Genomic DNA, 128,579 nt, shown 5'->3' with positions numbered 1-128,579 from the left:
GATGCTCCCAATATGCATGCCTTAAAACTCCCTTTATTGAAGCAAAGATTGTCAAATTAAATAACACCTAATTTACTACGTACCATTTTGTTATAATACTCTCACATTCACACAATTTTTTTTTTTTTTTTTTTTAATTTTTAAGGAAACGTCATTCTTACATTAAAAAAAATCAAGAGTTATATTTTGCTCAAAAAATACAATGTTTTGGATAAAAGTGGAACTATTCTCCATCCATATTTGGTCTATAAATTGATGGAAAGCTATTTTTGTCAAACAGTGAGTTGCTCGTCTGATATGCCCTACAAATCATAATCGGTCGACTAGAGATTATTTAACTTAGTTCGAGTATCCTTATCAATTGACTGTATCAATTTTAACAATATGCATAATATTCCGTGCATCTCTTTTAATAATTACTCGTTGGTGTCTCAAGTCCCTGCAAAATACTGTTGCCTCACACCTAATTAACTAAAAGATTGGGATCCACAGAATATTCATACCTTTTCTACCTGCAATCAACCTCACTAAAGAAAGAAAGAAATGGGAAGAAAAATCAATTTAAGGCCAATTTAGCAAGAAATTAAAATGAGACAAAATCGTATCAAACAAAATAAATAAAAGGCAATAATATTATTGATATCATGCGCAAAAACGTGCTTGGTGTTTGACCTCACCTAAACACGTGTATCGATCAATCCCATGGCATCGATCTGCTCGTGACCTTAATTGATGCAAATTAATTATTTAGGATAAGACTTTTGAACTTAATTATCACGTGTTATAAATTCCACCTCCATCGTGCTACATATATATATTTGAATAATTTATATTTAAGATCATGTGAAAATAAAAACATGTCACATTCAAAGTCATGGTCGACAGTGGACTGTCCCAGGTGCTGTAGTGGCACACCCAATACTAACAACGTGTTATTCTTCTCTCCATTTTGACCAGTTTACACGTTGAAGACCAAGGAATTTTTCAAATAAACATTAGGAATGAAAAAAATTAGTGTTTCTTTTGTTTATTAAATTATTAATTGTCTTCGTTGAAATTTGTGGAAAAATCTAAATTATGGGATTTACAAGAATAATAGAAGAAGTATAAGAGAAAAGAGACACAAAGAATGTACGGGTGTATGGTTCGGTGTTAATTAGACACTTACGTTCATACTACGAATTAGCCCTAAGAGCTACATTGTGATCGTTAACTTGTTTTTCTACAATACAAAGATAGTAAGTACAAATACGATAATTAAATCCTTATTGGAATTGTAATACAATATAACCCTTAAATATAGAATATTTTGATATTGACCTAATACAGAATATATGGAAAAATATATTAAGAAACGGGCAACGACTCAGTGGATTAATGAGCAGAGCTATTGGAGGCACATGAGAGCGTGTTGATAGTGGGATGGTTGTGTTCTGGGTAGATCTGAGAAGATTGGTAGTAGATCTGTAGAATGGCATGGCTATGAAAGTAGTTGGGTGCCCATGGCTGAATGGGCAGCACGTGGAGGCGCGTGAAATGGTTGTTGGTGACGAGTCTTTCACAAATTGATGGATCTGTACTTGATAGTCCTAATTCTAGTTTTAGATTTTCAAAATGATGTCCGAGAAAGGTTGAGAAAACACTAATAGTGCAAAAGGAGGCGCGTGGGGTGTAAACGATGCATGGAGGCGTGACTAGACAGTTTAGGCACAATGTAGCTCTTAGAGCTAATTCGTAATGGTGGACGTAAGAGTCTAACACCGAACCACTCGTAAATTCTTTGTGTTTCTTCTCTTTTATACTTCCGTTATTATTCCTATAATTCTCATAATTTAGGTTTTCTCACAAATTTTAATAGGCTAGGCCTCAAAAATTTTAATTGATATAAAATAGTAAATTTAATTATTTAATTATTTATATAAAAAATTTAAATTGAAAATATGGAAATATGTAAAAGATAGAAAAGAACCTCTGGAAATCAGTATTTAGACGTTAATCATGCGTGACGTTGACAAAATTGTAAATTCCGAGAGGGGAAGTGAGGTGGCACTTTGTGCATTTCTTACACGGTAGGTTACATGGTTAGCCAATAGCCGGCAAGTGTATGCGTAAAGCTTTAGGGGAACCTCGCCACGTGGCGGACGTGTGTTGGCTCTTCTAGCCCTCCAAATCTAACTCAGATTTGTGTTAATCCACTGAGCTGGAGACACTAGGGATGAGGGGCAAAAGTGTAACTTTCGCCTTGTATACTCCTTTGCTGATCAACTGTCTTGACTGTTATATCCAGATCCAATTTCGTTTTCCATAATAAACTAATAAATTATGCTGAGATTAAATTCTAACCCCAAAGAAAGAAAAATCTAAGATTGCATTGTTATATGAAAATAAATGTAAATTTATTACATTTCTATCTATCGATGTCATGTATTTTGATTGATTTTATGTAGTCAATATTAATGTGTTACGATTTCCAGTTTCCACATCAGTTAATTGAAATCTTAATTACGTGTATATAAACTTTTAGCATCTTCTCACTGCAAACTAGTTTTTATTGGTGAGTTATATTTAAGATTTGTATCGTTTGGTGTTAGAGCCACCACGGCTCTACCACGTTGAGTATATAATCAAATGGATTGCGGCTTGTAGCCAAGTCTTAGAGGAGGCGACTTATGAGCTGGATTAAAGTGTCTTGTGTTATACATGGGCATAATGTCAAATTATTGAATACTGATAAGTGAGTGGAATCGCCAAAAAAGAAAGAGCTACCATCAGGACAGTATTTTAGTGTTAATAGAGTGGACTGTCGTGGACGTCAATTGCGGGGCATGGTGGTCTTTTACTATCCTAAGTGTTTCACATCGGTCAAGTGTAATATTAACTATGTGTATATAAACTTTAGGACATCCTTTCTTTACGGGCAAATATTTTCAATTACCATTCCTATATACAGTTTATGTAATAGAATAATATGTCATGGTCTGGACAAGAATTTTGTTTATGTTCTAATCATGCTAAGATGAGTATTTATTTATAATAATAATTGAATGAAGAAATTATCTTATGATTGTATACTAATCACTACATGAATTTATGATTGTTACATATACACCAAGTAAAATTATAATTTATGTTAAATTTTTTAATTATTATGAGGGAGAGAATAGTAATGAAAGACAAAAATGAACTCTATTAATGTTGGCCCAATAGGGGGCCTTAAGAGATCCCAAGATATTCCAACGCCGCTTTCAAATTTTGGCCCAGTGGGCCTCTTAAAACTAAAAGAAAAAAAAAAAGAAGAAGTATATTTATATATATAAAAAGTATAAATAAAGAAAAAGAAAAAAGAAAAAAAAGAAAGAAAGTATAATAAGGTTTGTACTTCTCTATGCCAACAAGCAAAAAAAAATTCTCTCTCTCTCTCTCTCTCTCTCTCTCTCTCTCTCTCGCAGGTCTTCGTCGAAAAGAGGGAGAGAATTTCTGAGCTTGGGTTGCCGGGAGGAGGGAGTTCCCGGATTTTGTTCCTCCCTGGGTTAGCCTAGTGGAGGTTAGAGTCTCCCAACCACTAGGGTTGTGGAGTTTTGAGTCCCCCTGGACTTGTTCCAGTAGTGGTTTTAGACCTCCTAGTCTTTTTGGACTATGGAGTGGCTTGTTTTTCTTAGTTTCTTTAGGTTTCTCTGTTTCTAGGCAGGAAAACACCTCAGAGAGGAGACGGAGGGGGAGCATCCGTCGTTCGTGTCGCCGGCGGAATGATTTGGAGAGTCTCAGTTTTATCATTCTTTTAGTTCCAGATCTGCTCTGTTCCGTCACTTTCTAGTCGACACGCGCCCCCCAGCCTTGCCCGCCGTCGTCCTCCGGTTCTGCCGCTGCTTGCTACGGCCGAAAAACTCACTGTTGACCGGCGCGTGGTCGGCACGCGCCAGGGGGTTAGTCACTCCATGGGCCGCGCGTGTTGACCACGTTTCCACCTCTATTACCGTGCGTGGTGGTGTTCGGTGGATTTGTGTTCGGTTGCTGCAGAGGATTTGCCGGCGGCGGCGCGTGTACCACACGCGCCGTCTCCGGCGGTGCATTATTCCGACGACAGCTCTTTTTTTGGGTGTTTTCCTGTTCTTGATTGTAGATTGTATTTGATAGTTTTGTTCTGTGTTAGATTTAACCTGGTCTTTGATGGTTTGTGACCGACTCCATAGTGCAAGTAGAGGTTCATATGTCAACGCAGAGGCACATTCCTGTTGATTAGGTTTATTTGTAGCAACTATCAATATAATCTGAGATTCGGGGTAACTGTAATGGGACGTTTGATGAGTCCCTTATTGGTCTGAGTTTATGACTGTAACTTTGTTACCCTTTGGGTGAATTAATGAAATGTTTACATCTTCCCTTCAAAAAAAAAAAAAAGGTTTGTACTTAGCATATGGGTCGTCCATCAACCAAAGCTAATTACCATGCCCATACATAACCGACCAAAATAATATTATTTTATATTTTCATCATCTTAAAATGATGGTGTTAGTTTGTAATTAATATCGGTCTTGATATTATCGTTAATAATTTTAAAATAATAAGATTCCATTGCCGAGCTCTATTTTGTACTATACTTGTATCCATTAAAAAATGAGATGATTTTTAAAATTATCGTTTAATTAAAATTTAATATTAATCAATCACAAGTCCAATGATGATTTTAAAAATTATCTCATTTTTTAAGGGACACAAAAATGATACATAAGAGACTTTTAACATTACCAACTATCCTTACACGTGAAGGGATCGGAAGATTCTTTGAAAGAATAATACTAAAAATTTATCTTGTGTTACTTTTATGTCTCTCAAAAAATGATGTGTCTTTTAAAATTATCATTGGCTTGTGATTAATTACTATTAAATTTTGATCAAATTGTAATTTTAAAAGTCACCCTATTTTTTTTAGGACACAAAAGTAATAATAGAATTACTTGAAAATATGATATAGAAAAAGTTATCCTTAACTTTTAAGTGGTGGATAGTTTTTTTTTTTTTTTTAAAAAAAAAGTTTTTCAAATTATATGATGACCTTTTTTTTTAAAAAAAAATAAATCCTCGTCACTTTTAAAATTTCCATATTTTTTGTTTTCTTAGAAATTCTATGATTTTTTTTTTGTTTTTTGTTTTTTAATTTCTTGTTTGTTTTAGGATCAATAAACTTAGGATAATGATTTATAGCTACTCTAAAAGTGAGAGAAATTTTTTATAAACTTGTTTGTATGAAATTTATACAAACCAGCCTTTAAAAGCGACATGTGTTCTTTAAGCTATTAAAAAAATATGCGAGACGCACATGCAATTATAAAAATATGCACTGCTCACATGTAATGACACATGTCACTATTAGAAGTTGGTTTGTATGAAATTTCTTACAGACCAATTTATAGGAAATTTTTGTCCCTTTAAAGGCTTGCATTTAATTTAATTTAATTTATAGAGATAATTTAGTTTTTAAGGGAAATTATGATAAGATTCACTTGTGTTTTTTGTCATTTTGATTTTAAGACTTTGTTTTGCAATTTAATAATTTTGAGAATCGAACTTGAAATAATTGTAAATGGAGACCTTTGTCATATATTCTCCTAAATTTTAGACAAAAAATTACAAACGTGGGCTTAGGGCTGTAATTGAATCGAGTCGAGCCGAGCATGTGTGTTCAAACTCGACTTGTTGGAAGTTCATTCAAGTGGAGCCGGGTACTCAATAAGCTAGACCTAACTTGAGCTCGAGGTAGAATATTAAATTTTTTAATATGTGATCCAATCGAAATTCAAGCCCGAATTTATAAACAACCTCTATACATTTATCTGTAACATAAATATATAATATGTAACTATAAAAGGCATATTATACAATATAATTTATAACTATAATCTATAAATAACAAATTAACAATATGTTATTATATATAACTTGAGAGTAAAAACTATAATACATGTATAAGAAATATGATATGTTGTCACGTCATGACACAACTATTGACACAACTATTAGTTTTTTTTATTTATTTTATGAAACAAAAAAAAATCATAAAATCATGTGAATGTGTTAGGGTTTGGTTTTGTATTTTTTATTTAAAAAATAAATAAATAACAATTCAAAAAAATAATTAAAAAAAAGTAAAAAAAAAAATGTTAATAGTTGTGTCTTTAGATGGCAAAATATCATTACTCTATGTATAATGTGAGCAAATAATACGTCTAGTATATTATGTATAACTAATTAACTATAGGATAAATATAGTATATAACTATTTTCAACCATGTGTGATGTGTCATATATATGTTTAATTATATATATAGTTCTATATTAACAGTTAAATACATTTATATTGTTTTATATTAACTATTAATAACTTAATATGTTAGTTTATGAACGAACTCGTTATTATGTTAATTGTAATGTGCCGCCCTAAATTTAAGGGCGAAAATGAAATTTTTTCTAGATTGGCCACAAGATGCTACTTCTATATCCTAAATAAATCAACGCAGCAGAAAATTTGATATAATTTTTTTTACTTATAAATTGACCTTATAAACATATTAATAAAACTAGCTAGAACTTCTAGATTATAACTCAATGACAATACAACATAATTACAATCACTATGTACAAGTCACTACAATATGCCACACTAGGCATTATTACAACATAAAAAGAGACTGACTTTAATAATATATACACGCGCGCACACACATTGATACAAACATTCATAGTAAAACTATTATCAAAGTATTATAATTAATATGTAATACTATATGTACTTAAATTAGTAAGTAACTATACTATACTTATTTAGTATATACTTTTTTTCTTTTAATCAAAGTGACCTATAGACTATAGTTAACTACTTAACTATGCTTACATAGTTAGTTAGTTGCTTATTAATATTAAGTTAGTATATATTAACCAACTAGTTAATAACATAATATGTTAGTTAACACTAAGTTAGTATACGTTTATACACATGAGCTAGGCTCCCAATTAATTGAGTGAGTCGAGTATGTGTTACATAATAATCGAGCTGGTTTCTACAGTCATGAATCAAGTTTGGATCGAGTTTAAATGAGCGAGTATCAAGGGAGTTGTCAAACAGACTGGTTTATTTCCAGTCCTAGTAGTGGAGCAGACCATCTAACGTGTAATTTGTTGGAACAGTTTCTGATCTTAGGAAGCAACTGAATCAACAAAATGAATAGCTGCAAAATAATAAAAGACCCAAGAACTTGTTGGGGATGTTCCAACAGGGGATAACTCCCATGCCTAAATTAGTCACTTTTCTCAAAGAGGGAAAATCATGAGAGAGAGGTTCCCCGTAGCTGGATTTGGTCATCCTTTATAGGAGAACGTTGGAGTTCCTGATCAACCCCAATCCCATGATTCTCGGGATTGGAGTGTTGTTACTGATGTTTATCCTTATCCCTAGATATTCGGTCATTAATGAGTCCTTTAGTGTAAGACTTTCAATTCGGGTAAAAAGGTAATCCTTGCAGTCTCAGTAGGGCCGAAAAGAGACGTGAAGAGTTTGTACTTAATCAACAGTTGTTCTCTTTGGGTCGGTTGGACCCTTATTGCTATTGTCCCAATATAATTTATTCTTAATATCAAATTCATTTACTGTTTTACATTTTAATATATATATATATATATATATATTTTGAAGGTTAACCCTTGCGGTTGCCTCGTGGAGTCACTACCAAAAAAAACAGGGGAGGGGGGGTACTGACTTTTTTTAGTGTTGCTTACAGTCTTTTACGGTTCAAATGACACTAATTTAAATTTATTGTCTTTTGAAAAGTAAACAACACTAAAAGTTAGTGACGTTTACTGTTCAAACGATACTAAATTTAAAATTAGTGCCGTTTCTTCAAATGACACTAAATTTAATATTAGTGTCATTTGCTATTGCAAACGACGCTAAACTAAAACTAAATGTCACTAAAATTCTTCCTCTGTATGTATGAGTTTTGCCTTCTTAAACAAACATAAGAAGGCAAAACACTCATTGGCAACCAAATGAACCAAATTAAAACACCCATATTTCCCCTGGGCCAACTCTTCGTAATGAACAAGAGAGAGAGAGAGAGAGAGAGAGAGAGAGTGCAAAGAGAGAGAGAGAGAGAGAGAGAGAGAGGCACACAGATCAAGAAAAAGAAGAAGAAGATGGAGATGAGGCTTGGTGAACCCAAAATGGAGAAGTTTCGTCCATTGGGAGCAAATGAGGTAATAATCCAAGCTTCTATTTATAGTTTTGTATTACCTATTGAGAAACATAAGCTAATCGTGTGTCCATTTTCTAGGAAAGCTCTTTACAATTTTTTTTTTCTTCTGTAGATGAGATAATTAAAGAATTTGTATTTTAAATTGGGTGTAATTGATCTACCCAGCATAGGAGACTCTTGCGCTCCAGTGATTTTTTTTAACAAAATTTTATTCACATTGGAGTCGTTTTACCGTTTAAATGACTTCAAATGATTGGAGTCGTTTTACTATTCAAATGACTCCAATCATTTGGAGTCATTTTTCAGCTAAAACGACTCTAATCATTTGGAGTCATTCACTATTCAAGCGACTCTAACCTAGAGTTCAAACCCTATCTGTTAAGTCGTTTTCTAACCAACACTATTCAAATGACTTAAAATGAATAGTATCATTTTTTTTTGCCCAAAAACAACATTATTCAAACAACTCAAAACAATACTTTTTTGCTTTTTATTTATTTATTTATTTTATTTGTAGTGAGCAGTATATGGATGTCCTAATGGTGGTTGCCTTGCTTAGCGGTGGATGTAGGCCAAGCTAGAGAGGGTGCCTTGCATGGACCTTACTTGAGCCCCACAAGCAACTGCTAGGGTTAATCTTTAATATTAAAATATATAAAAATAAATTAAAATATTAGAAAAATAAATGATTTTAATATCAAAAATAAATGACATGTCAAATGGTTCACTTGATTGGGTTCATCTCACCAATTTTTTGTTTAAATTTGACGGATTAAATACCTAGTGAAGGTATTGCATTTATAGTGACTCTAAACTCTTATTAAATTAACTTACCAAAAAAAAAAGGATTAAATATTATGAAAAATATAAATAGACTCCAAACCAACCACAACCAAACAATTCACCAAATATGTAAACCAGTAAAGTAGTTGACACATATATTTGGTTACGAAGTGGAAACTCTTTGAACTCAAAGAAAAAAACCACTCTGCGACAGCCAAACCCAGTAATCAATTAATACGAGAAAAAAAAAACGAATTACAAGATGTTAATACTCACAAAACCTTTGCAGTTCTCACACTCTTGAATTATAACAAGTGACCCATTTATCTGCTTCTCTCCCAGAACCTCTGGAAAGTTCTTCTTCTTGATCTTCTTTAATTGAGACTCCAATTGGCTTCAATTGTTCAAGATTGATGGTTGAACTAAAAAATCCAAGAGAGATACAATATAAATAAATTTAGGTCTAATACCCTCTCTTAGCACACATAATTCTAGAGTGTAATCCTTAAAGAACTTTTGCTTAGAAGTCCCTTTAAATAGACTTATGAAGAAAACCCAGTTTGAGTTGGAATATGATTTTAGAAAAAATTGCCCAAATTTTCGATCTTATATTGCAGGACAATTTTGGCATAGTAAACATCCGAATTAGAGAAAATATATTTCAGAGATATTTGTTTCCTTTTGTGTTAGCTTTCTAAAACCACTAATTTATCGCAATCAGCTACTTGAGCAAAAGGTTATGATTAAAATACGAAGACATACTCAATCTGGAATTAACAAATCCGATTTTAACTTCACTTAAAGAAATTTCAATTTACCCCATTTCATTTCTTGATTAATATTCTGCAATAATCTCCTCACTTGGCTATTTCCTTTTTTGATTAAACCAAATAAGTTTTGATACCGAATTTGCCAATACTAAAAAAACTAACATATTATTTAACCCCCTGAACTAACAGTCGTTTGTGATGTAGCACCATGAATTGACAACTCACATGATATAGTCCTCTAAACTACTAACTTGAGATGATTTAGACACTCCTTTAGGAAATTCCGTCTTGTTAGACAGAAGACTGGTCAAGTGTGTGGCAAGTGACCAATTTGACCCATTTTACCCTTGTGGGGATATTTTTATTTATTTATTTTTTTTTTAAAAAAGAAAATACTGGGGCGGCAACCACCCCCTTTGGGCAAGGGGTGGCCTGTGAACCACACCCAGAGGTGGTGCTAGCCTCCTTTGGGGTGGCTTGCGGGCCACCCCAGATCAGGCTGGAGGTGGCCTGCAAGCTATTCCTAGCCGATTTGGTGGCCAGCGCCACCTTGGGGGTGGATCGCATGCTAACCCCACCTCTGGCGTGACCCGCAAACAGGGACGGAGCCATAAAGTATTTTGGGTAGGGGTCAAGCCGTCATGTCATGAAGTACAAATATATTAAAATAGGGGGTACTGGTAGGGGTCAAAGTAGTGAATAGAATATAATAGCTTTCATGTGTCAAATTCTTCAATTAATTGATTAAACTTATAAACTATAATAACCAATATTCTCAATATTTAATAATCATAATATTCAAATATAATATCACTTATATTAGGAATTGAGCTTAGAAAAGTAACCTCAAAAGTGCGATTTGCGTTGAGTGGTTTTGCACCGCTTATGTGTTACGAGTTAATTGTTGTTCTGTGTCGTAAAAATCATATTAAATCAACAATTTCCAAAATCAAAATTTTATATTACTATAAAGTAAAAACTAAAATAATAATAATAATAATAAATCGTTAACAATGCATTCAATAATCACTAAACAAACCATTTAAACTATTTAAAAATTCTAATCCTTACCCATTTTTTCTTTTTTAATTAATCTATTAACCATATTTAGACCACTTTTCCAACCCCCAACTTTCAAGCCATCATTTACAATATCATGATTCAAAAAGACAAAATTCACTTACAAATCACAATATGACAAATTGACAATGATTTTATTTTCACACCTTTTTTTAAGGATTAAAACTTTCTCAAGTTTTAAATACCACTTTAAACATTATTATATTTTATATTTTGTCTTCCTCTCAATCTTTTCTAGACTCTTTTTCCCAAACACTTTCTCTAGACTCTCTTGCGGATCATACAAATAAAGGAAAAGGCAAAAGAAAGTACTTCTTTATTGAATCCATTCTTTGACTCTCTTGAATCTCTTCTTCCAAGACACTTTTCCAAGACTCTTCTTACGGAAAACACAAAGCCATAAAGGAAACAACAAAATAAAATACCTTTGTATTGAAGCTCTTCTATGACAACTCTCTTAAATCTCTTCTTCCAAGACTCTTCTCTTTTAGTTCTCTAATTCTTCACTGTCTTAATTTTCTGTATCCATAGAAACAAAGTCTTTGTTTTTATGTTTGGCTTGGTGAGTTTGCTTTGCTTTGCTTTGGCTTGGTGGGTTTTCTTCTTGTAACTGTTGACGATGAGGAAGCGGAAGCACAGACGATTAGGTTAGGTTAGACGAAGAGGTTTTTTGAAATTTTCATGTCTAGGTCTTTAATTTTTTTTTTTGCTTATGGTCCTGTGGATTGCAGAGGGCTTTTTTAAGGTTTAATTGGGCCAAAATTTTTATTGGTTAGGCCAAGATATTTGCTGACAACTGAGAAGGGGCCAATGGCCATGCTCTCTCCCCCCCCCCCCCCCCCCCCCCCCCCCACCTCTCTCGGTCTCTGCCCGCAAACCACCCCAGATGGGGTCAAGGGTGGTGCACGACCACCCCCATGCGTCTGGGGTGGCTCACAGGCTACCCCCCTCCCTAGAGGGGCCACCCCCTTGTTTCAATTTTTTTTATTAAAATAATTTTTTAAGTTTTATATATTATATTTTTAGTATGTTAAATTTTTTTTATTAAGAGTGACACGTGTTATCATTCTATTGGTGATGACGTAGCACTAACAGAATCCGTCAAGTGTTTTGATAGAATTTGACTACAGAGACTAATTGTTATTTTGGCTTACCCTGAGGACATTAGAATTATTTTTTATACTTCAAGAAGTTATTTGAAATTTAGGCCAACCATAAATATTGATTTTACAGTTATCTCAAAAATTAATTTGTTAAGTTTTTAATTTTTATTTTTTTAAAAAAAGAGTGACATGTGTGTTAGTATTTTAATTGGCTACATTCTGTTGACAAAATTACTATTATGTAATGTTGTTACTTTCACAGGGATGCCGTATAATTCAGAGTTTTCAGATATTCAGAGTTTATTTCTCTGATGTAGAAAGAGTTGTATTATGACAAGTTGCAAGTGTCACAAGTTTTATGAAGGCTATTTCAGTGTTCAAGGAAAATTTTGTACAGATTCCAACTAAGAGAAGTCGGATTCCAAGCAATCGTCCGAACGATGTGATGTTCCCGTCCGGACGCTCATAAGTTAGCAACATCCGTCCGGACGACGAGAACTTTCCATCCGGACATCCCGCAGTGTCCTACAGATAAACGTTGACGACATCCGGACGTCAGAGCCACACCGTCTGGACGCTCGATCAATCAGTATTCTACAAGAAGTCTTTTCTCAGAAATTGACACTGTTTAGGAAGTTTCAGTATTTCGTCCGGACAACTCGGCATCACGTTTGGACGATGTTCATTATCTGCAAGCCGTCCGGACGACTCGGCAACATGTCCGGACGATATACAGTAATTCAGATAACTCTAGAATTCCGTTCGAACGTGGAAAGGATTTCAGTGAAGACCGTCCGGACGCTCAGTCAAGCCGTCCGGAGGCACACCTGATAAGGATAAGATATGCGCGGTTTCTGAAGGATATCGGAGAAACTCGTCCGGACGGGGCAAACTTTCGTCTGGACAGTCGACAGACAGAGTCCGTTTTTCAACATATTTCAATGTCTCTTGAAGCCTCTAAATAGGGAGCTCTAGGTCTGTGTTTTGTACAGAATTCGGTGGTGAATTTCATAGTACTTTGAGAGGGTGTTTAGGGAGAATAGAAGATTCGCTAGCTCTCAAGCCATTGCCGGTGTGTGCTCGTTGTTTGTGTGAAGTCTATCTTAGGGGTCGGCCCTAAGGTAAAGGAATCCATCAAAAATCCCTTCAGGTGGAAGATCTGGTTGGGAAGCGTTCATGTTGGGTTACACGTTAGAGTTAAAGGTATGACTACTGCATAGGGTTATGTGAATACGAGTGTCTTGTAACTAGCTTTGTTTTTGGATAGTGGATTTCCTAGGTTTGGCTGCCCCGGAGTGGTTTTTTCTCTTCATAGAGTTTCCACTTCGTAACAAATATCTGTCTCATTTAAATTCCACACTTATGATATTTGTTTACACACAAACACACACTTGGTTTGTTTTAGAAGTCATTAAATTATTTTCAATGTGTCATCATTCTATTAGTGATGACACGTGGTACACTAATGAAATCTGTCAAGTATTTTGACGAAATTTGATTGCAGAGACTAAATTGTTATTTTGACCTATCCTAAGAACTTTTGAATTATTTTTTATTCTATTACAAGTGATTTGTAATTTCGGCCAACCATAAAGAATGATTTTGCATTTATCCTTAGATTTTTTTTTTCAAAAAAAAAATATTTTTATACTAATTAATAAATACAAATGGTAATTTTGGTTTTTCAATGGTCAAAATAAGGATATTTTCAAAATATTATAGTCAAATCTAATTTTTCATTGAAGTTAACGATCAAGATTGACAGAATATGGCTAAATCATATCAAATTGGTAGTTTAGAGGACCATATTACGTGAGTTATTAGTTCATGGTGCTACATCACAAACGGCTGTTAGTTTAGAGGGCTAAATAATATTTAACAAAAAAAAATTACATTAGAACTGAGGGGGATGGAACTAAAAAATAAAGATCTTTAAGGATAAAAAAAATTAATTTTGGGGGGTCAAACTCATAAAAAAAAAAAAAAAAAACAAAAAAAAAACAAAAACAAAAAAAAAAAAGAAAGAAAGAAAATTTAGGATAATTTTTTTAAACAATCATTTCAACACTTGGGTTGGGTCCTCAGGTCAGACAACCCAACCTTGAGGGAAGGCACCGTAGCAACATCCTTATAATGTTACTAATCTAATGAGAAATAGCACTTGTCTAGTCAAATAGCCCGCACTAACCCTTTCCACGCAAGTAATAGAGGTTTTTAAAAAATTTTAGAGGACTTCTATCCCCCAAGCTCAAGGTTAGTTCCCCTCCTGAATATGAGTGCTCTACCACAATTCCCTAGTTTTTATCAAGTTATATCCAAACCTCATCTATATGACTTGTTTAACCGTTGCATTGGCTAAACCATGGGAAGCATAATTTTTGTTTCTTCGAACATGACCAATCCACTACATGTGCATCAAATTAAGAACCCCATGTGTGTCATCCACTATTTGTCCGTGTATACTCCAATTTTGACCTGTGGATTTCACAACGTTTACTACTTGAAGCGCATCATCTTCCAAGATAATCTTCCTTAAGCTCAAGTCTCTACAGAATTCTGTAGAGACTTGGGATTAAGGTCCCTAAGTTACATTGCCTTTGACTAAGGTATGAGTAATTCTGTACGTGCATCACAACATTCGCGATGGATTTTCTAGTTCCATTTATGACTACAAACAATCTTTTATAAATTATAAGGACCTATGACTATGATCTTCTGTGTGATAATCTCATTACTCACACCTTAGTCAAATACAATGTAACTTAGAGACCTTACGTATATGTCATAAGAAATATTCAAATATATATGTACATGTAAAGCAATAATATATATATATATATGTGTGTGTGTATGTGTGTGTGTGTGTAACATTAATGTAATTGGAGTTTTAGACACCAGTCCTAACATTAAATTCCTTTACTGTTCTATATATATTAATATTGAAGGTTAACCCTTGTGGCTCCCTCGTGGAGTCACAACCAGGAAAAAAAGGGTGGGTGGGTGGTGGGGGGATTTAGTTACTTTTTTACTGCTACTTGTACAAAATGACGCCATTTAGCATTGTTTACTGTTCAAACAATGCTAAATTTAAAATTAGTGTCTTTTTTTTTTTTTTTTTTTTTTTTTTTCTTTCAAATTACACTAAATTTAAGATTAGTGTCGTTTGTTATTGCATATGACTAGGGATGAGCAAAACCGCATAAACTCGCCTCGACACAAGTAACCCTCCCCAAAAGCCCAATAAATCGCATATGCAACGTGGGCCACGAGCCAGGTTTTGGGCCCCTCGCACGGTGCAGTAAGGGCTGTGGGGGGGTTGTTTGGAAATTACTAGGGACCCGCCCCGCCCCGCACCATTAAAAGAAAAAAAGAAAAAGAAAAAACCTAAAAAGTAAAAGCTAACCCTAGCAAGTGCCGCACCTTTTCATTTTTTCTTTCTTTTCCGCAGACCCACTGTTCTTCAGTTCTTCACAGTGTTCACCCTCTCCGAGTCTCCATTCCCGTTGTCACCTTCAGTCCTTCACCCAAATCGTCGCCTACTCGCCTCTGCATCTCCATCGCTTTTTGTCGTCGAAGACCCAAAGAAAGGTGCTGGGTTAGTTGCCATTGCCATCTCCATCTCCATTGCCATTGTCACCATTGCAAGCTTCTTGTCGTCGAAGACCCAAAGAAAGAAGGTACCGATTTTTAATTATATTACTATAATAATTTGCGAATTTGTGAACATTTGTTCTTCTTTTAGCCTTTAGGATGTTGGATTTTTTTGTTGATAGCCGAATCTAGATGCTAATTGTTGGGTTGTTGAATTGCATTTCAATTCTGGTTTTTTCAGGTCTTGATGTCTGTGCTTTTTGGTATTGTTGAAATGGTAGGCATTTTCCAATTTGTATAACTTCCTTTGGTATTTAGGGTTCCTTTGTGTTGATTTGCCTTTTGTTAGTCCTGTGGCTAGAAAACATGATCCTGTTGTGGCTATGTGGTATGAGCCAATAAATTTTATTCCTCTTTTATTCTTATGGCTCTAATGCCAGATTGGGTACTAAATTTTTTCACCATTTGTCACATTTTACTTAATTGATACACTAAACTATAGATTGCTTTAGTTGCTCCACCTGCAAATTCTGAACTGGCTTTCTATTGTATTTTGAACTTGTATTCTCAATTTTATTTTCATTTTGCTTGCTTTAATTTTATACATTTGCCATTCTGTTGTATTTGGAGCCATTTGGTTTTGCTGTTTTGTGTTTAGTTAGTTGCTTTGGTGTTGTTTAGCAAGTAATAGTTGTGTAACTCTTGTTTGCTATTTTGAGAGATTTGGTATGGATTTTTGCCTATGTTGATTATTTTTTTTCCCACTTAAATTGCAAACTCAAGTCATGGATGATTCAACTAATGGTACTATTGGTTCTAGTTCTGCTTCATCTAGGCCTAGTCTTTTGGATACTAATATTGGTTCTAGTTTTTCAACTATTAGCCCTCAAAATTTTAGTTCAGCTCTCCCACCAGAACCTAAGAAAGATGAGCCAACATGAACGGTTAAACATAAACGGTTTGGAAACATTTTACCAAGTTAGAGGCGAGTGACCCCAATGGTCATAAATCACAGTATAATTATTGTAAGAGGGAGTTTAATTGTTTACACTAGAAGCCATGATACTTTATCCATGCTACAACATATCAAGAAAAGCTATAAAAAAAATATCATGGTAGGTTTGATAAGACACAATCGAAGTTGACCTTTGAGGCTAAGAGGGAATGACAAGCGGCAGTGGGTGAAGGATCTTATGGTAACCTTGTGATTACTAAATATAATGCTTAAAAAATAAGGGCAGCAATTTTTAAGATGATCATAGTGGATGAGTTGCCATTTAGGTTTGTGGAAGGTAAAGGGTTTCAGGACTTTATGAAAACAGTTGAACCTAGGTTTTCAATTCCTTCCCGTTTTACTGTGATGAGGGATTGTGTTAGGCTCTTTATGTTTGAGAAAGAAAAGTTGAGGGGAATGTTCTGGACATCCGGTGCTTGGGTTGGTCTTACCACTGATTGTTGGACTTTGATACAGAACCTTAATTACACGTGTATCACCGCTCATTATATTGATAGTGAATGGAACTTACACAAAAGAATTTTAAACTTTTGTTTAATTCCTAATCACAAAGGTGAGACCATTGGGGGAAAGATTGAGTCGTGTATGCATGAGTGGGGCATTGGTAGCATTTTCACTATCACAGTTGATAATGTTTTTTCCAATAATACCGCTTTGGAGTACTTGAGGAAGAGAAGCGCTCATAAGCCTGGCGCCATATTAGAGAATTAGTTTATGCATGTAAGGTGTTGTGCACACATCTTAAATCTTATTGTGTCTGAGGGGTTGAAATAGGTTGATGAATCCATTATAAAGGTTACAAGTGTGGTTAAATATGTGAAGTCTTCTCCTGCAAGATTTGAGATCTTTAAGACTTGTATGGAAAGAGAAAAAAATAATTTCAAGGGGTTGTTGTGTTTGGATGTTCCAACTAGATGAAACTCTACATTTAAGATGTTGGAAGGTGCAGAAAAATGTCAAAGTACTTTTGAACTTATGGAAGATGAAAATTAAATGACTTCTAATTTATCATGTGTGTGTACAATGTGTAACAAAATATTGTAAATGCAGAATTTAAAGAACACAAATATTTTATTAACGAAGTGGAAACTTATTTAATAGAAAAACCACTCCGGGGCAGCCAAACCCAGGAAATCCACTATCAAAAGACAAAGCTAGTATATAGACAGTAACACTCAAATACCCAATGCAACGATTGTATCTAACACTCTGACACGTAACCTAACATAAACGTCTCCCAACCAAGTCTACTACTTGAAGGAGTTTTCTATAGATTCCTTTACCTTAGGACTCCTCCCTAAGATAAACTTTAATTATGAGCACAACAACAGCACCACTGCAACGGCTTGAGAGCTAACGGATCTTCACAATTTCTCTCTAAAATATACTCCTAAGCTTTAAAGAGTTCAATACTGAATTCTGTAAATAATACATGCCTAGAAGCCTTTATTTATAGGCTTAGCAGACCAATACAAGTCTGAAACGGATTTCTCTAGGTGGCGTCCGGACGGTAGCTAAGAGTGTCTGGATGGACAACTGTGCAACCGGCTTCTGTTCAAATCTTTTAGACATTAATGGGCGTTCGGACGCATAACTGGGTTGTCCGGATGGAATCTTGGGATCCGACTTTACTGAGTTGAAATTTGCACAAAATCTTCTTTTGAGCATCTTGAACCGCTTATCTGAAATGAAGATTATGAAATAAACGGCATCCTTGATTATGTAGCAGCATTACATAATAGTGATTTTGTCAAACAGAATGCAGCCAATCACAAACTAACAGAATAGTTGGATGGATACTATGTTTCTGCGTTGTGGGATAGTAAAAAAGATTTGGGACCTCCTAATTATGAAGATTGGGCTCGTATTAAGATTTTCCTCAAGTTTCTCAGACTTTTTTATGAAGCCACAATGTGACTTTAGGGGTCTTTGTATGTGACATGTAATATGTATATTCAAGAAGTTTCTGGCGTTCAATCGCATTTACAACAATACAGTGACAATGATGATTATGTATTGAATTCTATGGCGGGGAAAATAATGCTGAAGTATAATAAGTATTGTGGGGATATTGATAAGGTTAACGTGTTATTGTTTTTTACTGTTATACTTGATCCACAAACCAAGTTAGGGTCATTGGAATATTGGTTAAAAGATGTTCTTAGTGTTGAGCAATGTACTGATATGATGATAAAATTGAAAAACCACATTTAGAAATTATATGATCACTTCGATGCTAAAGAGAGTTCATCTCAATATGAACATAGTTGTGCATTTCCTCAATGCTCCTTAATGGCAGAAGAAACTGAGAATCGTTCATATCACTTGATGAATAGATTTCATAAGTACCTAACTTCTAAAAGTGATGTTCAAAGCAAATTGGAGATAGCTCAGTATTTGATGGAGGAGGTTGAAAAACCGATGTGAACTTCTATATTTTAAATTGGTGGAAAGTGAACTCAACTAAATTCCTAGTACTTGCCTAAATAACATGTATTGCGTTGGTCATTCCCATTACTACAGTTGCTTCAGAGTCGACATTTATTACTGGAGGGCGTGTGTTGGATCCTTTTCGAAGTTCTTTGGCCCCAACAACAGTTGAAGCATTGGTGTGTGCACAAAACTGGTTAAGATCAAAATCCCTAAGCAATGATAATGGTTATGACATAGAGATGATTGATGATCCTGAAAGTTATAGGCTCGAGTCAGGTAAGCTTTTTATTATTCACTTCTTAATTTATTTTGCTATTTAAATATTCTAATTATCGGTTTCAATTGAGAATGTAATTTTTTTTTTTTTTGCTGTTTCAGTCTTTGTAGAAATAACTTTGAAGAACATCAATATTTTGCTTGAGAAGGATTAGTGATGTGAAGACTGAAGATTGATGTTGCATTTTACTTGTTTTGTTTTGGATGGGTTGCTGTTTGTGAGTCTGTAAGGCTGTGACAACTGACAAGGTTGGATGGGTTGCTGGATTTTGCTTGTTTGTAATTGTGTTAGCTACTTAAGATTTTGCTTCTTTTGTTTGGATGGGTTACTGACTGATTTTGGATGGGTTGCTGAGTTATCAGAAATGTGCAGGCTGTAAAAACCAGTATTTTTTTGAATTTTTATTTTTTACAAAACAATACAAAAAATTACAAAATTGCCACTCAAACAAACCCAACCCGCCTCGCAAACCCACAAATCCTCACCCCACCCACAGCTGCCACGCACAGTGGCGGACTAGTATTAGGGCCAGCAGGGGCCACGACCCTTGCTGGGTCTTGAAAAAAAAAAAAAAATTACTATACTAACTTTTGGTCTTCAGACTTGGAATTTCCAAGTTGGCCCCACCATTACTAGCCAATAGCTTATTATTAGACAATAGCCTGCTTTTTTTAGTTTTTTTTTTTTTTTTTTGAGGGGCCCACAACATGCTTTATTCAGTTCATTGCTTCTTCCGTCCATTACTCATTAGCCTCTGCACTGCCTCTAGCCCTCTATTAGCAGTCTACCAGGAGTCCAAGACACTCCATCAGTCCATCTCACCTGCAGCACCTCAATGCACGCACGGCTCAAGAAATGAAGACAATAAAGAGAAATGACATGATGGAAGAAAAAAAAAAAAAAGAGGAAAAAAACATGTAAAAGCTTAAGACAAATAACTAAAGAAGCGAAAGAACGAACGAAAAAAAAAAAAAAAAAAAAAAAAAAAAAAAAAAAAGGTGAGGCCGTGACTTCATTGACTTGTGAGGCCGAGGGACGGGGGTGCTGCACTGCTGGTGACTGGTGACTGGTGTTTGTGGCTGTGGTGGAAAAAGAAGTTTGGGATAGGAAGTCTTGAAGTGAAACTCAGAAACTGTGGAGTGTGGAAGTTGGCATTTTCTTGAGGTATTTTTTTTAGAGTTCTATTAGTATGAAAAACTTTGAAAAAAAAAAAAGACGTTAGTTTTGAGGTTTGGCTGGTTTGCAGGTGTTGAAGTCTTGAAGAGCAGAAGAAGGAAGATGACAAGAGGTTTTTCACTATTTTTGGGCATTGCTTCTCCACTATATTTGTGCTGATCTTGTGACTCTTGTCTACAAGGTAATTTCTCTATTCAAATTTTCAGAATTTTTTTTAGTTTTGGGTTATATATGAAATTATGAATGATGTTAGTTTTGGGTTATAACTTATATATGAAATTATGAATGATGTTTTTTTTTTTTTTTTTTTTTTTTTTTTTTTTTTTTTTTTTTTTTTTTTTTTTTACTTTGATTGTGTCTTATGGGGTTGTAATTTAATTTGGAAAATTTAGCTTCATCAAGCGTGTCAAAGTTTAAAACTATCGAGTCATTTTTCAAAAGAAAAGAAGTTGATGTTCCAGAAAGTAATCCACCATTGAATTTTAATGCTGAAACTTCAAATCTTAAAGAACGTCCTCTTAAATCTCAAAGGGTTGAAGTTGAAGAACATCCTTATGAATCTCTAATTGTGGAAGCTCAAGAGATTCATTTTAAATCCTCCACGCTTAATGGTAACGAAGTTGATGCTTTTTCTATAGAATGGGATCCAGGAAAACGTCCTCCGATGTGGGACTATCCAGTCAATCGACGTGATGAAATAAGAATGGCTTCTTTGCAAGCGCGTCCATATCAAATTTTTCGTCCAGACTATCCACTTTCTGGACCAAAAAATCATCCCCGTCGTTTTCAAGCTTCATAGTTCACACAATTTTCATCTTGGCTTGAGTATTCTCCTACTACGGATGCCGCATATTGTCTACCACGTTATCTTTTTACAATGAAGCCAGTTGGATGTCCTGGATGGGATGTATTTATCACCAAGGGATTTAGAAATTGGAAGAAGGTTCACGATGGAAAGAAATGTGCATTTTTGACTCATATTGGAGAGGATCCTTGTTCACCCCATAATAATGCTGTGAAATCTTGTGAGGATTTAAAACAATAATCACAGCATATCGATAAATTATTGAATGCACAAATTATTGAACAAATTCAAAATAATCGACTATGTGTAAAAACTTCTATTGATGTTGTTCGGTGGCTTGCATTTCAAGGATGTGCTTTTAGAGGTCATGATGAGACTCCCGATTCAAAAAATCGAGGTAATTTTCTTGAGATGATTAAAATTTTGGCATCATATAATGAAAAAGTTGCAACAGTTGTTTTGGAAAATGCTCATAAATCTGCAAAGTATACTTCGTGAAGATATTGGAGACTCTAAATTTTGTATTATTGTTGATGAAGCATGAGATGAGTCTAAAAGAGAACAAATGGCTATTGTTTTGAGATTTGTTGACAAATATGGTTTTAAATAAGAACGCTTCTTTGATCTTGTTCATGTTAAAGATACATCGACATTGACTTTCAAGAATAAAATATCTAATGTTCTTTCTCATCATGGACTTGACATTCAAAATATTCGTGGACAAGGATATGATGGTGCTAACAATATGCATGGTGAATGGAAAGGATTGCAGGCATTATTTCTTAATGATTGTCCTTATGCATATTATGTTCATTGTTTTGCTCACCGATTGCAATTAGCATTAGTTGCTGCATCTAGAGAAGTGGTTTCTGTTCATGAGTTCTTCACAAATTTGAATTTCATTATCAATATGGTTGGTGCTTCATGTAAACGTCACGATCAACTACAAGCTGCTCAAGCAGAAAAAATTGCACATATGCGAGCTATTGGTGATCTTGAAACTGGAAAAGAAGCTAACCAAATTGGCACTTTGAAACGAGCTGGTGATACTTGTTGGAGTTCTCATTACAATTCTATTTGTAGCCTAATAAGTATGTTTGATGTTACCTGTTCAGTGCTTGAAATAATTAGAAGAGAATGAGCTAATTACTCTCAACGGGGAGATGCTAATGCTGCTTATAAAATGGTTACATCCTTCGAATTCATTTTTATTTTACATTTGATGAAGGAAATTATGGGTATTACTGATGTTCTTTGTCAAGCTTTGTGATGTGCAAATTTTAATACTCGCAAGCGCACGAATCGTTTGCAATATAGTGTATGTGCAAGTGCGAGATCGTATCCACAGGGAATTGCGTTGCAAAAATTAATTTCTATTTAAAATAACCTTATTTTAACCTAGTTCCAAATTTAGGGGTTTTTGATAAAAGAAAACATAAACAAAAATAATGAAAATAAAGGGGTCTAGGGTTTTGGAATCCACACTCACCAAATCACAACAACCTAATCTCATGCTCATCACACATATTTTGAGGTTCTCACATACAAATCTTAGGTATGCTCTACATTGCTTCAAAAATTATTTAAATCATTCAATGAATCCGTCCATTGAAATCACAAAAGATATTAGGATTAAACCAAATCATCAAATGTATTAGTCGAACGAAACACAATAAATATCCAATGTTTTGATAGATGAAAAACCAAACAATCGATTTAATGAAACTTATTCCACATCATCACTTGTATCCGGAAACCACAAGAGATATCAAAACATCATTTCAAAAATCGAAGTAGAACAATGAGAAATCAAGACCCATAAACTCAAATAGCATAAACAAGCATGAAACTCAGTTTCTCTTCAATGGTGAGGTTTCATCCTCAACCCTAAATGAAATTTAGCTACACATGATAAAATAACTACAACCTAAAACATTAAATTAAAAGCATAAAAATTAAACACTTACAAATAAAAAATGGAAGAACAAAATCCTCTAGAAGAGAGACTTGGTGCGTGAGGGCTGTGCCCCATTCCACACACCCCTTCCTCCTCTCCTTTTTTTCTCTTTTTTCTCCCCTTTTATTTCTCATTCTGCCGGTTGGGGAAGGGAAGCAAACATGCATGTTCCCACGTGATGTTGCTGTCCACTTGCTGCAGGTTGGGGTGAAAGTGCTGCTGTCCAGCAGGTTTGGTGCCAGGTGGCGTGGAGATGAGCTGCAGGTGCTGCTATCCAAGCTGTCAAGTGCTGCAGAATGCTGTCCAGAAGTTGCAGGTTGCTGCAGGAGCTGCAGGTGCTGCTGTCCAAGCTGTCAAGTGCTGCAGAGTGCTGTCCAAGTGCTGCAGAATGCTGTCCAGAAGTTGCAGGTCACATGTATGTGCTGCTTTGGAGGATGGTGCAGGTCACATGTATGTGCTGCTAGGCGTGGACTGCTGCATAGAGAGAAGGTGCCGTGTGGTTTGTTGTTTACAGGAGCTGTCTAAGTAGTTGGAGATGTGCTGCCAAGCTTGGAGATTCTGTCCAGCAATTGCAAGTGCTGTCCAGGTGAAAACAAATGTGCTGCCCAGCTTTGGGGAGACAAGGAATGAGGCAAAAAAATAAAATAAGAGAGATGGACCAACTTCTGGATTTTCGAGATGTTCCAACAACTAAAATTAAAACAGCCATATCTTTTTGTATGTATCTCCAAACGGGCTGAAAATTGTTGAGTTGGAAAGCTGACATCTTGAACTTCAATTTAGACCTAAGAAACTCTCAAAACGGATAGCATTTGGTCCTGACATGATAAGTCTAAATCTAGTAGTCTGCTGCATCCGAATTTCCTTGTATTTTGCTTGAATTATATCCTTTCTCTTATTGTCCTACAAAACATAAAAAACACTAAAACTAACCAAAGCATCAGAAAATAACAAAGTTAAAGGTTTAACTAATGTAAATTAAGGGGTCCAAATATGCACTTTTTGGCACTATCACTTTGCAGCAAAAATCTCAAGACATTTTGAATGCTATTAATTCAGTTTCTGCTGCAAAAAAACTTATCCAAAAGCTGAGAGATGATGATTGGGAGAAATTGCTTGAGAGTGTTGTCTCTTTCTCAAAGAAATTTGAAATTGACATCCCAAACTTGAGCGCTCGTTATATTGAAGGTCGATGTCGTAATCAACAGAATCACATTACAGTGGAGCATCATTATCATTTTGACATATTCAATGCTGCTATAGACTTTCAAGTGCAAGAGCTTAATTGTAGGTTTGGTGAAAGGGCCGTCAAACTTTTAACACTTAGCTCAGCTTTGGATTCAAATGATGGTTATAAATCATTTAAAATTGATGATATATGTAGTCTTGCAGATGTGTATTATCCACTTGATTTTTTTGACCAGGAGAAAATTAATTTGGGATTCCAGCTGAAGTATTTTGAACTTGATGTGCATAATGATTTGAAGTTGCAAAATTTGTCTTCCGTTGCAGAATTATGTCAATGATTGGCAGAGATAGGAAAATCAAAGACATATTATCTTATTGATAGATTGATTCGTCTTGTTTTGACTCTTCCAGTGTCTACAGCGACTACTGAACGAGCCTTTTCAGCTATGAAAATTGTTAAAACAAGACTTCGCAACAAAATGGAGGATGAATTTCTTGCAAATAGTTTAGTTGTATATATTTAAAAGGAAATTGCTGAGAGCTTCAATTTAGATTCGATACTTGATGATTTTGTTTCTCTAAAAGGACGTAAACTAGGTTTTTGAACACTTTATATTTCTATCTTTTTATACTAGTGCCAACATGTTTTTGTTGTTAATATATTAATTTTGGCACATATTTATAATGAATTTTTATAATGTACTTTTGTGATATACATTGTATGACAAATTATTCAATTTCTATTTTAAATTATATTTATCGGCCCCTCCAATGTTAATTACCTGGGTCTGCCACTGGCCCCGTATGAATTCAAGGAAATTTTAGCAGTTTACGGGTCCTCTTTAGGGAACCCGTAGGGGTGCGGGGTGGGGCCAAAAAAGGGGGAAACCCACCCCTCCCCACCCCATGCTCACCCCTACATATGACGCTAAACTAAAATTAAACGTCACTAAAATTCTTCCTCTATATATATGATTTTCGCCTTCTTAAACAAACATAAAAAGGCAAAACACTCGTTAACAACCAAATGAAACAAATTACAACACCCATATTTCCCCTGGGCCAACTCTTCGTAATGAACTCGAGAGAGAGAATGCATAGAGAGATGTAGATCACAAAGAAGATGGAGATAAGGTTCAGTGAATCCAAAGTGGAGAAGTTCCGGCCATTGGGAGCAAATGAGGTAATAATCTAAGCTTCTCCTTATACTTTTGTATTACCTAATAAGAAACATAAAGTTAATCGTGTGTCCATTTTTTGGGAAAGCTCTTTCTAGTTTTGTTTTTTTTTTAAGCATTCTTCTTTGTTATTGTTTGGATAAGACACATGAGGTGTTTGATAGAAGGTTTGAGAAGGGTACATGGGTTGTTGGGTGGGTTTTTTTTTTAGATGAGATAATTAAAGAATTTGTATTTTAAATTGGGTGTAATTGATGTACCCAATGTCTAGTGGCAGAGCCCCCTAAGCCCAAGGTTTTCTCAAGAAAAAAAAATTAAAATTTTACCCCTAATTTTATTTTATTTTTTTATTTTCAGATTTGCCCCTCCAATTTTTTGTTTTTGTTTTTTTTTTTCAATCCTGCCCCCCAAAGTTGGAAGGTTGGCTCCGCCCCTGCCAGTATAGGAGACTTGTGCTGGGTACTCTGCAGTCTAGTGATTTTTTTTTTTTTAAAAAAAAAAATTTATTCACATTGGAGTCGTTTGAATAGTAAAACGACTCTAACCTTGAGTCCAAACCCTATATGTTAAATTGCATTCCAACCAACACTATTCAAACGACTTAAAATAAATAGTGTCTTTTTTCTTTTTTTTTGCCTAAAAACAACATTATTCAAGCGACTCAAAACAATGATTTTTTTTTTTTGGTAGTGAGTAGTATATGAGTGTCCTGGTGGTGGTTGCCTTGCTCAGCAATGGATGTAGGCCAAGCTAGAGAGGGTGCCTTACGCGGACCTTGCTTGAGCCTCACCGGCAATTGCTGGGGTTATTCTTTAATATTAAGATATATAACAATAAATGAAAATATTAAAACAATAAATAATTTTAAAATTAAAAATAAATGACATGTCAAATGGTTCGGTCGAGTGGGTTCATGTCAACAATTTTTTTTGTCTAAATTTGACGGATCGAATACCTATTGGAGGCCTTGCATTTATAGTGACTCTAAACTTTTATTACATTATATATATATATATATTAGTAGGGGACTAAGTACACATACACATACATACACCACCCCCCCATATATATAAAAAATATTAGTAGGGGACTAGGTACACATGCACATACACCCCCCCCCCCCCCCCCCCCCCCCCCCCCCCCAAAACACACACACACACATATATATATATGATAGGGGTGGAACCAAGAACTGAGATAAGGGGGGACGAAACTAAAAATGAAGATCTTTAAGGGTAAAAAAAATTAATTTTGAAGGGTTGAACTCATAAAAAAAAAAAAAGAAAAAAAAAAGAAGGATATATATATATATATATATATATATATATATATATATATATTTTAAAAAAAGACAGATTTTTTTAAATTATTTTGGCTCAAGGACAGTTCCGCCCCTGGATGTGAGTGCTCCTACCACAATTTCTCTAATTTTTATGAAGTTGATTTTAAATAAGATAAGAGTTTCTTCTTCTTCTTCTTCTTCTTCTTCTTTTTTTTTTTTTTTTTTTTTTTTTTCTTCTTTTATTTTTTTGTTTCCTTATGTATTGGAGGATTCAAAAGAGAGATACGTTTTTCTCTTTTCTTTTAGTTAATGCTAATTCAGTATATGTAAGCTTCCCCAAGTATTATCTCTCCTATAAAAAAATAAATAAAATTAAAAAAGGGAGGTAACCCACTGATTTATGTTAGACCCTTTACTTGGTGAGGCATTCTAGTAACATTAATGATGATTAATCTTTACAACTTACCTTTTTTTTTTTTTTTTTTTCTTCCTCCATGCAAGGAAAAAAAAAAAATTCTAGAAACGGGAATTTTCTGAAACACAAGGATGGACGAGGGGGCCAATTCCAGATATATAGCACATAGGATGTCGGACCACAGATCGGCGCCGGCTGTGTAATACTATTCCAGCAACCTTTTTAGAGACAATTGCCCCCTTAAGTCAAGCAAACCACGAGGCAGCTTTTACTTTTATCAGTGACTTTGTGTCAAATGAGTAGCAATTTTGAGGAGGACAGAAATTTCTTTCAATTTTGGTCAAAGAAATTTTTTCTAACTCGGTCTTTAAAATTGTTATATATTTTTTTAAATGTGTGAGAATATATACAAGTAATTACTCTATTTATACTTCTGGACAACTGCCATATAACTATATGACATGAAAGTAAAAATCAGCCCTTAGATCAATAATTACTTTTTTTTTTTTTTTGAATGGTTGATTTTTATTGTCAGGTTACGCAGTTATATGACTGCTATACATGAGAATACTAAATAGCATTACTCAATTTTTATTAATACTATTAAAAAAATATGTAAAAATACACAACTTTTTCTTTTTCCAAAAAAAAGAAAGTGATTTCATTCGACATCAGAAAGATAGAACATGATGTTCTAACAAAACTATATCACAAATAGGAATTCATCTATATGACTTGTTTAAGTATTAATTGCTTTCGCTAACCCATTGTTAGCATAATATTTGCTTATTCTAACATGACCAATCTGTTACATGTAGGCTTGGCAATTTTGACACGTCCCCCAAATTCGACACGAACACGACACGAATATATAGGGTTTGGGTTTAGGCTGTAACCCGTTTATGACCCGTTAACCCGTGTATGACCCACCAACCTGTTTATGATCCATTTATAACCTATCAACACGTTTATGGCATATTTATGACGCGTTAATGACACATTTTTTTTTATCAAATTAGCTAAACGGGTTGACACGCTAACCCGACGGATTGACACGCCAACCAAATGAATTGACACGACAACCCGAATTGTCAAGCCTAGCTACATGTGTATCAAATTAAGAACGCCACGTGTGTCATCTACAATTAATCTGTGTATATTCTAATTCTGACCTATGAATTTCACAGCATTCACTATTTAAAGCGCATCATTTTCTAAGATAATCTTCTTTAATCCCAAGTCTCTACATAATTATGCAGCATGTAACGCAATCAAGGCCTCTGCCGCAACATGTTCTAAGTTTCTCATTTTGGTCAAACATTTAGATGACATTAAACATCCATCATGATCGATCCCGCGCAATGACTCCCAATCCACCGCGACATCTCAATTTATTTATTTATTTTTGGACAAATGACACTTTACTGAAATTAAATAAATAAAAAATCCTCGAATTTGAAAATCTTCTTGAAGAATGGCCTCTCTTTCCTTTAATAAATGGATGGGTAAAAGTTTAAAAGTACTTGTGAGCAGGTAAACCTGGATGAAGTATGAAGGATACCGGGTACGTAAGGTAAATTGTTTCAGATCGATCAAAGGGTGAATTTGGAGGGAAGTCAACCAAATTAAGTATATATGTTAGTTTTCTTCTTTGACTTTCTACAAATCTGGCGGCTACCGCTGCTTAATTCTAGAGTACGTGTGATTCCATCTTGCACGCAGTCAAATATTCCCACATGTAGGAACCTTCTTTGATCTTTTTAACTTACTCTTCAGCGTGTGTATATATATATATATATATCATGCATAAAAATTTTCAGTTTTTATGTAAATTGTAAATAACATATATAATTTATTCTCATTTTCCATCTCCTTGTGAATTAGGATAGAAAAAATTAAATCATTAAATGAGAAGATATGCCTTTGAGAGTTTGATTAGGCTAGCTATTAATTAGAGAATTTTCAATGACTCATCTAATTAAATTTTAGTCTCAAATGATTAACCAAAAGCTACCCCTTTTTCTTTTTAGCTAGTCATTTTTCAAAACATCATACGTCGGTTTATGATAAGCCGGCTTATCTAAATTATTTCTCAATTCAATTAAAATCTTTTTTTTTTTTTAATAATAATTCTATATTCATTTTACTAATAGGGTGAGAGAGAAAAAGGGAGAGAGAGGGAGAAAAAAATGAATAAAGAAAGATAGGAAGGGATAAAGAAAGTAATTAAAGAAAGTTGAAGAGTTCATGATTTTGAAAAAGGCATCATTTAATTCGAAGGAATAGTCAGTGAGTTTAATGGAGTACTTCATTGTAACAATTTTGAAAGTATCAAATGGATTGATAGAGGAAGCATCCAAATTTTGAAGGAATAGTCAGTGAGTTTAATGGATAGAGTTGAATGTAACAATTTTGAAATGATCAAATGGATCCATATATATATATATATATAGAAATAATAGATTTCAATGACAAAGAAAGCACATCAATGATTACACAAATGGATCGATCGATATAAAGTAAATAAAAGACAATTTCAATGACAAAGAAAGCTCATGAATGATTGCTTGCTTTTGTTGAATAATCATTAGCATAAAGTTTATCCTCTTTCTAAAAATCAAAACAAGCTTTTGCCTTAATTTCAGATTTTCCAAGTCTGCTATATATTTATGAACAAAAATATTATTATTTTCTTGTTTATCTGCTGTACACTTTCGTATAACGAATTTATGAATTAACCATTAAATTTGTGAGACTCAAAAAGGAACCAAAAAAATGAATGACGTGCGACTGCTCTCACCGCTCTCATATGTATAAGGACTCAAAGAAATCAAATATAAATATATAAAAGAAAACACAAAAAGTAGAATAATAAATTATTATTAAAATTTGATTGATACTGTTTATTAATATTAAACGTCCACATGCATCTTCTCATTTATGTAATAAGAAAAGTTGAAGTTCAACTCCTGAATTAATTAGTTGGAATAGTCTGAAGATAAATTAGAAAAAAAAAAAAAAAAAGTCTGTAGAAAAACAATAAGTGGAGAAATAATTCTTCTGGCGCGGGCGCGCGGATATATATGCACGTGTTTTTCCACTCCACGTGAGTCCGACCATTTCAAACTCAGGATTGTTTACTCCTTTCCTTTCTTTTGAAGGCGACACATTTTATTTTTATTTTTATTCTTTCTCAAAATGAAATTCAATTTTTTTATTACTTTTTTAGAAGAAATCGTTAAAATATTATATACTCTTTTTATTCCAATACTGATGAGAGTTTATAAATGATGAATATTTTTCATAAAACAAAATAAATATAAGTAATTTAATTTAATTTTTTGAAACTATATATCATAGGTCTTGCCTCTTGGGACAACCAAATTATCTATTTTGGAAAGAGGAAGTACAAGTTAATGCTTTTTGCTTTGATTGTATAAGAAGCCGAAGAAAAAAGTTTGAATCAAATGTTTTGATTCTTGAAAAATGTTTGGGATATTACAATTTTAACTATAAAATAATTTATAAATTGATGTTACAATACAATTTGTAAGTAGTGAAATAATTAAGAGAAATTGATAAACCAATTTTGTTGCATAATTGTTTCACAATTTATAAATGAGTTTGTAGTAAAAGTTTTAATATTCTTACCACCGCTCTGATGTAATCCTAATTTGTAAGGATTACATCTTTATCTAAATAGTTTATCTAGTCTAAATAGAAGTAGTAGTTTGAATAAGAATCTTATCTCTTCTAGTGAGAGTAGATGAGTAATAGTAGTTATTTTCATTTAAAGTTCTATTTGAATAGTAGTAAGTTATATAGCTAAATGTATGAGATAAAATACTCCTATGGGGAGTTTGCTAGCTAGCTTTATTGTGTATTTAAAGGAAGGATTATGGAATATATGTTATGTTAAATTTTGTTAAATAAAATACAGTCTCAGGGAGTTCCTGGCTCACTCGAAACAGCCAACCTATCCATTCTTATATTTTGTATTAATTGGTTCTTTTTATCTTGCTTTTGTTTTGAGCAAATTTTTCATAAATACTAATTAAGTTGTCGTTTATAATGTTTCAAAATTTGAAACACAATTTAAAGTAGTAAAATATTTAAGTATAAGTTGAATTGTTGATTATAGCTAGGTTTGACATGGATAAGATCAGTTTGTAACTTTTGACAACTTTTTTACGATCTCAATTTTTTTTTTTTTTTTTTTTGAACACAAGAGAATAGCACCTTCATTACAATGGAAATAAGTCCCAGAGGGAATACAAATAACCAAGGACATACATCAGTTCAGAAGGCTAACAACAAAGCTCGACCGCTAAAACACTGTCCGAAGACCATCACAGTGACTAAAGATGAAGAATCTCTACCCACTAAGTCAGGAAAGTCCCAACTTGAAGCAGCTACCAAGGGTAGACTGTGAACAAGATCAAGAATATACAAAAACTACAGCTATCCAAATAATAAACAAACATTACAAGGAGCAGACTTGTTAAGCCTCTCTTGATAGTGAAGCACAACCAAAACAAATAAAGAGAAGCAGATCTAGCATCAGCCATCAGACAGATCCTCATAATGTCTGAAAATTACAAAGGATAAACCGTAAAAAAAACACGAGCAGAAAAAACACATCTTCAGAGCACGCACAGAGAAGACAATATCCCGGCACCGGCGCGTGGCTTGCACGCGCCACCCCCCGGACTCCCCTTCTGCTGTCAAACGCCGACCAACCCGAAAGCACCAACAACCAGGTCAAAGAGAAAAGGAGCGTGGCCCTCACACGCAGATCCATCCCCGGCGCGTGCAAGCCACGCTCGGAGCGTGGAGTTCTGACACAGCCGAAAGTTGCAGCGACTGAAACCGGAAGTTGACGGCGAGCAACTTTGAAAGGGACGTGTCGCAAGTTTTCCGGAGTATCAACGTAGATCTAGCTCGAAAGGAGGCTGGAAAAAAAAAAAAACGAAATGGTCACTCCCATGAACGTCTTCCACCGAAGTGCTTCTGCCAAAAGAAAAAAAAAAAACACAAAAGCAAACAAATAAACAAAGCTCCATAGCTCCAACAGCTAAGAGGACAACAACCTCCACCGGATATAATCGGGAGGAACAAAAAACTCCACAGCTCTAGTGGCTGGGAGCACAACTATCCCCACTGGAACAAGCCAGGGGGAACCAAAAGAGCCCATGGCTCTAAAGGAGCCAGGGACCAACTGGGAGGAGTGAGGCGTGAGGCCTCCCCCCTCCCAGAGCTACAGACTTTCACCACGCTCTCACTCAAGGAAGAAGACGGAAGACCTAGAGACGATCTCAAAATTTTCAAAATGCAGAATTGCAACAATAGTGCTTGCATGATCAAAATCATAATATTAATTTCAAAATAGGAAGTACTTATTTTTAATGCACATTGTTTTTCCAACTAAATTATATAATAATTTTTATTGGGAATAATCCCACTCGGCTCGGCCCACGTTAGGAGCCACAAACCTTTTAGCCCAGAATAACTCATGCAGAAATATGGGCATGAGGCCCAATAGATATGAGCCAACAAGAATAGGTATCCATGAGTCCTGGGAAGATATTGTCTCGGGACTAACACTGCTGACCAGGAGTTTATTATACGCGATCTTGAATATTCTGAAATCGCGTCCGGCCCGTCCCTTAAAATTCAGAATTGGCATTAATTCTGTTTATTTTCGTCTATGAATCATGCCTTTAGACTATTAAGAGAAGAGTCCCAATTTAAAAGGTGGACGACTCTACGTCCACAACTTCCAAACTTCAGAACTCAAAAAAAAGAAAAGAAAAAAAAAAGGAAAACCCAATAAAAGCCACATAACTACGTACGGCTGATTTAGAAAAGTCCTCAAAGAGTACTCTTAAAGCTTCACTTATTTGACCTTATCATCTCAAATAAAATGCATTCAATGCACAACCTACCAAAACCTTCATCCTTAATTGTTTTTCATAAAACCCATGAATTATTTTGCCATATTCGAAATGCCATTACTTGTGAGCCCACGTGAGACAAGCCAACAAGCAAGACACTACTTTTTAAGCGTCTATTCCGCGTACCTTACGTCGTCTAGAAAGTTACCTCTTTAACTAACTTGTAGAAAATGTAGCAAGTAATTAAGAGCCTTTTTTTATTTTTTTTATTTTTATTTTTTTTAAAGATAAAGAGCTTTACTTTCTAGTTTTAAGAAAAATTAAGGCCTTATTTGGTTCGCGGAATGTCTATTCTATTAGAAAAATGAATAACTATTTCTGGAAATAGATAAATGTGGAATAGAATAACTATTCCTATTCTTTCGTTTGGTTGTAACGGTGGAATAGAGCATTGCATATGTATTCTTTTGTTTGGTACAGTGCAATACATTGGTGAATAGAATCATATTATAATCAAATTTCCTAAAACACCCTTATAATACAAATATAATTTATATTCTTAAGGACATTTTTTTCTTTATTTTTGAAAAATAGACAGTCATACTATGACTTTTTTTTAATTTCAGAGTTCATGGCTTTTTTTTCTTCTTTTTTTTTTTCATATACAATTACTCTACAAAATGATTTATAAGAAGAAAAAAAAAAACATACACACGCACACAATCATCATATCACCATCATAAAAAAATAAAAAGAAAAAAATAGATCATCTGCAAAGCTCTTTTTATTTTATTCTTTTTTATTTGTTTTCCTGCAACAAACATTCGTTCTTTTGCTTACAGAGTAAAATAATTTATAAGAAAAAAAAAATAATCATCATATCACCATCATAAAAAAATAGATCATCTGCAAAGCCCTTTTTATTTTATTCTTTTTTATTTGTTTTCCAGCAACAAACATCCGTTCTTTGCTTACAAAGTTTTTCCCAAGCCTCCACAAGGCAATTGGAGTCCCCCCCCGATATCAAGAGGTACTCGTTTTACTACGTCTTAATGCATTTTGTAGGCTACATCACAAGAAAAAAAAAATGTAACCCACAACAAATTAAGTTGGGTTGAGAAACAGAGAGAGGGGGATGAGAATATAATTGTAGAATAATTGCAAAGATGGAGAGAGATACTGATGGTGCATTTGAGTGTTGAATTTTTGAAATCAAAATTAAATTTTTATTCTGTTTGCAAATTTTGAGGTTTGATTTTTTAGAAAAAGTTGAATAAAATATGATTTGTTTATAAAAATTTGAATAAAATATGATTTGTTTTTGAAAAAAGTAGAATTAGAATTATATTTTATTTTCAAAATTTCGTATCCAAACACACCATGAGTTGAGAAATAAAGAGAGAGGGATAAGAGACTTGGGTGTTGAGAGGGTTGGGGCTTTTAGGCAAAAAACGAATTTTATTTATTCCCACAGGAAAGGAATAGGTATTCCACTCCTTTTTGAGTGGAATACCTATTCCTCTTCGTAAGGGAATAGTTATTCCATGGGAATAACTATTCCCTTAAATAATATACAACCAAACAAAAGAATAGCTATTCCGTAGGAATAACTATTCCTTTCCATGGGTTTAATCCGCGAACCAAACGAGGCCTAAATATATATATTTTCAGATTTTTTTTTTTTTTTTTTTTTTTTTTTTTTTTTTGTGGGGGAGGGGGAAGGGGTAGAGGGGACAAAAAATAATTGTTTTTAGATTTTCCTATGAGCCTTTGCATGTAAAATTATTCCATATTTGCACCGGGGAGACGATGCAAGTAAGGCTGATAATTTTTTAAACGATCTTTGAACTTGACACAAAATTAAAAGATTATGGTTGATGAGTCTAACTTGTTTAATGAAATAGGTCGGGTTAGAGTTGACGTATATAGTCTTATACCTGTGCTTTGACATAAACCGAACCTAATACGCAATATAATAACAAATAATTTTTGACATGACCTGCGAACTCAAAACAAAATTAGAGGGTTAAGGTTGAGAAGTTTGACCAGTTTAATTAAATATATCTACTTATAATTGTTCTCCTCGCACCTCGTAAATCTAGAATTTAGCAATACGTATTTATATGTCGAGACATTCGTAAATCAATCGTAATTTTATATTGATGTATAGTTTTATACGCACATGTTTTGACACGTAAACAAGTATTGCCAAACCCTAGATCTAGGAGGTGCGAGGATAACAATGCAATAACACAAAAGAAAAGAAAAAAATCATATACATGCTAGTGAAAAATAGGAATCTTTCGTACAAAATAATGTGGCAATACGTGTATTACGTGTGTTTAGTACGAAAATATTTTATACCACATAATTGTAAGAAAACTATTTTTCAAAAAAAAAAAAAAAAGTCGTTGGTGGGTTTTTATAAGCCTCTAAGTATTTCAACTCTTGAAATAGAGGAAAAAGAATATTTCCATGGCTGCTGATGGGATAGAAACGCGGATTCCTGTGTTTGGTAAACATTTGAGTTTTTGATTTTTTTTTAAAAAAAATATAATAAAAAGTGATTAATGTGATATAAATTAATCAAAAGTCTTGAATTTTTGTATGAAAGGGTAAAAGAAAGTTGTTAAAAAGTAATTTACGCGATATAAAAAGTAAAGAAATTGTTTAAAAATTATTAATGGGATATGAAAATTAAATATTTTGGAATTTGACTTTTTCAAGAAGAAAATAAAGTGATTTGCTAATAACAGGGTCTTGGCCCAAACACAATAGGTAATGATTCTCTCAAATTATTTGTAAAGAATTTATACAGGTGACTGTGAGAGACCACTTATGTGACTCACCTGACCAAATATATGCAGTTGAAAAACTTAATTTTTATTTGGTCAAATAAATTTTATAAGCAGTCTTTTTTCTGTCTAATTCCTTTCAAATTTGAGTAAATAATTTGAGTGAATAGCGGCAAACCTATGCTACACACACGTGAGGATGTTTTCTAAAGTCAATTGTTGGTCATCGTTGAGGAAATGACACAGAAGCTGAACCCCCCCACCCCCAACACTCTTCTGTTGACTAATATTCTATATATATATATATAGATCGATCGGTCTTGAATGCTCTACGTTGACGCCGACGCCAACGCCGACGCGCCCCAGTAAGGCATTCGCTCAGTGGCGACAGTGATATTATGCATCCGCGGTGACGCTCTGCGAAGACCCCCACCAGTACCCCCACCCACCTTTTTATATTATTATGCGTGCACACACGTCCTTTCATTGCCTTTTTCTATAAATAGCCCGCCAACCTTTTCCTTACCCCATCTCACTTGTTATCCATCAAAGCCAGAAGAACCTTTTTGCCTCCCTGTCTTCGCCTCAATTTCTCTATCTATCTATCTATATATATATATATATATCTATATATATGTATATCCAGATCAATTTTTGTGTCTAAATATATATTTGGAGCTCGGTCCCTGATTGGCATAACAAATCATACGCCTTTGGGTCTTGTTTGTTTCGGAACTAATTAGAAGATCCTTTCTCTTTTGGGTTTTTGTTTCGGATTCTCAGAAAATCTTTGGAAGATGGTTTGTTTGGTTTCTCGCACGGGAAGAGAGTTGCAAAGGTACAACAACTCGGGTTGCCGCCAAGTTGTCGGGTGAGTCGTCAATATTGATGATTATATTTATCAGAATTCAGAAGATGTTAATGTTAATTATTCATCAAAAAAAAAAAAAAGATGTTAATTAATGTTAATTGTATTTCTTTGTTAATTTCTTCTTAATTAATTCTCTCACACATCTGCCTCCGTCCCTTTTAAATTGAACTTATGGGTGCATGCATGCATGGATCCATGTTAAATTCTTCTTAAATTGTTTGGTTTTTGTGGTTTTCTGCTTTATTTTTCCTTTTCTTTACCTTTTTGCAAGGGATTTTTTTTTTTTTTTTTTTTTTCCTTTTCTGTTCCTCATGGAAATATTTGTTTTCTTTTGGCGCAGATGCATACCTTATAGATACAAAAGTGGCTGTGATGGGAACATGAGCAATGAATTGGAAGTCCTTGTGATCAGTTCACAGAAAGGCCAAGGATTGACGTTCCCCAAGGTACATACTATTCTAAATTATACCATTTTCAAGGAAAAGAAGAAAAAAAGAATCTTTTTTCTCAGCGGCCGACTATTCTTCTCATTCAATTAGATTATTCAGTAACACGTTGTTTTCTTATCAGGGTGGTTGGGAACTTGACGAATCAACAATGGAAGAAGCAGCTTCACGAGAGTCACTTGAAGAAGCCGGGGTTCTTGGCAACATCGAGGTAATTAGTGTCTCTTAACAATATTGTATTTATGACCCGCCGGGGTTAGCTCGAATGGTCGCTCGTTTGAGTTAATATTACAAAGATCGATTATTCGAGCCTTTCCAATTACCTAATACACGATTCTTGCGAACGGGATCGTATAATATTTGTGGTTTTAATTAGTACGTTCATATATATGATCATGTCATGATGTGATTTTTCTACGATGCATATGGCAGTGTGAATTGGGAAAATGGAGCTTCATGAGCAAACGCCATGGCACATGTTATGAAGGCTACATGTTCCCTTTATTAGTGAAGGAGCAACTTGATCCATGGCCGGAGAAGAATGTACGCCGGAGACTATGGGTATGCTTTTGCCGGCCGATCAATGATTTTTTGTTTTTCTTGCACATTAAGGTTAATTTCTCTGTGTCCTAATTATGATCTATGTTGGAAATCTGTGCTATATATAGATGGCAGCAGCCGAAGCCAGAGAAGTTTGTCAGCATTGGTGGATGAAGGAAGCCTTGGACATATTTGTTGAACGGCAGCAACAGAAGGCAGTTATTTCGCCTGTTTTCTGACTCTTGGACAACAACATTGAATTGTTTTGTACATAGATCGAACAGTCCTTGCAGCCACATATTAATTTGTCTTTTAATCTTCAAAAACCAGAACGTGGGACGGCTGATTAAGAACATATATAACTAGCTAGGCCGACAAGGGTTGTACGTACGTAGTTAAAACAAAGTGTTGATTACAATTACTTCTTCTTCTTCTTCTTCTTCTTCTTCTTTATTTCATTTTTTAACGAGCAAATCCTATACAAGATGTACATGTTCAAATTAACCTTTTGAACTACTATATGCTTTTGGCAAATTCTCTACTTTTTTTTTTTGTTAGAGTGCAGCTTTGGATGTGTCATCGATCACATCATACAAAGAGAGCAACTCAAGCTTATCCGATCCCAAGTCCCAACCTTGGACTTGAAAGCATTTTGCCCAAATATTTATGCTTTATTCATAGCGTCAAACCAGCGTTCTAATGGTCCTTAATTTCTTTGTTTTTCTTCACGTGCAACTTGGAAGCATTTTAAAATAATGGAGGGCGAGAATATGTTCCTGCGTAGCATAAAAGTAAAAAAGTGGTTGATATGTCCTTAACCAATATGCCTTCTTTCATTTAGCCATCTTATTCTGGCATAAATATTAGTGAGTAGTACTATTTTTGACACTCATCATTTATTACATTAATCTTAAAATATGAATATGTCAATCGATATGAAATAAGTATACGTAATAATTAATATATGTAAAGAGTAGCATTACTGATCAATATTCGTTGATTCTCCTGTCCAATTTCCCAAGCCAGGGGCTTAGGTTGGGATATTTGGTTTGCATGCCATCACATACTATAGCCCTAGCAAATTTGAACATAGTGGGTTGTTTTTTTTGTTTTGTTTTTTTTTTTTTTTTTATGTGAGTAATATGCTAAAACAATTTATGTAGTTTTCATTAAGATCGAGCATCGACCTGCTCAGCCAGTACTTAGCTTGCACTGATAGTTGAACAAAATGATGTCGGTGGCTTGTTTTTAACCGACTGACCAAAAGAGGTTGGTTATCGAACCAAATTGACCTCTTTTAGTCCGTTCATCCAATCAATATTGATTGGCTAGTCCAACAGAAGTGAATGGGATGGAGATCAATCTTCTATTTACATCGAGGGTAATCATCATTAGCTCTAGAATTTGAAGTGTGGAAATTATAAGGAGACTCTAGTAGCCTCCTAGGTGACGAAGAAGAGCTTTAATTTGTTAAATTGTGCATTGAACGTAGGCTATAAGACAACCGACGAATAATCCAACTTGTGGATTATCCGCTTGGAGTAAGATATATCGAATAACCCTCATTTCATATATATAATAAAGGGTTGGGAATAAGGTACATTGGATATACCGATACCCTAAGGTTTATGCTCAATTCGATATTGTTGGAATTATTGACAAATCCCATGTCGGGTCTTGTTTGAGTCATTGGGTTGGCCGGTTTAGGAGGCGGCGAATAGACTATGAGAAAAAGTGCGTGCAAGAAAAAGTTAGATATTATAGGTCGAGAATGAGAAGCTCAAACTCGGTATAATTTATGGAAATAAAAAAATGGAAACGATTTTTACATAACTTAAAGAAGGTTTTTCTAGTGAACCGAAAAAGCTTTAGGTTTAACCAAAATTTTCAATCGTACCAAACAATAAAAAAATAAGAAAAACAATTTTTAAAAAATGTTTTACACTAAAACAAACGAAACGAGCCTTAATTGAAATTGCACCGAATCTTTGAATCAGAAAGTATATATATATAAAGATGCAAACAGTGTTTAACGTGACGCACATGATACACGACCAGACACACAGAAAAAGTCTCTTATCATGTCGTTTCTTCCATCGCATGCATAGTGAACAGCCGGACTATGATGTTAATTATGACCCACATGGGAAGCTTGTCCTGCCCCAAGAGCTGGATTAGTATATATAAAAACTTTCTAGAATTTTGATTAAGAATGCCATTTTCGAGTACAGTTAGGAACTATTTTTTTACTTTATTTTTTTAAAAAAAATCTTTTTAAAATTTATGTAATTTTTAAAATTACCATTAAATTTAACTTAACCACAAATAAAATGATAATTTGAAAGGCACGTTAATTTAAAAGAAAGAAAAAAAAAAAAAGAAAAAAAAAAAGGAAGATGATCCCTAATATTACCTGTCATTCTCTTAAAAGTTGCCCACCGGAGGGTCATAATTTGGCTGCTACATCATCCACTTCAAAATAGTTTACTAATTTACCTTTATTTTATTTCCTGGCCTGTCATTGTTAGCTTTAAAATCTAGGATTCTAGCACATGAGGATATATATCATACTTTACAGTTTAAATACAGCACGTTTACTTGTTTTTTGTCATTTTTATCATTTTTCTTTCGATCTTATCATTTCAAACTGGAAAAATTGGGTTTCTTCTTTTCCTGCCTCATCTCCCTGTGGCTTTCCCCCACTAACCCCCACTAACTTAATTAAGTGATCATCTGCAATCTGCTTTGTATTCTTTAGCCTTGATTCATCTACAGAGATGACCAATAACTGAAATTTAAGTATAAGTATAAACTCAATTAGTGGCAAAGCCATATAATCGTTATTGGTAAAGTGTCTCATATCGCTATGATTATTTTATTTTATTTTTTTATTTTTTATTTTTTTTTTTCATTTAGGCATTTTATAAGTCATTGTGTCCCCTCTTCTTTCAAGACATTTTTTGAGAGTGTTAATGGGTCCATAGACTTTTCACATGGTATCAGAGCCACAGATTACTTGCGATGATAGGTCTTTTCCTTATGTTGTTGTGTACGTGTTTAGTCATTAGTTGCTACATGTGAGGGGGCGTATTAAAGTGTTACACATTATTAAGATTTCATTCACTTGGGTACCTTATAAGTCATAGTGTCCACTCATCTCTCAAGGCATCTTTTGAGAGTGTCAACGGGTCTATGGACTTTTCACAATTATTGTAGGGGCCGTCCAGTTATCAAGAAGAAGATGAGCTAAAGGGCGGCCAGTGTACGGAATTATCTTATAATACAAATAATAGAATATTCTGCCTATTTATGAAATAAAAAAAAAAAAGTACTTCAATTGGGATTCATGGATGCAATAATTGAAGGGAAAACCATAAAAAGAACTACTTAGTTTTGAAAGAGAAATACGTGGCTAACAAGTAACAAAAACAAAAAAGTCAATTAGAAAACTGTTTATTATAGAAAACTATTAATTAGGGATTGCTTCTGTTAGAATATTCTAGGGATACCATGATAACATCCATTGAATATTATGAAAATTATTCCTTATTCATTTTCATTCTTAGCTCACCATAATTGTTGTAAATTAATTAATTATATTGTTTCCTGATTTTGTACTTATGTGACACCCTCACCTTAGGGTGTACGTGGGCCGGGTGTGTCCAAAGTGTTGGGCTTTGTTGTGTGGTCCAACGATGTTGGGCCTAGTTAGTTTAAACAAAAATTGGATTAAAGCCTATAAAGGAAACAATAATAGATAATGAAATTTCTTAATTTAATGTTCTAGTCCATGGCGTATTTAATTTTAAGCCTAATGATACGCATAATTTAATAATTTAGTACATGATATATAGGAGAATAGGAATAAATTTTGGACTAATGAGATGAGTTCCATGCATCAACCATAGTCACATGATTTTAACCATTGTATTTCAAGACAAAAACCTATTATTAACCACCTAGATTTTGTAAAAAAGTGACTTTACACTATATTATTTATTGGATTTCAAGACAAGCATATACCAATCTTTAGCCGTTGGATTTTGGGCCAAGAATAGCCCCATAACCCTTTGGTTGAAAGACACGTCTATGGGTCAATAAAGTGCTACTTTTATGGGGTTTTGCACGTATTTTCTTTCTATAATGAACATGTACTCTCAATTTCTCACACCCATTTTCACACTCCATTAAGTGATTTTAATCCAATGCTGTAGTGGTTTGTCTTTAGGTATGCTATTGCAATTTTAATTTTTTTTTTTTTTTTTTTTTTTTTTTTTTTTTTTTTTTTTTTTTTTTTTTTTCTTTTGATATGTCCACGCAAGAGGGGGAGGAGAGATTCAAACAAGTGACCTCCGCTTCATGATGTGTGGTCTCCAGCCGATTGAGCTACCCCTTAGAGACGGTATACTATTGCAATTGTTTCTTTGTTGGGCTACATATTGAGTTATTGGAGTTTTCGAAGTTTATGAACCTTCTTGCGCCTCTAGGCTGCACTATTTGTGGTGCGCCTTACCAATCTGTCTTAATTGACAATCACTTTTCTTGGTCTTCGTACCAATAATATATAAGACCATGTCATTTATTTGATGCATTTCTTTTTAAATTTCTGTTTACCACTACTGATGAGGTTAATTCGGGGCTCTTTATTGGGTTGCTCAACTTTATGTTTTTATTTGTTGTAATTTTTTTGTTGATGTACTTAAAAAAAAATAATAAATAATAAAAAAAAAATACAGATTTCTTGTAAAAATGATGGCCAAGAGTCCATATTATGTTGAATGATGTGGAAGACATTCTTAAAATGAGTCATGAATGTGGACTTTATGGCCAAAAAAATGTCTAAAGGTTATTTTTATTTTCAAAGTGATTATAAACAATAGTCAATAGTCCTTTTGGTGTCGGTAAAACTACTTCTAAGTGACAAGTTGATTTCTCATAAATTGCATTAGGAATAAGCATTGAACCAATTTTAAGGGTTGTTGTCCAAAACATGTTAAAAGAGGCCATTTGATCCAAATTTTATTAAGTGAAAAGTCTTAAATATTGTAACGACACCAAAATTGACTAATTAAAATAATCAACTTAGAGTATTACTCATAATACATCCATACTAATTAACTGGTAATTAGTTGGAGTTACTACACCATTGCTAACTATCTGAGTAAAAGCGAAAAATGGAAAGAGAATAATATGAGACAATTCTAATATCTTTACATAAAACAATAACTAGCATCAATTTCCAACACAAAGCTTTCAAGAATAAATATCTATGAAGTAAATCACATCCAACTAATCTAATCAAACCTGACTAAATGGGTTATTTGGTTGGCATTCTCATACTAGCCCGCTCCAAAAGTCCATCAAAGTTGCTAACCTGCAAAATACCGAACTGTTCTACAATGAAAAGTAACTGCTTAAGTCCATGATTTAGTAAGTAAATTGCCATAAAATTGGTAATGCAATGAGCCTTAAGTATTGAATACGTATTCCATTAACTTCCAAAAAAATGAGTATTACATTTAAATGCAAAAGTCATGCTAACTTGGAAATTTATACATGATTATATATGGTTTAGTTGTAACTTTATTCATATAATCTATCCAAGATTTTAACTCATTTTCAGCAGGGTTGACAGTATCTCGAGGGGCTTGTAGGACAATACCAGTACCCCAATGTTTCCGCATACCAATATACCATCCATAAAAAACAATCCAACCGGATTTGACCCGAGTAATCCACACCACTAATAATGTTTGCTCATAGCGACCGCCAATTAAACATGATTGTTCCAAACAAACTATAAACCATTGGTACCTACCAAGGCGACACTTAACTGGACTAAACCATAGAATAGAGGAGAGAGGAGAGAGCAAATAAACGTCTTAAGAAATGCAGTGTTGTTGCCACAAAGCGAGTAAGATAAAGAGGTGGTGAGCGAGGAAGCCATTGCTACGTGGCTCTCATGAGGAGGAAGAAGGTTATCTCTCGTTAAAGGTTGTTAGCGTAACGATTTGTCTTCAAAATGGTTTTTCTAATATTTACAATTTTTATTTTTATTTTTTTTGGGCTAAAACATAGCCTCCTCCCGGTTAAAAAATGAGAATGAGGGTCTGTTTAGTTTTGTGATTTTAAAACGTGCAATTTAAAAATGTACAATTTGATAACGTAATTTTTAAAAACATAATTAAGTGATTGGTAAAATTATAATTTGGCATTTAAAAATATAGTTTAATTTTTAAAATCTTGCGTTTCTAAAAACACACCAGATACATTTTTAAATTTCATTTTTTAAAAAACACAATCTCAAACGATACAAGAGCCACTCCCGAGTGCCCCACCTCCGTCTATGCTATCCTAGTCTGGACCATACACTTACCTCATTTTACAAATAAGAAATAATGGTCGTACAATTCTTGACACAATTTTTATCCAACTTTACTTACGTAACAATTTATTTTTATTTTATTTTTTCAAAAAAATGACCTAACATTTTCTCCCACAATAATTTAATCTTTTTTTTTTTTTTGTAAAAAAAAAAATAAAAAAAAAAAATAAAATGCCACATAAACAAAATTAGACAAGAGTTGTAAAATGGTTTCATCTTAACAAACAACTCGCGGCCTCGGACACAACCTACAGTACTCCTACACTGCTAGTGCTGTTTTACCACCCAAAACTAAACCGTTAAAACCTCGGAACAATTGAGTTCCACACAAACGGTACGTACATCCGTGAGTTCCCCGCCAAAATCACATTCTCAATCTTAGTCCAATGCACAAACTCTTCCAAGTCAGTCATGGACGCCTCTATTCCCCCATTAGGAACCGCATCCGAGACTCCAGAATTCTCTCACCTAGTTTACTCTTTCACACTTCCACCAAAACCCCAGGTCTCAAATCCAAGTTAGATTTCATTGTAAACGAAGTTGAAGAGCTTCAGTATTCGCAACCCACAAAGAAAATAACCCAACCAGCACCAGAAACCGATGATTCCTCCGATGTGACCTGCCCTACGGTGGCTGAGAGAACGACGATTCAGATTTCGCACCCGTGGCCTGAGTGGGTGGACTTGATGGAATGCTTGTTGAAGAGAGGTTACATCGAAGGCGATGGATACCCATTTAGAAATAGCGAACTGGGTGCCAAGGGATCGAACCATATCCGGACCGCGTGCCTTAATTTCGCACGGGATCGGTATGACCTTATAAGGTAATGCGGGTTTAAGGCTAAAGTTTAAGAATTTGATTAATTTATGCTTTGTGAATTGTGTTTTCGTTTAGATTTAATTTGTCTATACTTGTTGGGGTTTTAGGCTTGGTTTATTTTTTGGGTTAAAGTATTGGTTTTTGAGAATTGTGTACTAGTTTTTTATCCGGGTCCAAGTCTGCATGCAACCTGTTTGATTTTGGAGTTATATGAGATACATGTTATTTAAGTTATGCTTTGCAAGCTCACTTTGTGGGCATAGTTATTGAATAGGTTATGATAATGTATTACTATTTAGAGAGCAATTATTACAAATTTACAAGTTTGTGCTTGATTGTCTTGTAATGAACAAATAGCTTCATAATTTGCTAATCTTAATTTGCGAGGGCCTGCTGGACTGAAGAAAGCCATAGAAATCGCTGCTTTTAGAAGTTAATGTGGTCTCACCAAAGTCCATCGCATTCACGATCCTTTTGGACTCATTGTAACGACCTAGAGAAAGCGCTAGTTACATCTGCTATCACCCCAACATGATTAGTTAATTTGGAGCTGCCTTAGAATCACTTATAAAGTCGAGTTTCACCTAGTAGGTAAGCAATGTGAGACTTAGCACCTATGACTGTATTTATAAATCACTTACTCTATGTGGGCTACTCATCTTCCCGATGTGGAACCGGAGTATTACAATTTCACCCCCTTAAATCATTGACTTCCCTGTCAGGGCCATATCATGCAATCTTCTAGTACCATATAGCATTACAACCTGACTCTGATACCATTTATAATGACCTAGGGAAAACGTTAGCCACATCTGCATTATCACCCTAAAAGCACTAGTCAATTTGAAGCTTCCCTAAAATCATTTATAAAGCCTTGTTTCACCTAGTAAGTAAACAATGTTAGACTTAGCACCCATGAGTATCTTTATAAACCACTCACTTAATGTGGCTACTCATCTTTCCAATGTGTAACCGAGATGTTACACTCATTGTAGTTAGAAAGGGCCTTAGAATACAGTTTTCATAGGTGTTTTTGGTTGCTGAGATGTTTTAGGCTTGAAATGTCTACATTACTAGCAACATAAGTGAGTATCTTGAGACCAAAAATTTTAATTGATGACTATGGAGGGAAAGCCCAGTAACACCATATTGGCATATATGTGGAGTGCTACCTATTACCTTGAGAAAATATGTTGATACGATCAGGGGAAAGGTGTCACTTTCGGCCTATAGAATGATGTAATGAATTAAGCATAATCATAGTACTCAGTGACAATTCAAAATAAGGCATTCTATATGAAGGATATTGAATGTGATCCGTGCTACGCTAATATACACTTCATTCTTCTCTAGGGTGTAAAGGAAGGATATTGAATGTCTCGAGGATTCAGTTTTGTCCTTGTATGGATGGGAGATAAAAATGAATCTAAAAGACACTCTTGCATATGTTTTTCAAGCCTATGAAGTATGATTAATTGAAACTGGGTTGCTGACTAAGCTGTTAAGAACTAAAAGATAGTCAGAAAGTAGATTTCTAGGAGCAAGATTATGATAGTTAAAGCGTATGAAATGTGGAAGCAAAATATGAGTGTTGAGCAATATGAAATATATATTGATATTTTATATAGACTATTATTTCTTGAAATTAAGGAGGAATTTAGACTCATTCTATTGGCTTCTTTTGGTTATTGGAAGAACAACAGCAAGGATACTGCTTAATGGCTTTTATTGGTTAGCAATTTTAGTTCTCCTTTAATCATCATTTTAGAGAATCTTCCTTTCCTTTCTAATTAATGAAATGGAAGGTAAAGGAAACATAGTTAAAGTAGGGGATCAGTTGTAAGTTCTAGGGATTTTAAGGAAAAAACATTGTTGGACAGATGAATAAAGGATTTTTCATATTTATGGGTACAAAAATACATAATAGACGATCCATTTTCGAGCATTTTGGTATATCAACTTGGCATGCCCCGTTCATCCACTCCCATTCTTTTCGCTATGGGTGAGTTTTCATTATCTTTGAGTAGGGTCTTATGGATATCCCCCTCCAAGGTGAGAATTTCACATGGTCTCACAATCGGAATTTGCCTTCATGGTCTAGAATCGAGAAGTTTCTCAACTCTCCTGAATGGGAGGATCATTTTCCCAATGTTGTCCAGAGCAAATTACCTAGAGTTCTCTCAATCATTTCCACATTCTTCTTGATTGTGGCAATTTTTAGAGGGGCAGAAGTTATTTTAAATTTGAGAACATGTGGCTAAAAACATATGGCTTTGTGGAAAAGGTGAGGCACTAGTGGTCTTCCTATTGCTTTCATGGCGGTCTTAGCTTTGTTTTGGCTGAAAAATTAAAAGCTTTGAAAGTTTAACTGAAAAACATGCAATGAATAGAGTTTGGTAATGTGGAGAAGAATAAAAAGGATCTTCTTGATGATTTAAATGGGATGGATTGAATTGAAGAATAAAGACTGCTTTCTAGTGAGGAAAAATTGAGGATGGATAAGGTTACAGTTAAGCTGGAGGAAGGCTATTCTTTTGGAGGAAGTGAGCTGGAGGCAGAAGTTGAGGGCATTGTAGTTAAGAGAGAGGGATAAAAATACCAAGTTCTTAATGGTGAACTCTAATAGAAAATGCAACATGAAAGAGAATTTGGCTATCAATGATGACATCTCTTCTAGTCTAGATGAGGTTAATGATCATATCGTCCAATTTTTCACGCAACTCTTTATAGAGAACGAAAAATTAGCGGCTAGATTTGGATGGTCTTACTTTCCACTCTATTAGTGAGGAGGAAGCAGTTTGGGTGGGGCGAGCTTTCGAGGAAAGGGAGGTATTCGAAGTGGTTAAAGAGTTGAATGGGGATAAGGTTCTTGATTCGGATGGTTTTACTATGGCTTTCTTCCAGTCTTGTTGGGATGCTATCAAAGATGTTATGAAGGTGTTTCTTGAGTTCCACGAGGGTGGCAAATTTGTTTAAATTTTGAATGCAACCTTCAGTTCCCTTTTTCCCAAGAAAGTGGGGGCTTTTAGAGATTAAAGACTTTTCGCCCAATCAGCTTGATTAGCAACATTTATAAGATTATTGCAAAAGATATTGGCTAATAGATTGAAAACTGTTTTAGAGCATATCATCTCGATGACTCAGAATGCTTTTATTAGAGGTCGTTAGATTTTAGATTCTGTTCTTATCACCAATGAATGCACAGATAGTTGTCTCAAATCGGGTGAGCTAGGAGTTTTATGTAAATTAGACTTGGAAAAATCTTATGGCAATGTTAGCTGGGACTTTTTGTTATACATATTAAGAAATGCGGTTTTGGGGAGAAATGACGGAGTTGGATTAAATACTGCATTTCCACTGTTCGGTTCTCTATTCTGATTAATAATACTCCTAGTGGCTTCTTCAATGTCTCTTGTGGTTTGAGACAGGGTGATCCTTTATCTCCCTCCTCTTTGTGATTGTTATGGAAGTTTTGAGTAGGATGATGGTCGCCGTTGTGACCGAGGTTTTTATTTCTGGTTTTTCGGTGGGGGCTAGGAATGAGGATACTTTATTTGTCTCTTATCTTCTTTTTGTAGACAATACCCTTATTTTCTGTGGAGTTACTCCGGATAATCTTTGGTATCTAATATGTGTTTTGCCTTGCTTTGAAGCCATTTCAAGGTTGAAGATTATTTCAGCTAAATCTGAATTGCTTCCTATTGGTTATTTGCTGAATCGAATGCCTTGGCTAGTATCCTAGGTTGTAGGGCTTCGTCTTTGCCCCTGAAATACTTGGGCCTCCCTCTAGGTGCTCCTTTAAAGGCTAAATTTATTTGGGATACAATTATTGAGAAGATGGAGAGAAGATTAGCGGTGTGGAAACAACGGGGCTGCTAATCATATAGAAAAATTACAGAATGATTTCTTGTGGGGTGGCTTGAATAAGGAGTCCAAGTTCCATCTTATTAATTGGAAGAAGGTTTGTCCCCATTAATCTTGGAGGTTTGGGGAATAAGAGTTTGCTCACATTCTATGAGGCTTTGTTGGGAAAGTTGCTTTGGAGATATGCTGTGAAGAGAGGCCTTTTGGTGATAGATTGTGGATAAAAAAAAATATGGAAGTTTGGTGGTTAGATGGTGCTCTAAAACTATCATCTAGCCTCATGGGGTGAGTTTATGGAAACATATTAGGAGAGGCTAGGATACCTTCTCTAGTTTTGTCACTATTGAGGTGGGTGATGGATCTTGGACCCAGGTTTGGGACGACACTTGGTGTGGGGATCATCCTCTGAAGGACTCGTTTCTGGAGATTTTTTGCATTGTAAGGGATAAGGATGCTCTCATGGCTGATCACATGTTTGCTCACAATGACAAGGTGATTTGAGACATGAGCATTGTCAGACTGGTGCATGATTGGGACAGCATCTTTAGGAAAAAAGGGTGGGGAAACTACGGATCGCCTCCTTCTTCACTGTGATATTGCGAGAGACTTGTGGAATTTGGTCCTTATGATGTTTGGAGTAGAATGGGTTATGGCGAGGGGGGTGGTGGAGCTCTTGATGTGTTGGAAAAGAAGGTTTAGTTGGAAGGATCTTAATGTTGTTTGGAATGTAATCCCCTCTTATGCATTTGCAAAGAAATGAATGATCAAAGTTTCGTGGATTGTGAGAAGACGACCTCGGATTTACAGCTTTGCTTCCTTAAATCCATTTTCGAGTGGATCTCCGTTAACGTCATTTTTTATGCCCCTAACTCTGTAAATTTTTGTACTGTTTTTCCTTCTTGATCTTGTTGGGTGTTTTCTCTTGTATACCTAATGTATGTTCGGGTTGCACCCCTTGCGGTTTTAATAAATTTGATTTACTTATATATATTAAAAAAAAAAAAAAAAACCATGTCTTCAGTTTTTTTTATATATATATATATATATAAAAGAAAAAAAAAAAGCGCATGTCGTTTCTATTATCTATTTGATGGAAAATACTAACGGAAGTCTCAATTTACAAATATTCAAAGCACATGCTCAATTTCATTAAATTGAAAACTAGGGTCTTAATGTAAAAAAGTAGGAAAGCATGAGGGTGTCGTGACATTATTTCCCTTAATATTATTTTCTGTAGGACACGACATCACAAAAGTTCCTATGCTAAAAGGAACAGGTTATTATTTGTTGGGGGGGGGGGGGGGGGGGGGGGGGGAAGCTAATAGCAGGAGACTCTTTTTCGTACCTGGTATAAACAGAAACAAACTATTATTGAAGCCTTATTCCTTTTATTTTAAGATAGGTACAGGGGTCCTATCTGGAAAATCAGATAGCTTGAAATAAGTATTCAAGATCATATGAACCTAGACTCGAGAAAAATTCTGTGTATGTGCGATATTTAAGGTGAAAATTTCATATCTGCTGAATTTCCCATTTCTAGACTCTCACATGGGTCTTCTACTGGCCATATTCGAAACATCTGTAAAAGCAAAAGTTGCCAAAGAAAAAAGAAAGAAAAGAAACTAGTATGTAGAAGTGAACAGCCTATTTCTTGCCTTTTTGCAGGTGGGATGTTCATTTACTGATTCCTATCCTAAATGTGTTCTAAATGCCTGTGTTGTCAGGTTCTTGTCAAGGAAAGATATCCATGTCATTGCAGGATCTGGATGCCCAAGCATAGATAGGAAAGTTGTCAACTCAGGAAAGCGATTGAGGGCGCATGTTGGTATTGATGAGGGAAATGTATGTCCTCAGCTGTTCCCAGTATTTACCTCTAAGTTGATTAATTTGATAAAATCAATATTGTTTTTTACTTTCTTTTTTATTTTTTTTAATTTTTTTAATTTTATAATCTTTTGAGCTATTCAATATATCGGAATCTAACTTATGCTTATCTGAGATCTAATATGAAAGGAAATTTTAGTAGGTTTGCAGCTCTTGCAATTTAAGGGGAGAGTGCGACAGGGCGTATGTGAAGCCACGTCAAGAAGAAGGTGGGCGGACTGTGGATGTCATGCGTATCTTGTTAACATATGGGCTTGATCCAATCACTGGTACATTGGAGAACAAACCATTATTAAACAAATTGGTTAAAGAATCAGTGAAAAGGCTGCTGAAAGAAATGGTTGAGTGTAGCTCCAAGCAACTTGACTCCAATCTCCAAAAGGCTAAGCCCTTGAAAAGGGTTGCATCAGCACAAGACCATTCCAGTCCACCAGAAAAAGGCCATATAAATGTCCCAATGAAGCCAGGGGACTGGCTTTGTCCCAAGTAATTTGACTGCTGGTCTTGTAGTGATTTTAAAATATTAGATCTTGCTATGTTTTAATTAGTGAGTTACCCTTTTTTTTTTCCTTGTAGGTGCAACTTTCTCAATTTTGCCAAAAATGTCAAGTGCTTGCGGTGTGATGGTTTATTCCAAGAAAGACTACGGCAACTATGTGAGGATCAAAATCATCTTCCATTAAAGAAGGGGGATTGGATATGCGACAAGTAATGGCTTTAGTCGCATGTTGCTTTTCAGATCATTTGAACTTTGCACTACTAGTTACGGTTCTGTTTCTAATGGAGACTTGGAATTTTAACAGATGCAATTTCTTAAATTTTGCAAAGAATACAAGATGCTTGCAATGCAAGGAGAAGCCTCCAAAGAGGCAACTTAATCCAGGGGAGTGGGAATGCGACTCGTAAGTTCTCTTCCTAATCCAATCTTATTTTTTTTTTTTCGTTCTTTGAACTCAATTCTACACTTTGAAATAATTCCTGTTTGCTCTTTAAATTGTTTTGAATTTGGTAAGCGATCTGTGTTTGTATAGGTGTAACTACATCAACTTCAGAAAAAACATGGTGTGCTTGAAATGCGACTACAGACGACAAAAAGCATCAAATACTTCAGATGCCTCCGCTCAACCTCGACATGAAAATGGAGGCTACCATAACATGAGGGAAGTGACTGATATTAATGACGAGCCATCTGTTGGACAGAATAGAAAAAGTCGATATAAAGATTCAAATATGTGGAGATTTGTGGAGGATAGTGATGATTATGCTCGCTCAAGCTCATGGGATGAAGATTCTGGATTTTTAGATTTCCCCATTGCTAGGGGGAAGTCTGATTTGTCTCAAAATGAACAAAGGAGAGAAAGATGGAAGTTGGAGATGCAAGAGAGGAGCAAAGGCACCATAAGGACAAGGCCAGAAGATGATGAATTCAGGTATGCACATTTTCCAAGGACGCGGGATTTCCCTGAATCTGATGATGACGAAATGGCCGACTGGTTTGGGCATGGAAACACCGAAACAAAAATGCATGTTCAAGCACCTGATTAATTGCAAGATTGGTTGAAGTTAAAAGCATTGCCATGGGAAGCACATGCATCCCAACTTGATTCAAAATAGCATTGCTCACTCGGAAATAGTTGAAGGTGGTTTACAGGAAATCCAAGTTCTTTCCACTCATATTGGTTAAGTGATTAAATTTATCGTTCATATTATTAAATGTTTGAGACAATAATGACACATCAGATAAATTATCGTATCAAGGTTTTTGAATCTTGTTACAAGCAAGTAGGTCTATCTGCCCAATGAGCTTTAGCTCAAATGGTAACTTTCTCTTTCTATAGCAAGTTGGAGGGTGAGGTCCTACCGGGTGCACGTGGAACTTACCAATAAAAAAAAAAAAAAAAGGATAAAAATTAGTTACAAACCGGTCTATAGGTTGTCAAGTATTCTCAAACATGTACCTCTCACATGTGAGCTTTAATTAACTTTAACGGCTGAAACTGGTTTTAATTATATTAACTCACATCTCTTTCTAACGCAACCGTGTCTCCTTTTCTCTCAAAACTCCGTCGATGGTTTTCTTCTAACCTAATTGCAGTTCTTTTGTTTCCATCTATTTGTCTTCTGCTAGGTAAGTTACAGGATCATCAAAGTCCTAGAAAGCTTGATTTTATAGCCTACAAAATCCAGTACTGATCTCTCAAATTAGTTCTTAGACTTGTATCCTACCTATTTATGTGTCACCTAGCAAGAAAGGCCACCAATAATTGCTTTCCCATTTTTACAAGTAGTATGTGGCGATGGCTATTGTTGGGGATAAAATCTCATTAGGGGTCACACTCAACTAAATCTCATTCAAATAAGTTGTTAGATGAATGACAACAGCTATCCATCGTAATAGCTCATAAAGAGGGATTCAAATCTCAAAATATCAGAATTTGAATATTTGAGATACCGTAGTTGAGATTATTTCTCAACTACCACGTGAACTTGGAACAACAAAGACTTAGCTACCAAAAACCTTATAAAAGGAACACAACGTATGTATCAAGTAAAAGGACACGGCATTGCTCTCAAGAACCCTAGCTCGTTATATTTCTATTTTCAGAATACTTGATTGACTTAAGCATCGGAGTGAGATCTCGTTAACACCCCTACCAAGTTTCTTTCTTTATTTTTATCGTTTTGCAGCAATCAAAATAAGCACAACAGAAGTTTACGTCGCTGCATTGATTAGTAACACCCAAACAGCTGACCATCAGTCAAACGTTAAATAAAATTTCTGATAATTTTTTTTCTTACTTTTTTCTTACCAAACAAAAAGAGGCAAACAAACAACTGACAAAGTGAGTTTGCGGAGATAGCTTCCAGCCTCCCACGGTTGTTGCAGACATGTCGATTATGGTACATAAAACACAACAAAGTGAAGAAAACAATAATCGAAAAACCGGGGAAAAAAAAAAAAAAGCCACGACGTGGGCAAGGGAATGTTGATGAATTTAGGTCTCCCAATTGCTTTTCTTTTATTCACTGTATACAATTGAGTACAAGTGTTAAAATTATTGTTCATACCATTTGTCATCAGTGCTTTAGAGCTTATAGTAATTTGTCAAAGATTTGCCGTCCAACTCCTTCTTGAAAAACCTGGTCATGAAGTCTGTTAACGTGAACTGCCGGTAAATTGCAGGTTTCTCCGGTGATGTTAGCTCAGGCAGCGGTCCATACAAGTCATCTCTATTGCCTGGGTTGAAGAAAACCGCCATCGAGACACGTGCTTCATTCTTGGGGTTCGCCAACACTCGGTGCTCTGCACTTTTGTATTCTTCGTTGGATATGATCTGAACGTACAGATCAAATTTCAGATACGTTTTATCACAGTAATTTTGAGAGCACTCACAAATTAAATAGAGTACATATATTTATACCTGAAGCAAATCCCCAATGTTAATAACAAGAGCTCCAGGGATAGGTTTAACATCCACATAACCCCCACCATACTTAACCTGCAACCCACCAATATGGTTCTCCTGCACCACGGTCAGCACCCCTGGATCCGTATGATACGCAAGCCCAACCGTCAGATCAGGCTGCGGGCAGTACGGGTAGTAGTGGCCCACCATCACTCTCCCTTCCAAACATGTCATCTCTTTCAACCTCTTAGCCTCCACTCCCAGCCCTTCACAAAGCAGCCCCGCCAAGAGCTCTCCCAGCCGTTTGATCTCTCGGTCCCACTCAATCACCTCCTTTCTGCATATCTCAGGGATTTGATCCTCATCCGCCATCTGGGGACCCACTCTTATCTGGAGGGTGTCCCTATTACAATTATGACAAATAAAATCTTTTAAAAAACTCGCATTTATAAAATACAGTAAATACTCCTTCATGATCAGCTTGGGTGAAATTGGGATTAAAAAAAGAAAAAAAAAAACGTAGAAAATATATGTATGAAAAACATTGTTTGGGGTACCTCCAACTGGCGGCTTTGGAATGAAACAAGTCGACGTTGGACAAGTAGGAAACGCCGGTTCCCGTCCCTCTACGATAGAACTGTGCCTTTATATCCGTCGGCTGCTCGTGGAAGCCCTTGACGGAGGCCATCGTACGGTCCAGAACTCCCAACGGGACACCGTGGTTGACAATCTGGAAGAATCCGAAGGTGGAGGACGCGCGCCTGATCTGCTCAACGATAACAGCGCGGCGATGATCGGAGTGGATACCAGTGAGGTCGATGGAGGGGATGATATCGGGTCCGGGTCGGACTTCAGAGCTGAGTTTGAGATCTGAGAGGGTCTCGGGTGGGTGAACGAAGAAGCGAGGGATGGTGGTGATGCCGGAGTCGACAAGGCCTTTGACGCCGATCTTGGAATCGTCGAAGTGCTTCACCGCTTTGGCTCTGTCGTATTCTTCGTTGTTGGTTGTTGCCGTGGCCATGGCCATGGTCTCTAAGACTATCTGTTTTCTTTGGTAGGAATGCGTCCGTTCGAGCGACTTGTAAATGTGGGAGAAAAATGCAGCGCGCTGATTGTGATTGGGTTTGACTTTGGTGAATTAGAAGCCGAGGAAATCAAACGCAGTTCTGGACCGCCGTTTTTCAGGACAATGTCGGCCCAAATCTTAAAAATGGCCGTTTTCTCAAAAGCTCATGCGTCTTGGGCCTCTTGGCTGGCCCATTATGTTCTATTCGTTTTTCATTTTTGTTTTTTAAATTTTGAAAAACATAAAAATAATATATAATAAAAAAGCATAATCTTGCATGCAATTTGAAAACGCAATTCCAAACGATTCGTTTTCTATTATTTGATTTAAAATCGTACTTTTTGTCTACAAAATTAAATACAACAATGCACAATCAATCTTCCAGTAAAACTGTCCGCAACATGGCAATGGGCATAGCTTCCTTGCTTTACAGACATTAGATGTGCTAAATATGAACGGTCCAGATGCAAATCAACTTGATGCGAATGATATTTGGAAAGTTTGCAGCTTCTAATTCAGTGGTTCAAAACCTATCAGCTCATCGAACCAAATGAAGAGAAATTATCCATTTACTTCTTTTATCTTTCTCTCATCTTTTCACTTTTGAAAATTAATATTGGATTTGTGAGGCTCATTTTATCTCACACATAAACTCCATAAATTTAATGATGATTTTAAAAAATGTGAAGATGAGAGAAGGACAAGAGAAATATGTATAGCATGTCTCCCAAATAAAAGGCATACTTCACAATACAATAGCAGCCACCTTGATTTTGGAAAAAGTCTTACATTAAGCTCAGTTGTCCTGCCTCGCAATGGAAACACAGATGCAAACTTGACGCATTGAAATTAAAGTTGGGGATATATCGAACAGCTGTATCTCATAAGTCCTTATTTGATGGTTAAAATCACAAGATTTAGCAAAGAGAGAGAGAGAGAGAGAGAGAGATAAAAGGAATACTGCATGGGAAAACACCCGAATGCAATTCGCATTAGTAATCTTACCCGTCCTTTGCATTTAACGATCCAAACATGCTAGCTATTTGGCATCTTATCGAGGCAGTTAAACATGTTTTTCTTCCCAAAACAAAAACACTTATTACACCAACAAAAACTAGCAAAAGCAACTGCGTCGTCACCGACCCAAACCACGATGAGGCAGCTAAACACAAACAATGATAAAAAAACATGCCAACTAAATACAAACGACAATGACCTAGGATAGAAAGATGTACAAAGGATGGAAGTTGAAGATGTAAGAGAGGAGCAAAGACATCTCAAGGGAAAGGCCAGGAGATGATGAATTTAGGGCTGCACATTTTTTGAGATCATGGGATTTCCCTAAATCTACAGATGATGACGAAATTGACAACTGGTTTGGGCATGAAAAAACTTAAAACCAAAATGCATGTGCAGGACCTTGATTAATTACAAGATTGACTGAAGTTAAAAGCATTGTTATGGGAAGCACATGTATTCCAACTTTAATTTTTGTTTGGATGAATGAAAATTTTTTATAATAACAAACCAAAGTACTACACACTCTAGCAAACAAGCTAGAACAAAGCCAATAGACTACAAAGGCAAAGCCAAAACAAAATTCTCACAAGAAAAGCAGACACAAAAGTACATAGCACTGCTTCCAGCTAAACAAGTAAACAACCATACAACTCACAAATAAAACAATAGCCACAGACTCTAGCAAAAGAATCAGCATTAGCAGAACAACCAAAATTTCAGCAAAACATCAATCAATTGCTTTAAATGGCTCCACATTCTAGCATCACATATAGACCTTAAGATAATCCAAAACACAACCAGTTTGCCAAACCCAATCTTCTGAGAATAGCAACACCAAACAAAAAGAGCAAAAAACAAATCTCAACCACAACTAGTAATGCAATAGAATAGCTATACAAAAATAGTGAAAAACAACACCAAAAGACTACAAGAAGCTCTATAAACCAGCAAAGCAGCAGCATAACTACCAAGAAAACAACAAAAGCTTGCAATAGCCTCAGCCCAGCTCCATAATCCAGCAATACAGATGGACCCAATGAACCAGCAACAAAAACAAGCACGCAACAACCAGTTAGAAGAAAACTAGAAGACATAACTAAAGAAGAAGCAATTCCATAAACTAGCAAACCAAACTCCTAGCATTAACTCAAAATAGAACCATGAAGATTCCATGCAGAACAAATGACTTCATTCTCACTACTAGCCTTAAAGTTTCCCTTCCAAACTACATGGGATCGAATCTCCCAACAAATCTGTTGCTCCATTCTTTCTTCAGAAATAAGATTTTTCCAAATTTGATATCATTTCTCTTCTTCCACAAGTGATAGACAGTAGCACCCCACGCTAGTTACAGAGAATAACTCTAAGACTATTACATTTCCATTCCTTCCATTACAAAAAAATAAAAAATAAAAAATAAAATAAAAATTATCCACTTGCTGTTAGCCACGTGGATGAGGGTCATCCATGTGGCTAACGGGTCACCACGTTGCGTTAGCTACGTGGGTCCCGAGTGGCTGATCTGGTGGTCATGAATCGGACCCTTCGCGACGTGGTTAGAGTGTCCACATGGCGATTTCACCACATGGGCACTAAGACCACGTCGCTGACATGTCGCGACGTGGTAAGTTGCCACGTCATTGACGTGTCGCGACATGGGGACTGTCCACGCGGTGATGCGGCAATGTGGCTTTTAAGCCATGTCACCATTGTAGCCACGTGGTCAATCACCACGTCGCGGAACGTGTTGACGTGGCCACTGCCCACGTGGCCATAGTGGCGATGTAGCTTTTCAGCCATGTCGCCGCATGCAACCACTCTCCAGTTGGCATGTGGTTGCATGGGGTGACGTGACCGGGAAGTCACGTCGCCACTATGGTCGCAACACGTGGCGACATGATTGTTTTGCCACGTGGCGAAAATCACCACGTCATTTAATTTTTTTTTTTTTTAAAAAAAACGTTAACCCTAAACCCTAAAACTCTAAACTCTAAACCCTAAACCCCAAAAATTAATCCATCAACAATTTGAACAATTTACATTTTCATAAAATATAAACAATATAATTAAACAATTCAAAATCAAAACAATAGTTTCAACAAATTTACATGAAATAAACGTCATAGTTATTATCAAAACAGAATTAGAAAACATCTACGTAAAACGTCATCAAAAAACGTCATAGTTCTTCAATTAGTACAATGGGCGACAACTGTCCAAGGGGCGAGGGAGATGGTTGCCCAAGGGGCGACAGTTACCCAGCGTTCGTCGTATTACCTACAAATAATAAGAACATTAATAAAATAAGCTATATGCATATCAAGTCCAAAGCATTGACCAAATAGAGAGTTTACACAAACGTAATCATACCTACAGAACCACTAGACGATTTCATCCCCAAAAGCGGTGAGTATCGCCTGCTGGCGCTAGGGACTACAGAGTAACCTGGGTCGCGGGGCGTACTCCTAAGGCAAGCATCGACTCAATCTGGCTCAAACGCTCCTCCAAGGCCCGACGTGCTACTTTTTGAACCTCTAACTCGATCTCCATCGATGCAATCCTTTCGTCCTGTGCGGAGGAATGATGCTTGTGATCAGATGATTGTGTCTGTGAAGGGGTGTAGTATGAATATGTTGTCCCCCGTACAGGCAAAACATTAGGCCCTACTTGCCGAACCCTTCCCACGTACTCTGGCTTGCCAATTGTTGGTTCGTACGCGTCATTTGGTTCCCATTGCATTGTGCCTTCAATCATGCTACTTGTAGCGGCAAGGTCGTTCGGTATAAGCTGTGTCATCCTCTCCTATATGTTGTAATAAATGTTAGTACGCCTAACAGATGTTTGTAGTAAATATATAATTAATCACACAAATAACTTATAAATATTAAATAAGGTGATCAATAGCATACACATAGCTCCCTTGTACGCTCAGTCGGGTAACTCTTGTCCCTTCTTGTGTGGGTCTTGACAAATGCTTCTGCTCGAGTCGGAACAGTGCCATACGTACTTGCTTGTCGACATAAAAAAAAAATATTAACATTAACACTTGTTTTAAAGTACATTTAGATACAAAAATTATTACATCTATATATATGTCTAGAGCAAGTTGGTGCACATATATGCCTCATTGTGTGTGAACCTAGCATAAATTTTTTATCCTAAGCAATGGGGATTGTCATTTAGCTCTCACATTCGCTTCATCCATTCAGCATTCTCCTACATAATAAACATTTTGAGATATTTAAGCATTGACACAAGTACATTAAATATTTAATTAATTAAACAATGATTGAAAATACACATAATAGTAATACAAGTCATGACCTACGTACCTTATTTTTCTCGGTACACCATACCCTCAACAGATGCTCCACATCTTCGGTGTCATGTTCTGTGAGAAACTTTGCATCCACTCTTGCATGGATGCTTGATGGTGTATTACCCGGTTAAATTTCAAGCGCGTCTTTAAATGTATGCTTCCATTGCCGGTGCTTACGTCCCATATCCTAGAACGCTTCATGGTGTGCCTTTTCCAGATCTACAGTTTTCGGGAGATAGAACTCCACCTGCACAATTTAACAATTAAGTTGATAAATTCACCAAAAACATAATTGGGAAAAAAGTTACATCCGCCCAGACGTAAATTTAAACATCTATTTTAAACATACCATCAATGCCACCCACATGTCCAGCTTTATCCGCTTATCTACCTTCAACCATTCATCCCGCATATGTAGATAGTTCTCTTTCCTTACTATCTTGCCGGTATGCCTCCTAAATCGGTTTGCATTGCGTCCTACGGGTTGTATTGTAGCATTGTACTCCAGTACAATCTTTTTTCCCACTGGGAGCACCCAATTCTTTCTCAAGTTCGAAATCACTTGGAAGTGCACGCTCCCATTCGGATTATAACCTAGCCATATAAAATGAAATATGTAATACCCCGTATTTTAAATATGAATATTTATGAAAATAAATATTCATTAGCTTTATAAACTTCGATTTAATAAAACAGGAAATATTATTGGATTCTAATAATATTATTGAATAATTAAATAGACAAGTTTGATTATTTAGTAATGAAATCGGTATATTATTATTGGTATAATAATATTATAAGCTCAATTGTTATTGTATTAATATTAATGATATAATATTAATTGGTATTATATTAAAAAATGCTGCTTCTTTTATTCTTTCTTCTTCTTCTTTTCTCCTTGTTTTTCCTCTTCTCTTGCCAAAACACAGAGAGACAGAGAGAGTGAGATTAGAGATGAGAGAGAGAGATCGGTTGAGGGAGAGATGTAGACGAGAGGGAGAGAACCCGAGAGAGAGACTGAGCGGGAGAGAGAAAGACAAAACAGTAAGAGAGGCCCGTGACCCGTGTGACCCATCAAAACAGGTGGTGCAATTTCCTGCGAGACAAAGTGGGGTTTTCCGGCAGGTCAAGACTGGGCTTTTCGGTGGGATGATTTTTCGGCGATTGAGGCATTTTTCCAGCAGCTTGAGGACACAATTTATAGTGAATTTTCAGTAGATTTTTTGAGAAAATCTTCAAGGTAATTTCTATCAATCTTGTGATTTCATTTTGGGGTTATTATTGATTTATAGGAACTGATGATTGTTGATTGGTTGATCCTTTGAGCTGTTCGATCACTGTGTTTGGTGAAGGTTCTGATTTTGTGTGTGGGTATTCCGATGGTGGGGTTTTGAAGCTCGGTTTCTCTGTATTGGGTGGTGTGTTTTGGACTGGTTATGTGTACTAAGTTGGGTTCTTGTTGAACTGATGGTGTGTGTGGTGTTAAATTTTGTAATTTCTGAATTTGACCGAATGGCTAGTATAGCCGTGAGATGCTTGTTTTTTCTGTTGAGGGTATGTGATAGATGTAGGCTAATTTGGGAATTGTCATGTTTTTATTCAAAATAACCGTGAAGTGTTTGACGGCCGATTGGTTTATGGGTATTTTCTGTATATGGGTTCTCTTTGGATTTGGTAGAAGTTGGTTCACAGTGAATGGGTTTTAGTGGATTTATTAAGTTTTGGCCATGTACTATATTTTGGATTTACTGATTTAAGATGAAAGTGAGGTTCTTTTCATAATTAGTAAAATATGATTTTTCCCTATTTTGTTAGTTCTGGCCAGTTATAGGTACGTATGGATTATGGATTAAGAGTATTTTTGGTGTTTGAGGATTTATGGCAGATTATGGGTATTTTATGTGGTTTAGGCCGAATGAATTCATATTGAAACTCCTAGAATGTTGACGATTTAGTCTACTAAGTAGTAATAAGTAGTAATGTTGATTTATAAATATAGATAGGTAGCATAATTTGGAGATCTATGGTTACATGTTATCGGATACCTTAGTTTAAATTTTAGGCTTCAAATTTCAAAATATTCCTCTAAACTTCTTCATGCAATTTATTTAGGTAGAATGTCGACCCTGACGCTATTGGCAAGTCCAGGTAAGGGAGCACAACCTTAAAAACCATGGCGAAATTTTAATAAAACTTTTCAAAAGAAAAAGTCAGAGATTTTCCTAAACTCCTTTATTCCTTTATATTAATTGTCTCTTTAAATTCTGTCATGATATTACTCTTATTATCAAATGTGATTGAGAAATCATGCGATTATATGATGTAGATAAAATTATAACTCTCAAAGTATGAATTGTGAATGAGTTACACATACACCATATGAATGAAGTTAATGAAACTATGGTTCTCAAAATGTATATGTGTTACATGATGATTTCATGAGGTTCTGTATAGTTGTATTTGTGCACCATATCGTATATGTTGCATGTGCTCCATGTGAGCGAAAAATGATGGCATCGTCAGAATTACTTGTGCATATATTACATAGTTTTGCCCCACGGCTGCATTGTGTTACGATCTGGATTCATATGGGTAGCATGGCAACCACATCAAAAGTGTGGGCTATCGGTCGGGTGGGCTTCACCTAGGGAAGTTCCTAACCCGTCGGCTCATCCCTGTGACAATAGAATGAGCGTTTAGGTCCTTCGGGATCGTTCCTTTTGGACGTGCCAAACGTAACGTGTGCCGCTCACAATTAAATAGCGGAGGTGGGTTGGTGGAGGTTAAAACTTACATGCTGCATAAATGATTCATGCATCATTCTGCATTTGATATAATTGCATGTCATCTAATTGTTTTTTTACTTGCTAAATTATTTGAACTCTACTTAGAATTCCTGAAAAATATCATACTCTTGTTTGTTGTACTTTCCTTACTGAGTTGTCAAACTCACCAATTTTTTCCTAAATCTTTTCAGATGACACAGTAAGACGGAGTCATTTCTTTGTAATGGCATAGACCTCGATAAGAGCAATAGATTGTTGTGGATCGACCAAACCTTTATATTGTATAGTATGTCTCTTTTTGGAATTCATGGCATTGTAAAGAATTATTAATAGGCATGAATAATAAAATAGGAAGTTACAATCTATATGTTGTAAATGTATGCTTTCATTTAAATGTTTTTAGCACTCAAGTTCTCGTTTCCCCTTATATCCCAAAATGGGAGCGTGACAAAATACTTAGTCATTAAAAAAAAAAATGAAAAATACATATTATTATTTAAAACTTCATATTAACTACAAAGCATATATCTATATAAATGTATATGGATTTTTTGTTGTAAAAATATGTACTTACAAATCAACCACATCTGGTTCGTCCGCAAAGGCAGGGTCCCAGGGTCATTGGCTGCCACATCGTGGACCCCTTCCTTCGGATGCGTCCGCTAGCTCCCATCCGGGGGCGGCATCTAGGTGTCGTCCGGGGGCAGCCTCTAGCTGTCGTCTGGAGGTGGCATCTTGGTGTCGTCCGGAGAAGACAGGTGTCATCTAGGGGCGACATCTGGCTGTCGTCTGCTGTAGGCATATGGCTCCCTCCTAGAGGCGACAATTGAAGCCTTACGAGGTTCTGTGTCTCACTATCAAAGCCACATGGTGCGGGTCCAAACCAGGGGTATGGTCCATATGGAATGGGTCCAGTATATGGGCAATTTCAATTCACGTGAACCTGAGAAGTAAACCCCAACTGTGACAACGTCGGCGGCATAGGAGACATCAAAGAATAACCAATGAGGCCGCCTTGCCCGTGCTTGACCTAGTACCCCGTCCCACCTGGGAGTACTGGTCTATAAGCGGCATCTGGCGCATTATACTGTGACCCTTGCGACGTAGATGGCACTGGCATGCATGGGCCCCGAGTCACACAATGTTTACTCCTCTGTTCCATTGAAACCTATGAAATACATTAGACACCCAAATATTATAATTAATACATATAACTACCCAAATATATATTCATAAGGAACATGCAAATTTGACAATGAGATTTACACCATTTTATCGATGCACTTATTAATTACTATAATTTACAAATGATGTAATAGAATTTATGTGAATAGTGCTAGGAAATACGATTTATTCATTCACATGCGCTTCAATCGGAGCTAAATCGAGCCTGTCATGGTCAAACTCATCCTGCAGATCATGGAGGTTACCACTGGTTGACACGAGCACTCGTGATAGGTGGCACCTGCATCATTAGGCCCTTGACCCTGACCAACATCGTACATGTTCCTCAGTTTAGTTCTTATGGCACAAGCCCAATTTGGATTCCTTTCATCGTCCACGTAAAAGACTTGGTCAACTTGAGAAGTTAGCACATAAGGCTCATTAGTAATCAACTCTCCCTTATGGACAAGGTGATTGAAGTTGACAAGCACTAGGCCAAAGACGTCTATCTTGTACCCCCTGTCCCTCGTGGTGTTCGCCTAATCGCACTTGAATAGGACGTACTTAGTCCTATCATAGTACTCGACTTCAATTATATCTGTTAACTTTCCCGTAGTATGTTTTGCCATCAACGGTTGGTACACATACACCGCTATTCTAAGTCCTCCTTTCCACATCATGTGCAAGAGTGCGAAATTGTTTGCCGTTGACAACATACCTGTTATACTTAACTTCTATCTCCTTTGACCCTCTAGAATGCGTAACCAATTTGTGACCCATTTCCTGCCTACGTTGATTGTCCAATCGATTGACCTATGTGTGTATTACAATTAATCGAAAATGCAAAGTTACTTTATTTGGTTAGTTGACATAAATATATATAAATATATTTATATAGCTAAACACTACATTATTCTTACATGTGCATGGTATCATTCGCAGAATTGCTCATGATGCTGGGCTTCCAACTGATCGTCCGTAATACGGCCCCTATTGCATGCTCGCCTAAGCGTATCAATGTGCATCCTACATCTCAAAATTATTTTAATTATTTATTATTCAGCAACGTAATTGAACACGAAATAGCTATAAACACGACTTACGTCTGCAATTGAAGAAACTCGTCAAAGTTGAACATAATATAATGGTGAATCTGTGTCAATGTCAAACGGTTTAGGGTGACTCGTGTATTCACCCCCCTTTGAACCATTAGGATTCTTTTGGGGTTTGTTGTGGAAGGTTGGTGTGTTATCTAGATACCTCGGATAGAACGTCACCAACTCGGTCACTAAGTACCCCTCATCAATGCACCCCTTAGGAGCCGCTTTATTACGCACATTAGACTTGAACCCCTCAAGGCTTTTACAGTGTACACACATCCAATCAATTTAGTTTGTCCTTAAATTTCAAAATAATTAATAAATTTACAATTCTATATATATATATTCACATTCTACCTCTCTGTTGGGTACATCCACCTATATTGTACGGGTCCACCAAGTTTACATTCACACACATGATGCACGACCAAGTGGACCATGCTGGTGAAAAAGCCAGGGGAGAATACTTGTTCTAGCTTGCACAAAATGACACAGACGTCACCCTCCAGTCGGTCCATATCATCTTCTGTTAAATTGGTTGCGCATATGCCTCTGAAAAATGCGGACATCTCAACAAGAGGTCTAACCACTTTATCTGGTAGTGACCCACTCAATGCAATAGGGAGAAGCTACTGCATTAGTACGTCACTGTCATGGCTCTTCAACCTCGATATCTTACGTTCCTTTAGTTGTACACAACGCGAAACATTGGAGGCATTTCCGTCCGGCACCTTCACATTTCGAAAAACCCTCAAAAAGTGTGTTTTATCATCCCTGGACATCATGTGGCAAGCTGCAAGCATATATGTTTTACCATCAACGGCCGTGAACGGATGCAGTTTAGGTCTCAAACCCATTTCTTTCAAGTCTTGCTGGGCAGCAAGATTGTCCTTTGTTTTCCCTTTGATATCCAGAATTGTACCGAGTATGTTGTCCATGACATTTTTCTCTATATGCATGGCATCAAGATTGTGCTGAAATAAATTGTCATTCTAATACGACAACCTAAAGAAAATACTTTTCTTGTTCCACACTACATTATCATCAGTAGCTGCTTCGCCCTCTTTCTGCTTCTTCTTTTTTTTTTCTTATCCCCGCTCTCATCCCCAAATGACATTCTGTCCAATTGTCTCAGGATTTCATCTCCACATGGCACATTGGGAGCACATTCTAGTTCTTCAGTCCCGTCAAATGTCCTTTTGTTCAGCCACCACAGATGCTCCATGTGCAAGTATCTCCTGTGCCTCACAAGCAAAATTTCTTGTCGTGTTTCAACCATATAGACCTCGTCGACTGCATATAGTAAGGACATGCATTTGCACCCCTATTAGGCCACCCGGAAAAATTTGCGTATGCTGGGAAGTCATTTATTATCCACATCAACTGAGCTCGCATAACAAAATTATTTTTCTTTGAAGCATCAAATGTGCGTACCCCTACATTCCAAAATTCTTGTAACTCATCAAGCAAGGGCTGAAGGTACACATTTAAATCCATACCTGGTGAACTCAAGCCCGGGATAACCAGGGTTAGTATGAGCGAAATTCTATGGAAAGTGCTCATGTTCCCAAAAGTATTAAATCCATCCGATGTTAGACCAAGCCGCACGTTCCTACTGTCCACCGAAAATTTGGGATGTAAGAGGTCGAATGACTTCCACGCTTCACCGTCGGTCGGATACCTTAATACGCCGTCCTTAGTGCGGCCTTCTGCATGCCGCCTCATATAGGACTCAGTATTCTCTGACATGAATAGTTGTTGTAGTCGTGGGATGAGTGGAAACCACCGCAACACCTTCACTAGATGTTTCTTGCTCGATGATATGGGTTCATCATCCTCATCTAAATGAATTTCATCCTTCCACTTAGACTCTCCACATACGATTCATGAATCTAACTCCTTATTGCCTTTCCTGAATAACATACAGCCATTACGACATGCCGAAATCTTCTCATACCCGAGGCCCATGTTCTTGAGAAACTTTTTTGCCTCATATCTATTAACTGGTAGAGTCTCATCACAAGCAGGCAGCAATTGAGTAATGAACTCTAGCAAAGCCGAGAAGATAGTATTACTAATCTCACCAACACACTTCAAGTTATACAGGTGTACAGTAGCACTAAGTTTACTATGTTTAGTACCCCCATGAAGTGGCTTATCCACCCTTCTGAGCAATTCGTGGTAATTCAGTGCTTCACCTTTTGCGGCTTCTTCATTGACTGCCTGGGGTTCACAATTAATGTCTTCGCTAACACTGTGCATCCCTAATGCTTCACGTAACAAGGTGTGCATGTCGCCATCCCGAGTTCATTCTCCTACCCCTTGTCAAGTGGGCAAGTACGTAATCAGGGGGATGGCGTTGGTTATTTCAACATGACTTACATGGGCAGTAAATGAATCCATTAGCGGTTCTACAATTACTAACGGCAAATGCTACAAACGCTCTACACCTGTCATTATATTCCTTCATACCCCTACGGGCTAACATCCAAGTTTTGTCCATATTTCCCTGTACATGCATTATCAAACTGATTCAAATTAAGATTTTGAATTTTGCCAAGTAAAGTTCTTAAAATCCTATACTAATTATATACTCAAGTTCCAAAACAACCAATTTATTTTTTAATGGGCATGATATAACTGTATTTTATGTATATATATGATGGAAAACATTACAGCATTTTATGTATATAAATAACTGTTTTTTAAGAATATTGTTGTTAGTTAAAAAGTTTTTTGGTAAATTTTTTAGTTTTGCAAAAAGACTAAAATTCATCTATAAACATGAACCTGCACACAACGGTTATCTTTATTCCGTTGGAGATATTCCGTCAACCTTCTCACTTAGTTTAATAGGTTATTTATGTACCTAAACATTTGGTCTTTTAGTCTCTTTTTCTATAATGGAATGTATATTTTCTCAAAAGAATAAAAGGAACAAAAAAAAGTAGTCGTCGTCCTTGTTTAATTTTAATTCTTGTTTTAAATTGTTGATAAAGAATAATATTCCCAAGAATTAAAATCATCTATAAACATCAACATGCACACAATAGTTATCTGGTTAGTTCGTTGGAGACATTCCGTTAACCTTCTGACTTAGTTTATTAAGTTATCTTTGTACATAATCGTTTGGTCGTTTGGTCTATATTTAAATTTAATTGAATTGATATTTTTTCTTTAAAAAAAAAAGGGAAGAAAAAGGAATCCATGAATTGTCGCTCTTGTTTAAATTTAATTCTTGTTTTAAATTGTTGATAGAGAATATTATTGTAAGTTTAAAATTTTCTATAAACATCAACATGCACACAATAGTTATCTGGTTATTCCATTGGAGACATTTCGTCAACCTTCTGACTTATTTTATTAGGTTATCTTTGTACATAATCATTTGGTCGTTTGGCACATGTTTAAATTTAGGGTTAAATACCTATTTGCCCCCTGCGCTTTACGACCTTTATTTTTTGCCCCCTTAGTTTCAATTTTTATCAAATTTGGTACCGGTGGTATATGAAAAGACGGAAATAGTACCTCCGTCTGATTTCCCGAAAAAAACTAACGTCCAGCCACGTCATCCTACAGGTGTCGGCGTGCATGCGCGACACCTGTCCCCGTGATACACTTCAGCGCTGAAGTGGCTATCATTTTTCTTTATTATTATTTTAATGATTTCTTTTATATATATATATATATAATTCTGGGGGTGGCCGAAACCACCCCATTTGGCTTGGGGGTGGGTCGGCCACCCCCATTAGGCCTGGGGGTGGTTCGGCCACCCCCAAGGGCCAAAATGGGGGTGGCCAAAACCACCCCCATTTGGCTTGGGGTTGGCCGGCCACCCACATTAGGCCTGGGGGTGGGTCGGCCACCCCCGTGGCCCATGGGGGTGGTTTGGCCACCCCCAAGGGCCAAGGTTTTTCTCACTTTGGCCATTGGGGGTGGCCGAACCACCCCCATGGGCCACGGGTGTGGTTTAGCCACCCCCAGACCGGCTAGTCTGGAGGTGGCCGACCCACCCCCATGCCAAATGGGGGTGGCTGGCCGCCCCATGTGGCTTAAAGGGGTGGCTTGGCCACCCCAACAATTTTTTTTTTTTTCAAAAAAAAAATTATTTAAAATAATATATATTGATTTTATTTTATGTTATTTTTTGACATATCCGCACAAGAAGAGGAGGGGGATTCAAACCAGTAACTTTCATTTCATGTGGCGTGGTCTCCAGGCAATTGAGCTATTCCTTGGGAACAAAAATATATTAATTGTGTACAAAGTACCATGTGTGATATATGTATAAAACTAAGGTACCATTTTTGGTAATTATTTAAACTACAAGGGGCACATCATGAAATATATAAAACCACATGGGTATACATTGGGAAAAAAAAATTGTGTTTAAGTAACAAACATTTGGTCATTTTTTGGGTTATATCAATTGGCCACGCAGATTATTTTGTGTTTCCAATTGTTACATAGAACTGACAGCATTTATTTATTTATTTTTATTTTATGAAGGGTTTAATTCTTGGCAACATATTATTTTCATACATGACAGGCATATAGGTTACTTTTGGTTCAAAACATGCATACCAAATATTGTTTGTGTACAAAGTACCATTTGCGGTATAATTACAAAAACAAAGTATTATTTTCGGTACTTATTAAAACCACATGGGGCACATTGTGAAATTTATAAAACTATAGGGGTATCTATTGGAAAAAAAAATGTGGTTCTTAATTTTAAGGCCTTTTTTTTTTTTTTTTTTTTTTTAAAAAAAAAAAAAAAAAATTATGGGAAAATATATATGGGTGGCTTAGCCACCTCCATTTGGCTTGGAGGTGGGTCAGCCACCCCTATTAGGCCTGGGGGTGGCCGATCGGCCGGTCTGGGGGTGGCCAAACCATCCCCGTGGCCGGTCACCCCCATAATTTTTTTTTCCTTAAAATTAAGAACCATAATTGTTTTTTTACAATAGATACCCTAGTTTTATAAATTTCACGATGTGCCCCATGTGGTTTTAATAAGTACCGAAAATAATACTTTGTTTTTGTAATTATATCACAAATGGTACTTTGTACACAACCAATATTTGGTATATTTGGTATGCATGTTTTGAACCAAAAGTAACCTATATGCCTGTCGTGTATGAAAATAATATGTTGCCAAGAATTGAACCCTTCATAAAAATAAATAAATAAGTGCTATCAGTTTTGTGTAACAATTGGAAATACAAAATAATCTGCGTGGCCAATTAATATAACCCAAAAAATGACCAAATGTTTGTTACTTAAACACAATTTTTTTTTCCCAATGTATACCCCTGTGGTTTTATATATTTCATGACGTGCCCCCTGTAGTTTAAATAATTACCAGAAATGGTACCTTGGTTTTATAAATATATCACACATGGTACTTTGTACACAATTAATATATTTTTGTTCCCAAGGAATAGCTCAATCGCTTGGAGACCACGCTACATGAAATAGAAGTTACTAGTTTGAATCTCCCTCCTCTTCTTGTGCGGATATGTCAAAAAATAAAATAAAATAAAATCAATATATATTATTTTAAAGATTTTTTTTTTGAAAAAAAAAAAAATTGTTGGGGTGGCCGAGCCACCCCTTTAGGCCACATGGGGCGGCCGGCCACCCCCATTTTGGCCCTTGGGGGTGGCCGAACCACCCCCAGCCACCCCCATGTGGCCCAAAGGGGTGGCTGAGCCACCCCCAGAATTATTATTATTATTTATATATATATATATATATATATATATATATATATATATATAAAAGAAATCATTAAAATAATAATAAAGAAAAATGATAGCCACGTTAACGCTGAAGTGTATCACGGGGACAGGTGTCACGCATGCACGCCGACACCTATAGGATGACGTGGCTGGACGTTAGTTTTGGACGAAAAATCAGATGGAGGTACCATTTCCGTCTTTTCATATACCATCAGTACCAAATTTAATAAAAAGTGAACTGAGGGGGCAAAAAATAAAGATCGTAAAGCACAGGGGTGTACAGGCTATTTAACCCTTAAATTTAATGGATTTGATATTTTCTCAAAAAATAATGTAGAAAAAGGAATCCATGAATCGTCGCTCTTGTTTAATTTTAATTCTTGTTTTAAATTGTTAATAAAGAATATTATTGTAAATTTAAAATCATCTATAAACATCAACATGTATCTTTATTTCGTTCAAAATATTCCGTCAACCTTCTGACTTAGTTTATTAGGTTATCTTTGGACATAAACATTTGGTCGTTTGGTCTATATTTAAATTTAATGGAATGAATACTTTCTCTTAAAAAAAGAAAAGAAAAGAAAAAGGAATACATGAATCGTCGCTCTTATTTAAATTTAAATTTTGTTTTAAATTGTTTTAAATTAAGAATATTATTGTAGATTAAAAATATGAACACTTGTTTTTTTTTTTTTTTTAAAAAAAAAAAAGAAAAGAAAAGAAGCAAAATTCATCTACAAACATAGCACTCAAAAAATGTCTCTAATCTTCTCACATCAACAATTAAACCAAAAAAGATAAAAAAAATAATAATAATAATAAATAAATAACACAAAACATAATAGAAACATAAACACCCTAAAACATACACATCAGTACAATCTACACATAGGGCAAGAGAGTAACATGCTACACTCATAGCCCTACAACTTGAACAAAACAGGATACAACCTGCATGCTAAATCTCAAAGTTTCACATCCGAAAAAATAGTGGTAACCAAAACAGAGTTGAGCATCAATAAGAAAGAAAACCAACATCTAAACCGAAATAATCAAGAACATTGAATCCAAAAAAAAAGAAAATTAATTCAATAACACATATATACACGTACATAACAAAAGGAAAAATAAGAAAAAAAATTACAAAAAATAGAATTAAGGAAAGGGGATAGAGAGTCGGCTAATGCAGACTCACAGTGACAGTGGAGAACAAATTAATTTGTTCTTAAGCTTCAATCGGCCGGTGTACCTGAAATGGAAAGAAAAGATAGAGATTTATAACTTCTAACATAGTTTATTAGGTTATCTATGTACCTAAACATTGGGTCGTATTTTTAATTTTTTTTTATTGGTCGTCGATGTTGTTTAAATTTAAATTTTTATTTGAAATTGTTGATTAACAATATTATTGTAGATTTAAAATGTTGGGAAATTAGTTTTTTTTTTTTTTTTTTTTTTTTTTTTTTTTTTTTTTTTTTCTTTCAAAAACACCAAAATTTCGTCTACAAATATTTCACTCTACAAAAGATCTTTAATATTATCCCATGAATAATTTTTTTTTTAAAAAAAAAACACGATAAAACAACACAAACCATAATAGAAACATAAACACCCAATAAATAAATAAAAACTACAATCCGAATTGTCCACCCATAAATAGACACACGCAAAAAAAAAAATCCATCTACAACATTTTTCTAATCTCCTCTCAGCATATATACTAAATAATCAACAACATTGAAACAAATAAATAAATAAATCAAGAAGACATATATACACGTATAGAACAAAGAAAAATAAGAAAAAATTACAAAAACATTACAGATTTAAACATCAACACCCAAATTTATCAAGAACATTGAACCAGAAAAAAAAAAAAAACAAATAAAAAATTAAATTTAAGGGGATAGAGAGTCTCGGTGGAGACTCACAATGGAGGTGGAGAACAATTTGCCTTGTTCTTAAGCTTCAATCGGCCGGTGTAACTGAAATGGGAAGAAAAAAATTACAATTTTTACACTTATACATGCAAGCTCCAACGAGAGAGAGAGCGAGAGAACTGAGAGAGAGTGAAAGGTGGTGTGGAGTATTACTGGTGGTGGCGCCGTACCGGAGGGGGTTGCCAGACGGTGGGAACTTTAGGGTTAGAGAAAGAGAAGATGAGTGAGAGTCAGAGGTAGAGAGAGAGGGACGACCTGTGAGATTTTCCACCGAAGGGAATGCCTGACGCGCGGTGGTGGGGGCTGTGAGAGAGAGAGAGAGAGAGAGAGAGAGAGAGAGAGAGAGAGAGAGAGAGAGAGAGAGAGAGACATAGAGACGGAGATAGAGAGAAAGATAATGTGTGAGAAATGAAAGGCTTTTTGAAGAAGCCTCTTAAGAAAAAGAAAAAAATATATATTTAATTAAATAAAAAAAAATTTCCCCAAGTGGCACGGAGATGTCCAGCGCGCAGCAGATTTCTGCAAATTTTAGAGACGTGGTATTGTGCCATGTCATGAAATAGCCACGTGGCAAGAAGACACGTTGCTATATTGCCACGTCAGTAATTAATAGTATATAAAATATAATTACATTATAATAAACTATATACATTATATGTATATTACACAAATGTAAACCCTAACCCTACATATTATATATAGCACTCAATCTAGGGTTAGGGTATATAAATAGTATATATACATTATGCATATAGTATTAATTAAAAGTTGTCATATTTTTTAAAGTGTATATTTTATATATGTGTAGTACACAAATGTCAACCCTAACCCTACGCATATATATTATATATAGCACTAAACTAGGATTAGGGTTCAATAAATATAATATTCCCCCAAAAAAGTATATATTATTAATTATATATATATATATATGTGTGTGTGTGTGTGTGTGTGTAGTACACAAATGTAAACCCTAACCTTACGTATATATACTATATATAGCACTAAACTAGGGTTAGGGTTCAATAAATAGAATATACCCAAAAATGTATATTGTATTAATTAAAAGTTATATTATTTTTTAAAATATATATTTTATAAGCGTAGTACACAAATGTAAACCCTAACCGTACGTATACTATATATAGCGCTAAACTAGGGTTAGGGTTCAATAAATAGACTATACCCAAAAATGTATATGGTATTAATTAAAAGTTATTTTATTTTTTTAAAGTATATACATTATATGTAATAAGCTATATGTAATCCTAACCCTACGTATACTATATATAAGATTAAATTAGGGTTAGGGTTCAATATATAGAATATGCATAAAAATGTATACATTATTAATTAAAAGCTGTATTTATTTTTTGAAGTTTATATTTTATATGTATAATATACAAACGTAAACTCATGTGTCACATTATGTACATATATATTGTGTCACAATCTCATGGGATTGTGGCACATCATTTGGGAAAAAAATTTGACAAGTCTAGCATTTTTCATATTTTTAATACATTTTATATATTATCTAAATAATTATATATCAATAAATAAATATTTTAAGTAGTTATTTATTTAGCGACATTCCACATGCAACACATCTTGAAATAGCCAAGTGTTGGATTATAGCACATCATTTTATTCCCCACGTGTTGTTTTCTACATGTCACTAATTTTTTTTTTATATATATTTTAAAAAAATTGATATATACTGACGTGTTCAATGTAGAACGTCACCCTATGGCGACGTGGAAAATATAACACGTCTCCATGTGGGGATGTGTCTACTTCACCACGTCCGAAAATGCAAACGTGGAAGAAGGACCATGTTGTTGAAGAATTTCCGGATGTGGCCTTCATCTCCACGTGGCAATTCAGCGGCATGGCACAGATTCAGTTACTGTAGCCACGTCGTGAATTGCCTCATTTTTTGTAGTGTTCACTCCCTTAATAAGAATATCTTCCCACTCAAGATGAATTTGGGATTGAATACACTTAGCCATAAGATTTTTCCACAGTCTTTTACTATGGTCACATCCAAAGAAAAGATGTAATGTGGTCGTTTTGAATACAAAAATATCAATTGTAAAATTATCACTCGCAATAGTACAAATTCTTGTAGGATATCGCTATATTGAAGGTGTCGAACCTCAAGGACTGCGTAGGAATTGTTATAAAGTTTTTCAAGATTAAATATAACTTAATTAAAAGAAGTTTGATTTTATTTTATTTATAACTAAGTTAAATGCATGAAACCAAAGACATAAAAATAAAGATTGTAGTGATGAGAGAAAGAATAGGGAATTGATTTCACCACTCATCGCATAACAATGGTCAATCATAAATTAATAAGGGAAATTTATACTATGCATGATATATGGCTCGTCTCACTCAAGTAGTCAAGAAATTACCTTTAAAGAATAAGTATAATCCATCTTCGGTTAACACTAACCGTCCACCTAATCACTAAGATGCGGTATGACCCATCTTCCCTAGGTATAGATTAGCTACGTCTTTAATAGGATACACACAATCAATGGAATAGTATAACCCATCTTCGGTTTGTACAAATTGTTTATCTAAATTACACTAAACTAGGGTGTAGTACAATCTGTCTTCCGTACGCATGGCCTATCTAACCCTCTTGATCACATGTCAATTAAAACCGTTGTATAACAATCATTCACATAATCATAGAAAATATGAAGGATTGAGTTCAATTAATATAAAAGACTTTCTTAGATAAGATAATAAATTCATAATGATTGAATATAAACATTAAGATCAATTCTCACAGTTATACAACCATCATGCATATGGAAAATCTCAAATTAAAATATAATTAAACCATTGTTACTTGGAAAGGGCTACATCAACACCATATTACGAATTTAGCCGCTCATCGTGGTGCTGGGATGGCCTCCTGCCATTTTCTTCTCCTCTTCAACTTGTCAAGCTTTCAAGAAGAATTTTCTGTCTAAAGCTAAGCACACCTTCTCTTAAAGCTTAGGGGTCTATTTATACAGACTAGGAGAGGCCTAAAAGCCCTAAAAATCTAAGAAAAATCGAAACTTAGTCTCTTAATCCAAGTAGGAGATTGAAAATTCAATCCAAGTAGGAAAATGAATCCAAATTCGTCCAGATTTGCGGTCTTTTATTTTGGGGTGAGTTTGTCATAGTAAATGTCCAAATTAGGAGAAAGCTATTTCTGAAATATTTGTTACATTTTTTATTGGCTTTCCAACTCCACCAATTTCAGTGCAATCTGAGATTTGATGAGAAAGTTATAAGGAATTAACATATATAAGTTAAGAAGCTTGAATGTGCAACATTCAACGCTTATCAAAATGGTTCTGACTTTCAATACAATTTCTACAAAAAAAGACATTTATATTCACCTTGAAAACCCCACTTTAAAAGTCTATCTCCAGTTGTAAGACTATCCCTTATAGCTAACCAAAGCATAAAAGAGTGCTTTGGAATAGCCAATAAGAACCAAGTCAAATTCCACCAATCAACCACAAATTCTTTTACTTAGTGTTTCCTATGTGTCCTTAGTAGAGAGCCAACCAAACTAGAGTGTCTCTACCCCGAAAATTCAGCAAGCTCACCTTGCTTTGAATATCTACAAAGGCCTTCGACCTTGCAGACTACCAAAACCAATATTGATCTCTAATGACACTTGACAATTTAGCATCCATTTTACTCTTTGCATCATATATAACTCTATACCCATAAAGATCATAGAGTATCCCATCTGGGTGCCATAGATCCAACGAAAGGAAGATTCTTTTACCATCCCCAACCTTAAACTTTAGGAGATTCTTTGCAATATCCCTAAGCTTAAGGGTCTTCGTCCAAATCCAAGAAGTGTCTTGAGGAATTTTGAGTAACCAAAAGCATCTCCCTTTCACTACAAAAAAAAAAAAAAAAAAAAAAAAGAAGCTAATTCGCATCGTTTAAAAAACGATGTAAACAAAAAAAAGAAATGACACCAAACAATTGACGTCTTTTTGTTCACATTGTTTATGATAGGTCACATAACATGGGGTCGAGAAAAAATTTTAACGTATCTTTTCTTCTAAATAGCAAGAATTTACATCATTACTGTAGAAATGACATAAATCTGTTGAAGTCATTTAAATAAATGACGTAAATTTTAATGTCATGTAAATAAACAACGTGAATCAAAATTAATATTTTTTGTAAAAAAAAATTGGTTGGTGAAATTTTCTCAGCATCCAATCAACAAACAAACACCCAAAATCCCCATTCAATTCCACCTCCACGCTGAGGATGCATGTGTGGCACATTTTCCATCTCCATGAGAGCTTTGGATCTAAAGCAAAACGTTGTCGTCTCACTCAACGACTTCATGCGGATGGAGTTGGTTCTTCAGCGTGAGAAAATCTTCCGGGTCCATCAAGAGGTGGAGATCGTCGATCTTGGCGAGAAGCTTCTAGATCCACAACTCGCTTCAAAAGCCAGTGCGACACGTGGATCCAGGACACCTGGATTTGGTGCGTGGTGTACACTGTCTACTTCTCGACGTAGCTCCTATTGCGAGCTAGGACACCGCCAGCTCGCGTACGACCTTGGGTCCGACAATAATGTTTTTCCAACTTGGAAACTCTTCGAATTTGTACTATTGCAACAAGCCTCGTTTAGAAGCGGAATAGAAGGATTTATGATGCTCCGTTGCTCAACCATATAACATATAGAATAAATTGGCAAACCGCAAATAAACACATTGTTTGATATAAGTTAAGTCTATTTCATTTTTTTTTTTTTTTGAACATAAGTTAAGTCTATTTCAACACAACGTTTGGTAAAACACTTAAGTCCACGTCATTGTTTTTCTCCTTTGTTATCCCTAAATTCTAAAAATCTATAAATGCAACAGAAACATAGGAACAATGAAAGTGTAAAATGATAAAGAAAATACAGAGACGTAATCCTAGTTCTCATGGAAAATTTTGCTGGTAATTTCGATGCCCCTAATGAGTGGCTGATGGTAGGCAACCAAGGCATCCGGGCCTTCTAATGGGGTTAAAAAGAAAAATTGGGGGCTAAGGGGAGCATTTGATCCCTCTCAAACCCCCTCCCTCTGCAAATGCCCACATGATTATTTGAATCTTAAACTCAAAACCAAACTCAGAGAAATAGAAAGCTTTCCCTTGATTTCAAACCATAACTATTTATGATGCCAATTTGTAAGTGTAAAGACCTTGTCTAAAAAGTTCATACCATTATAAAATTATTTGGCATCAAATACTTAAGATAGTCTTTCTCTTATTAATAATAAGGGTGGATTGTGTTCTATCAGAGGTTACTCATATTAAAGTTCACCATCTAAAATATGCAGATATCTAAAAACTAATGGACGATCAGAGAGAAAAGGATTTGGAGATTTCCACGCTACGAGGTTAAGATCGAGTTGCTTCAAAATACAGAGAAGATAAAATTGCTATATATTAGCAAAAGGTTGTTGGATTTATTCCTATTGAGTGGACTAGCATAGTGATATGTTTAGTTTTAGGCCCATAATGAGATAGATCAATTTTTGTAGACACATGAGAAAGTTTTTACTCTCATCCTATATATATGTGAAGTGGGCCTATTAGACTTTATTCAGTCAATATGTGAAATTATGGATGAGGGTAAAAGTCTATCAATACACACAGAACACTATTTTCTTATGTGATTTTAAGGCATGTACAAGAGATTCATCAAGTAGATATTGAAAGCTTGTCCTAAGAACAATGAAGGTATGCCATTCTAATACTTGATCGATACATGCTATGAAGAAAAAACATATCTATTATTGAAATGTTCTAACAAATGGTATCAGAGCCTCCGTTTCTTTTTCTTCATGACTATAATAAATCGTTTTTCAAACTGTGTTATTTTTTATTCTCTATGAAAATTTTTATTTTGAACAAACAAGATTTGGATTGAGTGGAGGCAACAGCAGATTTGAATCTCATGTCGTCACTGCCACCTTGCATCGCCATTTTTGGTGGGCGATAACCATCATTGCTGCCATCCTGCAATGGTGGTGGGCGCAACAAAAGCGTAGGTTGCATCTTGTGATCTGGATTGATGCAATACGTGATGCCTAGCATCTCGTGGCTAGATGGCGGTCGTGAAACGACGTCCTTTGGTGGTGAAGCCACTGCTTCCGTTGACGGTGAGTGGGCCTTGATAGATTTGCCTACCTCCGTTGGCGGTGTTATCTTATTTGTTGGGTTCTATTCTTTGTTTCATTGTTATTTGGGTTTTAGTGTGTAGAAGACAAAGGGTAAATTTGGAATATGTAAAAAAAAATGGATGTGGGCAACGTTACATGGGGAAAAAACAAATTTGACCATTTTATTTTGTTATATTCTAGTGGTTGTTACTCTTTTGAAGCATGTTTGGATACGGCAAACTTGGTCTTGTATATATATGCTCCAAGCCTTTTAGTTAAAATACATGTACCTCAACAATATATGACACTAGTGCTTTGTTCAAGATTAAGCTACATTGTACTGTGAGGATTCCACATGATTGCCGAGACTATCTCTCAATGTCTCTTTGAGATATTTGTAATTTCTTATCTGGATTTGTAAGTAAAACAAGCAAATGCACTTCAACTTCTTCGAGTCAGGAATTCTTGCTTCATGGCTCTCAGCACTGTGTTGGAGTCCATTGCTTGTTGCCAAAGCTCGAAAGTTATATTTCTTCACTAGTGCTTTAATTTATTTTAGGATTGATAAATTTATTGTGTCATCTTATGAGAGAAGTAAAATATATATATTCTCATAAAACTTTGGTTCTGTCCCTTCACTTGTTAACATACAATTGGTGTAACTCTTGTGTGCGTGATACTATTTGATTTGTATAAGAACTCACACACGAGGAGGAGTTTGGTCAATGTGAAAGAGACTCATAAGTGAAGGGGAAACTGGTTGTCAGTGCACTTGTGACATTTGTGTCCCACATTAGAAAGATGTAAGAATTGTGAGCGGTTAATATGGAATAGTTGGACGTAAACTCATGAGCTTAAGCTTTTTGGTTGTATGGTGTTTCAAGATGCTATATTGGGCTCACTATGGTATCAAGCTTCCCTACAAGTGGTATTGAGGGAGAATTTGGTTAATGTGGAAGAAACTCACATGTGGGGGGAGATTTGTTGTGAATACCTGTGTGAAGGTTGTGTCCCACATTGAGAAAATAAAAAGAAAGGGGTACATGTATTATATTAAAGCAAACAAATATTAATATTTACTTATTTTGTATACATGTATTCTTTTGTATACATTATTCCTAATATTTATGATTCTGAAATATTTGTTTATGGACAAATGTCAATTTCAAGGCAACGTGTTATAATAAATAAATAAAAATGTGCCTTTGCATATATGGTGAGTATTTTGTGTCACTATCTATTTTTTTGCACGCATTTGTGTTGACCATGGCATTGGTGTTGTGATACGAAACATTGTGTGAGTTTCGATGAGACATTGTGAATTTGTCTCAATGGGCTTCATGTTAATATATAGTAATCACTTTGTATCTTACACTCGCATTCCATTTGCATGGATCACATGATTGTAATTACTTGTTATATGTCATGAAATCTATCGGTATATTCTTAACTTGTTACTTGCAAATACATTTTTTTTTTAATGCTTATTTGCATTTGTTTTATGGCTAAATGACTTATACTGTCCAAGTGAGAGATTGTTGGATTTATTCCTATTGAGTGGACTAGCATAGTCAATTGTTTAATTTTTGGCCCAAAGATGTGCCAATTTTTGTGGACACGAGTAGGGGTGTGGAACCGGTTCTGGGGTCCTCGGTTATTGAATTTTTATAACTTGCTCCAGAACCGGGTACCTCGGTTAACTAGGGACCCAGTTACCAGGGTGAAATTGGTTATTCAGACCAGGTAGTGAATTTCATAGTTCAATAAGAATTTCCTTGCACCTAATATCCAACAATGCTTTAAAGAACACTAGAAACAGTCAGAATGCCTCAATTTAACAATTTCAACACAACAACAGAAGAAATGCCATTTCATACAGGAGAGAAAAGAACAAGTTTATGATTAATGGACTACCTCTCAAAAAAGAAACAGAGATAAGATCAAATCCGATTTTGAAGTTGAAGCAACGTTTGGTAACATGATTCATATCCCTTACAAAAACGGTTAAAACAGGAAGAAAAAAAAATTAAAAAATTGAGACCCATATGGTCCCGAAAGTCACAGTGAGAATTCAGAATTACATAGGAGTAAACATAGATGAAATTTCGGTCATAAACAAACATCTGAAATAATGAATCACACTCAAGTACCAAAACAAAAGATTTACAAAAAAATAACCATATCTACAAAAAAAATGAACCAAATCTAACCTAATTGTCTACTTCTTTTGTTCTGTCTGCTTCAAAAATCACCAGATCAAAGACGAGTGAGATGCTTGGGCATTATGTTTTGGAGAGACTAGATGCGAATAGCTTCGAGTTCTGTGGAAACAGTACAACAACAAAAGCTTCTATTTTTTGTTGAGATCAGAATTTCACAACCCAAACACCCCTTCGACAATGAGAAGTGAGAAAAGTAGAAAACTGAAAAGAAAGAATCAAAGAAACGACATAAGAGAAAAGAGGGGGGTTAGTACCGTGTATTAGGGTAAAGGCTCCAACTCCGTGTAGCCAGTTAACAAGTTAAAAATAACCGGATACCAAACTAGTTTTTCGGTTTTCTGGTTACCAGGAGCCGGTTAGTGCCCGGATCCGATTTTCCGACCGGTTATAACCGGTTCGGAATTACACCTTTACACATAAGGAAGCTTATACTCTCACCTTATATATAAGTGAAGTTAATCTATTAGACTTCATTCAATCAATATGTGAAATTAGGGTTAAGGATAATAGTCTCACAACACACACTGTTTCTTTTATTAACTATATACATTACAATTGTTAATCAATGTTCATAACATTTCTCACCAGTACTGTTTCAGAGCTTATAGTAATTTATCAAAGATTTGCCGTCCAACTCCTTTCCGAAAAACCTGTTCATGAAATCTGTTAACGTGAACTGCCGGTAAATTGCAGGTTTCTCCGGTGATGTTAGCTCAGGCAGCGGCCCATACAGGTCCTCTCTATTGCCTGGGTTGAAGAAAAGCGCCATCGAGACACGTGCTTCATTCTTGAGGTTGGCCAACACTCGGTGCTCTGCACTTTTGTATTCGTCGTCGTTGGATATGATCTGAACAGATCAAATTTTAGATACGTTTTATCAAAATAATTTGAGAGCACTCACAAATTAAATAGAGTACATGTAATTATACCTGAAGTAAATCCCCAATGTTGATAACAAGAGCTCCAGGGATGGGTTTAACATCCACACAACCCCCACCATACTTAACCTGCAACCCACCAACATGGTCCTGCTGCACCACCGTCAACACCCCTGGATCCGTGTGATACGCAAGTCCAACCGTCAGATCAGGCTGCGGGCAGTACGGGTAGCAGTTCCCCACCATCGCTCTCCCTTCCAAACATGTCATCTCCTTCAACCTCTTAGCCTCCACTCCCAGCCCCTCACAAAGCAGCCCCGCCAAGAGCTCTCCCAGCCGTTTGATCTCTCGGTCCCACTCAATCAACTCCTTTCTGAATATCTCAGGGATTTGATCCACATCCACCACCTTCGGACCCAGTCTTATTTGGAGGGTGTCCCTATTACAATTAAAGCACTTATACTAAGATAGATGTCTTTAAATTAAAATAATATTTACATCAGATAAGACCTACAGTAAGGCCTCCTCCCATGGCGGTTGTGAGTCTCCAATTCGATGGAGACCCATCCTTGAGTCGAACAAAATATGAAGTTGAAAACTTGCAGAATATATATATATATATATATATATATATATATATATATATATATATATGCAAAATATGAGTAATATTGCTATTTATATTTATTTATAACATCAATTTAATTATAACGCAATCATTCTTTGGCGTACCTCCAACTGGCGGCTTTGGAATGATACAAGTCCAAGTTGGAAAAGTAGGAAACGCCGGTTCCCATTTCTCTACGATAGAGTTTAGTCTATGAGTCTATACAATAAACTTTAACCCATCAACCCGAACCCGATATGATTATTAATCGAGTTGAAACCCACAATTCGAATACAACACGACTAACCTGTCTGGTTACCCTACATGACACGATTAAGTTAATTTGTCGTGCCGACTTGACACGGCCATACTTTTTTAAAGATTTTTTTTCCTTTATTTTTTTTTTTTTTAAAAAAAAAAGATTTTATTTTTAAAGATTTTTTCATTTTTTCTTTTCGTGGATGTCGGAGAACCATGGCTTTTGTTTTAAGATATTTACTTTTTTTAAGAGCATTTATTTTATTATTATTATTTTTTAATAAGTAAATGGGTTGGCGGGTCAACCCACGAGTTGTCGGGTGACCCAAAATCTAAATGGGTCAACCCGCTAACTCGTTTAGCCTAAACTTTAACCCTAGGGGTGGGAGCGAGGTGGAGCAGTTTTTCGCCCTTTTTGGCCCTGCCTCGCAACCTTACGGGTTTTGTAATTTCAACTCGTGAACCGCTTATTTTAAGGGAAAACCGTGCCGGGAGGGGCGGGGCGGAGTTTCTTCTTCAAATCATCAAATGGCAGAGAACCCAATAACCCATCACAGAGAAATATGTTTGCAGAGAACAAAGAAATCAGAACAATTCGCAAATCAAAATAAAGAAATCAGATAACATATCTCAAGGACAAGAATAGAACCTAACAACTCGCAAATCAAAAGTCCCCTTCTTCTTCATCTACAAAGAAATTGCAAATTCATCACTCAAACGAACAGTGCACAACTTTTGTCTATGAAAGGAAAACTGGAGAGAGAGAGAGAGAGAGAGAGAGAGAGAGAGAGAGAGAGAGAGAGAGAGAAACCAGTAATAGATCGCAGAAGTGGGTCTAAAATAAAATAAATGAGTGAAAGGAAAAGAAGTTGAAAGAAGCAAACCGGTCTAACCAGAAAGGAGCCAAACGAGGGAGATGACGAGCAGGGAAGAGACACAGACAAGGAGAATGGCGAACTGTAAGAGGAAAATGAAGAGAAGAGGCTAGAAGACTGAAGAGGCGTGCGGCGCTACTAGGGTTGATATGAAGAATCTAGAAAAAATGAAAAGATGAAGGTGTGGCACTAGGATTATTAGGATTTTTTAAACTTTTCTTTTTCTTTTTCTTTTTTTTTTTTCCTTTTTTTTTTCTTTTTCTTACGAGGCGAGGCAAGGCGGGGCAGGTCCCCGAGGTTTTTTAAAACCCAAACCTGCAGCCCGCCCCACCCCACACGGGGTAGACAAAATATAATTCGTACTCGCATAAAAACACTTTAAAACTAGTGTAGGGGTGGGGCAGGGCAGGAGATGAGGGTCGGGGCGGGTGGGAGGGTTTTTTCCCACCCCTACTTAACCCTATAATTTCGTGTTGTGTTCGTGTCGAATTTGCGGGTCGTATTAAAAATTGTCAATCCTAATCCTGCCTAGTAGTGGAAACACGGATGCAAACTTGACGCTCTTGATGCACTGAAATTAAAGTTGGGGATATATCAAACAACTATATCTCATAGGTCCTTATTCGATGGTTAAAATCACAAGATTTAGAGAGAGAGAGAGAGAGAGAGAGAGAGAGAGAGAGAGAAGGAATATCACATGGGAAAACACCCGGATGCAATTCGCATTAGTAATCTTACCTGTCCTTTACATCTAACAGTCCAGACATGCATGCTAGCTATCTGGCATCTTATCGAGGCAGTTAAAGTTTTTCCTCCCAAAACAAAAACACTTATTACACCAACCTCTCCTGAAAAAAGGAAAAAAAGAATAATAAAAAAAAAAAAAATCCAGCAAAAGCAACTACGTCGTCACCGACCCAAACCATGATGAGGCAGCTAAATGGAAAGATGTACAAAGGATGAAAGTTGAAGATGCAAGAGAGGAGCAAAGACATCTTAAGGGCAAGGCCAAACGATGATGAATTAAGGGCTGCACATTTTTTGAGATCATGGGATTTCCCTGAACCTACATATGATGACAAAATAGACAACTGGTTTGGGCATGGAAAAATTTAAACAAAAATGCATGTGCAGGACCTTGATTAATTACTAGATTAGCTGAAGTTAAAAGCATTGTTATGGGAAGCATATGCATTTCAACTAGATTTTTTTGTTTGGATGAATGAAATTTTTTTATACCAACCAACCAAAGTATTACACACTCTAGCAAACAAGCTAGAACAAAGTCGACAAAGCCAAAACAAAATTTTCTCAAGAAAAGCACACGAAAAAGCACATAACACTGCTTTCGGCTAAACAGGTAAACAACTATACAACTCACAAATAAAACAATAGCCGCAGACTACCATTGACTCTAGCAAAAGAATCAGCATTAGTAGAACTACCAAAATTTCAACAAAACATCAATCATTTGCTTTAAATGGCTCTACATTCTAACATCACATATGGACCTTAAGATAATCGAAAACACAACCAAATGCCAAATCCAATCTTTTGGGAATAGTAATACCAAACAACAAGAGCAAAAAAAAAATCTCAACCACAACTACTAATGCAATAGAATAGCTATACAAACACAGTGAAAAACAACACAAGTAAACTACAAGAAACTCTATCAAACCAACAAAGCAGCAGTATAACTACCAAGAAAAGAACAAAAGCTAGCAATAGCCTCAACCCAGCTCCAAAATCCAGCAACATAGATGGACCCGAAGAACCAGCAACAAAAACAAGCAGCTAACAACCAGCTACATGAAAACTAGAAGACAAAACTAAAGAAGAAGCAATTCCATAAACCAGCATGCCAAACTCCCAGCATCAACTCAAAACAACAATTCCATGACCACGTGATTATCTAAATCTTAAACTCAAAATCAAACTTAGAGAAATAGCAAGCTTTCCCTTGATTTCAAAACAGAACTATTTATGCTGCGAATTTAATTATAAGTATAAAGACCTTGTCTAAAAAGTTCATACCATTATAAAATTATGTGGTATCAAATACTTGAGACACTCTTTCTCTTTTTAATAACAAGGGAGGATTGTGTTCTGTCAAAGGTTACTCATATTGAATTTCACCATCTAAAAGATGTAGATATCTAAAAAATGTAGATATCTAAAAACTAGTGGACGATCAGTGAGAAAAGGATTTGGACATTTCTACGCTACTAGGTTAAGAGCGAGTTGCTTCAAAATACAGAGGAGATAAAATTGCTATATATTAACAAAATTTTGTTGGATTTATTCCTATTGAGTGGACTAGCATAGTCATTTGTTTAGTTTTAGGCTCATAATGAGATGGGCCAATTTTTGTGGACACATGAGAAAGTCTTCACTCTCATCTTATATATAAGTGAAGTTGGCCTATTAGACTTCATTTAGTCAATATGTGAAATTATGGATGAGGGTAATAGTCTATCAACACACACAGAACACTGTTTTCTTCTGTAATTTAAGGGCTTTTACAAGAGATTCATGAGGTAGATATTGAAAGCTTGTCTTGAGAACAATGAAGGTATGTCATTCCGATACTTGATCAATACATGCTATGAAGAAAGAACATTTATGTTATTGAAATATTCTAACAATTGGTATTAGAGCCTCCGTTTCTTTTTCTTCATGACTAATAAATCGCTTTTCAACCTGTGTTATTTTTTATTCTCTGTGAAATTTTTTATTTTGAACAAGCAAGATCTGGTTTGAGTGGAGGCAGCAGCAGATTTGAATCTCATGCCGTCATTGCCACCGCGAATCACCATTTTGTATGGGCGATAACCATCATCATTTCCATCCTGCGATGGTGGTGGGTGCAGCAAAAGCGTGGGTTGTGTCCTGTGATTTGGATTGAGGTAATACATGATGTCTAGCATCCCATGGCTGGATGGTAGTTGTGAAATGACGGATAAATTTGGAATATGTAAAACCAAAAAAAAAAGAAAAAAAAAAGAAAAAAGGATGAGGGGAACGTTACTTGGAGAAAAGACAAATTTGATCCTTTTATTTTGTTATTTTCTAGTGGTTGTTACTCTTTTGAAGCATGTTTGGATACGGCTAACTTGGTCTTGTATATATATGCTCCAAGCCTTTTAGTTAAATACATGTACCTCAATAATATATGACACTAGTGCTTCGTTCAAAATTAAGCTATATTGTACTGTGAGGATTTCACAAGACTGCCGAGACTATCTCTCAATATCTCTTTGAGATATTTGTAATTTCTTATCTGGGTTTGTAAGTAAAACAAGCAAATGCACTTCAACTTCTTCGAGTCAAGAATTCTTGCTTCATAAGTTTGAGCATTCTGTTGGAGTCCATTGCTTTTTGCCAAAGCTCGAAAGTTATATTTCTTTACCAATGCTTTAATTTATTTTGAGATTGATAAATTTATTGTATCATCTCATGAGAGAAGTAAATTATATATATTCTCATAAAACTTTGGTAATGTCCCTTCACTTAATAACATATATACAATTGGTGCAACTTTTGTGTGGGTGAAACTCTTTTTTTTTCTTTTTTTCTTTTTTTTTTTGTAAGAACTCGCATACGAGGAGGAGTTTGGTCAATATAGAAGAAACTCACAAGTTTGTCACAATTGCGTCTCACATTAGAAAGATGTAAGAAGTGTGAGTAGTTAATATGAAATAGTTGGACCTAAACTCATAGGCTTAAGCTTTTGAATTGTGTGGTGTTTCAATGTGCTAAATTGGGCTCATTATGGTATCAATCTTCCCAACAAGTGGTATCAATAGAGAATTTGGTTAATGCGAAAGAAACTGACACGTGAGGGAAGATTTGTTGTGAATACCCATGTGAGTATTGTGTCCCACATTGGAAAAATAAAAAGAAAGGGGTACATGTATTATATTAAAGCAAACAAGTATTAATATTTGCTTATTTTGTTTACATGTATTGCTTTGTATACATTGTTCCTAATATTTATGATTCTGAAATATTTGTTTATGAACAACTGTCAATTTCATGGTAACGTGCTATAATAAATAAATAAAAATGTGTGTTGCTTATGAATTTATGTACATTCCTGTTGAGATTAAGGAATTTTATGAAATATAAATAATTTTGTTGTGTATAAAATCAATAATTTTGACCGGTTATGTTCCAACATATTGTGGGACTAACTGTGATAAATTGTTAGATTTTATCATAAATTCAATAAAGGGTTTTGCGAACTTTGAGAGTATCGACATGTTTAATAAATGATGCATTTTGCCCTTATTGTAGTTTAGTGGTGTTGTGCATGTGGTGTAATTTGGTGAACCATAACACTTATAGTAAGATCCATATGAATAATTAGTTTACCCTGTCGGTGAATTGTTATTTCATAGGATGCTTATATAGGACGATGAAGAAAATGGTTAGATACTTTGCACTTGTTGGCCAAGTCTAATTCTATCGATAGCGAGTCATTTTAAGTCTTGGTGTTTAATTATTTTGCTTTCTCATGTGTAGGAGTCGATTGTGTATTGCAAACTCTAATATAGATTTTGAGATAAAAATAGTGCATAAGAGTCCATTGTGTATTGCGGATTCTAACATAGAATTTGAGATTAAAAAAAAGTGCGTAAGAGTGCATTATGTATTACTCTGGTATGTGTGTAAGATGAAAATCTTACTTTTTGGTGAATGAGGTCGTTTATGAGTGTATGTTTTCACATGTATCATAAATTTATTGTGGTATCCTAAATCTCTAGTGATCCTGGCATGTCTCTCCTGGAAAGACACATAAAGGTGATATCTTTTAAGTGTCAATAGTCCCAAGCAATCCCATTTGCGTCAACTATGTGTAGCTTGATGTGCACTCAAGCATGTACACAACATCATATGATTATATTGTTGGTGTATTTAGAAAATACTTGAGTCTCTGGAAAGTTGGAAAGAAAGTACTAAGGTGCTTGCAGGGTGCTAAGGATTTTGTGCTAACATATTGGTGATTCGACATTCTTGATGTAGCTGGATATTGTCATGCTGATTTATTTTAGCTGTCCATGTTGTGCATTTAAGATGGCAGGATGAGCTATTTTGTGGAAAAGTTTCATACAAACACTTATAGCTTACTCAACTATGGAGATAGAATGTGTAGCTTATTGTGAGGCTACGTGTTAGGATAATTGGCTGGAGAATTTAATCTTAGAGCTAGATATTCTAGATGCCATTGTGATGTTGATGGAAATATATTGTGTTAATTTCACTATATATATATATATATATATATATATATATATATATATATATATATATATATATATATATATATATGTATCAGAACACTAGGAGCTCCTTGCGATCTAAGCATATTGACATAAAAATATTTATTTGTTAGAGAAAAAGAAAGCTGAATCTCACATTACTCCCACAAAATATATGTTGGCGAACCCATTGACCAAGGGTTTGGCTCCTTGAGTGTTTCGGGAGCATGCGACTCATATGGAGTTGTTAATCTTTTTGCTCTATTGAGTTAGTGGGAACTATGTGCCTTTGCGCATATGGTGAGTATTTTGTCTCGCTCGCCATATATATTTTTGCACGCATTTGTGTTGGCCGGCCATGGTATTGGTGTTGTGATACGAAACATTGTGTGAGTCTTGATGAGACATTGTGAATTAATCTAAGTGGGCTTCATGTGAATATATAGTAATCATTTTGTGTCTTACATTTGCATTCTATTTGCTTAGATCACGTGATTGTAAGTACTTGTTATATGTCATAGATCCTATCGGTGTATTGTTAACTTGTTATTTGGAAACACATTTGGATCAGGTTGTGTTTTTTTTTTTTTTGAATGCTTATTTGCATTTGTTTTGTGGCTAAAAGACTTATGTTGTCCAAGTGGGAGATTGTTGAATTTATTCCTATTGAGTGGACTAACATAGTCAATTGTTTAGTTTTAGGCTCATAATAGGATGAGCCAATTTTTGTAGACAAATGAGGAAGTCTTTACTTTTACCTTATATATTAGTGAAGTTGGCCTATTAGGCTTCATTTAGTCCATACGTGAAAGTAAGATTGAGGCCGGAGTGTAATAGTCTCTTAACACACACAAAACACTGTTTTTTCCTGTAATTTTAGGGCATCTACAAGATATTTATCATACACATTGAAAGCTTGTCGCGAGAACAATAAAAATATGTCATTCTCATATGAAGAAAGAACATATTTATTATTGAAATATTCTAACAAAGGCACCATGAGGCCAAGGGAATGTTGATGAATTATAGTAATTGGTCTCCTGATTGCTTTTCTTTTATTAACCATATACCTTACAAGTGTTAATCAATGTTCATAACATTTCTCATCAGTGTTTCAGAGCTTAAAGTAGCTTGACAAAGATTTGCCGCCCAACTCCTTTCCGAAAAACCTGGTCATGAAGTCTGTTAACGTGAACTGCCGGTAAATTGCAGGTTTCTCCGGTGATGTTAGCTCAGGCAACGGTCCATACAGGTCCTCTTCATTGCCTGGGTTGAAGAAAAGCGCCATCGAGACACGTGCTTCATTCTTGGGGTTCGCCAACACTCGGTGCTCTGCACTTTTGTATTCTTCGTTGGATATGATCTGAACAAATCAAATTTCAGATGCGTTTTATCACAATAATTTTGAGAGTACTCACAAATTAAATAGAGTACATATATTTATACCTGAAGCAAATCCCCAATGTTAACAACAAGAGCTCCAGGGATAGGTTTAACATCCACATAACCCCCACCATACTTAACCTGCAACCCACCAATATGGTCTTGCTGCACCACGGTCAGCACCCCTGGATCTGTGTGATACGCAAGCCCAACCGTCAGATCAGGCTGCGGGCAGTGCGGGTAGTAGTGGCCCACCATCACTCTCCCTTCCAAACATGTCATCTCCTTCAACCTCTTTGCCTCCACTCCCAGCCCCTCACAAAGCAGCCCCACCAACAGCTCTCCCATCCGTTTGATCTCTCGGTCCCACTCAATCAACTCCTCTTTGAATATCTCAGGGATTTGATCCTCATCCACCACCTTCGGACCCAGTCTTACTTGGAGGGTGTCCCTATTACAATCAAAGCACTTACACTAATATATATATATTATATATATATATATATATATATATATCTTTAAATTAAAATAATCTTTAGATCGTAAGACCTACAGTGAGGCCTCCTTCCATGGCGGTTGTGAGTCTCCAATCCGATGGAGACCCATCCTTGAGTCGAACAAAATATGAAGTTGAAAACTTGGCAGAAAATATACATATAAAAACGTAGAATATATATATATATATATATGCAAAATATGAGGTACCTCCAACTAGCGGCTTTGGAATGATACAAGTCCAAGTTGGAAAAGTAGGAAACGCCGGTTACCATTTCTCTACGATAGAGCTGTGCCTTTATATCCGTCGGCTGCTCGTAGAAGCCCTTGATGGAGGCCATAGTACGGTCCAGAACTCCCAACGGGACACCGTGGTTGACAATCTGGAAGAATCCGAGGGTGGAGGACGCGCGCCTGATCTGCTCAACGATAACAGCGCGGCGATGATCCGACTCGACCCCGGCGAGGTCGATGGCTGGGATGAAATCGGGTTCAGATCCGAGTGCAGAGCCGGGTTTGAGGTCGGATAAGATCTCGGGTGGGTGAACGAAGAAGCGAGGGATGGTGGTGATGCCGGAGTCGACGAGGCCTTTGACGCCGATCTTGGAATCGTCGAAGTGCTTCACCGCTTTGGCTCTGTCGTATTCTTCGTCGTTGGTTGTTGCCGTGGCCATGGTCTAAGTTTGTTTTTGGTAATGCAGCGCACTATCTGTTAGTACTTGTGTTTGACTTTTGCTAGCTGCTTAAAAAGCCGACGACGTCAAACGCAACCCTGGGCCGTCGTTTTCAGGACGACGTCAGATGCAACCCTGGGCCGTCCTTTTATCTTTGAGCCCAAATCCATTTTTCGTTAAATCTTGTCAAAATTTCTAAAATACCTCTATTTTTTTAAAAGAAAAGAAAAAAAAAATGCTATGATTTAGGTATTAGTCCGAATTTAATAAAATTTACAAAAATACCCTTTTTGAAAATTTTTACAATTTTCTTTTTAAAAAAGGAAAATTACACTTTACCCCCCTAATGAATCCACCAATTGGCAATCTGATGCTCAATGTTTAATTTTTGGTAGATGACCCTCCTGATGTTTTACACGTGTTCCACTGTGGACATTCCGTACACATGCCCGTCATTTTTCATGCACTGATTACCCCCGACCCCATCAAGCCCACTCAACCAGTATATGGTCTTATATTATCAACCATTATGGGACCTTTTATCTCATTTTTTGTCTTCTCCCATACCGAAGCACACCATAGGCTTGCAGAAATTAGGTTTCGAACACATCTTCTTGCCGATAATGCAACCATCGAGGACTGCTTCTTAAGAGTCGGACTCTTCAAGGAGTGGGGCAACATCTATAATGAAGCCACTCTGTGTGTTAACCTCCTACACCGAAAGAAAGTTTGGTAGGAGGTTTCGAAAAATGCGAGAATTACAAGTTATAAGTCAAAAACTCTCATTAACTGTAAAATTTGTATCACGGGTATGTTACAGATTTCCAATTATTTTGAAAATTAGGGTTTAGGTTGTGCCCGTTAAAGTGGGCAGTGTTCATGGCTTTTGGATTCGGAAAATTAATTCGCATTTATGAGTTTGCTTAATTTTGGAACAATGTAAAGCAATTCTTTCATGAGTTTTTGCTTTAAAAGTCACATGTTGATCAAGATTCTTGAGAAATACTGAGTTGTTAATGCACTGTTCCTCACTGATTTGTTAATGCAGGTATGAGTTTTTGCATGAAATTGTAATTGTTAATGCACTGTCATGGTTTGTTCCTCAATGCCTGGTGATAGAAAATGGTCCTAACATTTTTAGTGCCTGGTGATGCATGGTTTTAAAATGTAGTTTCTTATTAGTGGTATGTTTTTAAAATGTAGTTTATTAAAATGGTCCTAACATTTTAAGTGCAGTTTTGTTCTAATTTATAGGTACATTTGGTGTGGTGGTCTGTTTTTAGGGTTCAGGAAATGTTCTTATTTTATTTACTGCAATTTATCACTATCATTATCTATGATGCTATATATATATATATATATATATATATATATATACATATGGAGAGAGGGTACTAGGCTGTTTGCGGGAATGGTATGTAAGTTTGATTCAAGAAGTCGAACGTTGTCGTATAATGGTTGAAACTGAAGTTGCAAAGGCGGAGGTGAAGATGGAGATTAAAAATGCCGCCCTTCGTAAAGAAATCAAGATTGAGTAGATCAATTACCAAGCAATGAAGAAGAATTATATGACAATAATTCTATGTACATGGATATTGTTCGTGGTGTAACCTTTTATGGCTAGATCAACTTCAAATGGTGCTTCAAAAAGTGTGTTTGAAGTTGGACGTGATCGTATGTTGTTACCTTGACGACAATGGTCTTTTGTTTTATAATGTAGGCCTTTTTAATGTAATGTAGGCCATTTTTTGTACGTGTTTAGGGTTGATCTTTTGGACACAAGTTTGTAACCTAAACATGAAGGGATGTATGTGATTTGGTAGTTGATGTAATGTAGGCCATTTTTAGGTTGTTATGTAGGCCATTTTTTTTATGTGTTTAGGGTTGATCTTTTGTATACAAGTTTGTAACCTAAACATGAAGGGATGTATGTGATTTGTGTCCATATGGGCTTCACTTTTGACTCTTTTACACATCATTTAGCAAATGACAACGTTTATTAGCTATGATTTGTTATCAACTTATCATACTTTCGTATACGTGGGGCTAGCTAGCATTAACATAACCAGAAAAAGCAAAAAGAAAAGTGGAAAGTGATGGCTGGCTATCATTAACATAACTATTTGTTGATGATACAATATAGACCGATTCATATAGCCTTGTCCAAAGCCATGCAACCCTATGTTGATGATACAATAGTGTCACGCCCATTGGGCATTGCCATGATATTTTGATCATATATAAGGGAAAAGATTTGAGTTTCTGACATCAAACAGGGAAAATGATAAACTTAAGAATTAAAAGCAAAACACATAGAAATGAAAAAAAGAAATCCAAAAAATCCTGCATTTACCATTCAAGCATGTCCAAACACATAATTACATTGCACCAAAAATATATTCATTGTCCAAAAAATCCTGCATTTACCATTCAAGCATGTTCAAACAGATAATTACATTGCACCAAGAATATATTCATTATCCGAAAAATCCTGCATTTACCATTCAAGCATGTCCAAACACATAATTACATTGCACCAAAAATATGTTCATTGTCCAAAAAATCATGCATTTACCATGCAGCCCTACCTCCAAACACATAATTACTATTGCTGCAAAAAAAGATATATTGTACAAAATAAACATTTACCTAGATATATTGTCATTATATTGCACCAAAAGTAGACATTATCCAAAATAAAACAATGCACCAAAAAAAGAAAAAGAAATAGAGGGGTGTAATGCCCCCAAACCGCTAGGGTTAGGTTCATCCATTTTCTTACATAAACCCGTAAAGATTCATAAGGTCTATCAGATAACCTAGCTAATATGCTGAATTAAATAAATTACTAAAAAAATAATTTTAAACTCAAAGCTTTTAATAAATGCGGAAACGAGTAATTTCAAAAGAATAATTATGTTCGATACAATAAATGAAAATCCAAATTAAAACTAAATTTATTATGCCGGTGCACTTGGTAAGATAAATGAAATGCAATATCCTAATGCTAGCCTAGATCCCATTCCGGCCGCCTAGGTCACTCTGCTCAAAACCTGAAAACAAAACCAAACAAAATAAGGGTGAGCGAGAAATGCTCAGTAAGGTAACCCTCAACCATAAAACGGTTGAGTTAAATTTATTTTCTTCAAAACGATTATTAAACACACTTGAGATATAAAATTTCCATAATACAAAATATTAAGTTCGGCATTTTGCGTAAAGCATAGAATTACTAATTGATAAATAAAACTTATCATATTTAGGGCTCATGTACACTATTACGCCCTATGCACTTAGGGTTGCGCGGTCTTTGCTGTGACCATGGCAAGTAACTGTGGCCGTAGGCCTGGCCCGTCAGCTAGTTAATCAAAGTGCACTTAGCATGACCTAGAGATGGATTTCTGCCTTCTCAACGTCCTTCAGGGGGTGCGCTTCTATCTCAAGCTGCGGTACCGAACTTAATCCTCTGTGAATTTCTGTCAATATCTTTTGGGCCAAAATAATAGTCTCATCCACACACGTGCCTCAATTATAAAAATATTTCTCCTTCTCATAAATTATTCTTATTCCTTTCACTATGCTTGATAACTCTTGAGGTAACGTGTGGGAGGATTCTTACACTCCTCTTTTCATTAATTTCAAAAAGTAGTAACTTCTCGTCTCGAGAACCAAGTAAGAAATTTACTATAATTAGAAAGTCCTTTATAACTAAAGCTTTTCTTAAAACCGTTGATTTCAAGAATATCGTTTCTACCAACAACTTTCATCTCAAAACTATTTTAAAACAATCCTTCATGCATCAATATAAATTTGAAATACATAACGAGAACAATTATTCGTAAATATGCTCGAATCAATGGATAAAATAATATGACATAAAATAATTTTAGAAGGGGTAGAGGATCCCTTACATCCCTGGACGCAGTACGTTGTTGAAATATTTCGACAACTAGCTAATCACCTGGTACAGGTTTAAATAAATTAATACCATATGCTAGTAACTAGATGACGCACTGACATCACCAAGGTTCGTCTTGCTAGCATACTGAGAATGGATTCCCTAGGTATGTTTAGCGACATTAATTACTCGAATAATATTTAAATCATTAAATAAGCATAAACGCATTTTTTTTCTTTATTGATATTAGAAATACAACTCAATAAAGGCAATTGTCATAAGAAACATTTTCTTTTATAATCATAGAATTTAACAAATCCCAATATCACAAACTATACCTCCAATCAAAATAATTTATAAAAATTATCCGTGATTTTTAAGCAATTTATAGGAGTGTTAGAAATACTTGACTTAAAAACGGTTTTTGTTTCTTTATGCAACAAATTTAAGACACCCAGAAAAAGAAAAGAAAAAAAATAAACAATAAAGATGACACACAAATCGGCCATGGTTCCTTGGATAAGGAAAGAAAAGAAACACAAGAAGGCATATCCTGTGACCTGGTACGATTTTTGAGCATAAAGTGAAGAAGGAAAAAAAAAAATCTATATATATATACACTCAAAAGGAGAGGACCTGAAAGGACAAGCCAAAACTAAGAAAGGTTAGAAGTTGATAATATTAGGTTATTTCCTACAGTGGTCAACATAGAAAGAGAGAAAGAATTTGAGAAAATGACAAGTGATGCTACAGTACATGGTTAGAAAAGAGAAGAATAAAAAATATATAAACACAAGGCATTTGTTTTGATAAGAAGAAGACTAAAAGAAAATGTAGCAATCCAATACTTTATTACTATGCTAACAAAGGGGACAATTGAGAACAAAAAAAATAAAATAAACGAATGGTCATACCAACTTTAACAGAGGTAAGAGAAAAGAATTGAAGCAAGAAAGTAAGGTGTACCTGCTACATTTTCACATAAGAAGTTAAAGAAAAGAGATAAGAGACAAGCATTATACCTCTGCAGAGGATTGAATAGGAGACAGGGACGTGCGGCTAAAATAGTGGGGGGAAGAGATGGCTTCTAAAATTTTCTGAGATGAGAAGAGCGGCTGATGCGTAAGAGATATCTTTATAGGTCTAAGGTTTTCTCACTTGGTGACTACTGGCTACTAGGGGGTTTTTTTTTTCTTTTTTTTTGACAATTAAAATTTTACATGTAAGATTAAAAATTAGGTATTATTTATTAATATAAATTATTAAGTGTAAAAGAGGCATTCAATATTAATATAATTTTTTTAAAAAAATGTAAAGGAAGATATTTAATAAAATATAAAAGCGGGTATTTAACAAAAAGTAATATTTTAACATCGGGTTTTTTTTTTTGTTAATATATCGTCCAGTCGTCCATTCTCATAGGTAGTAAAAGACTATTTTACCCTCGAAAGGGAGTCGGTGTTATTACAAAGGGAGTCAACACTTCCACTCTGGCTTTTTGTTCTTCATCTTTGAGTCCATGAGTTGTATCCCTTTCTCAATTGAATGCACCATTCTTTTACCATTCCCTTTCTCCTTAGCAACCATTGAGGATTTCACTGTTGTGGTTGTTGGGTTTTTACCATACAGTTTTCCTCCGCATCCATCTGTTGTTCTTTCGGTAAGGTCAATCCAAACTGTTGGTTTGGGATAAATTGGAACTTTGAGTCTGCCTGACATTCTCCTGAGTGGTGGAGGTGGTCTAAATGTAGGAGGCTGCCTGTTCCAGCTTGGCAGTGTCAATTCCATAGTATTTCCCTACCATAAGTTTAGTGCCAGTTGGAATGATAAATACTCAAAATACTACTAGACATCAAGTTATAAAAACACTAAAATAAAGTAAAGTAGCAGATAAATACCACATCTCTTTACACAAATGAAGTAGGTGGTGTAATGGGTTCCTATGTATTCCTACTACAACCAGGTGTTGAAACACCTATCCTTACATCTTTCCTTGCACTTGTCTAATAACCACAAATAAATAGGATTAATCAATATCATGCAAGCATGTAATATATTACCCAAAAGTAGGACCGTATGCTTATTCTTTTGTTATGTGGCTATGCACCTCCCCTTCTACTGTTCTTTGCTGGATTTGTGACTTCCCTGATACAACTGTTGCATCCTTCACTTTGTGTCTAAACCCCAACATGATGCAGAAAACAAAAAATGCCAAAGGTAAGTAATCCAAACCATGTAAGCTAAAATCATCAACAACAAGAATAATACGATTGGGTAGTAAACTCACCCTGGCTGGGGGTGGAGTAGGCAACTCAACTTCTGTTGCGGGCTACCTATAATTTGATGCCAACTGCTTCTTCTTTGGACAAGTCTTGCTATTGTGGCCATACATTTTGCAAAAACTGCATTTACCCTTCAATCCAAACTTCCTCATCCTGTGAGATTTTTGAGATCTTTTGACTCATCAGGAGCTCTTGTCCTAGCCTTTCGAGGTCTACTTGGGGTCACTCTTAATCTAGGTGGTTCCAAAACATAGTGGTTGGTTCAAATCCACTGTTCCTCACTAGGAACTGAATATATCATGGGAGCATACGCCTTCTTGTACATCTCAATGCTATAGAAACGATCCACATAATCCTCCAGTTTATGTCCATGGAAGGTTATGGCAGAATGTGCATGTGCACATGGGATCCCAGTCATCTCCCACTTCCTGCACCCACATGTCCTCTTCCTCAAATCCACGACATACGTTCTATGTCCCTGCTCTACTTCAAACAGGTCATCACTAGCATAACGGGAAATACAATTTGTTGCCTCTTCACCAACTGCCTTGAGCTTTTCATAAATTCTACGGTACAACTTGCCTTTCAAAGTTTTAATGTCATCTCTTTTTAGTTGGTACATTCTCATGAGTTACTTAGCTTCCTAATCATCTCCAACATTGTTAAAATCGGCTTGTCACGAGCCTTGAGGATATATGAGTTGAAACACTCAAAGATGTTGTTGACAAGAAGGTCGCACGCACTTGGGATAGTCACTGAACCATGTTCTTGACCATCCACCCATCCACTAGGGTCAATCTTCTCTAGATACTCGAAGGCCACAGGATTCAACCTCTTAATCTCTTCCATGTGATATTTGAACTCAACTTCAGTGTAAGCTGATGTTGTAGCCCACAATAATTCCTTTAGTGCCACCCCCCGAAACCCTTTATCCCAAAAATTAGCATATAAATGCTTTACACATATTCGGTGGTCTGTCGTAGGTATAACATCATCAAAGCTTGGAATAAGACCCTGCATCATTCCAATGTAAAATTATGTAATTAATAAAATGTAAAATTATGTAAAATAATGTAAGTAATAAAGCTAACCTTTTTCCGATAAAAAATGAAAGTAGGCCTAACGTGCCTCGCATGGGACCTAAAGTCTAAAACTAGGCACTTTAAGAACCAGGTCCAGGTTTTTTTTATCTCAGCTTCCACAACGGCAATTGCAATAAGGTACATGTTGTTGTTGGCATCTCTGCCTGTAGCTAGTAGCGTTTCTTTGTAGGGACTGTGACATCCCACATCGCCTGAGAATGAGGATGTACTTATATGTATAAACGCACCCTATATGACACAACGCGTTTTAAAGCCGTGATGGCAATGAACCTATCAGAACTCCGCAGTTAAGCGAGCCGCTGCGAGAGCAATCCCAGGATGGGTGACCTCCTGGGAAGTCTGATATGGGGAGCCAAAAGCGGACAGTATTGTGTCATTGGGGGTGGATCGTTACAAATGGTATCAGAGCCATTGCCCAGCCTGAGATGGTGGGAGCGTGCACAAGCCCAAGAGGGTTGCCGGCGGGCACTCGCTGGGATGCCAAGAATGGGGTGATCCCATGAGGGTCGCCAGCGAGGACGCTGGGTCCCAAGGGAGGGTGATTGTGACATCCCACATCGCCTGGGAATGAGGATGTGCTTATATGTATAAATGCACCCTATATGACACAACGCGTTTTAAAGCCGTGATGGCAATGAATCTATCAGAACTCCGCAGTTAAGCGAGTCGCTGCGAGAGCAATCCCAGGATGGGTGACCTCTTGGGAAGTCTGATATGGGGAGCCAAAAGCGGACAGTATTGTGTCATTGGGGGTGTATCGTTACAGGGACCCTTCAGAAAGCACCCATCCAAGCCGATAAAGGCCTAGCACCTTCTAGGAACCCTTACTTCATGGCTGAAAGGGACATGTAAAGGCTTTGAAACATAGGTTTCGAGTTAGGGGTAGGTCTCTCAACCTTCATCATAACATAGCTGCCCTCGTTTGTTTGCCTCAAAGTTTCACAGTAATCCCATAACTTGCCGTACTGTTCACCCAGATTACCAAAAATCTGCTTTTCTGCCCTTCTCCTACCCTTATACATTTGGCCCTTGCTCACTTTTAGGTTTCATTTTCTCTTTACTTCATCTTGTATCACCCCAAGTGGCATGCCTGGTTGAATTTTAAACTTGTCAAATAGCTTATCTGATATCCACCTAGAATTTACAATTGAGCTCTTGTATACACAAGTACAAAAGTGTTTAGGTCTTAAGGACCTTACTTCAAAAGACTGCTCATCACTCGTCTGTCTACCATAGACTCTGTAGTCACAAGAAGGATCTCTACAAACCGCAACACATCTGGCTCTTTCATTTTTTACAAACTGTATGTCTTTGCCCCTTCATACATTGTACTACTTAACAGCTTCTCTAAACTAGAAAATTTCATCTTCAACTTTAGATTTGGATTGACAAAGTCCATCGCATGGAACTCCGAACCAGGATTAGATGAAATCCCACCACCCTCTTCATCACTAATAGGTGGTGACAAAAGGATGTCACTTCTACCCATTTCAGAATCATTGTCATCCACCTCAACATCTTCAAATGACTGCATGCCGTGGTCAGATGTAGATGACCCACTCCTACCCTCAACTCCAGTACCCTCAGATCCATCCCCATCCTCGTCCCCATCCTCGTCCCCATCTCCATCCCCATCCCCATCCCCATCCTCATTCCCATTCCCATCCCCATTCCCATACACATCCCCATCCTCATTCCTATTCTCATCCCATTCTCCCCATCATCCTCCACACACTTATAAGTTGAGGGGCCAACCCTATTCCATTATAATTATCTTCAAAAACATCATCATCATTGCTAATTTTATCATCTTTAAGAGTAACCCTACCTCCAACATCTTCTTTCTCTTCATCATCTTCCACATCTTCCCCATCCCCATCCCCATCATCTTGGAAAGAAACAATATACTGTTCAACAGCATGGTTCTCCACATGTACTGATGACATATAATCTACATTATAATTCGAGGACACTAGATGCAAATCCACAACTAGATCTTTATTAGGGTCTCTAAAGTAAATTAAGTCACCCAAACTATACCCATATTGTTCCACAATAGACTCAAGCATAGAAAAAGTCAAACTATCCAGATCAACGCTGTCAGGATGGACAACCATTTCACCCCCGAATAGATGACTCCATATGCTCTGTCAAACCTACTCCCATAATTTATCTCAAACACCAATTTCATACTACACATGCAAAAATATTACATTATCAATTGGACTAGGGGACCACTAGTATACAATTTTAATTTTCATTACATTTACAACATAATTCATTTAGGGAATAATAAGCTATGGACCTACTGCCCTCAATATGCACCTAGAAAATTAATATGTTATGCACCAAGAGAGAACATAGGACCACTATATTATGCAACCAACTAGAAAGCTGAACCATGCACATGGACCCAAACAACATTATTAAATATTCCACCATGATGCATGTGGTCTCACTGCAAATAACAACCAAATCAATACTTAGCAATGCCTCAACATGATAGAAAGGAATAAGTGAGTCTAACCAATAGAGCAAAACCCCCAAATACCCAACAGTGATAGTGAGAAGAATAACAAATTCCATACCCAAATCCGACATTTTGTTTGCTTATTGAGAAGAATGACAGTGAGAAGAATAGCAATTTGCATGTAATTTTGTTTGCTTATTTTGTTGACTTCTATCATTACACAAAACCTAAACCGTAATATTCAACCAATCACAAACCATAATTAAACTAAGAAAAAACCATACACATAGCATTACCCAAATCCCCGACAACCAAAACCCCTAAATTCCCAACAATTGTAATGGTTTAACCCTAATTCCCCAACAACCCCAAAATCCTAGAAATTAGTAAACAAATCACCAACCACAACTAAACTAAGCAAACAAAATAAACAAACCCTAAACTCAAATCCCAAACAACCGAAACCCCAAAAAACCCGATAGTTACTGTGCACCCACTCTTCAAAACCCAAATGCTGACAAACCCTAAAATATATAGAAAGCACAAAAAAAGAATGAAAAAGACACTCACCTGCTATTTTGGTTTGGTTGAGAGAATCTCGGTTTAGAGCGAAGTTGAGTGAGGAACAAAATTGTGAAATCGATGTCGCCTTCTTCGTTTTAAGTAGAGAGTGAAGTTGAGTGGGGAACAAAGTTTGAAAGTGAAGTTTGGGGCACTGGAGTGGGGCACGAGACAATGATATGCGGAGTTTAGTGGACTTGATGGGGTCGGGGACAATTTGGGGATGAAAAATGAGTAAAACGGTCACGTATAGCGCACGTGACCTATTTACCGTAAAAAATGACGGGCATGCGGACGAAAGGTCCACGGTGGAACACATGTACAACATCAGGAGTTTCATCTACCAAAAATTGAACATTGAGCGTCAGATTGCCAATGGGTAGATACATTAGGGGATAAAGTGTAATTTCCCTTAAAAAAACTAAACACAGGGTATTTTGTAAATTTTTGTAGGATTTAATAGAAAATTCTAACGAAGTGTTGAAATTGAAAAAAAATTGAAAGATGAATACCCTAAATTGATATTTTTTAAAGTTTTGGTGCCTTTTTTCAAAATTCATGAAAGATCAAAGGTTATAAGTGAAGTTTTCTCTAAAATTAATTATTAACTTTTTTTAACATGACTTTTTATTTATTTATTTAAAAGTAAAATTTAGGTAAGGGTGAAAATGCTAGTGGATAAAAACTGTCATCATCATCTATCTGCACCTATCCGCTATCCGCATTCCCTTTATATATATATATATATATATATATATAATATAATATAATATATTATAAATTAAATTCATTAAAACGAAGTCGTTTTGAATTCGGTAAGTTTAGGATCTTTAGATTATGTTAAGGTTTTTTTCAATCATCTCAAAGTTATACTTCACTACATTTACTTTTTAAATTTTCTTTAAGTAATCTAAATCTCGATTACTCTATATGAAACAATGACCCTCTATGGCTCAAAATAATGAATTGTGTAACAAGTAAAATCTTAATTTATTTAAGCTTGCAATAATAATAAACACATTATATAAGCTTGCATATAGATTTGGATAGTATCAAAAATTGCCATTACTGCATATGCAGATAGAGGATAATAACGACAATAATTGCACGTATGCGAATATCTAAGAGCAATAACTGCATTACGTGGATGCGAATGAGGATTTTGTTAATAATCGCATCTGCATCCGCATTTTCACCCCTGATTTCAGGGATAAATATAAAATTAGTCCATGTGATTAGCCTTTGGTATAAAAACAATTAAGATGTCATCGGGTCATCGACCAAAATAACAATTTAGTTCGTGCAGTTAAATTATGTCAAAACACTTTATGGGTTTCGTTAGTGTGCCACATCAGTACTAATAGAATGATGACATGTGTCACTCTTAATAAAAAAATAATATTAATATATTAAAATATAAATATATAAAAGCTAAATATATATATATATATATTTAAAAAAAAAAAAGGAAAAAAGGAAGCCCGGGAATCTCTGACAAAAATTGTCAATGTCTTTCAATAACAAAAACACCTTTAATAATTTTTTTTTTAAAAAAAAAAAAAAACCATTCTTGGAACATAGCCACCTTCAAATGGTAAGGTATTTTGCTATGTTCCGATGAAACTTTTCCTATCACTCTAAAAATGGTTGGATAAGCTTTTTCCAGGAGAGAGAGCAGGACCGGCTCAATATATTGTGGGGCCTAAGGCGACAATTTTAAATGGGGCCTTATATATATATATATATATATATACACATTATATTTTTATTTAATAATTATTTTTCTTGCTTTTAAGATTTAACATTTTATTGCTAGTAATAAATTTGTCTGCAGAATTTTTTTTCATTCAATTATATTTTTTTTATTCTTCTATGTTTAAAGCTTTTCATAAGTCATAACTAATCATATTTCTAGCTTACATTTATAATTACAAAATATTGTAAATAAAAAAAGTGACATAAAAGAATAATAAAATAGAACCTGATTTATCAAAAACGCTTCCCTCTATAATAAAATCATGTAACAATTTTAACATGCATAAGACATTTTTTTTAAAATAATTAGTAACTAATTTATACAGACAAAAATAATAAACTGGCATCCTTTCATAATTTCATATGCCTAATATTAGTTTATTAATATAAGTTTTTGTTGAAAAAAAAAATAATACTATTTTATAAGTAAAGTAACTCCTTTCCCTTATTGTTTTTTTATTTTTTTTAAAAAAAGAGGTTACTTTTTCGCATGGGAAAATGACCGAAAATGAAAAAGAAAAAGCAAAGAAAAGATGTGGCTTTGAAACAGCCACACCTTTTCACCTTCATCTTTTGTCAAAGATAGGGTTGGCAATTCGAGTCAGCGGGTCGGGTTCGTGTCGATCCGGCTGACCCTATTACATAATTGGGTTCAACACGAACCCGACCCGATTATTAATCGGGTCATAACTGCAAACCCGAACACGACCCAATAACGAATCGGGTTACACGACATGAACCCGACGAACACGTTTTGCAACTCTGTTAATGCCTGCTCACTGCTCACCGGCATCGCCTCATCCCACAGGCCACGAGGACGGAGGACATGAGGTAGAGCAGGTTCAACTGGGCTTGGACAGTTGGATCCAAGAACCGATCCGGCGGTTGCAGATTTCGACGAATTCGCCATGCTTGATCAACGACACCGCCCAGTCGACCACCGAGGGTGGGCAGTAGTTCACGTCGATGGGGTGCCTGTCGCTAATGATCTCCAATAGCAAGACTGCAAGATCCCCGCGCTCAGATCCCCGACGCAAGATAAATCGTGAAGGAGTCTGGACAGAGGATACTGGATAGTCTCTTGGAGGCTTGGAGCAAATAGGCAACACGCGTGCCGCCTGAAGAAGGTGAAGGCACTGAAGGGAAAAGAAAAGATGCGGGCATCTGCGGCTAGGGTTGCCCTTTTGCTGTTTTGGAGACTTTTTTTTTTTTTTTTTTTTAATATAATTGTCAACCCGTGGGTTGACCCGCCAGACACGATTTTAACCGGGTCATAATCGGGTTGACCCGATTATGACCCGAACCCGATTATGATAAACCCAAACCCTATTTTCCCATGTCAGGTTCGCGGGTCGTGTCAAAAATTGTCAACCCTAGTCAAAGATGTGGACCGTGTGGCTGTTTCACTTTTCATCTAATCTCTGACGTTTGATATACGGTATATACCCATTTAATGTATCAAAAAAAAGAGCCATCTCTGTACAGGAAAACAAAGGGAAGGCTTTACTCTTTAGAGCCAGAGTGGAGTGGAGAAGAGATTGCCGACTGTGTGCGAGAGACTGACGAATGGAGCGTAAGAGAGAGGCCGGAGGTTAGAGTTGGCTGGTGGTCAAGCGGGCAAGCTTGTAGTAGTGTCCTGTGCCTCCTAGGCTCCTACTTCTTGGCTGCCGGAGGAAATTGTAGCACATTTTAGAGAGTGATTTTGATAATTTGCTGAGAGAGATTGTTTTGTATTTTTTTTTTTTTCAAAACAAAGAAAAAAGTGTTATTTGCTTCTTCTATTAATTTTTCTGTGCTGGAGTTATAAAGTTTCAAATGGAGAGATTGCTCTTTTTTTTTTTTTTTTACAAACTTTTTGTGTTCCTAGGTTTCTGACTATTGGTTTTTCTATGTGGGGTTCTTTAACCTATCACTGTATTTATTTTTCTGTGGCAAAATCTTGTGTTCCTAGGCCTTACGGTTGACTTATCCATGGGATTTAGAGTTAATGCATTTTTTTTTTCACATTTCTTTAGCAAAATCGTTGTGCACTATAATTGGGCCTTTTTTTTTTTTTTTAACAAATCTGTCTTTATTTTTTCATATCTATAGAGTAATACCAATTTTGGGGGCCTTTTTCCACTGGGGCCTTAGGTGACCGCCTAAGTCGCCTAGTGGAAGAGCCGGCCCTGAGAGAGAGGAATGAGTACAAGATCCAATTATAAGCAAAGCCACTGTTCGTCATCCAGTACCTTTGATGTGCTCTCCATGGCTATCACATATGCATATCTGTAAGTGAAGGAAAAAAAAAAAACCATTTTCTTATATATAGAACAGAAAATAGAAAGCTAAGCTAGTTTCAAAAGCGTAAACACTCACGGTACAACAACGTTAACACCCGCGAACCATGGAACTCCTCATTCTAAGACTCAAAGAAAGATACATACAAATTATTTAAGATGTTGTATTTATTCTTTTTGGTTGGATTAGCATAGTTCTTTTTTTTTTTTTTTTTTTTTTTGGGTTCATAATGGACTAGACCTATTATGTAAGCACTTGAAGAAGCCATGTATTCTCATCTTATATAAAATGAATGGAGTTAGCCCATTAGACTTCATTAGGTTATCTGAAAATTAGGGTCGAGAGACTAGACTCCTCCATACACACTACAAACAAGACAACGGTTGAAAAATCAAAGATGGTAAGCTCATCATCAAACAATGAAGGTACGCTTATATTTTGTTTCTTCACATACTGTGAAGTAAGACAGATTAATATGAATTATTTTTATCGATTGGTATCAGAGCCGATCTGTTCTTTTTTGTGGCTGTGTGAATTGCGTTTCCTTTAAACTATATTCTTCATTGTCAATTTTGTTTGTTTTTTTTATGAGTCAATGACGATATAATGCATATGGGTTCTCTTCCACGAAACTTTCATTCTCTTGTGCGATGAGTTTCTCAAATGAATCGCTTCTATTATTGTGGGTGTACGTTTAGATGAAGGTTTTATTCTTCTTCCCTTTTGGAAATTTGGGCTTGATGGAAGAATACTAACTTGTTTTTCTTCCTTTTTGGAAATTTGGACTTGATGGAAGAATACTAACTTGTTTTTCTTCCTTTTTCGAAATTTGGGCTTGATGGAAGAATACTTACGAAACAAGTTCCCTTTTTTTTTTTTTTTTGTATGTTTTTTTTGTCTATGTCTATTTTTTTTTTCTTGGGGTTAATTTGGATAATTGCTGCAATATTGGATAAATCTTTTATTTTATTTTATTTTTCTTTTGACTTGAAGTCAAATACTGGCTGTAGATTGTTCAAAAAAATAAATAAAGGGAAGAGATAATATTTTTATGACTTGAAGTCAAGTACGTACACTTACTAAAAATACAATACCGTTTTGTGCTATGGCCTATGGAATATGCGTGCATGAGTATGACAGATACTTGTTTTATGGACACTCTGGTTTTTTCTAATTTTATATATTTATTTGTTTGTTTGTTTTGTTTGCAAAACTCTTAAATCCCTACTACAATCAAGCGATATTGTACATCAAACCATGATTTGGATTGCTTATGTATCCGCCTATCATGAGACTAATCATGACAAATAATTGGGTTTTTAATATTATTATTTTTATTGAAATTTTAGTGCAATATAGATAATGCTCTTGTGTATATGACCAATGGTTTGGATTGATTATGTACCCACCTATCGTGAGACTAATCATGATAAATCGTTGAGCTGTTTCATTGGTTATGTACTCACTTATTGTGGGACTAATCATAATAAATTAATTGGGGTGATTATTTTGTGAACTGCAATTTTACTAAGGTCCATACGGATAACTGATTTGCCCTATCGGTAAATCATTATTTTGATAGGATGCTTAGGACGGTAAATAAATTATTAAATACTCTGCACTTGATGACTAAGCCTTATCCTCTTGCTAGTGTGTCATCTTAAGTCATCTTAAGCCGTCGTATTTAATTATTTTGCTTTATCATGTCTATTAGTTCATTGTGTGTGGAACTATAAAATTTTGAGATAAACAATTTGCGTAAGAGTCTATTGTGCATGTGACTCTAACATGAAAAATATGATGACTATATGAGTGCATGTTTTTTGTTTTTTGTTTTTTTGTTTTTTTGTTTTTTACATGTATAATAAAGTCTTGTTGTGATGTTCTTAGTTTTGGAAAATCAAGGTTTGTCTCTCCCATTATCTGCCATCAAAACACTGATGGGGACTAATTATGAAGATTGGTATGAGTCTTTCACTATCAGCTATCATGAATCTTGATTTGGCTTTGAGGGTTAAGGCACCTGCTGCACTTACTGAGAAAAGTTCCGCTAAAGAAAAGACCTACTATGAATGTTGGGGGCATTCCAATAGGACTTGTCTTATGATCATGAAGTACACCATTGACAAGTCTATTAGGCAGAGTATTATTTGTACTGATAGTGCTAAAGATTTTTTTGCTACTGTTAGGGATAAGTTTACTAAGTTCAACAAAGCAGAGAATGGAACTTTCATGAAATTACTTACGACTACCACTTATGATGGTGTTAGTGGAGTTTGTGAGCATATTATGAAGCTCACTTATTTTTTCAACAAACTGAGGCAAATGAAGGTTGAGCTAGCCAACAGTTTTCTTGCGTGGCAGGAGTCTTACCATCTCAATTTGACGCCTTAAGACCACCTACAATGCTCAGAGAGATGAATGGAGCTTGAGTGAAATGACTGCTATAGTCACTTAAGAAGAAGAGGTGATGAAAAAGGGAAAGTCTCATGCTGTTTTTATGATGACAAATGATAATGGACAATTTAAGAGAAAATTTTATAAGGGTGACAATAGTGGCAACGAGACACATAAAGTAAAGAAATTCAGAAAGTTTTCTCAACAAACTGGCATATGTGTCTCTTTGGAGCCTAAGATAGAAGAATTCAAAGAAAAATGTAATTTTTGTCATATGTATGAAGATAAAAAGGCAAATTGCAAGAAATATACGGCTTGATTAGAGAAGAAAGAAATTACAAAGCACCAGAAAGTCTAGCAAAGGGGAGTTGATGGTGAACATGAGAAACAATGTGGAGGTTGAAGTTGAATACATTAACACCACAAAGCTTGTTTTCACCTCTGGGCATTTTTTGGATCTAAAATGAACTTTTTTGAAAATACATATTAATCTGCATATGAAAGAGTACAAGATCAAATTATAAGCAAGCCATTGTTCGTCATCCACTTTCGATGTGCTCTCCATGGCTATCACATATGCATATCTGTAATTGAAGGAAAAAAAGAAAAAAAAGAAAAAAAAATCATTTTCTTATATATAAAACACAAAATAGAAAGCTAAGCTAGTTTCAAAAGCATAAATACTCACGGTACAACAACATTAAAACCCCTGAGCCGTGGAACTCCTCATTCTAAGCGCCCACTCAAAGAAAGATGCATACAAATTATTTAAGATCGATTATATATGTTACTTAATTGAGAAGTTTTATCCTTAAGATTTCATTTGAGCAACAAAAAACCAATTTGAGATGTCAATTTTAGCATTATATGCTTGATGTGACAAAACATACGAATTTCAAAGTGAAAATTGACTTCTAAATAAAAGGCAAGTGTGTGCACAAAGTGTCAACAAAAATTAAGCACAGCGGAAAATAAATGATACAGAGATTTTTATTGACGAAGTAGAAACTCAATCAAGAGAAAAACCACTCCGGGGCAGCCAAACCCAGTGATTCCACTATTCAGAAGACAAAGTTAGATACAAGATAGTAACACTCACATATACCCGATACAGTGGTCGTACCTTGCTCTCTGACGTGTAACCCAACAAGAACACTTCCCAACCAGGTCTCCTACCTGATGGGGTCTTCAATGGAATCATTTACCTTAGGGTCAACCCCTAAGATAGACTTCAGATGTAGCACATCAACAAAACACTTGCAATGGCTTTAGAGGAAATATCACGTCTCTGAGCAGTTGTGGGATTCAATACCGAATTATTGCAGTTCTCAATGCCCAGGGGCCTCTATTTATAGGCTAGGGACTCAAATGAGTGTCAGGCAAAATATAGCTGGGCGCTGTTCGGACGGTGGACATGGGCTATCTGGACGGAAAACTGTGCGACAGGATTTTCTGAAAATTTCGTTGAGAAATCTTTCCTGTTTAAGATCCGCGTCCGGACGGGATGACACATCGTCCGAACGGTCGCACGTCCGCTGCAAGTAATTTCCTTATAAGGCTTCGCGCGTCCGGACCATGGGGGATGAGTGTCCGGACGGCTAAACTTCAACCCGCAATTTTCATATCTGCTATGCGCGCGTTCGGACCATGATAGACAATCGTCCGGACGGTTGAAATCGAATTGGCAATTTCCATATTAGTTGCACGCGCGTCCAGACCAAGGCTGACTGATGTCCGGACGGTGATATTTGAATTTCGATTCTTCCCTTAAGGAGACGCGTGTCCGGACGGGATACCACATTGTCCGGAAGGTTGATCGATCTTTCCTTTATCGGAACTTGGAAAGAATCTGAGACTGGTCGAGTACCGAGAGGCGTCCGGACGGGCTGCTGAGACGTCTGGACGGATGCAAGCTGGATAGAAACTTCTCGACACAGTGGAGGGTCCGGACGGAAGTGCACGTCGTTCGGACGGATGATGCTTGGTTTGACTGGCGTCCGGACGGTATGGCACGTCATCCAGACGGATGGAACAGTGGTCAGATGGGCGTCCGGGCGGGATGGCTAGATCGTCCAGACGGCTGACAGGGAACCGAAATCTTCGCAGAGCTAAGTCTTCTGAGAGCGCTTTGAATAGTGGAATCCATGTTTACAGCATCTTTACATATATAAGTGATTTTGTCTAAACACAGAATGAGGCCAAAATACTAACACAAATTATATCTAAATCATGTGAATTATGCAAGGATTTGCAATTTCCAAAAAGTCAAACATCTATCATTTGATTGACAAGTTGATTTGTCTAGTATTGATCTTTCTTTGTTTCCATTGTCGCTACAAAATGAGTTTTATCTGTCATGAAACTTGTAAAATCTAAATTGCGTATTAGAATAGAAAATGAGTTCTTTGCATGTCATTTGAAAGTTTATATTGATAATTGACAAGAATTTCACTACACATATGATGATAAATGATTTTTATACAATAAAAGATGGTTGTCCGCTGTCGAGCATAATTTGAAGGAGATGTTAAGTTCTTTTTTTTTTTTTTTTTTTTTTTTTTTTTTTTTTTTTATAATTTTTTTGTACATGCCTACAACAAACTATGAAACTTTTGTATTCACAACGAAAATATTTCTTTTAAAATAATTTTATAGACTTGTAAATTTTGTATAATTTTACCATCGTTTTTGCAATCGGACTTTTAATCTTCGCAATGTCAATGATTTTTCTCTTTTAATTTTATTGCTTTTTTTTTTAATTAAAAAAAAGGGCAAAAAATATGGTGACCCACAGAATTTCAAAAAATGGAAGTATTTTGACCATTTTAATAAAAATGGGTAAAATTGAAAGGAGTAAATTCTAAAAACATTGCAAAAATTAAAAATTCGAAATTATGACTACAAAAAAAATGGCTGAAATAATTTGGAATAAGTAAAATTTTCCGAAAATCCTCTTGGTCAGTCAAATTTCAAAAATTGGTAATGTAAGCAATTATAAATATGTGAGAATGTAGAGAATTTATTCCATGATATAAAAATATCAATGTTCTTACATCCCCCATCTTCATTCTTCATACTCCCCAAGCTGAAGAAAACTTCTAGTACATTGGAGGCCTCAAGTTTGATGACAAATTCTCTCCCTCCCCTTGATGTTGATGATACCCAAAGCCAAACAACCCCCTCTCCAACACCCAGTCTTCTATCATCGCCTGAGAATTCAACGCCCGATCAGTAGGCACAAGATGCCCTGCCCCTAAAACCACAACATTACTCAGATTCCCCCACTGCTGCACATACCCAGCAAGCTCTCCATTCACCTTCCAAACCTTCCTCTCCGTCATTAAGAACTCCTCGATTCCCTCCCATTTCATCGTCTTCACCCAAGCCTCCGTTGATACCACTCCATCCCTCAAATCAAAATGCCCTTGATACAACATTACCTTGCTCTGTTTCACCAAGAACTCCACCATGTATTTCACGCTCTTCATCACATCCTCCTGCAGTGCGTCCCCAACCACGTCGCTGCACAGCTCAAAAACCATCGATTCGTTCACCCCTAGCGCCCTCTTCGCCTCATCGTTTTGTAAGAACTCCGTCACCAGTTCATCATTGTAAGGAACTTTTCGACTAAAATCATTCAATGTTGCCAATCCTGTCATGTTTCCAAGCAAACGCAAGACTCTGGTTCGAGCATCTGTCGCCTCTGTCCAATTCCTTGATTTTGTCAGCCCAACCGCCTCCCATTGCGCCTTCTCCAGCTCACTCTTCTGCCTCTTATTGATCAGACCGGAAAAGTAAGCATTCACAGCATGAGTACCCACCTGGATCACCGGGTCGGTCAACCCGTTTCCAATAGCAACGCCTGCTAAGTTCACCCGCTCAGACGCCGGCAACTCGGCATTCTTCCTGATAATATAGTAACCAATTGCTGGAACATACTTCCCCGCATAGCTCTCGCCAGTAATATATATCGGACGAGACTTAAGCGACTGGTCCGATTCAATAAACGAAGCGATCGCAGCGAAAAGATGCTTGGCGACAGAAGATTGGTCTCTGGGGATTTCTTCGGGTGTGGAGGAAATACTAAACCCGGTTCCAATCGGATTATCGAGGAAAAGAAGGCCGAATATGCGGTTCCAAGAGCCTGGATTGGGTTCAAGAGCAAGTGGGTCGGACTTGGCCTTGTGAAAGTTGACGCGCCAGGGGCCGAGCTCGTAGAAGTTGCCGATCATGGAGGAGCAGCCAGGGCCGCCCTGGAGCCAAATAAGAAGAGGGGTTTGGGAGAGCGGTGAAATGGGTTTCTGGGCTTCGTAGAAAGCATAGAAAATGGCGGAACCGGTGGTGGGGTTGACGGGGAGGTAGCCTGATCTGGTGGGGAGAGCTTCCTTTGGAAATGGAGGGGTCGAAGTGGGTGACGATGAAGCTGGGATGCGGTGGAAGGAGAAGAGGAAGAGGATGAGGAGGCGGAGGAGAAGGTTGACGGCGTAGGGGCCTGTTGATTCCATTATTGTATTTGTGAGGAGGTGAGAAACGGAGAGATCAGTGGCTGTGGATATTTGTGGTGTTTGAGTGCTAAAGCCGGCCGTACGCAAAAAAAAAAAAACCAAACAACAAAAGTCACTTTGTCTGTAAGAAATATTCTTTACTGTGAGACTGCCCGTTTGCTTTTAGAGAACGACGTACGTGTTGTTTGATTATTTCAATCTTGTAGGGTAGATAGGTCAATTTGTCTTGAATCAGAAAGCAAATAATATTTATAGGCTTGTTTGTTTGGAAGCACAGGATTCCAACTCATTTTTATTTTTGAATTGATGTTTGGGTTAGGGTTGGCAATTTTTGACACGACCCGCGAACCCGACACGAACACGACACGAAAAAATCGGGTTTGGGTTTGTTATAATCGGGTTCGGGTCATAATCGGGTTGACCCGATTATGACCCGATTATAATCGTGTTTGGCGGGTCAACCCGCGGGTTGACCCGCCAACCCGATTATGACCCGATTGCACGGGGCTGACCCGATAACACGATTACCCACCAACACGATTATAACCCGATTACCTGGGTTGACCCGCCAACACGATTATAACCCGATTAAAAAAAAAAAAAATTGAAGGTTGAAACATGTGAAAACAGTGAAATTGATGCCGTGTCGGGTCGGGTCGTGTCGGGTAAACGGGTGACACGTTTTTTTGTCGGGTTTGTCGGGTCGTGTTCGAGTTGACAAGTTTATATAATCGGGTCAGTCGGGTTAACCCGAACCCGACCCGTGAACCCGAATTGCCAACTCTAGTTTGGGTGGCATTGATCCAAGTAGTTCAATCATGTGTTTTTTTTTTTTTTTTTTTTTTTTTTCAAGAGAACCCCTTCAATAAGGTCATGGCAGAAAATAAAAGTTTTTTTGCCCACCAATAAACACTTGACACGTCAGTTTAGCACACCAAAACACAATAAGGTGAAAACACTCAATCATACCAAATTCATGAAAAAAAAAAGAACAAAAAACTCAAGCAACTAGGACTGCAGCCCGCTGAAACCCCATCCCCAGCCCAACCCGCCACTACTGCCACCACAACCGCAGTCGCCACCAATGGGCCGGCCGGCGAAGTCAAAGTCGGAGTAGAATTAAGTTAATGCATGAATGTTCCTATTTTGATTTCTTAGATAGATGTTCTCTATGTTCTTTACATTAGGGGTTCCTTGTATATATCTTGTGTACTTTGGGTTGCGCCCCTTTGCGCCTTTTCAATATATTTTACTTATCAAAAAAAAAAAAGGGTTGGCCCGAAGGCCAACCCCAAACCTCGGGGTGGCGGCGCGACCGCCCCATGGACCAGGAGTAGCCGCGCGGCCACCTTCTAGTGGCCGGGGGTGGCCACACGACCGTCCCATGGACTGAGGGTAGTCATGCGGCCACCCCCCAGTGGCAAGGGGTGGCCGCGCGACCGCCCCATGGACTAAGGGTAGCCGCTTGGCGGCCCAGTGGCCGGGGGTGGCCGCACGGCCACTCCCGGCCTCTGTGGAGTGGCCGCGCGGCCCGGTGGCGACGGCTTTCCGACCTAGGGCTGCGAATTTGGGGCGGTGATGGTGCTCTTCCGGTTGGGGCATTGGGGGAGTTTTTCTTCAAGCTGGATCGTGATTTTCTTGGGCAACAGGATTTCATTTTTTGAGTTTTAGCTGACGTGTCGATTTCTTAGTGGTTGGCAAAAACCCTTCCTTTCTACCACGACCGAACAGAAGTTATACTCTTTTTCCAAAACCAACTCCCTATTATCCAGATTCATTTTCAAAGACCCAATTCCTACACCAAAATTGATGAGAAAGGAGTGTTTTCAACCTTGTTAGGGATGTAATCGAGCTTAGCTAAGTTTGGTGTATTTGGACTCGGCTCCTTAAATTTGTATATTTGCTCAAGTTTTGCTTGAGCCATGCGTTCGAGCATAGTTCCTTTTTTTTTTTTTTTTTTTTTTTTTTAAGGGGTTCATTATTATCTAAATCATCTTTCTTTAGTTACCACGCATTTCCATCAAGTCTAATAACATTATACTCGATTTCACATTTTAATCAATAATTTTGAACTGGAGTGTTGCATTCTTTCCTCGTATCAAATTTTCGTCATCAAAATTTCAAATCTCAAAATCCATAAAAAGAGAGATAATAACAATACATCGTCATCATAAGGTCTGTGCTTAGTCAACTCTTGAATAATCTTGTCCCATCCATTTTTCGGCTCTTATAGTATAACCGCATTGCCTCCGTCCATCTGCAAAACTTGTCCAAGGGCTTCTTTGTCCACATATTCCAAGTCTGTGTTCTCTAGAAATTGTGGAAAGTAATCAGATAGATCATTAAGAGCGTCGTAATCAATATTACTCATGCTATCTGAATCATCTTCATACTCGACTCCTATATCCATTTATTCACAAAACAAGTAGTCCCAATACAATGGTGAGTCGACGACTGACACTTAGGTTCGTAGAAAGCCTCGTAACCCTTCCTTTGGTACAAGTTCTCTTTGTTACCGAGCACACAGGTCAAAAATTCCTTAAAATTTCATGTAATCTAGAATTACCAGCAGAGAATACGGCAGAGTCTTAAGCCCTTAATGTAGCATCATTACCATTACCACAAAGTTACATGCATCGAGTGTCCATAAAATCTGCTAGTATAATTATTCACTCAGGTCTACAACAGCAAGTAGAATGCAAGTACATCACAAAAGTGGTTCCAGAGGTTACTCATATTAAAGTTCACCATCTAAAAGATGCAGATATCTAAAAACTAATGGACGATCAGAGAGAAAATGATTTGGACATTTCCACGCTACGAGGTTAAGAGCGAGTTGCTTTAAAATACAGAGAAGATAAAATTGCTATATATTAGCAAAAGGTTGTTGGATTTATTCCTATTGAGTGGACTAGCATAGTCATTTGTTTAGTTTTAGGCCCATAATGAGATAGACCAATTTTTGTAGACACATGAGAAAGTTTTTACTCTCATCCTATATATATGTGAAGTTGGCCTATTAGACTTTATTCAGTCAATATGTGAAATTATGGATGAGGGTAATAGTCTATCAACACACACAGAACACTGTTTTCTTCTGTAATTTTAAGGCATTTATAAGAGATTCATCAAGTAGATATTGAAAGCTTGTCCTAAGAACAATGAAGGTATGCCATTCTAATACTTGATCGATACATGCTATGAAGAAAGAACATATCTATTATTGAAAATATTCTAACAAATGGTATCAGGGCCTCCGTTTCTTTTTCTTCATGACTGTAATAAATCGTTTTTCAAACTGTGTTATTTTTTATTCTCTATGAAATTTTTTTATTTTGAACAAACAAGATTTGGATTGAGTGGAGGCAGCAGTAGATTTGAATCTCATGCCGTCACTGCCACCTTGCATCGCCATTTTTTGTGGGCGATAACCATCATTGCTGCCATCCTGCGATGGTGGTGGGCGCAGCAAAAGCGTGGGTTGCATCTTGTGATCTGGATTGACGCAATACGTGATGCCTAGCGTCCTGTGGCTAGATGGCGGTCGTGAAACAACGTCCTTTGGTGGTGGAGCCACTGCTTCTGTTGACGGTGAGTGGGCCTTGATAGATTCGCTTACCTCCGTTGGTGGTGTTATCTTATTTGTTGGGTTCTATTCTTTGTTTCATTGTTATTTGGCTTTTAGTGTGTAGAAGACAAAGGGTAAATTTGGAATATGTAAAAAAAAATGGATGGGGGCAACGTTACATGGGGAAAAAACAAATTTGACCATTTTATTTTGTTATATTCTAGTGGTTGTTACTCTTTTGAAGCATGTTTGGATACGATAAACTTGGTCTTGTATATATATGCTCCAAGCCTTTTAGTTAAAATACATGTACCTCAATAATATATGACACTAGTGCTTTGTTCAAGACTAAGCTATATTGTACTGTGAGGATTCCACATGACTGCCAAGACTATCTCTCAATGTCTCTTTAAGATATTTGTAATTTCTTATTTGGATTTGTAAGTAAAACAAGCAAATGCACTTCAACTTCTTCGAGTCAGGAATTCTTGCTTCATGGCTCTCAGCACTGTGTTGGAGTCCATTGCTTGTTGCCAAAGCTCGAAAGTTATATTTCTTCACTAGTGCTTTAATTTATTTTGGGATTGATAAATTTATTGTATCATCTTATGAGAGAAGTAAATTATATATATTCTCATAAATTTTTGGTTCTGTCCCTTCACTTGATAACATACAATTGGTGTAACTCTTGTGTGCGTGATACTCTTTGATTTGTATAAGAACTCACACACGAGGAGGAGTTTGGTCAATGTGAAAGAGACTCATAAGTGAAGGGGAAACTGGTTGTCAGTGCACTTGTGACATTTGTGTCCCACATTAGAAAGATGTAAGAATTGTGAGCGGTTAATATGGAATAGTTGGACGTAAACTCATGAGCTTAAGCTTTTTGGTTGTATGGTGTTTCAAGATGCTATATTGGGCTCACTATGGTATCAAGCTTCCCAACAAGTGGTATCGAGGGAGAATTTGGTTAATGTGGAAGAAACTCACACGTGAGGGGAGATTTGTTGTGAATACCTATGTGAAGGTTGTGTCCCACATTGAGAAAATAAAAAGAAAGGGGTACATATATTATATTAAAGCAAACAAATATTAATATTTACTTATTTTGTATACATGTATTCTTTTGTATACATTATTCCTAATAATTATGATTCTGAAATATTTGTTTATGGACAAATGTCAATTTCAAGGCAACGTGCTATAATAAATAAATAAAAATGTGCCTTTGCATATATGGTGAGTATTTTGTGTCACTATCTATTTTTTTGCACGCATTTGTGTTGACCATGGCATTGGTGTTGTGATACGAAACATTGTGTGAGTTTCGATGAGACATTGTGAATTTGTCTCAATGGGCTTCATGTTAATATATAGTAATCACTTTGTATCTTACACTCGCATTCCATTTGCATGGATCACGTGATTGTATTTACTTGTTTATATGTCATGAAATCTATCGGTATATTATTAACTTGTTACTTGCAAATACATTTTTTTTTAATGCTTATTTGCATTTGTTTTGTGGCTAAATGACTTATACTGTCCAAGTGATCGATTGTTGGATTTATTCCTATTGAGTGGACTAGCATAGTCAATTGTTTAATTTTTGGCCCAAAATATAGATGTGCCAATTTTTGTGGACACGAGTAGGGGTGTGGAACCGGTTCTGGGGTCCTCGGTTATTGAATTTCTATAACTTGCTCCAGAACCGGGTACCTCGGTTAACTGGGGACCCCAGTTATTAGGGTGAAACCGGTTATTCAGACTAGGTAGTGAATTTCATAGTTCAATAAGAATTTCCTTGCACCTAATATCCAACAATGCTTTAAAGAACACTAGAAACAGTCAGAATGCCTTAATTTAACAGTTTCAGCACAACTATAGGAGAAATGCCATTTCATACAGGAGAGAAAAGAACAAGTTTATGATTAATGGACTACCTCGCAAAAAAGAAACAGAGACAAGATCAAATCCAATTTTGAAGTTGAAGCAACGTTTGGTAACATGATTCATATCCCTTACAAAAACGGTTAAAACAGGAAGAAAAAAAAAATTAAAAAATTGAGACCCATATGGTCCCAAAAGCCACAGTGAGAATTCAGAATTACATAGGAGTAAACATAGATGAAATTTCGGTCATAAACAAACATCTGAAATAATGAACCACACTCAAGTACCAAAACAAAATATTTACAAAAAAATAACCATATCTACAAAAAAATGAACCAAATCTAACCTAATTGTCTACTTCTTTTGTTCTGTCTGCTTCAAAAATCACCAGATCAAAGACGAGTGAGATGCTTGGGCATTATGTTTTGGAGAGACTAGATGCGAATAGCTTCGAGTTCTGTCACAATAGTACAACAACAAAAGCTTCTATTTTTTGTTGAGATCGGAATTTCACAACCCAAACACCCCTTCGACAATGAGAAGCGAGAAAAGTAGAAAACTAAAAAGAAAGAATCAAAGAAACGGCATAAGAGGAAAGAGGGGGCTTAGTACTGTCTATTAGGGTAAAGGCTCCAACTCCGTGTAGCCAGTTACCCTGTTAAAAATAACCGGATACCAAACTAGTTTTTCGATTTTCTGGTTACCAGGAACCGGTTAGTGCCCGGAACCGATTTTCAGACCAGTTATAACCGGTTCGGAATTACACCTTTACACATAAGGAAGCTTATACTCTCACCTTAATTATATATAAGTGAAGTTGATCTATTAGACTTCATTCAATCAATATGTGAAACTAGGGTTAAGGATAATAGTCTCACAACTCACACTGTTTCTTTTATTAACTATATACATTACAATTGTTAATCAATGTTCATAACATTTCTCACCAGTACTGTTTCAGAGCTTATAGTAATTTATCAAAGATTTGCCGTCCAACTCCTTTCCGAAAAAACTGTTCATGAAATCTGTTAACGTGAACTGCCGGTAAATTGCAGGTTTCTCCGGTGATGTTAGCTCAGGCAGCGGCCCATACAGGTCCTCTCTATTGCCTGGGTTGAAGAAAAGCGCCATCGAGACACGTGCTTCATTCTTGGGGTTCGCCAACACTCGGTGCTCTGCACTTTTGTATTCTTCGATGGATATGATCTGAACATATCAAATTTCAGATGCGTTTTATCACAATAATTTTGAGAGCACTCACAAATTAAATAGAGTACATATATTTATACCTGAAGCAAATCCCCAATGTTAACAACAAGAGCTCCAGGGATAGGTTTAACATCCACATAACCCCCACCATACTTAACCTGCAACCCACCAATATGGTCTTGCTGCACCACGGTCAGCACCCCTGGATCTGTGTGATACGCAAGCCCAACCGTCAGATCAGGCTGCGGGCAGTGCGGGTAGTAGTGGCCCACCATCACTCTCCCTTCCAAACATGTCATCTCCTTCAACCTCTTTGCCTCCACTCCCAGCCCCTCACAAAGCAGCCCCACCAACAGCTCTCCCAGCTGTTTGATCTCTCGGTCCCACTCAATCAACTCCTCTTTGAATATCTCAGGGATTTGATCCTCATCCACCACCTTCGGACCCAGTCTTACTTGGAGGGTGTCCCTATTACAATCAAAGCACTTACACTAATATATATATATATATATATCTTTAAATTAAAATAATCTTTAGATCGTAAGACCTACAGTGAGGCCTCCTTCCATGGCGGTTGTGAGTCTCCAATCCGATGGAGACCCATCCTTGAGTCGAACAAAATATGAAGTTGAAAACTTGGCAGAAAATATGTTAAGCATACTGATGATGCAGTTTCCGCACATGCAGCCTCAGCCGACTTGCCATCTCAACACCTTGCCAATATTGCAACCATCAAATCAGGAGTGATTAGCATCAATTCTGGAAAGGATACAGTCACCAAATCAGGAGATACTGAGGCCACCAAATCAGGCATTGCAGCCACCAAGTCTGCAATACCATCCGCAAATCACTCTGGAATGAGTGCTCTCCAAGACAAGCATCAAGCAACCTATGGAAAGAACCTAGTCGACAGAATATGGCAATATCCTGCAGCTTATGGAAACATGCAGACCCTTGGCACTCAAGACAAATCTACAAGATCCTCCTCACCACTATTAGGGCAATGACAGCATGCGTTACTCTCCAAATATACTCACTGATGGAATTAGACCAAGATAGAAAGATCTGTGTCTTCATTATGTAATTCAATTTATTTCTTATTATGCTTTTATGCAAACATGTATATAATGATGTAAACTTCAGTTGATTGAATCAAGGGAAAACATTCCAACATTTCAAAATTTCTTTCAAAATATACATATAAAAACGTAGAATATATATATATATATATATATATATATATATATATATATATATATATATATATATATATATATATGCAAAATATGAGGTACCTCCAACTAGCGGCATTGGAATGATACAAGTCCAAGTTGGAAAAGTAGGAAACGCCGGTTACCATTTCTCTACGATAGAGCTGTGCCTTTATATCCGTCGGCTGCTCGTAGAAGCCCTTGATGGAGGATAGTACGGTCCAGAACTCCCAACGGGACACCGTGGTTGACAATCTGGAAGAATCCGACGGTGGAGGACGCACGCCTGATCTGCTCAACGATAACAGCGCGGCGATGATCCGGCTCGACCCCGGCGAGGTCGATGGCTGGGATGAAATCGGGTTCAGATCCGAGTGCAGAGCCGGGTTTGAGGTCGGATAAGGTCTCGGGTGGGTGAACGAAGAAGCGAGGGATGGTGGTGATGCCGGAGTCGACGAGGCCTTTGACGCCGATCTTGGAATCGTCGAAGTGCTTCACCGCTTTGGCTCTGTCGTATTCTTCGTCGTTGGTTGTTGCCGTGGCCATGGTCTAAGTTTGTTTTCTTTGGTAATGCAGCGCACTGTCTGTTAGTACTTGTGTTTGACTTTTGCTAGCTGCTTAATAAGCCGACGACGTCAAATGCAACCCTGGGCCGTCGTTTTCTGGACGACGTCAGATGCAACCCTGGGCCGTCCTTTTATCTCTGAGCCCAAATCCTACAAAGCCGTCTAAAAGTAAGTGAGGACTTCACTGAATCACTTATAACCCTTAATTTATTTATTTATTTTTTTTTATCACTTTTAAAAAAATACATTCAAACTTTAAAAAGTGTAAATTTATAGTATATATATATATATATATATATATATATATATATTCAATTTCTATCAATTTCTATCATTCGTTAAAATTTTTCGTTAAATCTTGTCAAAATTTTTAAAATACCTCTATTTTTTTAAAAGAAAAGAAAAAAAAAATGCTATGATTTAGGTATTAGTCCGAATTTAATGAAATTTACAAAAATACCCTTTTTGAAAATTTTTACAATTTTCTTTTTAAAAAAGGGAAATTACACTTCCCCCCCTGATGAATCCACCAATTGGCAATCTGATGCTCAATATTTAATTTTTGGTAGATGACCCTCCTGATGTTGTACACGTGTTCCACTGTGGACCTTCTATCCACATGCCCGTCATTTTTCATCCACAGATTACCCCCGACCCCATCAAGCCCACTCAACAACCATTATGGGACCTTTTATCTCATTTTTTGTCTTCTCCCACACTGAAACACACCATAGGCTTGCAGAAATTAGGTTTCGAACACATCTTCTTGCCGATAATGCAACCATCGAGGACTGCTTCTTAAGAGTCGGACTCTTCAAGGAGTGGGGCAACATCTACAATGAAGCCACTTTGTTATTGCGAGCGTCCGACTTGTGTGTTAACCTCCTACACCGAAAGAAAGTTCGGTAGGAGGTTTCGAAAAATGCGAGAATTACAAGTTATAAGTCAAAAACTCTCATTAACTGTAAATTTGTATCACAGGTATGTTGCAGATTTCCAATTATTTTGAAAATTAGGGTTTAGGTTGTGCCCGTTAAAGTGGGCAGTGTTCATGGCTTTTGGATTCGGAAAATTAATTCACATTTATGGGTTTGCTTAATTTTGGAACAATGTAAAGCAATTCTTTCTTGAGTTTTTGCTTTAAAAGTCACATGTTGATCAAGATTTTTGAGAAATATTGAGTTGTTAATGCACTGTTCCTCACTGATTTGTTAATGCAGGTATGAGTTTTTGCATGAAATTGCAAATTGTTAATGCACTGTCATGGTTTGTTCCTCAATGCCTGGTGATAGAAAATGGTCCTAACATTTTTAGTGCCTTTTGAGTACTTGTCAGTATAAGAATAGAGATGATGCATGGTTTTAAAATGTAGTTTCTTAGTAGTGGTATGCTTTTAAAATGTAGTTTATTAAAATGGTCCTAACATTTTAAATGCAGTTTTGTTCTAATTTATAGGTACATTTGGTGTGGTGGTTTGTTTTTAGGGTTTAGGGAATGTTCTTATTTTATTTACTGCAATTTATCACTATCATTATCTATGATGCTATATATATATATATATATATATATATATATATATATATATATATATATATATATATATATATATATATATATATATATATATATATATATATATATATATATACATATGGAGAGAGGGTACTAGGCTATTTGCGGGAATGGTATGTAAGTTTGATTCAAAAAGTCGAACGTTGTCGTTTAATGGTTGAAACTGAAGTTGCAAAGGCGGAGGTGAAGATGGAGATTGAAAATGCCGCCCTTCGTAAAGAAATCAAGATTGAGTAGATTAATTACCAAGCAATGAAGAAGAATTATATGACAATAATTCTATGTACATGGATATTGTTCATGGTGTAGCCTTTTATGGCTAGATCAACTTCAAATGGTGATTCAAAGGGTGTGTTTGAAGTTGGACGTGATCGTATGTTGTTACCTTGACGACAATGGTCTTTTGTTTTATAATGAAGGCCTTTTTAATGTAATGTAGGCCATTTTTTGTACGTGTTTAGGGTTGATCTTTTGGACACAAGTTTGTAACCTAAACATGAAGGGATGTATGTGATTTGGTAGTTGATGTAATGTAAGCCATTTTTTTTATGTGTTTAGGGTTGATCTTTTGTACACAAGTTTGTAACCTAAACATGAAGGGATGTATGTGATTTGTGTCCATATGGGCTTCACTTTTGACTCTTTTACACATCATTTAGCAAATGACAACGTTTATTAGCTATGATTTGTTATCAACTTATCATACTTTCGTATACGTGGGGCTAGCTAGCATTAACTTAACCAGAAAAAGCAAAAAGAAAAGTGGAAAGTGATGGCTGGCTATCATTAACATAACTATTTATTGATGATATATAGACCGATTCATATAGCCTTGTCCAAAGCCAGCAACCCTATGTTGATGATACAATAGTGTCATGCCCATTGGGCATTGCCATGATATTTTGATCATATATAAGGGAAAAGATTTGAGTTTCTGACATCAAACAGGGAAAATGATAAACTTAAGAATTAAAAGCAAAACAGATAGAAATGAAAAAAAGAAATCTAAAAAATCCTGCATTTACCATTCAAGCATGTCCAAACACATAATTACATTGCACCAAAAATATATTCATTGTCCAAAAAATCCTGCATTTACCATTCAAGCATGTCCAAACACATAATTACATTGCACCAAAAATATATTCATTGTCCAAAAAATCCTGCATTTACCATTCAAGCATGTCCAAACACATAATTACATTGCACCAAAAATATATTCATTGTCCAAAAAATCCTGCATTTACCATTCAAGCATGTCCAAACACATTATTACATTGCACCAAAAATATATTCATTATCCGAAAAATCCTGCATTTACCATTCAAGCATGTCCAAATACATAATTACATTGCACCAAAAATATGTTCATTGTCCAAAAAATCATACATTTACCATGCAACCCTACCTCCAAACACATAATTACTACTGCTGCAAAAAAAGATACATTGTACAAAATAAACATTTACCTAGATATATTGTCATTATATTGCACCAAAAGTAGACATTATCCAAAATAAAACATTGCACCAAAAAAAGAAAAAGAAATAGAGGGGTGTAATGCCCCCAAACCGCTAGGGTTAGGTTCATCCATTTTCTTACACAAAGCCGTAAAGATTCATAAGGTCTGTCAGATAACCTAGCTAATATGCTGAATTAAATAAATTACTAGAAAAATAATTTTAAACTCAAAGCTTTTAATAAATGCGGAAACGAGTAATTTGAAAAGAATAATTATGTTCGATACAATAAATGAAAATCCAAATTAATACTAAATTTATTATGCCGGTGCACTTGGTAAGATAAATGAAATGCAATATCCTAATGCTAGCCTAGATCCCATTCCGGCCGCCTAGGTCACTCTGCTCAAAACCTGAAAACAAAACAAAACAAAATAAGGGTGAGCGAGAAATGCTCAGTAAGGTAACCCTTAACCATAAAACGGTTGAGTTAAATTTATTTTCTTCAAAACGATTATTAAACACACTTGAGATATAAAATTTCCATAATACAAAATATTAAGTTCGGCATTTTGCGTAAAGCATAGAATTACTAATTGATAAATAAAACTTATCATATTTAGGGCTCATGTACACTATTACGCCCTATGTACTTAGGGTTGCGCAGTCTTTGCTGTGACCATGGCAAGTAACTGTGGCCGTAGGCCTGGCCCGTCAGCTAATTAATCAAAGTGCACTTAGCATGACCTAGAGATAGATTTCCGCCTTCTCAACGTCCTTCAGGGGTTGCGCTTCCATCTCAAGCTACAGTACCGAACTTAATCCTCTGTGAATTTCTGTCAATATCTTTTAGGCCAAAATAATAGTCTCATCCACACACGTGCCTCAATTATAAAAATATTTCTCCTTCTCATAAATTATTCTTATTCCTTTCACTATGCTTGATAACTCTTGAGGTAACGTGTGGGAGGATTCTTACACTCCTCTTTTCATTAATTTCAAAAAGTAGTAACTTCTCGTCTCGGGAACCAAGAAAGAAATTTACTATAATTAGAAAGTCATTTATAACTAAAGCTTTTCTTAAAACCGTTGATTTCAAGAATATCGTTTCTACCAACAACTTTCACCTCAAAACTATTTTAAAACAATCATTCATGCATCAATATAAATTTTAAATACATAACGAGAACAATTATTCGTAAATATACTCGAATCAATGGATAAAATAATATGACATAAAATAATTTTAGAAGGAGTAGAGGATCCCTTACATCCCTGGACGCAGTACGTTGTTGAAATATTTCGACAACTAGCTAATCACCTGGTACAGATTTAAATAAATTAATACCATATGCTAGTTACTAAATGACGCACTGACATCACCAAGGTTCGTCTTGCTAGCATACTGAGAATGGATTCCCTAGGTGTGTTTAGCGACATTAATTACTCGAATAATATTTAAATCATTAAATAAGCATAAACGCATTTTTTTTGCTTTATTGATATTAGAAATACGACTCAATAAAGACAATTGTCATAAGAAACATTTTCTTTTGTAATCATAGAATTTAACAAATTTCAGTATCACAAACTATACCTCCAATCAAAATAATTTATAAAAATTATCCGTGATTTTTAAGCAATTTATAGGAGTGTTAGAAATACTTGACTTAAAAACGGTTTTTGTTTCTTTATGCAACAAATTTAAGACACCCAGAAAAAGAAAAGAACAGAAATAAACAATAAAGCTGACACACAAATCGGCCATGGTGCCTTGGATAAAGAAAGAAAAGAAACACAAGAAGGCATATCCTGTGACCTGCTACAATTTTTGAGCATAGAGTGAAGAAGGAAAAAAAATAATCTATATATATATATATATATATATACACACAAAAGGAGAGGACCTGAAAGGACAAGCCAAAACTAAGAAAGGTTAGAAGTTGATAATATTAGGTTATTTCCTACGGTGGTCAACATAGAAAGAGAGAAAGAATTTGAGAAAATGACAAGTGATGCTACAGTACATGGTTAGAAAAGAGAAGAAAAAAAATATATAAACACAAGGCACACGTTTTGATAAGAAGAAGACTAAAAGAAAATGTAGCAATCCAATACTTTATTACTATGCTAACAAAGGGGACAATTGAGAACAAAAAAAATAAAATAAACGAATGGTCATACCAACTTTAACAGAGGTAAGAGAAAATAACTGAAGCAAGAAAGTAAGGTGTACCTGCTACATTTTCACATAAGAAGTTAAAGAAAATAGATAAGAGACAAGCATTATACCGCTACAGAGGATTGAATAGGAGACAGGGACATGCGGCTAAAATAGTGGGGGGAAGAGATGGCTTCTAAAATTTTCTGAGATGAGAAGAGCGGCTGACGCGTAAGAGATATATCTTTATAGGTCTAGGGTTTTCTCACTCGGTGACTACTGACTACTAGGGGTTTTTTTTTCCTTTTTTTTTTGACAATTAAAATTTTACATGTAAGATTAAAAATTAGGTATTATTTATTAATATAAATTATTAAGTGTAAAAGAGGCATTCAATATTAATATAATTTTTTAAAAAAAATGTAAAGGAAGATATTTAATAAAATATAAAAGTGGGTATTTAACAAAAAGTAATATTTTAACATCGGGTTTTTTTTTTTTTTGTTAATATATCGTCCAGTCGTCCATTCTCATAGGTAGTAAAAGACTATTTTACCCTCGAAAGGGAGTCGGTGTTATTACAAAGGGAGTCAATGCTTCCACTCTGGCTTTTTGTTCTTCATCTTTGAGTCCATGAGTTGTATCCCTTTCTCAATTGAATGCACAATTCTTTTACCATTCCCTTTCTCCTTGGTAACCGTTGAGGATTTCACAGTTGGGGTTGTGGGGTTTTTACCATACAGTTTTCCTCCGCATTCATCTATTGTTCTTTCGATAAGGTCAATCCAAACTGTTGGTTTGGGATAAATTGGAACTTTGAGTCTGCCTGACATTCTCCTGAGTGGTGGAGGTGGTCTAAATGTAGGAGGCTATCTGTTCCAGCTTGGCAGTGTCAATTCCATAGTATTTCCCTACCATAAGTTTAGTGCCAGTTGGAATGATAAATACTCAAAATACTGCTAGACGTGAAGTTATAAAAACACTAAAATAAAGTAAAGTAGCAGATAAATACCACATCTCTTTACACAACTGAAGTAGGTGGTGCAGTGGGTTGCTGTGTATTCCTACTACAACCAGGTGTTGAAACACCTATCCTTACATCTTTCCTTGCACTTGTCTAATAATCACAAATAAATAGAATTAATCAATATCATGCAAGCATGTAATATATTACGCAAAAGTAGGACCGTATGCTTATTCTTTTGTTATGTGGCTATGCACCTCCCCTTCTACTGTTCTTTGCTGGATTTGTGACTTCCCTGATACAACTGCTGCATCCTTCACTTTGTGTCTAAACCCCAACATGATGCAGAAAACAAAAAAAATGCCAAAGGTAAGTAATCCAAACCATGTAAGCTAAAATCATCAACAACAAGAATAATACAATTGGGTAGTAAACTCACCCTGGCTGGGGGTGGAGTAGGCAACTCAACTTCTGTTGCGGGCTACCTATAATTTGATGCCAACTGCTTCTTCTTTGGACAAGTCTTGCTATTGTGGCCATACATTTTGCAAAAACTGCATTTACCCTTCAATCCAAACTTCTTCATCCTGTGAGGATTTTTGAGATCTTTTGACTCATCAGGAGCTCTTGTCCTAGCCTTTCGAGGTCTACTTGGGGTCACTCTTAATCTAGGTGGTTCCAAAACATAGTGGTTGGTTCGAATCCACTGTTCCTCACTAGGAACTGAATATATCATGGGAGCATACGCCTTCTTGTACATCTCAATGCTATAGAAGCGATCCACATAATCCTCTAGTTTATGTCCATGGAAGGTTATGGCAGAATGTGCATGTGCACATGGGATCCCAGTCATCTCCCACTTCCTGCACCCACATGTCCTCTTCCTCAAATCCACGATATACGTTCTACGTCCCTGCTCTACTTCAAACAGGTCATCACTAGCATAACGGGAAAGACAATTTGTTGCCTCTTCACCAACTGCCTTGAGCTTTTCATAAATTCTACGGTACAACTTGCCCTTCAAAGTTTTAATGCCATCTCTTTTTAGTTGGTACATTCTCATGAGTTGCTTAGCTTCCTAATCATCTCCTACATTGTTAAAATCGGCTTGTCACGAGCCTTGAGGATATACGAGTTGAAACACTCAAAGATGTTGTTGACAAGAAGGTCGCACGCACTTAGGATAGTCACTGAACCATGTTCTTGACCATCCACTAGGGTCAATCTTCTCTAGATACTCGAAGGCCACAGGATTCAACCTCTTAATCTCTTCCATGTGATATTTGAACTCAACTTCAGTGTAAGCTGATGTTGTAGCCCACAATAATTCCTTTAGTGCCACCCCCCGAAACCCTTTATCCCAAAAATTAGCATATAAATGTCTTACACATATCCGGTGGTCTGTCGTAGGTATAACATCATCGAAGCTTGGAATAAGACCCTGCATCATTCCAATGTAAAATTATGTAATTAATAAAATGTAAAATAATGTAAGTAATAAAGCTAACCTTTTTCCGATAAAA

General features: G+C 36.1%; 6 protein-coding genes and 2 pseudogenes across 7 annotated transcripts; 3 read left to right on the top strand and 5 right to left on the bottom strand.

Annotated features, from left to right (window-relative positions):
* The first annotated feature begins 18,535 nt into the window (after positions 1-18,535).
* Positions 18,536-25,029, top strand: LOC133856233 (uncharacterized; annotated as a pseudogene).
* Positions 25,030-36,529: 11,500 nt separating this feature from the next.
* Positions 36,530-38,379, top strand: LOC133858695 (nudix hydrolase 17, mitochondrial-like). Its single transcript, XM_062294167.1, has 5 exons — positions 36,530-36,859; positions 37,200-37,305; positions 37,430-37,516; positions 37,738-37,866; positions 37,974-38,379. The coding sequence occupies exons 1-5, from the start codon at positions 36,786-36,788 to the stop codon at positions 38,082-38,084; spliced, it is 507 nt and encodes a 168-aa protein (XP_062150151.1). The 5' UTR covers positions 36,530-36,785; the 3' UTR covers positions 38,085-38,379.
* Positions 38,380-44,478: 6,099 nt separating this feature from the next.
* Positions 44,479-52,638, top strand: LOC133858694 (uncharacterized). Its single transcript, XM_062294166.1, has 6 exons — positions 44,479-45,053; positions 50,638-50,755; positions 50,940-51,283; positions 51,374-51,505; positions 51,601-51,699; positions 51,829-52,638. The coding sequence occupies exons 1-6, from the start codon at positions 44,617-44,619 to the stop codon at positions 52,340-52,342; spliced, it is 1,644 nt and encodes a 547-aa protein (XP_062150150.1). The 5' UTR covers positions 44,479-44,616; the 3' UTR covers positions 52,343-52,638.
* Positions 52,639-53,784: 1,146 nt separating this feature from the next.
* On the bottom strand, positions 53,785-55,317 carry LOC133877259 (1-aminocyclopropane-1-carboxylate oxidase homolog 4-like). The gene is made up of 3 exons (XM_062315502.1): positions 54,762-55,317; positions 54,220-54,607; positions 53,785-54,132 (listed from the first exon to the last, which is right to left on the bottom strand). Exons 1-3 carry the CDS (start codon positions 55,229-55,231, stop codon positions 53,884-53,886), a joined length of 1,107 nt encoding a protein of 368 aa, XP_062171486.1. The 5' UTR covers positions 55,232-55,317; the 3' UTR covers positions 53,785-53,883.
* A 25,960-nt stretch (positions 55,318-81,277) lies between these two features.
* LOC133877244 (1-aminocyclopropane-1-carboxylate oxidase homolog 4-like) lies at positions 81,278-91,257 on the bottom strand. Of its 2 annotated transcripts, none has more exons than XM_062315488.1 (3): positions 90,738-91,257; positions 81,697-82,084; positions 81,278-81,614 (listed from the first exon to the last, which is right to left on the bottom strand). In XM_062315488.1, the coding sequence occupies exons 1-3, from the start codon at positions 91,199-91,201 to the stop codon at positions 81,363-81,365; spliced, it is 1,104 nt and encodes a 367-aa protein (XP_062171472.1). In that variant the 5' UTR covers positions 91,202-91,257; the 3' UTR covers positions 81,278-81,362. The 2 variants fall into 2 exon arrangements, with proteins under 2 accessions (XP_062171472.1, XP_062171478.1); XM_062315494.1 differs by lacking the exons at positions 81,278-81,614; positions 81,697-82,084 and adding exons at positions 89,673-90,012; positions 90,096-90,483 and having other exon boundaries at positions 90,738-91,253.
* Positions 91,258-97,643: 6,386 nt separating this feature from the next.
* On the bottom strand, positions 97,644-98,003 carry LOC133856075 (uncharacterized). Its single transcript, XM_062291467.1, has one exon. The coding sequence runs from the start codon at positions 98,001-98,003 to the stop codon at positions 97,644-97,646; it is 360 nt and encodes a 119-aa protein (XP_062147451.1).
* Positions 98,004-110,948: 12,945 nt separating this feature from the next.
* LOC133877233 (serine carboxypeptidase-like 50) lies at positions 110,949-112,547 on the bottom strand. Its single transcript, XM_062315481.1, has one exon. It carries the CDS (start codon positions 112,450-112,452, stop codon positions 111,046-111,048), a length of 1,407 nt encoding a protein of 468 aa, XP_062171465.1. The 5' UTR covers positions 112,453-112,547; the 3' UTR covers positions 110,949-111,045.
* A 6,255-nt stretch (positions 112,548-118,802) lies between these two features.
* LOC133877226 (1-aminocyclopropane-1-carboxylate oxidase homolog 4-like) lies at positions 118,803-120,939 on the bottom strand (annotated as a pseudogene).
* Between the last annotated feature and the right edge of the window lie 7,640 nt (positions 120,940-128,579).

The sequence above is a fragment of the Alnus glutinosa genome, chromosome 1 (genome assembly GCF_958979055.1).
Source record: "Alnus glutinosa chromosome 1, dhAlnGlut1.1, whole genome shotgun sequence".
Lineage (NCBI taxonomy): Eukaryota > Viridiplantae > Streptophyta > Magnoliopsida > Fagales > Betulaceae > Alnus > Alnus glutinosa.
Note: the sequence above shows the minus strand (reverse complement) of the source record. Positions and strands in the feature narration are given on the sequence as shown.

What these genes read in the sequence shown, in the direction of transcription:
- LOC133856075 (XM_062291467.1), bottom strand. Translation starts at nt 98,003, where the DNA reads ATGTACCAACTAAAAAGAGATGACATTAAAACTTTGAAAGGCAAGTTG.
- LOC133858695 (XM_062294167.1), top strand. Translation starts at nt 36,786, where the DNA reads ATGGTTTGTTTGGTTTCTCGCACGGGAAGAGAGTTGCAAAGGTACAAC. An exon ending in AAGGATTGACGTTCCCCAAG is followed by an intron (nt 37,306 to 37,429) that starts GTACATACTATT and finishes TTTTCTTATCAG; the next exon opens with GGTGGTTGGGAACTTGACGA. An exon ending in GGGTTCTTGGCAACATCGAG is followed by an intron (nt 37,517 to 37,737) that starts GTAATTAGTGTC and finishes TGCATATGGCAG; the next exon opens with TGTGAATTGGGAAAATGGAG.
- LOC133877244 (XM_062315488.1), bottom strand. Translation starts at nt 91,201, where the DNA reads ATGGCCACGGCAACAACCAACGACGAAGAATACGACAGAGCCAAAGCG. An exon ending in TCCAAAGCCGCTAGTTGGAG is followed by an intron (nt 82,085 to 90,737) that starts GTACCTCATATT and finishes TAATTGTAATAG; the next exon opens with GGACACCCTCCAAATAAGAC. An exon ending in ACATTGGGGATTTACTTCAG is followed by an intron (nt 81,615 to 81,696) that starts GTATAATTACAT and finishes TGATCTGTTCAG; the next exon opens with ATCATATCCAACGACGACGA.
- LOC133858694 (XM_062294166.1), top strand. Translation starts at nt 44,617, where the DNA reads ATGCACAAACTCTTCCAAGTCAGTCATGGACGCCTCTATTCCCCCATT. An exon ending in GATCGGTATGACCTTATAAG is followed by an intron (nt 45,054 to 50,637) that starts GTAATGCGGGTT and finishes CTGTGTTGTCAG; the next exon opens with GTTCTTGTCAAGGAAAGATA. An exon ending in GGGGAGTGGGAATGCGACTC is followed by an intron (nt 51,700 to 51,828) that starts GTAAGTTCTCTT and finishes GTGTTTGTATAG; the next exon opens with GTGTAACTACATCAACTTCA.
- LOC133877233 (XM_062315481.1), bottom strand. Translation starts at nt 112,452, where the DNA reads ATGGAATCAACAGGCCCCTACGCCGTCAACCTTCTCCTCCGCCTCCTC.
- LOC133877259 (XM_062315502.1), bottom strand. Translation starts at nt 55,231, where the DNA reads ATGGCCATGGCCACGGCAACAACCAACAACGAAGAATACGACAGAGCC. An exon ending in TCCAAAGCCGCCAGTTGGAG is followed by an intron (nt 54,608 to 54,761) that starts GTACCCCAAACA and finishes TAATTGTAATAG; the next exon opens with GGACACCCTCCAGATAAGAG. An exon ending in ACATTGGGGATTTGCTTCAG is followed by an intron (nt 54,133 to 54,219) that starts GTATAAATATAT and finishes CTGTACGTTCAG; the next exon opens with ATCATATCCAACGAAGAATA.